This window comes from Cibotium barometz, chromosome 66 (assembly GCF_041138505.1).
Source record: "Cibotium barometz isolate CiBa-2024 chromosome 66, ASM4113850v1, whole genome shotgun sequence".
NCBI lineage: Eukaryota > Viridiplantae > Streptophyta > Polypodiopsida > Cyatheales > Cibotiaceae > Cibotium > Cibotium barometz.
In genome coordinates this window covers 6,620,862-6,765,040 of record NC_141111.1, presented here as the reverse complement: position 1 = coordinate 6,765,040, position 144,179 = coordinate 6,620,862, and the positions used below count along the sequence as shown (strand labels likewise).

General features: G+C 44.9%; 3 protein-coding genes across 5 annotated transcripts; 1 reads left to right on the top strand and 2 right to left on the bottom strand.

Moving 5' to 3' along the window:
* Positions 1 to 25,797: 25,797 nt before the first annotated feature.
* LOC147602701 (uncharacterized) lies at positions 25,798 to 28,326 on the bottom strand. 3 transcript variants are annotated; one of them, XM_086797660.1, is made up of 3 exons: positions 28,140 to 28,326; positions 27,904 to 28,015; positions 25,798 to 27,732 (listed from the first exon to the last, which is right to left on the bottom strand). In XM_086797660.1, exon 3 carries the CDS (start codon positions 27,612 to 27,614, stop codon positions 25,965 to 25,967), a length of 1,650 nt encoding a protein of 549 aa, XP_086653786.1. In that variant the 5' UTR covers positions 27,615 to 27,732; positions 27,904 to 28,015; positions 28,140 to 28,326; the 3' UTR covers positions 25,798 to 25,964. The 3 variants fall into 3 exon arrangements, with proteins under 3 accessions (XP_086653786.1, XP_086653787.1, XP_086653788.1); XM_086797661.1 differs by having other exon boundaries at positions 27,904 to 27,988; positions 28,140 to 28,286; XM_086797662.1 differs by lacking the exon at positions 28,140 to 28,326 and having other exon boundaries at positions 27,904 to 28,042.
* A 23,846-nt stretch (positions 28,327 to 52,172) lies between these two features.
* Positions 52,173 to 129,842, top strand: LOC147602699 (chromo domain-containing protein LHP1-like). Its single transcript, XM_086797580.1, has 6 exons — positions 52,173 to 52,740; positions 52,929 to 52,954; positions 53,049 to 53,135; positions 53,229 to 54,335; positions 128,981 to 129,041; positions 129,211 to 129,842. The coding sequence occupies exons 1-6, from the start codon at positions 52,321 to 52,323 to the stop codon at positions 129,262 to 129,264; spliced, it is 1,755 nt and encodes a 584-aa protein (XP_086653706.1). The 5' UTR covers positions 52,173 to 52,320; the 3' UTR covers positions 129,265 to 129,842.
* On the bottom strand, positions 102,167 to 103,252 carry LOC147602700 (uncharacterized). The gene is made up of 2 exons (XM_086797587.1): positions 103,209 to 103,252; positions 102,167 to 103,137 (listed from the first exon to the last, which is right to left on the bottom strand). Exons 1-2 carry the CDS (start codon positions 103,250 to 103,252, stop codon positions 102,777 to 102,779), a joined length of 405 nt encoding a protein of 134 aa, XP_086653713.1. The 3' UTR covers positions 102,167 to 102,776.
* Positions 129,843 to 144,179: the final 14,337 nt, after the last annotated feature.

Genomic DNA, 144,179 nt, shown 5'->3' with positions numbered 1-144,179 from the left:
ACTTCCACTACTCATCCATCTAAACTTCCCTAACTTCTTTAACAAAATTCAATCATCTGATTAATGTAGCTCAACGCTTCATTAATGTTGGTTAATCCTAGTGTGGACTCAGTCTCTAGTTAGGCATAAAGAGGTCTCATTAGGCTAGCATAGTTTCTAATAAAGCACTTGTAATAGGCTAGCATAGTTTCTAATAAAGCACTTGTAATAGGCTAATCTCCCTAAATTCCTCTTAATTCTATCTCACAAATTGGTCTATCCACACCCTCTCTCTTAATTATGATAATTTAGTATTCAATAATGATCAAAATGTTTAGACCTTTTGTTCCATAAAGTTTCTAAGTCTTTTAATTATTGTTTAGCATCATCTAGGCAAAATTATGCTTTCATACCACTACACAAAGGAAAATATTTCCTGAAATACTCTAAGTGTACGTAGTGTGGAATTTCTGTCAAGGGCCTAGGTCCTCTCCAGTATCTTGAATAGCCAGAGAATTTAATGGTCTTGAATTCAAGTTTATCTATGAGTTCCCAATACGTGGCTAGTTGAATTGCTAGTTGAATAGCCAGAGAATTTAATGGTCTTGAATTCAAGTTTATCTATGAGTTCCCAATACGTGGCTAGTTGAATTGCTAGATAGCTAGGTTCAAAGTAATCTACATATTCTAGATTATAAATGTTTATGCACAAAGTCCACTCTGGTTTGTTGCCGTTCTTTCCTTTGCTAGTTTCTTCCCCGCTATTGTTTCTAGGCTAGTGTCTAACACTTTCTTTGCTTTATTCTTAAAATAAATAGTATAAGTTTCATTAATGAGTTTGTCTATGATTAATTTCTTAATTTCCTTTGGAAAGTCATCCACCCATTGGAGGTCAGAGGCTTATTTAGACTACCCTTTTAATAGCGTTGCTAGGGCTCCCGACAAATGCACCAAAAATGAAATGCCCTATTTGTAGTCTAGATTTGTGGGTAAAAAGCCAGTAAAGTATATGCTGAAAGCTTAGCTTTAAGCTTCAAGAAGGATTAAGAAAGTGATTAGCACAAGGAAATGCCCAAAATTCACACACATAAACTAAGCTATAGTGTTTTCTTAATCTTGTTCTCTCTCTCCAATACTAAAAGGAGACATGTTTGCACAAGATAGAGAAGGAATGCAAGAAGCAACAAAGTGGAAGAAAGAAGAAGACACAACCCTTTTGATGATTCTTGCACTTCTCCAACCACCCAAACCCAATAAAGTCCCCCTCATCCAAGTGGTCGGAGAAGGTAAGGACTCGACATCAAGATTGGAGGTTTAGGTAAAGGACATAATGAGGGAATCGAAAGATGGTGGAGGTCTTGGTGAAGGAGATGATGTTTTGGAAGAAGAGCATGGTGAGGGCACTTTCAAAGGCATAAGAGACTTTGGAGAGATGGTGGAGAAAGTGGAGGTGGGAATCTTGTCATTGAGAAAGATGTGTTGGAGGAGGTTCAGTTGAAGGGTCCTCTATTGCAACTCGAGGTACAACTCAAGGAGGCTAGAGGATGGTTGGGGAGGGATGGCAAGGTTTGTGAGGTCGACAGAGTGGCATCCATAAGGTTGTCGACCTTCCTTTTTGTTTCTGCGAGGTGACCTATGTGGGTTGGGGGTTAGCTTTAATCTATGTAATGGTTTGTTCAAGCACTCTAGCTGCCCAGGCTCCCTCTAGTTCCTTGTGTAGGACCTCCAGATCTCTTTGCAGATAATGGATTCGAGAGTCGGCCTCAATGGCCTGGACCTACAGCTTATCGTTAAGGGTGATGTGGTGGCATTCTTCTAAGTCTCCAGCTGGGTGATGTTCGCATGCACCAATAGGCTGCATCCATCACTCCTTTTGGTGCACCATAAATTTGGTCATGTGCTCTCGGCAAGGGTAGGGATCATAGAGGAGAAGGCGATGGGAAAGTCGAGGAGGTGGCCTTGAGAGTTGAAGATGGCCTGCGAGAAGCGTTCAGAGTCGAGGCAAGATACCCTTCTTGTATCCACCTATGGTTCTCTGTAACATTCTACACCTCTTGAGAACTTGAGAATCTACTTCCCTCAAAATGGATTGCATACTTGGAACTTCCATGAACTACCTCAGCCCTAGATGATGATCAATGGTGGGGGGTAGCACCAGACTATGCTTGCTCTTCTGGGTCTTGGCTACCACCACTAGCTTCGTTTCCAAAAATTCGGCAAAGGCCTCCGTGGTGGCAGTGGTCTCTTAATTAGCCTTTACTACTTAGGATTAGGAGAGTTGAGCAGGCAAGGGAGGTTGCTACTAGGGTTTGGTGTTGAGAAGGCCTGCTTGGGGTGGCTGCACTTTGGTAGCTATAGGAGTTTGGGAGCTCTTCCCATCCTTCAGCGTAGTAGAGAACCCATCCTTTACTACTTAGGGTTAGGAGAGTTGAGCAGGCAAGGGAGGTTGCTACTAGGGTTTGGTGTTGAGAAGGCCTGCTTGGGGTGGCTTCACTTTGGTAGCTATAGGAGTTTGGGAGCTCTTCCCATCCTTCAGCGTAGTAGAGAACCCCCTTGTGAGGATCATGGCTACTCTAAAGTTCATGATGGAAATGGCTGGCCCAGTTCATTGGTAGACCTTGCTTGAGGCGGACGAGGAGGGAGAGGTTACGTCCATCAGAGATTGGTTAGCATGGTGAGGACTCGGGCTAGGATATATAGGTCAAGTCGAGTAATGTCCTCCCATTTGACTCCACCTTTGTTGACTGGTCCCTTGATGATGTCTTTAACCATTCCTTGTGATCCGCTTAGCTTTTGGTAAGGCTATATAGCTTGAGGCCAAGGCTTCATGGACCACATTAGCCAAGGTCAAGTTAACACTGTATAATGGAATGTGCTTATGCTGAGGTGGGTGTCGTAAGAGGAGATAAATCTAAAGCAAGTCCTTAGGTTTGGGGACCTAAGCCTGAAGAGTTACCAACCCACCAAGCTCGAGCCTATGCTAAGGGCAGGCCAACCCTAACTAGCACCTAAGCAAGACACCCACATCTATTCCCACGAAGAGATATGATTTAGTATGCAATTTTTCATCAAAATCATACAAGTACAGAGTGTCCAATGTTAAGGCCTATATAGAAATAATTTTATACTCACATTGCTAGCACCACAGTGTTAACCACTTTGGTTAACATTACCTTTTATGTGGCTACACTCTTTGTAATCTATCTTTTGTAACCGCGCAATGCGCTTATTGTATAAGAGACATGGGATGATTGAGCTTACGGCTTATGTAATGTCGGTCATTGAGGAATAGTTGTACATAGAGCTAGAGAGACTAGGAAGACTAGTTTTGGGTCCCCAATTGTAAATGGGCAACCGGCCATTGTAACTATGAGCTCTTGTATATAAGTCATTTCATGGAATATGAAAAGGGACAATCCCACTTGTCTCATTTGAGCTCGCCTCTTCTCTCTCATTTGAGCTCTTGTATATAAGTCATTTCATGGAATATGAAAAGGGACAATCCTATTTGTCTCATTTGAGCTTGCCTCTTCTCTCTCTCTCTCTCTCTCTCTCATTTGAGCTTGTGGATGCATGTTAGCTTGTGTTCTTGCTTGCTTGCATGTTTGATTGTCGGTGTATATAAGTAGGGATGGTAATGTTCTCATTTCTCTTCTTCTCTACCCTCTCTTTGCTATCTACTAAGTCCCTTTTGTATGCTAGTTGCATGAGGTGAAGGTTGAGCTCTCCATAGCTCCCTCCTTCTTGCTCTCTACCTAGCCATTGGATCTCTCCTTGGGTGACACAAGAAGAGATGTCAAAGGCCAAACCGTGCGCACCTTCATGGTAGTGGTCCCAATCTGGAAAGGACTCCAGTAACGTGATGATCAAATGGAAGAAGCAGATCATTGCGAGATCACGGGGTCTGGGACTTGGTCGTATGAATTCGTTGAAGCACCGGATCATGGTGTCTTCCGTGCAGGGCTGCTGCACCATCGGAGGAGCAAACCAAGGAGAGTTGAATTTTAGCTTAGGGTTCTGCTTCTACTCCTCGTGGGGTGGAAAACATTCCATGCCCATCGTCATCATATAGGGAGGTAGTCCGGGCTAATGCGAAGTGCGCGAGGCATGTTGCATAAGTCAGATGAAAGGTTTGAAGAGGAAAGGGTGCCTCCAGAGGCCGGCTACTTGCCCATGAGTTTGAATGTGATAGGGCGAGTAGTGGGCGAGCCTGTGGTATCCTCCACGCGCCCTTGGGGGGTGTTCTCGCCATCACTAGTGATGCTTGGCTTCAAGGTAAGGACACAGGACATGGATGTCCATGTGGTTTGTGATGCGGGTGATGGGATCTACCTGGAGTTGTTGACCGACCAGGATGGAAATAGCCTACTCGAACTCTGTACAGTCAAGGGCATCCCACCAATTAAGAGGGTTGACCTCCTCACGCTTCAGTGATGGTGGGTGGCGAGCGACGAAATCTCTCCTTCTTAGAGGTTTTGTGGGAAGGGTCGACCTCCTCACGCTTCAGTGATGGTGGGCGGCGAGCGACGAAATCTCTCCTTCTTAGAGGTTTTGTGGGAAGAGCATTGGCACGGAGGGAAAGGTATGTGTTGTTCACCACGTGCCAGCCGATATCCTGTAGATAATGTAGAGCCCCTATAGAAATCTGGGAGGGATAAGGATATGGGCAGAGACCGTTCAAAATTGAGAGATATATAAGCTCTATTTATTTATTTTTTTGGAAAAACGATCCTTCTATTAGTTAATGAGAAAACGCCATAAGGCTACAAAGCTCACCTCACAAGGAGGGATAAAAAAACACACAGTGAACACTTGAGCTCCACCCCCGTGGTGGCTGGCTGCTCTCTATGGGGGGCTACCTAGTAGTACGTGTGGGAGGTGAGAAGAGCCAAACTGGAGGCCTATAGTGCCAAGTGACATCCTCGCCCCTCGCGAGATGAGGAAAGGGCCAGGTTGCCAAGTGCGGAGGAAAGCCTTGCGGCGACCTCTCATGCAATCCGAGTCGCCCTGAAGTTTCCCAGTGTCCTCTCAAGGTGTGAATGATGTCCACCTAGAGGGCCTGTATGACCTCCGCCGGTGGAGTCGCCTGGCGGTCAATGGCCTCCCTGCATCGGGCTCTCCATATGTGCCAAGCCGTCATGCTGCTGATCATCTCCCATCTGTGCCCGTTCCCCTCCTTGGGAGACTGCCGAAGAGAAGTCTGGCGTCGGAACCACCGCCATCGCCCTGTCAGAGACCTGGATGGTCGCATTGCTAGGGACGTCCTCATATCCAAGGGCCGGGCCGCTGTCCGTGGCCCAAGCCACCGCACCCCACGTCACCATCATCTCACCTGGCGAGCCTGCAAAAACCATCCTGAGAGCGCGCTGCCAGACCTGTTGTGCCTGTGGGCAATCCCATAAGCAATGCCGCTGCGACTCCTGTGCATGGCCGCACCGAGGGCAGGACGCTGGGTGTCTGCCAAAAGCTAGCCAGGCCCCCACAGCCAGTCCTCTATGCGCTGTAAGCCAGAGAAAAAGCGTCACCTTTCGGGGCCGGAAGCTGGCCCAAAGGCACTGCCAGAAGTCCCTAAGAAAGGCAGGGGAGAGCCCCTGTCGCCGCCAATGCTCGGCCGCCGCCGGGGTGCCCGCTATCCTGTGCCTCTGAATCCGCTGCCCCAGCCTCGCTGTGTACTGGAAAAAAGGGGATGCCTGGGCTAGTAGGGGCCGAGTAGGGATCTCGCCAAAACCACTCACCTGGATCCCACTGAAGGCGAATAAGAGGCCTACTATCCCAAGCCCATAATCTCCAAGAACAGTCCTCCCCTATCGAGGCCGGTGAGGGGTCTACATGCCACTGTCTCTGATGAAAGCCGACCACCCGCACCCTCTGAAAAATACAACCCTGGAGCTCATCCAAATCTAGTCGTGTCCTCTGAAGCTGGCCACCCTCTCCCACCTCGAAAGTGAGTGGGGCGACTCTCTTTGCTGTGCCGCAGACCGCTAGAAGGATCTCATGCCGAGTAAAGACGCCCATCCACTGTGGAGGTGGAGGGTCCTGTACTGGGGTCCGCCACTCCCGGGGGATGGCCGCCTCAATGTCCTGTCTCATCAACTCTCTGCCCCTCATCCCGCTGAGTCTCCTCTCCTGAGCCTCTAGAGGCAGCTGCTGAAAACATATCCAGTCGTCTAGGGACTGGGCTGGGCCAGAGCTCAACGGGCCCCACGACACGTGAGACCGCGATCCAACCATATGACCACTGGGAAGTCGGATCAAGGGGTTCCAAATCAATGGCTGCCTCAGGCGCTCCTCATCGGTGCCCGGGGGAGTCTGGAAGAGTGACGGCCTCAGATCCGCCCAGGCCCTCAGAAGGCTAGCTGCAAAACGCTCCTCGAAGCCAAGGCCCACTCCTCTGGATCGCTGCTCTGTAAAGATCCACTTGATGCTGGGGGTCCAGGGGCCGCTAAGAGAAGGAGTGCGGCTGAGAATCCTGGAAACAAGAAACTCCTTCCACGGCTCAGCGCCTAGTAGGAGGCCACGAACCACCAACTTGCCAAGCAAAGCTCGGCTTTGGCAAATAGGATCAACAATGCCCAGGCCCCACCTCTCTCCCTCGGCCTCGGCGACTGAGTGATCACAGCCCATGCCACCTTGGCCCTGGCGGGCCGCCCGTCGCTCGCCACCGGACCAAAGAAAGTTCCTGATGAGCCTCTGCACCTGGCCAATGCACGTCCGAGAGAAGGCCCAGCAAGAAGTGATGTACCACATGGTAGCAAGCAGAACCTGGTTGGCCACAACCACTCGGCCAGCCCCAGAGATAAACGAGCAGTACTCCAATACAGAAGCTTCTTCTGAATGCTCAGAAGAAGGGGGGCTATCTGCTGCTCCGGAGATATGTCAATGCCCACATAGCATCCCAAATAGCGCACTGTAGTGCCGAGGGGCAGCCACTGAAAACCATCAACTGGCCTCCAAGTCGGGGGGGGGCATAGAACTGACCCACAACCCACACGACTTGTGCCAGTTGATCAAAGCGCCCGAAGCTCTGCAAAACCTGTCCATGGCTGAGGCGAAGCGCGGCGGAGGTTCTCCTCTCCTCCTTGAAGATAGACAGCAGTGTCATCCGCAAACTCCGAGTCTAGGAGCTCCTCCGAGGTGCGGATGGGGAGCTGGAGGCCCCACAAACCTGTATCCTGTGCCGTCAAAAAAGTGCTCATGGCCTCCGCCACAAAAAGAAAAAGAAAGGGCGCCAAGGGGCACCCCTACGCACCGAGCGCGAGAGCTGGAACCTCTCTCAGCACACGCCCTGTATCAGCACCTGACTATGAGCCGTGTGTAGAGTGCAGAGACCCCACGGATCCACTGAGGGGGGAAGCCCATCCTCTCCATAGTGCCTTCCAAGAAGGCCCAGTCCACCCGATCATGTGCCTTCTCGAAGTCGAGAAGGAGCACTGCCAGATCCTCCTGCCGAAATCTAGCCAAAGCCATAGCCTCCCAGAAAGAGAAGATGTTATCCAGGATGCTCCTATCCTGGATGAAGCCTGTCTGCATGGAGTGGATGATGTCCGGAAGGTGAGGCTGAAGCCGCCTGCTGATCGCCTTAGCTAGGACCTTGTAGGCCGTGCCTAGCAAGGTGATCGGTCTCCACTGTCTAATCTCCAGTCTGTCTCCTCCCTCTTTGGGGATCAAGTGAATCAACCCCTCTGCCATGCTATCCGGCATGTCTCCCGACTCCATAATCTCCTGGAATGCCAATCTGAAACCCCTGTGTAAGAGACCCCAGTACCTCTGGAAGAAAGCCACTGAGAGACCGTCCTCTCCTGGGCATTTGCCCCGAGGAAGTGCCTGAAGAGCCTCCTCCAGTTCCGTATCCGAGAAGGGGGAGAGAAGGGAGTGCTGCAAATGGGCCGGCACAACCGGTCTCGTGGAGCTCCAGACTGCCTCCCGAGCCTCTCTCACCCTGTCATCTGCTGGCTCAGCAGAGAGCAGATCCCTGTAAAAATCTGTGGCTATCGCCCGAACCCTGGGGGGATCCACCACAACCTGGCCATCAGCCTACCGAAGACGCCTGAGACCCTCTCGTCTGAAGCGAGGCCCTGTCGCCTCAAAGAAATCTCGAGTCACTCTGTCTCCAGCCTGTCCAAAAAGAAGCCCGAGCATGGAATCGGAACTCCACTCTCCTCTCCTCGATGGATCTGATCTCTGTGCGAGCTGACTCCATCTGCTCTGAGATCCAAGGGCTCATAGGATCCCTCTCCTGGAGTCTCTGAAGGGACGCTAGACTCCTCCGCAGGTTCCTCTCTTGCTCTCTGAAGGCCTCCAGACGGCCCAGGGCAGCCTGTCTGAGCATCCTACTGATCTCCTGCAAGCCCCTGGCAAGATCGCTAGCTGCCGATCCTCTCCTGAACTACAGCTCCTGCCAGACCTACTCAACTCTGGTCGCAATCTCGGGCTCCTCTATGAGACAATCTGGAATCCGGACGCTCTGGCCTCGCTCTCCTCTCATAGGGTCCTCGATCTGGAGAAGCACTGGAAAGTGGTCTGAAAACGAGAAGCCTACAAGTATGCCCACAGTGCCACCTCTATCACAAGCCCACTCATCAATGTAAAACCTGTCGATGCGGGAAAGGTTAACTCCTATGGCCTGTCTATCCGAGCGCGAGAAAGATAAACTCCCCTGCAACCTGCCAAACTCCGAGAGAGTCCACGGATCCTGGCCTCTCACCTGCAGCACTAGTTCCTCCCAGGCAGCGAGCTCCAGCCCATGAATGGTCTCCTGGCTGCCCCCCATCCTGTCCTCTGCATCCTCCAGCATGTTGCAATCCCCCCCTAGGCACCAATGGTCTGCCATGGGGAGGGACTGCCTAATGGTGCTCCAGAACTCGGCTCTCCCGGTCGCCCCATTAGGGGTGTAGAAGTTAAGGAAGCCAATGCGGTCTTCCCCAACCCGAAGGATGATCCACTGCGCTCGACCCTGGACCAAAGTGCCAGAATCCACAACCTTGGATAGAAGCTGCTCGCTGACTGAGATGCATACTCCACCCTGGTTCCCCTGGGAGCCATATGCTGGTGACCAAAAAGTGTGACTCCTGCCTAGCAAGATCTTCCCGCAGGTGCGGGTACGCCCGACAGAAAGGTGGTGTTCCTGGATGAAAAGGATATCTATGGGTCCTCCAACGAGAGCCCTCTGGATCTCCTGGCGAAGTCTGCCCCAACCAATGTAGCAGCGATGTCCACCGAGACCCTGGATGTTCCATGAGAGGATCCTCATGGATGAGCTATGGCAAGTGAAGCAGCCGCCACTGGCTCACCCCTCTCAGCCGGCCCGGATGATTTGCCCTCCACTCTGTGAGTCTTGGGCGCCGGCTTGGAGGGAGAATAGTCACTGTCTGTCCGGGTGCGGAGTCTCTCCAAAAAAAGGGTGACCTGTCTCTGTGTCCAGCCCCACTCCGCCTTTGCCCTGTCCAGGGCATAGGCGTGAGACCAATCCTCTGCATATATGTATCTAAAGGTAGGCTGCACCCTCGGGGCGGCATGGAGGAGAATCAGTAGCACCGCCTCAACTGAGGTGTGGACCGGATCCGCCCGCCAATCTCCTATACCAAACAAGCTCATGCGGGCTGAGTGTAATTGGGTCTGCAATAGGTCCGTGAGCCCCAAGTCACTGAAGTGGTGAGAAAACTCTAGTATCTGATCACGCAAAACTTCCTCTACAGAGTTGCAATCCCATGCTGTGTCTGGGGCAACACTGAGAGGAAAGGAGAAGGCCACCATGCTGCTCACCACTGAAGGAGAACGAGAGGGATGGCACACCACGCAAACTCGCAAGGGTGCGACTAGTGTCTCAAACGGGCCAGCATCCAGCTGGAGGCACCTAAAAAAACTGTAATCCACTGGGAGCCCCATCACTCGCGGGGGCCCCCCAGGGGAGGCTGGAGAGAACTCTGTGGCGGGCGAAGCTAGGATCGCCATCTCCACCGGCCCGGAGTGGCAGTGGAACAGCCGGCCGCTGGTGGACTGAACTCTGGCCTACCCAGCTGCGCTGCCCGGGGGCAGTGGGTGGTCTGGCGAAGTATCCTGGAGAGGTCGAGGGAGGGATGGGGGCTCGCGGAGAGGAGGGGGGAGAAGCGAGGAGAGGATGGAGAGGCATCTGCCAGAGGATAGGTGTCAGGGGGGGCCACCGGGGGGGAGGCGGGAGGGGGGGGCTGGGGGGGGAGGGGGGGTGGAAGGAGTGCTCTCCGGGTGAGGGGAAGAGGAGCCGGCGGGGGGTCGCAGAGTGCGGCCCGGGATCCTCAGGAATCTGCTCCATGGAGGGGGCGGGCCCCCCCGCGGGGGGAGGCGGGAGCGGGGTCTCCACGTGGGGGGCTCCACCGGTAGCCTCAACGGGCACTGAGTCTGAATCCTCGTCCATCGGGGTGGGACCTGCTGGCCGCCTATCCCTGACTGGAGCATAAGTGCGGGTAGGTGCCTGTCCGCCAGCCTGTGCTGCCTGCTGGCGTCTGCGACAGTCCCTGCGGGCCGAGCGTTTTTGCCGGTGAACCTCCTGCCATCCGCCAGCCTCCTGGGCCTGCAAGGCCTCCTCCGTCGGGGCCTGCTCGTCAGATGATGGCGCCTGCTGAGACGAGCCAGGGATGTCCGGTCTCTGAGGTGGATGGCCACCCCTCGGGTCTCCTGCTGGGGGTCCAGAGGCGGCAGAGCGTGAAGGATGAACCCCCTTGCGGGGACAGGCACGTGCGAGATGGCCCATCTCCCGACAGGTGTAGCACTGGCCGGGGAGGCCCGAATACTCCACGCGCTATATCAGATGTCCTCCAGACAGACAAGGGAGGAGGATCGTCTTCGGGAGGGACTCCGGTGAACGGAACCACAACACGAATGGCCGGGAGTCCTGCTGCCCGAGCTATCACTGAAGCCGCTGTCTGAGGCGTCTCCACCACCTGCCCGAACGCCTTGCCAATGGATGACAAGAGGGGCAAGTACTCCCTACGGAGTCCAGGAAAGCAGATAGTGATGGGAAAACCTGTCGCGCCTGCTAGCGGGTCAGAAGCGGGGTCGAAACCGTGAGTCCATCGCGCCAGGAACGCCCGGGATGAGCGGAGGGCAATGGGGCTCCGAGCCAGCACCATCTGAGCTGCCTGGGGGGACTCGAAATCCACCTGATAGTAGCCACATCCCAAAAAATCTATGCTGACGATCTTGGCAGGCACGCCAACGAGGCTGCCTTGTAGAAGGTCGCAAAGCTCTCTCCGCATCGGGACGGCTACCCACTATCTTGCAGACCAAGGAGGAGGCCTCAAGAGCGGATATTGTGGAAACAAACAGCTGATGATCTACAGCTGTGAACTCCAGACGGAGACCGGAATCGGCAGGGGTAGTCGGAGCGGCTTCCATGGAGTCCTCCAGAGGGAAAAGGCCAGAAACCGGGGTCACCAACAGGAGGGACACAGCCCTACGAGGAAACGGAGAGGCGGAAGGTTAGAGGATAGCGGGGGGGCGGGGCAGGGGGGGAGGGGGAGGGGGGAGCTGAGGCGGGGGATAGCGGTGGGGGGAGGGGCGAGACGGAAGGGGAGGAGAGGGAGAAGGCGGGGGGGAAGAGGCGCGCAGCGGAGGAGAAGGCGGGGGGGAAGAGATGGCGGGGGAGAGAAGCGAGGCGGAGGAGAAGGCGTGGGGGGTAGAGAAGGCGGGGGAAGGAAGAGAAGGCGTGGGGGGAAGAGATGGCGGGGGAAGGAAGCAAGGAAGGAGGCGGGGGGGAGAAATGGCGGGGGAGGAAACGAGGAAGGAGGCAGAGGAGGAGAAGGCGGGGGGGAGAGAAGGCGGGGGAGGATGCGAGGAAGGAGGCGGGGGAGCGAAGGCGGGGGAGGATTCGAGGCAGAAGGCGGGGGAGAGATGACGAGGAAGGGTGCGAGGAAGGAGGCGGGGGAGAGGACAGAGGAGAAGGCGGGGGACAGGCGGGGGGGAGAGGAGGGCGCGACGGCGAGAAGCAGCGGGAGGGGGAGAGGCGGAGCTCGCAGGAGCAGATCATGGTTTCTGTGCTTGATTTATCTATGCAATATGAGACCAGATATTCAATCGATATATAAGCTCTATTGGGTCGGAGGGGAAGCCAAATTTGAGTAGTTGGCACCAACTGGTCAAAATGTCTTGGAGAGGGTGTTGAGGGCATTTGTAGAAGTCGTGGGGGTGGTGGAAAGAGAGAAGGCCTTGAAAAAAGAAGCAGGGGGGATGAGGGTGATACTAGAGATGGGGAGCTTGGTGTGAGGAGGTACGTGTAATTGTTTCAAGAGAGGAGCTCGTCCAAGTAGAGGCTGTGCTGGAGGAGGTTCAGCTAGACACTCCAGAAATGGAGGTCAATGAGTTGGTATGGGCTTTGTGGACGTAGTGCTAGGATAGGGAGCTCCGTTTGCTGTGTCCATCAAAACATCCACCTTGCGATCCATAGTGCTGGAGGATGGATCAAAGGGGGTGGAAGGGGGTTGTGCTGCTCGGGCTTCTGCCTCGCCGAGGTGCTCTTCCATATGATGGATGGTATCTTCAAAAATCTCCCTATATCTCTGAAAATCACTCTGTGTCCATTCAAGGTCCTCCTCTGCACCCTTCGGACCATCTGGGGCTTCATGTGCAAGGTTCTCCCATGACAGATAGCTCATGGTGTGCCCGTTGAGTAGCTTCATGGGCCTGTGTGAGTTGTTGCTGGAGGTCGGTGATTTTGGTGAGGGCATGTCCAAGCTGCTATGTCTGTTCGTTAAACTTTCCCTAGAGCTGCATGTTAAGCAAGTTGGCTTGATAAAGGTCTTCAGACACGTGGTGCTCCTGTGCTTTAGCTAGTAGCATCTCCCATTGTGAAACTTCTGCCACTTCTTATTGATGGTAGATGCAATCCATCATCTGCATGATCAACTCTCTGGCCATGTGTGAAAATCCCAAGGTAAAGTTTGGCACGTCGCCAAGGGCTGCATGAACACTTTCAGCATAAGCCTAGCTGGAGCGAAAACTGCTTGATCGCACCAACGGAGGGTATTAACTGTATTTTGCTATGCTGCATGGGGGGAAGAGGGTCCAGACTCTGTGAACGATGGGATATCCGTGAAGCGGTCCAGAGGTGGTGTCTCATATAAATTTTGCTGAAAGAAATCTTGCTTTTGTTTTTCCTCCTCCTCCGGGGCCTTTTTCCTTACCTCTATAGTTGCTACCTCCTCCTGTGTAGGACCTGGACTGGGTAGGGAAGGTACCTGTTCTATGTCCGTTGGCTCTTGGTGTTGCCTCTTTGCTAGTGGGGAGGGGGCAAAGATGTGATGACAGCATTGGGGCCACTAAGTTGAATGGCGTGGGGCAACTCCTCCCACCTAGGTCGCATAATGGAGCACTCTTGTCAGTAGGGTGGCCGCTACCAGCTTCCCCTCTGGGTTGGAACACACTCCATGCATCTCCTTGAAAAGGTACTCAGCCCAATTTACCATTTGGCCTTGGTGCACACGGGCTAAAGTGGTCATGCTGAACCTATTTGTCCAATGAGTCGTCACTAAAAACTACAAAGCCCAAGTTGGCATGATCAGATCTTGTTGTGTGATGTTGGCCCACTCCACCCCATCTTTATTTGGGCTATCTCTGTATACTCCCCTGGTCAGCTTGGGGGCATTGGTGATCCTGACATAGGGCCGATCCATGTTGGGGAGCTGTGGGGGTGAATCTCTGATGAGCTCAATGCTGAGTTGGACCTTGTGTCGCTAGCCGTCATTGTCCAAAACTTTGCCTGTATGAATATTGACGGCAAAAGTCTTTGTGAAATATAAGATGTTTGTAAAGGTTTCACCCCCATGGCTCCAAAGTAGGCAATCATCCCAGGCTTAGCTGCTCGAGCTTTTGTACGATAGCAGGGTTGGGTGCTATTGTAACATGGTCCGGTAAAATATAAGAGCTTGTGCTCCACCTTGTGGTTATTCTTCATAAGGGAGTGCACTGTGTGGCCATTAACCTGCTTCATAAGGGCCTCCCCCAAATGAGATAGCTGTGTGGGGTGCCAGGCATACTCCTCAAATCTGCCCCCTACTGATCGCTTTCTCCTGATGGAGGTATGGTGGAGGACGTCCCTGGATGAGTCTGAAGTGTCAGACATGGTGTAGTGCAGGTTTGAGGGTGTGAAAGCTCACGAGAAAAAAGTGCAAGATTTTGGCTACTAAGAAGGCTGAAAGTGAGGAAAAGAGGGGGTGGGGCGCCCATATTTATAGGTTTTGCAGAAGGGTACGACCGTGGCATCTGCAGAGCGAACGGTCGTGGCATTTGGATACCAAGAGCGAACGGGCATAGGAACTCAAGCGAACGATCGTGGCATTTTGTTTTGGTTTTGGTACGAGCGTGGGCTTTTGAAATGGAGAAGGGAATGGGCATTTGCTTCCAAAATCTGGAAGGAATAGACGTTTGCATCAGTTGGAACGGGCATGGCAAATTCCGAACGCCCATTGTAGATGGTTGAGGATGGAATAGCCGAGGCATTGCACTACGTGGGTTGGAACGACCGTGGCATTTCAGAATTTGTGAAGAGTACGACCGTGGCGAATTCCGAACGCCCGTGGCTTTTTCTTCTCTTCTTCTTCTTCTTCTTCTTCTTCTTCTTCTTCTTCTCTTCTTCTTCTTTTGTGTTATAGTGTCACTATGTGAAGCTTTTGCTTCCCTTTTTCCTGGGTAGTCTTTATGCCAGAGGTCCCCCTTGGTTTCCATTGAAAGGTAGGGGACTGCTAAGAGCAACACGGGGTGGAAGTTGAGGTTGGGGAGATTTGGGGATCCAAATATGATGATTGCCCTTATAGAAGTGTTGGGCTCGTAGGAGAGGTTTGGGGATGCATCAAGGGGGTTGGTTTTGGGTACAGTTGAGGGTTTGATTAAGGATTGGAGTTCCATGAGAGCGTTTAGGCCTGTGTTTGTCTTGTACCCTATAGGCTTGTGGTTGGTGAATTTGTTTGCTGATGTGGGGGACGAGGAGCTTTCGGTGCCCGTGGACAAGGGGGAGGGTTGGATCGTCGAGAGATTCACAGTGTAGATTCGCCATCATAATAGCCTTTGTGTTGCGAGTAGCTTCTTAGGTACCCAATGGGGAGATGGCATACCTAGTGGAGTGTTTTTAGTTTTGTTAGAAATGTTAGTTGGGTTAGCATGGGTTGGTGGTTCAGCAGCTGGTGAAACGGTGATATGAGAGTGGGTTGTTGCCGAGCGTGGTTGTAGGGAGGGTGTGAGAGGCATTGATAAGGTTGGAATGATGAGTGGCCTCTTTTTTAGGAGGATGGATTTGTAGGAGTGTGGTGATGGAATGATGGTGCATGTGGTGAAGGAAGTTCTTCGCATAGGGGAGTGGCGAGTACTGGCTCTTCATCTGTCACCAAAGACGGTAACTTGGCCGGATGCCAGCTGCGAGGTCGCGTCCGTGCGTCCATGTTTGATGTTGCACCTAGTATGTCCCATCCAACCTCTTCCAAGGAGTATTTCTCCACGCATGGTTCCTGCAGGCACATCACACAGAACTTCCCTTCCAAGGGATAATTTTCAATGTGGAATAAAAGCGTGATTGTATCTAAACAATGAACATGATATGATGTTACAGTGGTAACGATGATAGGGGTTTCTTTTAGCGAGGGTCCCCTAAGGGAATGCCATGTTTCATGGGACATCAAGTTGTAACTAGCCTCGGTATCAACAAGAGCTAATTTTTGGACAAAGCTCGTCGGGGTGGTCATTCCCACGAGTTGGATTCACCTCCCATTCTTCTTCTTTAAGGTCGACCACTTGGGCCATACACTGACCATGATGTGTCTCTGCCAAAGCTTAGCTTGCCTTGCTTTGGCCTCTTGTTGTGCAGCTTTTTTCATATCCTCATGGTCTTTCTTGCGCTATTTTTTATTGTGGATGGCTCTTAAGGTAGCCTCCGTGAGAGGGCCATAGTAGCGTTTGTTACCATTGAAATAACTTTCCATTCTAAACCATCAAGCGTTTCAATGCGCACTGTACCTTGTGGCGTTATCTCAGTGACTAGGAAACATCCTAAGCCTCTAAGATTAAGCTTCTTTTGATGTGTCTTGGTATTGAATAAGAGGACCATATCGCCCTCTTTCATTTGTTTGTCCTTAAGCTGGTTGTCGAACCATTGTTTGTGCCTTAGCTTCTCAACAATAATATTGTATACTGCTAAAAGGTGTGTTTCATCGAGCTTTTCAAGTCAAATAGGTGACATCCTAAGACATTTCCAGTGAGCTTTTCTTGTACTGCGACACGCAAACTAGGAACTAAGAATTCCATGGGCATGAGAGCTTCAATACCATAGGTTAAACTGAAAGGGGTGGCATTGGTTGCTGTCTTATAGGAAGTTCGATAAGCCCAAGGTGCAGTCGGCAATTTTGCTCCCTTTTTCTCACCACTGTACACCTTTGGTGCAAACGATGGAGTAATTGCTTTCGTAGGAGCAGGAGCGCCGCGCCAAAAGAGTTTTTTTTGCAAAGTCAAAATCTACACATTCAGTGACTCCATATCGTCATGGCATTTGGTAATAGTTACTTCCAAACACTTTGTCACTTCCATAAGTTCACTCTTTCTAACAGCCTCCTCTTCTTCAACTTGGAATTTAAGATCTTCCCTTCCTGAGTCGTCGGGATGATCACACATTTCATTGCGACAATATCATTGATCGAGAAATCAATGTGAGCCATGGTAATAAAGTTTTTCAAAAATCATGATTCACTCAAACCAACTTCACTTAACCACCCTTGACCAAAATGATCTAGCAAATTAATTCACTAGAACTAACTACCCATAAGAAAGAATGCTTTAATTAGCATTTTGGTGTCTAAAAAACGGTAAAAATTAATGAAAACACCATCTAGAATTAATCCAAATAGAAATAACTACTAATACAAGGCACACTCGCATTATTTATATGCGAATAACCTGCACCAATCTACTCGATCGTAGGTGCATGGAATTATGGAATTGCTATGCAGAAATCCTCTATGAAAAGACTTTTTTTTTTTTAATGGTACGATCGCATGCTTCGGAGTGGAATGGGACGTGCACTTCTAAAATGAGAAGGGAACATGTGCATGCTTCTCAGGGAAGGATGGCACGGACATTCAGTTTCAGAAGGGGAAAGAAATGGGCGTGTGCTTTTGAATGAAGGAAGGAATGGGCGTTCCAAGTTGGGTCAAGAATGGAACGGGCATGGCCAAGATGCCATAGACATTCGCTTTTAAAGGCTGAATGGAACAGACATTCACTCTCAGAGAAGGAGAAAGGAATGGGCGTTCGCTCCCTAAAACTAGATGACAGAGAGAATGGCACGAGCGTGACACATTCGGAATAGCCATGGCACTTTGGAACGGCCGTGGCACTGTAAGATTTATGAATTTTTAAGATTTGTCTAGGGATTTTTGAGAATTCAGACAGTCCCCCTAGTATATTCACTACTAACAATTCAGTTACACCCACTTAATTGAATGCACTTTATGCTCAATTTAATGCAAATATTCTAATTTTAATGCAACTGCCACATTGAGGTAGAAAATCTTACTAGATTTGGTCAGCTGAGGAAGGGGACAATAGATGTGCCACGGCCGTGGCTTGTAAAGTGAACGGTCGTTCGCTTCTCAGAGTAACCAACAGAGTGCAGTTTCGGTTGGTTTTTTCCTTAAATTCTTGCTGATTGTTTTCCCATTGTTTTTTGTGTTTTTGATTCAATAAAAAGCTAGAGCTAGTCTCTTACTATCTATTGGTGCCTACAATGCATAATTCAGACTAACAAATTGAGTTAATTTGTTGATTAAACTAAGATGCAAGCTTAAAAGAAGAAAGAATAGAAAATCAAAGTTTTGCATGAATGTTAAGGGCAATGTGATAGCACTTACTTGCTTCTCCCATGCTCGGTGAATATTTCAACACTCCAATGCTCGATTAACCTTCAATGCTCCGAGTAATCAGCATCAAAAACAAAACAAACACAAAATCAGACAACCAATTGGTGGATTTACACTCCAACTGGGTTAATCAAAGAACACTAGCAAATGAATAGAGTGGAGGACCCTAAGAGAAATGCATTCCACACACGGCACCGGCACCAAAGATGTTAAGGATAACATGCTACCTTGCACACAAGAGGGAAAGAGAAGAGAGATACATGCAAGGGTCGAGTCTAGAGAGTTGCACTACAATCCTTTGAAAACATGATGGTGACGACCTTCTGGATCAACTACAAGGTCTTCCATCGAGCCCCCCCTACTCCAACCTCGTGCCCCGCGACTTCATCCGAACCTATTCGATCTACTACCGATAGATCTGGCCACCAGCTCCAAGGACAGACCTGCATTAGGGATAGGGGTATGTTAACCACTCTGGTTAACATTACCTTTTACGTGGCTACACTCTTTGTAATCTATCTTTTGTAACGGCACAATATGCTTATTGTATAAGAGACATGGGATGACCGAGCTTACGGCTTAATGCTGGTCATGAGGAATAGTTATACATAAAGCTAGAGAGACTAGGAAGACTAGTTGTGGACCCCAATTGTAAATGGGCGGCCAGCCATTGTAACTATGAGCTCTTGTATATAATTTTTTATGGAATATGAAAAGGGACAATCCCATTTGTCTCATTTGAGTTTGAATCTCTCTCTCTCTCTCTCTCTCTCTCTCTCTCTCTCTCTCTCTCTCTCTCTCTCATTTGAGCTTGTGGATGCATGTTAGCTTGTGTTCTTGCTTACTTGCATGTTTGATTGTCGGTGTATGTAAGTAGGGATGGTAATGTTCTCATTTCTCTTCCTCTCTACTCTCTCTTTGCTATCTACCAAGTCCCTTTTGCATGCTAGTTGCATGAGGTGACGGTTGAGCTCTCCATAGCTCCCTCCTTCTCTCTTTGCTATCTACCAAGTCCCTTTTGCATGCTAGTTGCATGAGGTGACGGTTGAGCTCTCCATAGCTCCCTCCTTCTTGCTCTCTACCTAGCCATTGGATCTCTTCTTGGGTGACACAAGAAGAGGTTGAGTGAGCAACGGCGGCTTCACATCAACAAGGAGTTAACCCTCTTAGGGTTGGCTAAGTGCAACTCTCCGGACTCGACCCTTGCATGTATCTCTCTTCTCTTTCCCTCTTGTGTGCAAGCTCTTGTGTGCAAGGTAGCATGTTATCCTTAACACACAAAAACCATGACAGCTCATTGTTGGCACTAGGGAAACCTAGCACCTCAACCTATGCTCCCAGTGCCAAATCAACCACTAGCCCTATTGCTCATACCAAATGCTTCTCAACCCAGCACATAATCGAGTGCCCATTTATTAAACCCTAAACTGAGAGGTATGTATAGACCACCACTAATTCCATACCCACTAGCCCTATTGCTCATAGCAAATGCTTCTCAACCATATCTAGTGCCCATTTATTAAACCCTAAACTGAGAGGTATGTATAGACCACCACTAATTCCATACCCACTAGCCCTATTGCTCATAGCAAATGCTTCTCAACCAGCACATATCTAGTGCCCATTTATTAGAACCCTAAACTGAGAGGTATGTATAGACCACCACTAATGCCATACCCTGGCATTGCCAGAGTGGACTCTGAGAGTCCTAGAACAAGAGAGTTGTGCATTATATGAGCAAAACATGATTCATAAAATATCCAACGCAACCTTAGACATAGACTACCTCTTTGTTCGAGGCCATGGTGTAATAATGAGTGAAAAACCTCAATAATATGGCACGTATACCACAATGCTTCCATTATAAGGGCTCGTACCATTTTATTGAGTGTCCTTATAGAGGCAACATCACACCAAGTACCCAACTCCATCCCCAAATCTAGGCCAAGTCCCAATGTCATTCCATATAGAGGCATATGTTACAAGTGTGGATTCAGATATGCCTTTAAGGATTGTCCCAATAGAATGACATTCACCCTAGTGGGAGGAGCATTCACCACTTTAATAAGCCTTAATTTGTTAAGAGTACAAGGCTAACTTACTCATATAGTCCTCCTTCATGCAATCACAAGGCTCCAAAGCAAGTCAAGAAATTATCCAAGGCAACAAAGAAGCAAAAAGCTCACGCTTCAACCTTAAAGCTAACAGCCTAAGAGCATGTGACACAAGCCCAAATAAATGGCTATAGTAGCCCGTGCTCAAAAAGGCTAATAAACTAGAACAACCAGTGGTCCAAAAGAAGAAGACCTTGAATAACACATAAAAATGCAACCTACCATCACTTGTCAATGGCAATGACGTCGTTGACCATTGAAAGTGGTTTGGATGATAGCTTCGAAAGTTACCTCTTTCACAGAGATAACGAGTGATATCTTGTTCAAACCAACTCTTCCCAAACAAAGAGAAGAAACCCATTGACTACGAAAATATTTTGAAGAAACTCAAGGAGTACCCCAAACTCGTGCTAGAGAAAGAGAGATTGAAACAAGCCTAACAGCTTACAGAAGGTGTAGACTAAACTAGAGCGAAGTGCTTGCCAAAGGCCTTGACCAAAACTATAACCATTCTTAAGAGTTATAGAGCCTATATCTCTCGAACTAATCTGAATAAGTTCTAAATCCCTACATACAATGAAGGAGGACTTAGTGGGAGGCAAAAGTTGGCCTTCCATGACTCGTTCATAGTCACCACAATATTTTCTCTGATTGATAGGCGACAACTTCATTTTGAGCCCATGAAAGACATTACCTCTCATAGGGAAGGATTAGTACACATCCGCTACACATTGGCAGGTCTAAGTCCATCTCCGAGTGAATACGAGCTAAGCGAGCAAGTATCACACGAGGGACATATATTAGACATCACAACCTTCTTATCCTTGGAGGTCCGAGTCCCGATAAGTTCTCTTTCACAAGGAAGTTCTCAACTTTTGAGAGACTTATTTGACTTGATGAATGGGAATTAAGAGCACACACACTCTAAAGAGGAGGAGAATAAGTCGTGCCATAGTAAGCACTCTCCTTCCACACCCAAGAAAAAGATAAAAAGATAGCAAAAGTTCCCATGAACAAGCTAAACACTATTTCAAAAGTGATGAAATGAATGCCATGTAATGACGGTCTCCACAATCTTGTATGGTGGTGTTGGTGTCAACATAATCACTATGGATTCTTGGGAGACTTGGGGAAGCCCACTTGCGAGACTTGGGGAAGCTCGCCACCACTTGTAGGCACAAGCGTAGTGGTCAAGCTTGTCACAATGGTGACACAACTAAACCTCGTGGCATCCTTTAGGATACAAAAATTAAGACCTTGATCTAAGCTTCCACCACACATTCGTGGTGATGGATTTTTAGAGAAGAGGGTTGTACACCATGATCCTCGAAAGGCCTTAGATGGGAGATGCAAGGCTGGTTCACGATTTAAAAACCTTTCATATTTATATCTACAAGGGTACTAGTCCTTGAAAATAATTTTGAAAGCATGGAAGACTCATCCCATAAGTCGAGGCATTCTTGCCAATCAGTCAAACATTACTGCTGAGACTGCTTCCGTTGAGCATGTAACACAGAAGCTCATACCATGTTGATTATAATAAGATGTTAGAGGGTGAAGATAAGGACCACGAATATGAGCCTCTATTGAAGCCCTATCAACTTTGAGGATTGGATTCACGTTCTGGAAACATGGACACTCTTTTGCAGAAGCAAGATTTTCACAATTGGATAATGTTGAAATCACGTCCTTGTTCGTGCTCATTGCATTTGAAACAAAACCAACAATGGAATCAGCTTCGAGCTCCCCCAAAAATCCCAGTAGGTGGAACTAGCTTACCTTAAGCTTGAGTTCCCTAAGAAAAACCACCTAGTCATGTGGCCCACCTTGATTGACACTCAAGCTAGCCACAACATTTTTTCTTGGGAGATGTGGACCTCATTAGGCCACCAACCATTCACACTATCCATAACAACTATCTATAACAACCATTATTGCGGTAAAACAATTCCTAATCCCTGAGCGTCCAGTTGTTTTGAAGCTGAATTTTATATTAGAACTAAATTTGTCTTGCAAGTTTTATGTGACTGCCCCCGCAAGTATAATGAAAGAGAGCATCATCCTTGAAAAGGAATGAATCAACCACAAATTGTATCATCATCTAGCGAAGAAGGATCGTAATGCTTGAGATCCCCTTCGAAATGGTTACTCTATTCCTAGTGGATAAGGACCCCCCAAACCTATCAACGTCCCCAAGCCTCATCCTCCAATTACGAGCTACCATCTCAGGTAAACATCTAACATCACACAGCACTCCGACCTCAATGTGTCTGCTACCACCTCAAACTATTCTAGAGATCCTAAAAGTCGTCGGAAAGACAAAACCACCCCCAAACCTCAATCTTAGCAAACGTTTGGGGAGAGGTCCACAAAGAAAGAACGGATACCCAAGCCTTGGACCCCCAGAAACGTACCCATCCTAGATAGTTCAGATTTTTTATGAGCCACCAAGGGTGCCAAGTGTTCCATTGTGCCCCACAGTTGCACCCCAGTCCCGAAGAGATCACCACGACCTGCGGGTGCCACGCCACAACACCAACTCACAATCTAGAACTAGAAAGACATAACTCAATCAAGTGCACCAGCAAAGCCATCTGAGGAGCATCCAACCTTTCATGGATGGTCAAACAATTCTCTACCCTTGCCCACCCCAGTGAGCACGTGCACAATGAGCCGCGAACCCTAAGACCATGTGTACATATGTAATGAAGCCCCCCTGCTCAAGTGTATAGTTACTACCTTCACCGGGAAGGATAAAAAACACAAAAACCCAAAAACATAATAAGAAACATAAAAAACATGCACAATTGCACCCCACACATACACACATAAATTCGCACGTGCACCCCCCCATTCATAAATACGCATTCACCCACCTTCACGTATGTGCACACATTTATAGCCACATGCGCACACATGGACACCTTGCATATGCACTCACCATTCAAAGGCATGTGCGCACGCACACATTCATGCACTTACACTCATGCACGTGCACTACACTTTCATTTTTGCACACGCACGTGCACACACTCTTACACAATCACTCATTCATGTTCCTTCACAAGCGCACATATGTGCACACATACCTTTTACTTGTACATGCATCCACTGTCACACACACCACACTTTTGCCCATGCGTGCACCCACATTTACACTTTCACATGCACCACAAGAACGATCTCCAAGGATTATGCTATTCATGGATTCTAGATATACACCATTCAATTTCATCATTTCTAGTGCCTTTTTTAATTTTGTATTTTATTTTACCTTTTTCATCATGTCATGTGGATAGCTCGAGGGAGAGAGCTTACAATTTAAAAAAGCATTGATCAAATACCAACATGACCCAAAACATGAGACTAGCCCATTGAAAAAACAAGTAGGTGACCCGCACGTTACTTTTAGCATGTTGCTACTACAGCATGAATTTTTTGCTAGTTTGTGTATGTGCATACATATGTATATCTGTATGCAAGTGTGTGATTGGATGCATGTGTGTATGTATGTATGTATGTATCTATACATGTGCATGTGCATGTGCGTGTAAGCATGTGTGAGTGAGTGTTTGTTTGTATACGCATGTGTATTTTGTGTGCACGTGTGTGTGTGCATGTATGCGTATGTGCACATGTGTCTGTGTACATCTTTTACTTATTGACTTGTGTTTTATGTAGGTGACACAATATACCTTCCTATATATGACATCGACTCATCTTCAACAACAACATCTTCCAATGACAGAATTTGTATTATTTATTTAAATTTTCTTCTCAAAGCAAACGCCTACACCTCTCTCTCTCTCTCTCTCTCTCTCTCTCCCCTTCCCCAATATGTGGCCTCTACTTTCCTCTCTCTCTCTCTCTCTCTCTCTCTCTCTCTCTCCCCCCCCCTTCCCCAATATGTGGCCTCTCCCTCTCTCTCTCTCTCTCTCTCTCAGAGAGAGAAAAAGAGAGACACCTACACCTTGATATTTTCATTACGAAGCTCACCTTTTAAGAGGGAGGCCCCTATTTTTCTGTAAAGGAAATCATTAGGTAAGAAGGGATACCTTTCCTTTCAAAATTCGAGGCCCTCTCCCTTCTCTCTTTTGGCCACGCGGAAGGGGGAATAGTTTGTGTTTAATAAGAGTATAGATTGTTACAAGATAATTCGTACAATGATGAAACATGAGACTTGCCCAATGAAAAAATTATTACAAGATATTAAGAGATTAATTCGTACAATGATGTATTTCAACATTAAGAATTTTCGAGTCAACAAATCAATTAAGCAAAGGAGTAAGCCATGAGAGAGGAATTCAAGTCTAAAATTTTGTTTTTTGCTACAAGGACATGAAATTAAACTAAGCAATCCTTGTAATAGGTACACTTCTTATATCTATTTTATTTGTTGTCATTTAAATAACATCCACTTTAAATAAGTCAGTCTATGTTATGTATGATGATGCATTTGATTGTTTGTTGATCATATCATAACAATACTTCCACAAATCACGATCGTGTGTCCTCGTCATGCACTTACATGCACATCTTTACCATGCCCGTTCAACCCTCTCTCTCTCTCATATACACACACGTACAAATATGTCTGTGCGTGCATATGCATGCGTGCGCATGGCCCATGTGTGTAAGAGCCCGTGCGGCGTGTTTTGTAACACAGTAGTGATTGAGTTAGTGCACATTGATAAGATTACATATAAGTTTCATGGCCCGCTTGTAACGAAGTCGTAATTGACATTAAGAACATCATTTGTGGGTCTCATTGGAAAAGAACGAAGACTTGCAGAATAAAATTAATCTTTTGTACGATGAATTACAAATTGGTGGGCTTTGAAATACCATAAAACCCACAGGATCCAACACTTCCAACTCCCAATTTAGGTGCTATCTGTAACGAGAAGTTTTAAGGTGAACTACAAATTGGTGGGTTTTAAGATACCATAAAAGTTTCAAATTAAATCCTCACCATCCAACTTGTGTATCTCCAATTTAGAGCTGTTTTTGTTGGTAGCCTGTATCACGAATGCATAGAAAACATCGGGGCCTACAAGTCCTGGCAGAAAAGCAAGGCACCACTTATGGCTCATTGTCATGATTAGTAATGGGCAGGAAGCACAATTTGATAGCCAAAAGGGCTAGAAGCTGACAAGAAAGATCAAAGGACCAAATCTTGATTGAAAAAAAGGCCCCAAGTATATTTATGTTGCAGGCCTAGCTGGGGTAGGAAGCTTGCTAGCAGTAAACAGCTGTTCTGAAAGGATAGTCACAGAGGCATGTTCTGTCTGTCTGTAGTCCAACACCTTGCATCAATCTAAGTACTAATCAAGCATCATGGCAGATTGAGAAGGATTTTCCATGAGCATGCACACACGCATGCTGTTTCTTTCAATCAACTCCTGACCCTCTCTAAACTCACTTGATGCCATTCCCAGCCATTTAAAAAAAGTGTAATGATAAGTAAAAAAGCAAAAATTTAGGAAAGCGTTTGCATATTAAATAGCATCCTGAGACTGGTTACACATATGCATGCCCAACCCACAGAGCTCATCTCAGTTGTTACCCCTGCCCCTTGGATGGGCTGGCACATACAGGTAACCAATCTGAGAGAGAGAGAAAGTCTAGCTAGAATAAAAGTGTTTAGAATATAACTTAGTGATGAAGAAGAGATTGCTAGGTGCATGGTTGTTAACATCTAAGCATCAAAGAATAAAACTTGGACCTCACATTAGAAGACTTCAACAGTTGAGTTAATTGTGAAGAAAACCAGCCAATTTCAGTGATGTAGATTAAGCAATAGAAAAGATTGCAATCATAAAGCACATCTCTGACAGGTCTTCTTATATAAAGAAAAGGTAAAAAGGACAATGATTATTGCGCACACCAATGAAAAAACCTATACTTGATAGATACGAATACAGCACTATGTCTAACTTAAGCACCAGTTCAAAAGGCACATCCACTCAGCTTTTCCCTGCACGACTCAACCCACCTACTTTCAAGCTGCAGCTTCCACTCTTTTGGCAGGTCTCTCTATAGGTCCTGCTGGAGATGGGCCCCTAAAACCATTCGTGATTCTGTCATGCACACACAGGTGGAAAGGAGTGGGATTTATCTTCCTTTCTCGAAACCTGTAGCAATGTTGACAAACACCCAATGGTTTGTGGTTCCTATTCTCATATGCTGCTAGGCCCCGCACAACCCCCCTCATCTTCGAGAGAGCCTGCGGATTCAGGTACATTTGATCGGACTGCTGAGCCTGCAGATTGAGATAACGAGCCTGTGCTTGTTGTAGATTCAGTGCTGCACTGGGCCCTGATGCGAACCCAGAGATGCCACTCGCGACTCTGGGAAGGAGCATGCTAGTTGTTGGTGAGTACATGAGCGGTTTGGTAGCTGGTAACAGTGACGGAGAACCTAATGTTCCTGTCAGGTTCAAAATCCCATTTCTCTGGAGTAAAATAGGAGACCTTGTCAAGACTGCATCATTATATCTTTCCTGAACACCTTCTGTACTCTGAGATGCCATGGCATGCTGGTGAAAAGGCTGCCCTGATGCCCACATATGATCATTTCTGAGTAACATCGGCTTCCCATCAAGTAGTTCATTTTTATCCCTATTTTGCATGTCTATCTGATGTGGAGCTGAGCCGCGTGTCAAGATACTTTCCATAGGGGGAGACGTAGAGACCGAACCTACCTGCTTGTCCATGTGACTACCATTTTGCCAGCCAGGAATCGGACTAACATGATTTGCTTGGTCTCTTCTTAACAGAATTTTTTCACTGCTGCACTTCACATCAGGAGATGCACAATTGCTAAGCCTTTGGTGTATAGACTGTAGGCTGCTTTCAAGCAAAGGCCGTGATTCTCGAATCACAGACTGCGCACTTCTCTCCGGTGATGGTTGAGATCGTGGAATCACAGACTGTAGGCTCCATTCCCGTGAAGGTTGTGATTCCTGTGGACTGCCTTCAGGCAATGGCCGAATTACAGGATTGGGACTGCCTTCAGGCAATGGCTGAATCACAGGCTGGGAGCTCCCTTTGTGCAATGGCTGAATCGCCGGATGGGAACTGTCTTCAGGCAAAGGTTGCAAATCCTGATTTACCAGAACCACAGACTGTGGAGTGCTTTCGCACGATGGCTGAGATCCATGGGTAATCATCACTGATGCTTCCTGTAATAACCCAACTTCTGCAGAGCCACCATCATTTGCAGAAACACCCTCCTTGGATTCTTGACCCCGAGGGAATATGTCCCCCCTGGGAGAAACAGAACCGTCCTCCTCTCCGTTTTCTGCCTCTGCAATACGCCTCCTGAATCCCTTCCTCTCTTTCTTGGACTTCTTCATGGAGACCAGAAAATGGCAGTCTTTTTCCCACTTTGGATTGTGCTGGTTCAGGATGATGTTGAAATTGGTGTTCTCGTTGATAGGTAGCTTCTGGCGTTTGTTGTCAGTATCCTTTGCGGTGCGTCTGCACACAAACACAGCAGACAACTGGCCTGCCGGAAACCCCACCTTTTGACTCAGGAGGGCTTGAAACCTCTTGAATGTGAGGACGGAATGCACGCCAATGTGTCCCTTGTCATGCTCACGCTCGCCATCGTGGAAAAGTACTGGATATGGGGTAGCAAAGCTCTCCATTGCATGTGTGTATATACGTATGTAAAGTATGACCTTGCAAAACCCTTATGTCTACTGAATTACCGAAACCAAGCGGCTCTGATCATCGGATCCCTTTGATCTCGGCACAATATATACGCTGAAATAAATAGAAACAAGAGACGCTCCCATCAGATCGCTCGAAGATCTAGTAAAACTTGAGGTTAAACTGAAACGGTTACGATAAATCTATCAGTTTCCGGCCGTTTTGTGTAACGATTGTGGGAGGAAATCTGATCGAGTGGCTTCTTACGTTGACGGGAAACCTTACCTACGTAACGGAAAATTCACAGTAAAATAAACGGAAATGTGATGAAGAATGACGATCCCCGCGCTAACGCCACGGATCGTGTATCCTGCGCAACGCAGATCGACGGAAAATACTGATACATGCCAATGCGCGTTACATCAAATGGTGGCGGCAATTTAAACGAATCGCTGGCATCGATTTCGCAGTGCAAAAAACAGGCGGACAAACAACCAACGATTTGATCGGCAGAGAAATACCTGGCGACAAAAAGAGCAGGTCCACTGTGAGATCGGGATGACCACGGCGGGCTTGCAGCGATGGCGATGGCGATGGCGATCTAGAGAGAATCGAAGACGACGAGAATGGATCCCGCGCCCTCTGTACCTGCCCCCTCTTTTTATACCTCACGTGATCAGAGACACATCTTTTTATACGCATTCACATGATCCATAGTCCTACCTAGACGGTTTATATGAAAGTTTGATGACATTGATGGGTGTTTACACCACACTCTAAGTCCCGAGTGCATAAACATCAACCTTCAATCTTGAGTTGGGTGTTTCCCCAGTGCCCACCCATCATGCTCATCAAAGCCCATTCACATGAAACTCGCTGTTTTGTGATAGCCATGAGACAACACTCTCAAGAGCTCTCCCCATATCAAATGGTGGGCCTAGATGACCATACCTAGACGGTTTATGAAAGTTTGATGACATATCAACCTTCAATCTTGAGAGGTGTTCGATGACATATCAACCTTCAATCTTGAGATTGATTTATGAAAGTTTGATGGCATATCAACCTTCAATCTTGAGATGAATGTTTACACACTCGGGACTTGGTGTTTACACACTAAGTCACGAGTGCCCACCCCTCATGCATCATCAAACATCACTAGCCACATGCCATGGTGTCCCACCCCTCATGCTCATCAAAGCCCCTTCACATCACTACTAGTCCCCTTGATGTCCCACCTCTCACACTCATCAAAGACCATTCAATGAAGGTGTTGCGTAACTTGCATGTCATGGTGTTTTGTGACAACCATGAGACGACACTGTTAAGAGCTCTCACTAGATCAAATTGGTGGACCTAGATGGCTCTCTTCGACCCTAAGGTGCATCCCCAACACACACACACGCGCGCGCGCGCGCGCGCGCGCGCGCGCGCGTAACTTGCATGTCATGGTGTTTTGTGACAACCATGAGACGACACTGTTAAGAGCTCTCACTAGATCAAATTGGTGGACCTAGATGGCTCTCTTCGACCCTAAGGTGCATCCAACACACACACACACACACACTGTTAAGAGCTCTCACTAGATCAAATTGGTGGACCTAGATGGCTCTCTTCGACCCTAAGGTGCATCCAACACACACACACACACACACACACGTGTGTGTGTGTGTGTGTGTGTGTGTGTGTGTGTGTGTGTGTGTGTGTGAGAGAGAGAGAGAGAGAGAGAGAGAGAAGTTCATCGAGGTTGAGGTAGTACATCGAGGTAAGGTCTCTTCTTATCAAAACAAGTCCTAGTTCTAGGCTCTCTTCACACTACAAAACATCTCTAGGTGGAAATTACGATGACTAAAGAGGTAGAATGTAGTTTTATCACATCGAATAGGAAGTAGCAGAGCTTAGTATGCATGCGATACTATTAAAAAGGGCATTGTGACGGTTATCAAAGTGAATAAGCTCAGTGATAGTGAATAAGCTCATTGGTAGGCATAGTTAGAAGTGTAAGAAAATACAACTTGTGCATTCGCACAAATTGAAGAATCTTCTACAACACAATGAACTAAATGCAAAGAATTGAACTTAATGTTCACAAACCAAATTACAAATTGATGTGGCATCTACCCAATTGCCGTTATGCACTTTGGCAAGGATTTTTTATGGCGATCTAGGTAGACTCTGAGATTGAAGATGCCCAGTGAAGAACACAGTAGTGGAGATAAACAATCTCAATAAACAAAGGAGGCTACCGAACTCATCTATAGTACCCAAGGTTGGTCGGATTGTAGGTCGATCCATGTCAGTCACCTCTACAACTAGTTCACATGGACCAAACCGACCACATCACCTGACTGGGACTATTTGAAACCAAACAACTGATCATAGGTCTTGGTGGAGCTTCTAGGCCCATCCAAGTTCATGTGGGCGCTTGTTTGGGCCCCACACCCTTGAGGGCAAGGTAACTAGGAAAATCCCCTTCTACCCTAGAGTGTGGTCATATCAACCCACACTTATGCATCCTACTTAGTATAAAGCCCAGTCTATATAAATAGCCCCACAACCATCCAACCAGCCTATGTAATGTTTAGGCATTGTCGCGCGCTCAAGCGTGCTCAGCACTCAACACACAACGATTACTTCTCATAAAGGAGGCCTTAAAAAATAGACACAATGGCTACTTCTCATAAAGGGGGCCTTGCACATTCAGCCAACATGCCCCCCCAATGTCCACCCATAGGTGAACTACCTCTCGGCCCAATACCAAGTCTATGCAGATGCCACTCTCTAGTCGATCTCTCCTAACGTCCTTTGTGAAGATCTCGTGAAGATATTCACACAATTCTCTCTCGGGCAGTAGACTAGATCAACCTCTCCATCCATGATTAGCCCACGCATAAAGTGATATTGTATCTCAATATGCTTTGATTATTGCTCCTTTGTAACTCTTCTCCTTTGCAGCTCTCGGCCCAATACCAAGTCTATGCAGATGCCACTCTCTAGTCGATCTCTCCTAACATCCTTTGTTAAGATCTCGTGAAGATATTCACACAATTCTCTCTCGGGCAGTAGACTAGATCAACCTCTCCATCCATGATTAGCCCACGCATAAAGTGATATTGTATCTCAATATGCTTTGATTATTGCTCCTTTGTAACTCTTCTCCTTTGCAGCTCCCATGTCCTCTAAAATTCTCCTCAACCAGACAGCTTCACATGAAGCAAAACAAGCTGCCTTCTAGAAGAAAGGGCCCATAAAGGTTATAGTGGTAAACTAATCCACAAGAGGTAAATCTAGACCCAGTGAAAACAAAAATCAAAAATTAATTTTCTACTATCACAGTATCATCTCCAATCAAATTCACAAAGTCAAGCCAAGGTCCTACTCGAGGTATAAGTCATGTCGTACTCTTGAGTGTAACTCCAACGTGTACCTCTATCTTCAACACCCGCATCCCTGCCACCATCAATGGCTCTCTTGAGGTTGATTTGAGACCCTACTCAATACACCAACTCCAAATTTAATGTATAACCGTGTTTGCATACAAAAATTAAACTCCCCACTAACTTCCTTTACTCCTTCACATCCTAGTAAGGTGAAGTGTCTTCCTCCAACCAACTTCGCATTCAACCTCCATAGGGGTCCCAAACTGACCTACACTTGGCTATACCAAATGCGTATTCCTCCTACATGGTTTTGTTGAGAAATGAAGATGCAATCTGCCTTAAACTATACCTCAATCTCCAAACAAAAATGCATAGGGCTAGGCCAAGGTCTATCATTTCAATCTTTGAACCAACATCTCCTTTGTCTCCTAGATCTTCTCCACATGGTTCCCAATCAAAATAAAGGTCCTCCACATAAAGGACTATGGTCATGTATGTACATGCCCTTCTCAGAGAAAGTGTATAAATTTGCATATGATAGGCTTTCATAAAGAGGAGAATTAACACACTCTGAGAGTGACCAAAACCGAGCAGGAAGCATCTCTAAGGGAGTGAAAAAAAATCTAGCGAACAAATTTGCCAATGATGATATCAAAACATATATTTTTCGTGCTAGCTCTATAACTATTTTCCATCCTAGTAGCTACTTCTACATGAATATAAGAAGCCAACGGAGGTCAGCTTTCCCATCAAGCAAGCATCCAAAAATATCTTTTCTTTGGCTTCATTGTCACCCTTGACCTATATCTCAATCGCATGTCGAAAATGGAACACTACACCATCAAACAAACAAACATACATACAAAACTACAAAAGAACTCTCACTTGCCTTCATATTCATCCCATAAGAAATTATTTACAACTCCATATTAGCAAGAGATTCATTGGAAAAAATAAAATTCACTACTATGGAACACCTCAAAAAAAAGGTATATTCAACGTCAAAACACTCTTCGTATAAATAGTCTATGAGGATTTCAAAGGACCAAATCACATAAAAACATCCAAAACTCGAAAAACACTTGGAGTAACACTGGCCACTTATGTCGCACACTACATTGTTCCCTATGAACACGCTGCATCTCAGGAGAGTTAATGCCCACCTCTTCCATTGTTGAATTAGCCAAATCAGCAAGCTTTTTAGTGGAGGATGCAGCAACCTCCCCATTGCACAACTTGTCTCATATGCCCTCCAGTTGTGGACCAGTTCCCAAGTGCTTTCCTGTAAGAAATTCATGGTAGTTTGAGCTTTGCAAAATTGCGAAGGACAAGTCTGCACACCAGCAACTTCATACAAGGAAATGTGATTTTTGAATCCGTCCTTTGCAAAATTGCCAAGGATAAGTCTGCACCAGCAACTTCATACAAGGAAATGTGATTTTTGAATCAACAAGCTTTTTACTAGAGGATGCAACTTTTTACTGCAAAACTTGTCTCATATTCCCTCCAGCTATGGACTAGTTCCCAAGTTCTTTCCTGTAAGAAATGCATGGTAGTTCGAGCTTCGCAAAACTGCCAAGGACAAGTCTACACTAGTAGCTTCATACAAGGAAATGTGATTTTTGAATCCCACACTTGCTCTCATGCTAGAGTTCTTTGACTCGGCCAAATTTGTTGTTGGCACAAACAAGCCATAATCATTTTGCATAAGAAACCATGACTCTAATTGAAGGCCCTAACATCCCACCATGCTATCCAAGTTTCCAAGCAAGGAATGTCTCCCTCTAGGGCATGATTATTTCGCCAAAACTTTTGCAATTCTCGCTTGCATTGTTCACGGATGGTGGCAACCTCTATGGGGCTTCTTTCCATTTTCTACACAAAATCTTGTGGTCCTCCTAAGAGTATGCACATATACATTTCTTTGTATGATTGAGCATGCTCTACTCCTAGTGGAAAACACAAGATCTCTCCTTGCCATGCATGATCTTTTTAGCACCACCATTATACACACACCACACAGCTAACCAATTAGTACTAGCCTCGTCGGCCATGAACCCTCAAAAATTTGGAGTTCCAAAGTGTGTCTTAACCATAGCATTTAGCATTTTCCAAAACTCAATCTGGGCATTTATATCCTCCACCTTGAACTCACATGTGGTTATTGTTAATAACTCACATGTGGTTATTGTTAATAACTCACAGATGAAAGGGTCATACACATGGGCACCCCTTGAAGATAGCCCAAGACACACGGTCAAAGTGAATCCACATCTGAGACAAGCACCGTGAATCTTTCCCAAAGACTAATTCTCAAATGCATAAGCTAATCTGATTAAGCAACACGTAACCCATAAAAGATAATTAATTAAACATATATTAAGTAAAGTGCCTTGATGAATTTCACATGGAGAGAGAAATATTTTGACGGCAATAACACAAGCCGTGCATGCAAGATTAAGAGAGATTAAAATTAAGGATGAACACAATCAATGGATTAAATCTCCCCCCCACACATATGCCCAATATGCATGAGTATTTGGAATCTTTATTAATATGAGTCCCATAGTTCTTGGGCATGGCATGTACATTTACATGAGGAAAGTGTATCATACATGAGACATCTCATTACATGCTAAATGGGTAGGTACACTCGTATCTCATGCTTACACTTTCCAAGTTTAAAATGCACGACTCACTACAACTACTACAGTGTATCAACTAATACAAAGACCTTAGGTTTAAATATTTACATCATTTACAAAGCTTTCACAATATCAATCCTAAGAGGTGTTTTCCATGCTAGCTTTCCCCAAGCTATCTGCCACATCCATTCCTTTAATCCGAGTCCTCTTCACCTATATTAAATCATGTTAGCACTTACATAACATCATGTAGCATCCCATACACCACATCCTCGTGTTGTGACACACACTACACCAAGAAATGGCCCCAAGCTCACATCATTTAACAAGGATCAACCTTTAACACATAAATGGCAGCCACAATTGTCCAAATCATGTTATGATGTGCAGTGACGATAGGAAAACCAATAATGAAGTCCATAGAGATTTGCTCCCATGGTTCATTTGGAATGGGTAAAGGCACAAGCAATCCAAAAGACTTATTTTTAGAACTCTTCACTCTTTGACAAGTAGCACATTCATTCAAAAATTTAACCACATCTTTCTTTATGTGAGGCCAGAAAAATTTCCTTGAAAGCAAATCTATTATAGCAATTTGACCTTGATGTCCCATAAAAGGTGGTTGGAGTGATTCTTCCAAAGCTAGATGTCTAAAAGGAGTTGTGGCATAAAGCCACTTTTGGAAGTACAAATAACCATCTTTTATGGAAAATTGGACCATAGGAGTAAAATTGTTATTACAAATTTTAGTCTATTGTTTAAAAAAATCATTATCACTTTCATAGGAATTTTTCATATCTTTGAATGAATTAATTTCAAAAGCAGAAATGTTATCAATCATGGGTTTTCGACTTAAAGCATTTGCTACTTTGTTTTCTTTCTTTGGTTGAAATCTTTGGATAAATGAGGCCCACTTTATGTGATTTTGACAAATTAATGGGGGTTGAGTGAGAAGATGTTTAATGCTTTGTTGATCAATTTTTATTAAAATGTCAAAGCCCATAAGATAATGTTTCCATATTTTCAAAGCATGCACCACAATAATCAATTCCTTATCATAAGTATTATAGTTCAATTTATTGGGTTTAAGCTTACGACTTTCAAAAGCTATGGGATGATCATCTTGCATTAATACAGCACCACACCCTTTTCCACTAGCATTAGTCACAACAATAAAGAATGGCCTTGAAAAGCCATGAAGTTTCAACACATGTGCATTAGCGAGTGCTTCTTTCAAAGATTGAAAAGATTTTTCTTCGTTTGGCCCCAATGAAAAAATTTAGCCTTCTTTAAGAGTTTAGTAAGAGGATTTGATTTATAGGCAAAAAATTTTACAAACTTTCTATAGAAACTACACAAACCAAGGAAGGACCTTACCTCGTGTATGTCTCTAGGCTTTGACCAATTGACAATACACTCAATCTTTTTGGGATCAACCCTGATACCCTCAGCAAACACAATATGCCCCAAATATTCAAATTTTTCTTGAAAGAAAGTGCTCTTCTCAGGATTTGCATACAATTCATTTTCCTTCAAAAGTTGAAACACTTGTTCTAGATGTGATTCATGTTCCTTACACGTGTTTTGCTAAAGACCAAGATATCATCAAAAAACACAACCACAAAACTTTGATACTTTAAAAACATCATGTTCATCAATATGACTAAAAGTGGCCGGTGCATTAGTTAGACCAAATAGAATGACAAGAAATATGAAAAGTAGTTTTGAAAACATCCCCCTCACACATTCTTACTTGATGATAGCCAGATTTTAAATCAATTTTGCTGAAAATTTGAGCACCCTTAAGCATTTCCGAAAGATTATCAACTCGTGGTATTGGGTATTGATTTTTAATCATGATTTTATTTAAATTACAATAATCAATACACATCCTATAAGTGTCATTTTTCTTTTTGACAAGCAATATAGGAGCCCCAAATAGTGAGCTACTTGGCCTAATCAATCCCTTATTAAGTAACTCCTCAATTTGTTTTTATAATTCCTTTTGTTCTAATGGGTTCATTCTATAAGGTGCTTTACAAGGAGGTGACTTTCTAGGAATAAGGTCTATGTGGTGATCCTCAGCCCTAGATTGAGGCAAAGTTGGGGGTAGTTGTGTGTGGTCTCTAGTTAATTAGTTAACCATATCAAATTGACATCTTAATCAGGCCAAAACAATAATGAGACTGGAGGCATGCAATTTATTTTTTAAAATAATATCATATTGACATTGAAATATAAAATATAATAGCCAATGATTTCTAAGATCTTGGTCATCATCTTCCACTATAATATGTTTAATACAATAATAACAGTGCTACCATTTTATTATAATGTAGCCCCTTGCCCCATTAATTAATAGAATTTTTAAAATAATAAGTCAAATAATATTAGCTCTAAATTATTATAAGGCAAATTAGCAACCCTAACTTATTATTGGAAATTGTTTTGTTGGAAAATTGGACTAACTTATTACAAGGAAAATTAGCAACCCTAACTTATTATTGGAAACTTTTTGGAGAATTGTTGCAAGGAGGTCGATTGCTTGCAACAAGGAGGTTGCCATTGCCATCAAGCTCGCAAGGTCCAACAGGTATGCCATGCTTTCCTTTGTTTTATTTTTTAGGACTCCAGGTTTTGTATCGTCACCATGCCTTCCCTCCCTGGTTTTGAATTTTCATCAATTGGATTTGTGACCATGGCCATTGCTAAGTAGAGCATCCCCATTGGAACCAACTGATTTTAGTGTAATGAGATTATTATTCCATTGCAAGTATAGGTGGACTTCCATTGTATTTTTAAGATCACCAAAAATGTTTGGCCATTGGGCATGACCATTGCTAATTAGAGTGGCCATTGGCCATGGCAATTGTTAAAACCCTAAGATCTCTCTAGATAATTGTTATACATAAACATGCATAAATCAGGCATAAACTCATCCACCCGAGCCCATGGGATGCACATATGAAATGTAATGAAATACATCATACCTTTACCTTGATGTCCCATACCATCAAGAGGTCTGACTCCAATCCAATAGCATGTAGCTATAGTGTGAAATGGTAGGTGAGTAGTTATGATCCTCTACACAAGAGAGCATAACATAACCTAGCCTCAAGCTAACATAAAGAGACTATAGCCTAAGCCTCAAGATAACATAGCCTTGGCCTTCAAGCCCCCAAGCCCCCCTTGAGTGTGCCCCATGCCTCTATTATATAGGAGAGCCCTCAAGTGACTCTTGACTCTCCATTTCCCATATGTGACCCTTGGATGCCTCCCCTACCCTTAACCCTTAAGGTTAGTCCTAACCCATGCTCCACTAGAGCTTGTTCCCATGCTCCCATGCTCATAAGCCTAATGTGGGTTAGCCTCCTAGTGTATGCACACATAATGTGCATATAACATACTTTCCCTCTCTCAAAACATTGCACTCTTGCAATGAAAAGAAGGAGAACTACACTGAACAATATCAACCGACTCCCAAGTCTAATCCTCTATTTTCCTATCTTTCCACCTAATTTTAACCTCAGGGATTAGTCAACTACAAAGTTTCCTTTCCCTGAATTCAAGTACCTTATCAGGTTCATGTGGAACATAGGATAATTCTTCGACTTTAACGAGTTCTTGAGGAGTAACTGGGTTATCCTCACCCCCCAGTTTCCCTTTCAATCTATTGATATAAAAGACTGGATGAACTCTAACATGTGGAGGTAGTTTAAGTTCATACGCAACCGTGCCAATCCGATATATAAATCGAAATGGACCAAATTATCTAAGAGATATATTTGAGCATTTTCCTATTGTTGACAAAGTCTAAGAATCTTTAGGAACATTAAAATAAACCAACGCTCCTGGTTCAAAAGACCAAATTGAGCGTCCTCTATCAGCATAGAACCGTGCCCTATCCTAAGCACTCGTGATAGAATCCCAAGCTTCAGTCAGCATTTCCTGCATATCACGCAAGAAATCCCTCGATGCATCAAGCTCGACTCTCTAGATAATTGTTATGCATAAACATGCAAAAATTAGGCATAAACTCATCCACCCGACCACCCTCGAGCCCAAGGGATGCACACATGAAATGTAATGAAATACATCATACCTTTACCTTGATGCCCCATACCATCATGGTAGGTGAGTAGTTATGATCCTCTACACAAGAGAGCATAACATAACCTAGCCTCAAGCTAACATAAAGAGACCATAGCCTAAGTCTTAAGATAACATAGCCTTGGCCTCCAAGCCTCCAAGCCCCCCTTGAGTGTGCCCCATGCCCCTTGAGTGTGCCCCATGCCCCTATTATATAGGAGGGCCCTCAAGTGACTCTTGACTCTCCATTTCCCATGTGTGACCCTTGGATGCCTCACCCTAACCTTAACCCTTAAGGTTAGTCCTAACCCATGCTCCACTAGAGCTTGGTCCCATGCTCCCATGCTCACAAGCCTAATGTGGGTTAGTCTCCTAGTATATGCACACATAATGTGCATATAATATACTTCCCCTCTCTCAAAACACTGCACTCTTGCACAATGAAAAGAAGGAGAACTGCACTGTATCAATAGATTCCCAAGTCGAATCCTCTATTTCCCTATCTTTCCACCTAAATTTAACCTCAGGGATTAGTCAACTACAAAGTTTCCTTTCCTTAAATTCAAGTACATTATTATGTTCATGTGTGGAACATAGGATAATTCTTCGACTTTAACGAGTTCTTGAGGAGTAACTATGTTATCCTCACCTCCTAGTTTCCCTTTCAATCTATTGATATGAACGACTGGATAAACTCTAACATGTGGACGTAGTTTAAGTTCATATGCAACCGTGCATCAATCCGATGTATAAATCAAAATGGACGACAATATCTAGGAGATAAATTCGAGCATTTTCCTATTGACAAAGTCTGAAAATCTTTAGGAACTTTTAAATAAACCAACGCTCCTGGTTCAAAAGACCAACGTCCTCTATCAACATAGAATCGTGCCCTATCCTAAGCACTCCTGATAGAATCCCGAGCTTCGGTCAGCATTTCTTACATATCACGTAAGAAATCCCTCGATGCATCAAGCTCGATGTCCTTAAGAGCGACATTAATAGGTGCCCTGGGTTGATACCCATTCATAAGCATAAATGGACTAAAACCAATAGCCGTATGTTTAAAACTATTATAGGCAAATTCCATCATTGGAAGATATTTTTCCTAATTTGATGCTTTTCCAGAGACATATGCACGAAGCATATCCTCTACAATCTGATTCATATGCTCTGTTTGCCCATCAGACTACGGATGATCAGAGGAATTCATACTTAGTTTCCTCGTTGTAAACCATTCGGAATAATGTAGGAAAACATGGCATTATAACAGTAGAAACCAGGTATCCATTGGCGGGCCGATGTACCTACATCTGCTCATGGAATTATGTGTGTCCCGAGTTACCCATATCAACATAGCGAATCAACGTCGTCTCGATGAGTCACATATGTCCATCCATAAACCATCAGGTTGACTGTATACATTACCTAAAGTACGAAACTGATGCCAAAAAAGGAAGAATCTAAATTTCCTTAATCCGAACACAACAAGATAAACTCGTTGAACTCTAAAGAAAGAGATTTCAACAAGTGAAAATGCCGATGAGATTACACTCATCAATACATGCACGCTATAGATAAAAGAAGTTTATCTAGAGAATGCCTACACAATAACTTTAAATGAATTTAGAAATGAGATTGTCTTTGAATGTTGAGGTCAACATACTAAGTGATGTAAGCAAAGCAACAATCTTGAGCCCAAATTATCCCATAAGATAATATATGTGAGGGATCACTAGCGTTCCATACCACCATGATACCACCCATAAGATAATATATGTGAGGGATCACTAGCGTTCCATACCATCATGATACCACCCATACATACCTTATTAATTTGAAACTCCCTAGTATGCTGTCTAGGAAATATGAATAAAATCCTGTATAAAAGGAATAAAATGGTCTTATCGCACACTTTCACATACTAAAACCTATCTCTATATACCTGAGACTACATCAAGGAATAACTTTTTCCGAGTACATCATTAGAAAAGAATTTTGAATTATTGGCGCCTTTCTAATGATAACTACCTAAAACACAATAAAGTTAGGGTAGAAAAATAACTCACCAAGATACATAAGCAACTAGGTATCTAAGTTGGAATATGTACAAGAGTACAAGCAATATACTCCAAAATTACGTGCAAAAAATGAAGGCAAATGCTACCTTCAAAGCACATGATATTATCCAAAAGATCAAAAGATTCTTATAAAACCATGGATAAAAGCATAGAAGCTTCTCGAATCCATGAAAACCATAGTTGATCATAACAATCAATGCATGCCATCTAATGGTCATTAATCATGCCAAAAGAAGCATTAAAATTGGTGGTGGCCAACTCATCAATCTGGAGTATATGAACGTGGTGTCGTTCAAGCAAAACTCCAAAGTAAGCAAGTGAAACACGTGTGTATCACTCATTTAAAAACCACAAGCCACAAGTGATCTAGGCAGAACCTGATGAGTCCATATAAAACTTGGAAAACATCTAATAAAATCTACCAAAACAAACCGATTAACTAACCCATGATAGAATTTGTCTTAGGCTTAAGAAATTAAGCACAAACTACACTTAAACAAGTGCAAAATAAATTATCATGGAAAAGTGTCAAAGGTGAAACACACTTTGAACGCAGATTATAGCCATCAAAAGAAATTAAGGAACATGTCCAAAAGAATGGCTAAACAATGGTAAAAAATCATGAAAACATCGTTTAGAATTAATCCAAATAGAAAAACTACTAATACGAGGTGCAATCGTATTAATAATATGCGAATAACCCACATCTGTCTAATGTCAACACGTGAACACGTACTTCAACACTAAATAATCCTCAAAAATATTAAATTCTCGAGAAAAAGATTTATCGTGATTTTTTCCTAATTTTTCTTAATTTTATAGGGCCTCAAAATACGATAATTTTGAATTCCACCAAACCTATCTTATGGCATTCCAAACCTATATTTTCCCAAAAAAAATTAGTAATTAAATTTACCAAAATACCATTGATATTTTAAAAAATATCAATTTTTAGGATTTCTAAAAATAATTTCTAGAAAATTCCTATTTTTTCATGAGAATCCCATCGTTCATGAAATTTCCAATTCCGCCCGACAATTCTCAAATCCAATGAAAATTTATAATTTTTAAAGGAATTTGAATGGTCACGAGCGCCCGAATTGACACACCACATGCCAAACACCAACCCCACATTTTCTCAAAGAACAACACAATCCATACACCAGCTATCCAACATGCACATGGAAACTTCCATTATACACAAGCTTTCCAAGGTATCCCCAGGTCAAGGGGAACCATGGTTCTAGTCCCTTGGTGTTTCTTTGGGCGGATGGCATGTATTGTCTTTACGTCCAAATCCAGAAGCTCTCTCAAATAATGCTGAGAGTTACTTGAGCAAATATTTGCAATGTTGATGATCTCGTCTCAAAGGGCATGCATCGAGAGACTACACAGTAAAAACAAAATGAGAAGGTAAACTTTTGACAAGCATCCTGAAAATAGGCCACACTCAAAAAATATTACAAAAGACAAAACACTTATATATTCATTCTTTGAAGTCTCATTCCTCAATAATGTAATCTCACTAACCTTCCTAGGATCAATGATTGTGCAAAACACTCTCAGATACCGACTCTTTGTGTTAAAGAACTTCTCTGTTATGATTGATGACCATGCCACTGTCCTATGATTTTCTTCCCAGACATAAAACATGTGTCCTGGATAAGATTTTCAGCTTGTTGCTATGCACGATGTCACTTTCAAACTCTGTATTGACAGCCCTCTAGTGCTCATCCTAACTCTCCTCAATGTCATCAGAAACCATGCTCTCCTCCCCATGTGATGTACACAAGGACACTATAAAAACCCCCTTCTCCTCCATGTAACCCTCATGTTGAAATGCTGCCTTAAGATAAAAAAACATCTCGTACTCCACAGACTTTGGCATGTGGAATCAAGTCACATAATGGGATAGGTGGGAAACATTAGAGCTCATAATCTTTGTCCTCCTTATGATGTTCTCACCATGAATCATGGTGATGTCCCCTTCCCCATTGGCACATGGCTCATTCTTAGAGGTGGATACATAAGGCATAATTTGTAGGGAAGCCTCCAAACTGATGAATCCGACCTACTGATTCCGAACTAATGAATCCAACCTACTGATTCCAAACAGTCCAGCTGATTCTGACTTATGATGCTGATTTCGATATGGCCTCACTTGCTTCAACATTTGAATCCATGGTTCTTCCTCCTTGTGGGAAGCCTGCAACCCTACCATGGGCAAGGCCATGCCAAGTGGCCATGGCAATGGCCAAAATGTATGAGAAGCAACCTGCGTCGACGCGGGCTTCTTCCCATACATTTTGGCCACCATTGCTAAAGTAGCTTGCGTCGACGCCTAATGGAGGAGTTAGAGGAGTCAAAGGAGAACATAGAGGAGGCGTAGTGACACTCCAATGATAGCTATATTCTCAAGGGCATTAGATCCAAGGACTTGTCTAATGTGCTATACAAAGCCCATTATAGAACATTCATTGCATGTTGCCAAGATGCAATTGACTATAATGATGACAACCTAGAGGGCATTGGTAAGAGCACCTCTCCTGACCTCTCTTTGACCTTGCTGAATCTTCAACTGACTCCTCCCTCACTCAAATGATCCCACTCTAACTCAGTTGACTCCTCTAGATGTCAGCGTGATGAATCCAAACATCAGCAGCTTGATCCTTACGATTTCTACACCCTCTGTAATGCCTAATCTATCATTTGTTGACACTATCAGACTTTTAGCTGAACCAGTCAGCTGAACCAGTCATCATATCTCAGCTGACTCTGATTTCACCACTCCAAAATCCTCTGGAGCTTCCAAAGCTTCAAACACTTCAGATCCCACAATAACAAAACCCTATTGATCTTTTTATGATACCTATTGATTGTTTGCTGACACTTGTTGTTGCTGATGTCCTCCACATGTTAGAGTTCATCTAGTCTTTTATATCAATAGATTGAAAGGGAAACTGGGGGGTGAGGATAACACAATTACTCCTCAAGAACTCGTTAAAGTCGAAGAATTATCCTATGTTCCACATGAACCTGATAAGGTACTTGAATTCAGGGAAAGGAAACTTTGTAGTTGACTAATCCCTGAGGTTAAAATTACGTGGAAAGATAGAGAAATAGAGGATTCTACTTGGGAGTCTGTTGATATTGTTCAGTGCAGTTCTTCTTTTCATTGCAAGAGTGCAATGTTTTGAGAGAGGGGAAGTATGTTATATGCACATTATGTGTGCATATACTAGGAGGCTAACCCACATTAGGCTTATGAGCATGGGAGCATGGGAACAAGCTCTAGTGGAGCATGGGTTAGGACTAACCTTAAGGGTTAAGGTTAGGGTGAGGCATCCAAGGGTCACACATGGGAAATGGAGAGTCAAGAGTCACTTGAGGGCTCTCCTATATAATAGGGACATGGAGCACACTCAAGGGGGGCTTGGAGGCTTGGAGGCCAAGACTATGTTATCTTGAGGCTTAGGCTATGGTCTCTTGATGTTAGCTTGAGGCTAAGTTATGTTATGCTCTCTTGTGTAGAGGATTATAACTACTCACCTACCATTTCACACTATAGCCACATGCTATTGGATTGGAGTTATACCTCTTTATGGTATGGGACATCAAGGTAAAGGTATGATGTATTTCATTACATTTCATGTGTGCATCCCTTGGGCTCGGGGGGTTCGGATGGATGAGTTTATGCCTGATTTATACATGTCTATTATGCATAACAATTATGTAGAGATATCTTAGGGTTTTAATAGTGGTATTAGAGCAATCTCTAGTTAATTGTTGTTATTTTTTCTTTTTATTGTAATTTTTATTTTTTTAAAGTAAATTTTAATATTTACCAATAATAATGTTATTTTATTGATTTGTGTTGATGATTTGCACTTGGATCATCGATATGGCAATTGGAACGCGTGTTACTACTATTCAATGGATGAATCGACGTTGTGGGGAAATTCGATGAGTTTAATGCTTTTTTTTTATTTTTTATGGTTTAAAATAAGCATTAATGGAAATTTTTACAAAAATACCACATATTTTATTGTGGAAATTTTTGATTTCTAGAATTTTTAAGAAATTTTTCTTGATTTTTTAGAAATTTTTTGAGCATTTTTATGGTTAAAAATGTATTTTTATACATTTTTGCGGGTTTTTCCGCGGGTATGCGATCAAATTTCTGCCGATTTTCTGCTGAAATTCAAGCAGCATGTTGATGCATGGAATGCTCTCCCGTGTGCATGGGATCCTCTTTGTCTCTCAATTCTGAATTTTCCTCTCGCGTGTATAAACACCTCTTAGAAAAACATATTTTTAATTAATATCATAATTATGATTTAATCATGATTAAAAAGGTTAATTAAATGAAATGTTAAGCTTTCTGTTAATACAGAGAGAAGGAGGGGGAATTGAGTGGAGAAGATGGAGAGGAGAGAAGGAGTGGAGATGGAGAGGAGAGATTTCCCTCTCCTTCATCTTTTCTACTCACAGGCGAGGGCTGCACAGCGAAAAAAAACGCCCCCCCTTAAAAATTTACATAAGCTTTTAATTAAGCTTATTAATATTGGTTTTTTTTTTCAAAATGAGTTTTTTATTACAAAAAGAAAAGCTTTTGAAATTGTTTCAAAAAAAGCTTGGAAAAAGCCTAAAAATTAGAGAAAATTTGAAATCTGAGAAAAACAAAATCTCTGAAAATTTTTGGAAATTTTGTCTTCATGCCTTTTGGCATTTCATCTTCCGGGAAACCTTTTGGCTTTTCGCTTTCCCTAAACGTTTTGGCTTTCCGAATTCCAGGAAATCTTTAAACCTTCTGTATTCCGGAAACTTTTGACCTTTCACATTCTGATTTTTTTTGTCTTTTTATTTTCTCGAAACTTTTGGCTTTCCATATTATGGGAAAACCGTTGGGATTCTGAAATTTTTTGACCGTTCGTATTCTAAATGCGTTCGGGGTAAATTATTTTTTTAAAAAAATTCTTAAAAATTAGTGAAATTTTAGACAAAGGATATTTTGCATGTGTGGTCTTTGTAGGTGCAATATCAAAATGCATTAGAGAAAGGTCAAGTTTCCAATGAGGAGTTTGCTAAGTTGGAGAAGAAAGAAAGTGTAACATATAAGAGTTTGAGGTTGTCACTGATGCTAGTGGCCTTGCACTTGGTGGTGTCTTAATTCAAGAAGGAAGGCCTGTGGCTTACACTTCTCGTAAGCTTAAATCCTATGAAGTCAATTATGCCACCCATGATTTGGAACTCCTTGCAGTTGTTCATTGTTTCAAGTTATGGAGACACTATCTCCTAGGCCGTAAGTTTCTGCCTGTAAAACTGACCACCAGAGTTTAAAGTGGATCTTCACCCAGCCCAATCTCAACATGAGGCAAAGGAGGTGGATTGAGATTCTGCAAGAGTTTGATTTTGATATCAAATTTCGTCCTGGAAAGGATAATGTTGTAGCAGATGCCCTCAGTCGCAAATCCTTCCTAAGTGCAATCTCCATGCCAAATAACCCCATCCTAGAGAAGGTCAAGCAGGTTTCACCTCATGACCCTGATTACCAAAAGCTAGTAAGCCTAGTTCACAAGGAGGCACCCACAGAAAAGGAAAATGTATTGATCAAGGGATACACCCTCGATGATGAATGCCTCTACTTCATGCATAGGTTATGTATTCCCAAAGATCTTACACTGAAGGAGATGATCTTGTATGAAGCTCATGATAGCCCCATAGCAGGACACCCAGGTTATGCAAAAACCTTGAATGCCTTAAGGAGAAGTTACTTTTGGCCTGGAATGAAGAGAGATATCCTTCAATACATCAGACAATGCCTTTCATGTCAAAGGATTAAAGCTGAAAGAATCAAAATGCCCGGGAAACTCCAACCTCTGGACATTCCTCAGATGAAGTGGGAATGTATCAGTATGGATTTTGTCACAAGTCTTCCCACAACACAGGGAGGATATGATTCTATTTTAGTAGTTGTGGATATGCTTACCAAAGTGACCCATATTATCCCAGTAAAGAAGACATTTAAATCTTCTGATATTGCCCGCCTTTTCATCAAGGAAATCTTTAGGCTTCATGGATTGCCAAAAAGAATAGTCAGTGACCGGGACTCTGACTTCACTTCAAAGTTCTGGACATCATTATTCCAGGCTATTGGAACACAACTTTGTTTCAGTACAGCTTACCACCCAGAAACAGATGGTCAAACTGAGAGAGTTAATCAGGTTATAGAAGACATCCTGAGAGCCTATTGTGGGCGTGAACCAAAGAAGTGGATTCAGTATCTCCCTCTAGTGGAATTCTCTTACAATATATCCTATCACCAAAGCATAGGGATGTCACCATTCAAAGCTCTTTATGGTCAGGAATGTTTGTCTCCCTTAAATTTCTCTGACCCCACACTAAAGGTTGAAGCCTCTAGGATGATGCTTGAAGAAATGGAAGAACAAACCAAAGCTATTCGTAAGGATATTAAAGCCGCCCAGGATCGACAGAAGCATTATGCTGATACCAAAAGATCTGAAAGAATTTTCCAGCAAGGAGACAAAGTTTTTCTTCGAGTGCAGCCAAAGAGAAGTTCTTTATCTCTTGGAAAATTTAGGAAGCTGAGTCCAAGGTATTGTGGGCCTTATGAAGTCATCAAATGTTTGGGAAAACATGCCTACAAACTTCGCCTCCCGACCCACCTCAAAATCCATGATGTATTCCATGTAAGCTTACTAAAGCCATATGTGCCTCATCCTGATCATGTTCTTGATGATGAACAAGTTGTAATGCCAACTCAGGGAGTCCTTGAAATGAGACCTAATAGAATCATCGACTCTAGAGAAAGAGTGCTTCGCAATAGAATCCTTAGGGAACATTTAGTGGAATGGAAAGATTACCCTGAGGAGGATGCCACTTGGGAGGAAGAGTCAACCCTCCAAAAGAATTACCCAGAGTTCGTGCCGAGATGAGGGAATGATGCCACTTGGGAGGAAGAGTCAACCCTCCAAAAGAATTACCCAGAGTTCGTGCCGAGATGCGGACATCTCGAGTTCTTTTAGTAGGGAAGGATGTAACATACCCATTGTAAATAACAATGTACTTGCTTCAGAGTTGAGAAATATAACTTAGTTTGTCATTTTTACGATAAAAAAACTTCTATTTTTGGAAAATGAGCCATTTTTGCTTAGAAATTTGTAATTTTGAATCCAAATTTGGAATCTACGCATAATTTTACGCTGAAAATAGTTTTTTCTGAACTAAAAACGAGTACCCGGAATGGGTTTAATTAAGCTTTTAAGCCTTTAATCTGCGAACTTCCGACCTAAAATAGTAACTATCCAGGCGTCTAATCAATGAACGGAACACGCCCCCATGGTCACGGGGCAAGGCCGGACATTTTCGTCAAAAAAAAAATTTTGACCCCTCGGGACGACGGCGGGCGGCCGGCGTGGGTCCCACCACCACAGGCGCCGCCCGTGAAACGACCGACAATCCACTCGGGACACCCAAGTGTGTACACGACCTAGACGCACCCTCCAGCACACCCCTACACGTACCCCCTCCTCCTCCCAGAACCCTCTATCCCCACAGGTGTCGCGCTCTCTCTCTCTTGGGGACACCTCCACCCCCATGTGTCACACTCTCTCTCTTCGAGACACCTCCACCCCCAGGTGTCTCGCGCCCACACTCTCTCCCGGACACCTACACCACCCAGGTGTCGCCTTCCCGCACCCGGACGTCCACCCTCCACCCAGCACCTATAAAAGGACCCTCCCAGCCCCCTTCTCCGAATAAGCCCCCAGCAAGGCCCTAGGCGCAAGCCCTCCCTCAAGCTCTAGGACATGTCCTACACTCTTCTCCCCCCCGTGTGAATAGACTTAAAGTGTGCCCCTTGCCTTACTCTCCCTAGGCCTCCCTAACCATGCACTCTTCCCTAGGCCTCCCTAGGTGTACACTCTTCTCAAGAGCTCTCCAAGTTAAGGACACCTCTCAATTCCCCCCCCCATATGCGGCGACTTAAACTTAGGCTAAGAGGTCTTTCCTACCCATAAGCCCAACAAGCTTTTCCTACCCCAAACGGACTCCGTTTTCGAATCCGTTTAAACCAGTAGAATTCTCTCTTTTCTCTCCAAGTTCCCAACCTCTTATATTCACCCCGTTCTCTCTCTATCCTCTTAAAACTCTAGTGCTCCTATGGCACCGAAACGCCGCCAAAATGAAGAACCACGCGCTGCCCAAGGAGGGAATGAAGCGAATCGCATCCCTGCAATTGACTTCGCCCCTCTTGAAACGAATAGGCACGAAAATGATAACCAGGTACAGCTTCTCCCCCCCTTAGCTAACTCTGTGCTTGCCTGTGTAGCCGGGCGGAGGATATAGCGAGGCCGGGAGTCGGCCCAAGGCAATCCCCTTCTATGCCACTGGGAATTGGATTTCACCACCAGGGTGGTGTATATATGCTGCCTAGTTCTGTGGGTCCAGGCTAGTGCGGTGACTTAACCCCCACCTCATTATGAGGAGACGTCCCCTCCGAAGGGCGAGAGGGTTTGGTACAAGTGGCAGTACCTGAGGGGGGTGACAGGACGGCTTAGCCCTCATCGGCGACAAGGGGAGACGGTCCGTGAGGTTTACCCAGCTGGTTGAGGCTGGAAGATCGAATTCTAGATCATCGGTGTGGTTATGGTTGTGGTTGTGGTTGTGATTGGATTGTGGTTATGGTTATGGTTATGGTTTGGACATGGAAGTTTGGATTGGAATATCGGCCCGGTTCCAGGGTCTTTGTAAATATTTTTCACTGTTTGTTGATTTCAATGTTGTGCTAAGGAAGATTTCTTTTAAGAAATCAAGTGTAATTAATTAACAAAAGAATTTACTTTTAAGTGTTTCACAGTGTGGTAGGACTTAATTAGAAAACAATTGAACGGGTGAGTGTGTGGAAAGTGGGAGAATGGATGCCCTGATGACGGTACCATTCTAAGGATGGGTGGACCCGATCAGTCGGGTAGCTTTCTACTAGTCGTAACTTACGATACTTAGGGAATAGTAGAGTCCCGAACAAGACTTGTTTTAGGGGACCGAGCCAGCGGCCGTGCCTCATGAAATACGGGGGGAAAAAGGCGTTGGCTTCCTTGAACCAAGTGTGGGTCTTGTTCCATCTCCACGCACATTCCGTGCTGGGGAATAGAATTTCCTTTAGGATGACTATGCTTCCCCTGCGAGATAGAGTTAGGTCCCTCCGTTTGCTTGTAACCTCGTATTTCAACGAGATCGAGGTGTCGTCAATCGAAAAATAACACGAGACTTAACCGCCTATCAAAAGGATTCCCCCGCCCTACGGGTAGGGGTCCTTACAGAAAGTGAAAACCTTACTCGAAAGTGCTCAAACGAAAATGCAGTTTCAGCCTTCTATGATATGTACCTTGTTTGCAGAAGAGGGTTGTTTGCACCCACTTTCACTCCTGCACAAGAAAACCATTGTTTGAGGTATTGTGAATGGGAGCCATGGACTCATGTGTTATGCATTACCTCCCGGTGAGTGAGCGCACTATCAGTAGTCCAGGATTATAGCTTTTGAGGTGGGCTAGAGATGAGCCATGCATTTCTGTCATGTTTCTTGGAGTTGCTATGTCGTCTCCACGGGTTAAGTTCTTGGAGTTGGGGTGTGGCATGACACCCGCTCTGAAGGCATGCCTTTGTTCAGGGAGATCATGTGTTTCATTGGATGTAGATGATGCCATCGTCTCAAGCTATGTAGATCCGTATTTGCATAGCTACACGAGTGCAGGCTCTTGAGTGGATGAGCACTTGGAGGATGAGATTGATCCTCATGCGAGGGTGAACCCCTATGACTAGTAAGCTTTGACAGTCCCTCTGCAATTTCTTTTGGGTGGTCCTTTTTTGCTAGATTTGAGGTGGAGCTATTCTACTACACTGACATTGTTCCTTTTGTATGTATTTATCTCTATCATATGGAGTGTTTCTTGTTCACTATATGTGACAATGGATGACTTATTTTATGCTATGTTGTTCTAGGTATTTGACTTGTCCTTGGCACTAGTAGTTTGGACATCGATACTTAATTTTATATCAAAATTAGTGATGTCCTTTTTTTCACTCTCTCTTTGATTGTTTGGTTCAAAATGGAATTAACAAATATACCCTTAACCCTTTGGGATTCAATGTAGGCTTTATATCGTTGGACACGTGTGCTTTTGTTGTCATTGTAGTGTATTGCCCTATTATGAGGAGGCCATAGCTCAAAGAATGGTTGCTAACAAGAATTATGAAAGGATGTCACGAGCACGTCATCAAGTATTGTGCTTTTATGTGGATTATGAGTGTGAGGAGGGATAGATAGTGTACTAACAGCCATCCTCTCGAATGAATACTTTTTTTGTTTTTGTTTTTCGAGTCGGGGTCAGAAACGGACAACTCGTTGAATGAATACTCTTGCCCTCTTTGATGTCATGACATTTACACTTTGAATTCCATTTGGTTTTTATTTGGTTCATGGCTCTCGCATGTATTCATAGATTGTCAATATGAATCAATGCTTGAAAATCACATGGCTGTAGGGTGAGGAAGCATTGGTTGTTTCGTCTATTTTTGTAATCATTTAAGTGATTCATGATTCGCCTTTTATGACTGCGTGTTGATTTGAGAAGTCTTAAATGACAATACATGTTAATATATTCAAAAGCTATTACAAGACCTAGTGGTTTGGATGTGTGGATGGATCCATCACCAAGAGCACTATGGGTTTTTTTAGTCGCTTGAGTTTGGGGCTTGCTTCGTTATGTTCGCTCGGTGTCTTGTAACACTCCATAAAGACCAATACTCATAAAATATGCATCAATTTTTTCGTACTAAGCTCGAGGGGTACGTGTACATTGTCTTGAAATGTGTGTAATGCCTTGCATCCTAGACTTGGCATCACAAAACCAGAATTTGTTTATGTACACCAACTCCCTGAGAAAGGGGACTTCATATCCATCTACTCACTAGCCATTCATGAGCAACCATAGGTCCTACTCAACAACATTTGACAAGAATCCTACCACACAAAGGGACTTCATTTCTTCAAAATGATGAATGTCACTTCAATAAATCAAATGAGGAATTGAGAATCACCATCTAGTTCTAATGATTATGTTTACGTCTGCACTTGGGTGTTGACACACTGGCCATCATGAAGTGCTCCTGTTGTACTTGTAGTAGATCCCAGTTAGGATGTTTTGTGGTATGCCATGGCCCCTTTGTGTGCCCCAGCCCGAGGCACGAGCTACCTAGGTCAAACTCCCATCCATAGAACAATTGATCAAAGTCAGTCCCTTGTACCCACAAGAGAACTTGGACACTGCTAGTAGAGGTTAGGTCAGCTTAGGATAGATTGTTGGCAGAAAGTCAGAAGAAGAGCAACCTGGACAGGGTCAAAATGGAAGCCAGATGGAGCGGGAACAAAAGGGCAACACCAACCAAGCAAGGGGCCAGGAAGGAGCAAGTCGGCCACTAGCTGGGCCGACCAACTAGTCGGCCCAACTAGCAACTGGTAGGCCGACCAGCTGGCCGACTAGGAGGGGTCGACCCCTTATAGTTAGTTGCCTCCTCTGGCCGCTGCCTACCCTGCAACCTATAAAGTCTGCCCCCCCCTCACTCTTTCTGGCATCTTCTGTCTTCAGCTCCAGCCTCCAGCCCTGCTCTCACAGCCTCCTCTCGCAGCCTCCAGCAGTTCCATTGCAGCCTGCAGTCACCCAGTTTAGCAGCTCCACTTTAGATCTCGCTTCCCCGGAAGGCAGATCTCAGTTTCCAGCCATCTCTCGTAGCAGGGCAGCGTCCAGACGGAGTGCCAACGGAGTCCTATTGCTGGAATTACAGGACAGCAGCAGAGTAGGCTGGTTGCTTCCAAGACAGATCTACAGCAGTCTCTCTTCTCTTTTATCTTCTCGTATACTTACTCACACCTCAGCACGGACGTGGACAGCAATGGGGCTTCAGTTTCAGCCTTGCATAGTTTCCTACTACATGATAACCTACTGTGTTAGTGCAATGGTCTTGTGCACTGTATTTTAATTAACTTACCTTCAAATTTTGTCTTACAAAAAGCCACTACTTGAGCATGTTAGTTATGAAAGAGTTTGCCATTCGTGTAAACCTTTGTAAGACAGCAAGGTAAGCCATATGCGACCCATTCCACTTTGGTGCATAACCAAGAGAGTATGGGTCCCACTTTGATTTTTAGAGGCGTGTTGCCACCGATGGATAATCCACCCTCCCACCAACACAAAAGTTAAGAGGCCCTTAAAAGTTAAGAGGCACGTTTGTCCCATGGATAATCCACCTTCCCACCAACACAAAAGTTAAGAGGTCTGTTAAGTTGGCTTTTACAATGCGTGGGGCTCGAGGGTTGGATGTTAATTTGGCTTTTACAATGCGTGGGAGCATTTCCTCGAGCCCCCGGCCTCCAGCCGTAGCCATCACTCTTTTACCCCATTTCTGAAGCTTTTGAAGCAGCACACAGTCATGGTTTGCCGAGCCGAGATGCCCAATTCGCGGGACGTTTCGAAGCTTGAGCCTTCCCGAAACCGACCTCGCCGTTCGGCTGCCTCTTCCTCTACGCCTACTATCGCTAAACAATCAGAGGCTCGCGCCAGCAAAAGCTCTTCTCGGAAGAAGGAGAAACCTGTCGAAGAAGAGGCGGAGGGAGAGCTTGCAAGAAAGCACGGGAGTTCCATGCTCAAACCTTCCATGAAGCAGGATACTGAGCCTGATGAGGGCCTCGCCGATGCAGAACCGCAGGTGGACGATGATGGTGAAGAAGCCGCGAGTGGAAATGGTGGCGAAGAGGACGATGATCAGAGTGACGATGATGACAGAGGCGTGGAAACGTTGGGAGAAGGCTTCTACGAGGTGGAAGCTGTGAGAAAGAAACGACTTCGCAAGGTCAGTTTTACCCTATCTCTCTACTGCAGGGAACCATTCATTATCTAGTTGTGTGTGTGTGAACCGGCAGACGCTAAAGCAGGCACCTACTCTATGGCTGTCATAGCACTAAGAGGGGCCCTATTAAGCGTGGGAATCAACCAAGTACGTCAGCATAACGTTCCCTTGCATGTGTTTCATGTTTGCAGGGCCAGGTGCAGTACTTCATAAAATGGTAAGGTTTGATGCTCAACATCTTGGCGTCTATTTTTTGTTTTATCTAAACGATTGCTTTTAGGCGTGAATGGAGATATGCTATGCATTCACAGGCGAGGGTGGCCAGAGTCTGCAAATACCTGGGAACCATTCGACAATGTAAAGGCTTGTGCAGACATAATAGAGGATTTTGAGAAAAGGTAGGCACCGGGAAGTCTTCTTTTTTCCAGTGATATTTCAGCCTGCAAGGGAGCCCTGGTTTTGTTCTCTTATTTTGGAGTCTTTTTTCGTAGCTACTCTGGAAAACAAGGCAGGAGAGGACGAGGAAAAAGAAAGTCTGGGACAATCATATCACCACAAAAGAAAAGGCAGGGTCCTCTGGGGGTTACCGAGGATGGTACTGCTGTAAAGATAGGAGAGAGCACCATGGAAATTGAAGAGGGTGGTAAAAAACAAGAGCCAGAACCATTAGATATTGTCAAAGAGAGTCTTAAAAGTCCAGAGAAGCAACGCTTTCTTGCAGGTAGAGCCGCTGATACTGGAAAGAAGACCAGTCAAGACAAATTAGGTAGTGATGGGGCCATGTTAGGCTGCAAATCAGAGAGTAATGATGATGGGCTGCATAGAATTGTGACAGTATCAGAAGTACAGCAGGATGCAGTTATGGTTGATGTCAATGTCAATCAGAAAGGATCATTTCAATCTTCTGCTGTGCCGAATGTAGATGCCTTGCCTATCAAGAATCTGCAAGAAGAACCCACACTCGTCACGGTAACAGCCCCTTTCCTACAGTCATTTGGTGGAGAAACGAGTGGGTTTGGCATCGAGGTACAAAAGAGAATGTCAAATGGTCATGCCAAAGCCACTGATGAATTGATGCAAATTGAAACCGACTCTTCTGAAAAAAAGCTCGTCTCGACATCAGAAGGTGTTATGCAGGAGGAAAAAAGATCCAACAAGGAAGAGGATGCTCATGCTTGTAGCAGCAATCCAAATGGGGAGCTTGGCAAGACAATTGGTTTTGACAAGTGCACTGGGGCCAAAAAGAGGAAACAGGGGTTTGTAAGGCGTGTGCGACAGAGTCTGGATTCTAAGGAACAGGATATGAATGCAGTGGCTCAAGAAGAAAGTCCGGGAAGAGTTTCAAATCAGGGAGATAATCCCAAGGGACATGAGCAAAGCATGCCAGAGGGTAGAAAGAATGAGCCGCGTGCACAGCTCTCTCAACTTCCAATTTATCAGCCTAAAGTACCCACATTAACTTCTTCAACATCTCCACAGGATCTGCAGCCTAATATGCAAACCGTTTCTCCTCTTACAAAGATCATCAAGGCAGTCAACTACAGCGAGTCATATGTGGATGGAAAGAAGGACGTAACTGTTCTTTTCAAAGCATCAAGGTTTGTGTTTCTTTGGCATATATTTCTTTTGAGGTTACATGTGCAGTTTTAAATGTGGGTATTGGAATATGGAGATGTTAAAGGATACTTGGAATGCTATTTGCTTTGTTGCAATTTTAGGCAACCGTGTGGCATGGAATATTCAGTTATTTTCTGCATGATTTGTCTATGTATTAAAAATTACACTCTTCACTCAAGGATTTGGGCAGGGGAGGTTATGAATGGGAAGAAAATTTCCCTGAAGTTGGAACCACATGTTTTGGTTGCTGTAACCAGTTTTCGTGTAAGTTTTGTGACAATTTTGATGCTGTGTACTTTGCCATCATACAAAATCATTTTGGTTCTCGATAGAAGATTGAAAGGACAAAAGCATGGAGTGGATGATCCTGGTGGAGTTGGAGTGAAGGTGAATTGTTTTCGCTACTACTCCAAGTCTAGCAGGAGGGAATGTCACGAGCACACCATAATTGGGTGCCATGTGGGCATGCTAATCACCTTTGGGCAAGTTTTGGGGCTGCTAACAAACCCACACAGGCACCCAAAAGTGTCCAGGCCAAGCGCCCAAAGGTTGGACACCTTTTTAGCCTAATATGAACATGTTTAATAAATTTTTGGGCTTGGAAAGGCTTGCTGATTGGAGCAGTTATGAGCTTGTAAATAGCAAGATGTAGCTATAATTTTGCTTTGATTATCACGCCTCAATCTTGAATCAGTAGTTGGTAGTCTTGGGAACCGGAACAACAGTCTGGAGCTATGCAGCAGCCAATTTAGTCAACAGCATGCAGTAGAAGCTGACACACATTCTTCGAGAGTCTAGATCAAGCTCCGATTCAAACAATCGTGGTAAATATTCATGATTATTTATTTGGTTGATGCACATATAGTAGATTAGTTTGCAACGCAAGTTTCATCTTTTCTCTTGTGAGTTTTCAGCTTGTGCATCTTATTATCAATAATTGCAAAAATCAAGCACGCTTCCACTTAGTATGCAACATGCTCTAGTGGGGATGTTGTAGTATCCAATCCATACTATACATGATGGAGTCGATGGTTTATTGTCTTGTGGATGACTACCATGAGGTTATAAATTGCACATTCTTGTAAGGTGAATTTGGGCATGTTCCTGGATTCATCTAGGTATATAAAGCTCTAGGCCCCTCCTTTCCCCTCCAAGCCAGTAGCATTTCGGCACAACCTTAAGGATGCTATGCAGCTATTCCTTACCCATGCCACCATTGTCTTGCTTTACCTTAGCATTTCACAACTCCTAATCAGCCTCCTCATTAGGACTACTCAACCCTAGGTTTAGCTCTGTCACGTGCATCCCGCACTTGGATGCTACATGGACATATCTATACAGCAGGTGCAGGATTTGGTCACACACGGGCACGTGTATACGGAACCAATTCACTACCAAAACAGCATACATACATCAACCATTCCTGGCATATACATGATTACCATCATTGTGAAACATTACATGAGCATATACATCCTGCAAACATAAACCAACTTGCACATGACACAGCACTAGGGGCTAAAGTTGGGCCAGCCCCCCCCCCCCCCCCCAACCTCCGCCCGAGGTATCTTTATTACCAACAGAAGTATTAATATGTACAAGATGCGGGTGCCCGGAGAGTACACACTCATCCAGCCGACACCAGATTTATCCAACTGTGGAAACATAGGTAAACACATTACCTGCAACTCCTCAATCACCAACCAAGGTCGAGCACCACTCTTGTTGCAACACCCTCGGTCACCAACCAAGGTTGAGCGATCACCAACCGCTTCTGTAGAACACCCTCGGTCACCAACCAGGTTAGAGTGATCACCAACCACTCTTGTACTTTGATAGAGCGGTCACCAACCTTCTAACAAAGTGCTGTCCCAAACCTGCAAAACAGTAACCAGCCATGGTTTTGGCTCACTGCCACCCACAGGTTCCACCAGATCACATCCCTAGGCCTGGTACTTGTCTAGGGACATGTTTGCTCAAGTTTCGTCGCGAGAAACCTCTTGCAAACTTGTAAAAACAGCCAATAATGGCCCTTATAATAGTCGGCCAGCTCCTGTAGAGGCTCTGCTCACTCCGTCCAGCCCTATTCTCAGCAGAGAAGCCCAAAAACAGTCCCAACAGCCATGCACAAGCTCATGGAGCCAAATCGATCAGTCTGCAGCCCCTGTAGATGAAGTCGACGTTCCCTGTAGAGAGAGAAATAGCAGCCAGCCAGCCAGCCCTGGGACCCTTGTACTTTGCATGTATTCCACCTTTAGCTCATGCATATGAGTAAACTTGCTGTTTTTCCTGTCCACACAGCTCCTAACAGCCCACGATTTCCAGTTGAGTGCTCTACAAGTGAGGGCTTGCCCAAATAGTCCACCCTGATGTGAACTCACTTATAAAATTATAAGTGTGTCCGCCCACACTTTAAGTGAATGTGAACCTTGCACCCAGTAAACCTTAGTAACATGAAATAATGAATAAATTGGGTTAAGTGTGCACACTTACCATCTGCAAAACACATACGGAAACCATATGAGTCCCAAATAGGTGTGCACACGCGTATCCACGGGTTGTCCAGGCGTCCCCGGTGCCCTTGGACATTCACAGGCAAAATACCAAGCAATGTCCAGGCATCAAAAACAAGTCATCCATGCATGTGCAACTCACATACATATGCTGGTGCACAAACATAGTGGATGAAATCTCCCAACTTACATCTTGTATATCCAACTAGCTCGTTCACAGGCGTCGTCCACATAGGACCAAAAAGTACTCACCAGGGTAACCACCCTTCCATGAGTCCAGAGTCACTCACCAGGGTTACCACCCTTCCATGAGTTCTTAAATCATGCCAGGAACTCACATTAGGATACCAATCCTTCCATGGAGCCCTTCCACATGTATTCAATCATGACATCATTTCAAACGTCTGCTAGAGAAGTGGTGACATTTGGAGTGGTAAGTGGCTCCTTATGAGCCCTAGTCCGGGACGAGCCAGCAAGGGTTCCACTTTAAGCGTCTAGGGTCAGGTGTACAAGTAGTGTACATGGTCTTGGTTAGGTGGGCAAGTCCCACACATGGAACATTGTCAGTCCGTACTGTGATTAACCGTTTGGAATGATGTAGAGGTGTATCGGGTTCTGCTTGGGACACTAGTCATATGATTAAAGGTCTTGTAGCATGCTTATTGTGGGTGTTTGTGTGGTAGGCAAAGGGGCAGCCCTGTGGGCCACCCCAAAAAGGTTCAAGGTCCTTGCGTACATGAAGGGTAGCCTTGTGGGCCACCCTACTTGGGATTCATAGTGTCAAAGGATGGGATTTATCCCGACCCCGCAAAGATCCAAGTAGTAAGTTGAATGGCCAAAACCCAAGTCAGTAAAGGAAGTTAGAGGATTCCTAGGGTTAACCGGATGTATAGGATCTTTATACCTAGGTATGCTTAGATAGCATCCCCTTTAACTAACCTTCTCAAGAAAAGTACACTTTTTCAGTGGACTGCAATGTGTCAGAGTGCCTTCGACAAGCTGAAGACAGCCTTAGTAACCAACCCTGTCCTTAAATTGCCAGATTTTACCAAACCCTTTGAGGTAGTTACTGATGCCAGTGGATTTGCCTTAGGTGGTGCTCTAATGGAGGAAGGTCATGCAGTGTCTATGAATCCAGAAAACTTAGAACTCTCATGAGAGAAATTATAGCTGTCCATGACTTGGAGTTACTCTCAGTAGTGTATGCTCTGAAGATGTGGAGAGGAGGCCAGCAACTGGAAACATTTCCCACACACATAGTGGATGGTTTTATTGCAGTCACTGAAAAACTTTAACACTTCTACTATGGCAAATTGAGACAATGAGAGAGAACACTAGACCCTTGTAGAAACTGCTTCTTCGAGAGTAACTTTTTTGAGAAGCCATGTCATGAGTGGTGATCCAAACGCCATTTTTAGGAATTTATGCGCATCATAGCGCAACAAGGGGAACAGATGCGGGCGTGCATGGCTTCTATACAGGCCTTGGAGAAAGAGATACCTTGACACCCATTCCCCTCTCCCCTCTCTTGCTAGATCCCTTCCCATTCCCCTTCCTAGATACTTGCTTTGGCTATCTTCCTTATAGAGTTAACACAACAGTCTTGTGCGTTACATGATTTATAGGTACGAAAGGTAAGAGCTTCGAACACAAGCGGTAGCTTGAGCTGCGGCACAGGAGGAACAACGATGACATGTGGAGCACGAGCGATATCTTGCAGCTCTCGACGCACGATGAGGTTGGTAGTTCTTCCTCCACTCTTGCAAATGACGATGCTCCGATTGCCTTGTCACAGGAGCTTAGAGAGCCCGAGTTTGATAACGAGGGCAACATCCTTAGCAAGGGTGGCTGCTGCAAGTGCTCCGATAGGCACTCTTTTGATGGAGATGATCCTAGTGAGAGCTGTGATTTTGATAGTGATCACTTCTCCATCTAGATTCTAGTCCCAACCCTCTAGCCTCCCTTTTTTGTGCACCACTTTTTGTACTTACTACTACGGCTACATGCGCCTAGAGCGCCTCACATTGTATGACGTAGGCTTTAGCCTAACATCTATGTATGTTTTCAACTTGGTTTTAATGGAATTTTGGTTTGAGTCATGTGACAACTTGTCTACTCTTTGAAATTGAAAATACTAAAGTTTGTAAGTATTTTTTTAAAAGACCGTATGATAAGAATTATTTTTATATCATAATGTATTTTTAAAAGACTGTACGATAAGAATTATTTTTTTAAAAGACCGTACGATAAGAATTATTTTTATATCATAATGTATTTTCCTGTACGGTATCGTATCGTGCGAACCGTACGGTATCGTACCTGACAACTATGGCCTCGATAGTTCTTCTGTGGTGGGCTAGTCTCCCACATTGACTCTCCAGGTCGTCGCTAGTTTCCGAGCTTCCACTCCTACAGTTGGTGCCATTGTTAGTCAGGAGCTCGGAGATGAGCAGCAGGACAACCATGACCAGGAGTATGAGCGAAATGAGTTGCACAAGATATTTGGCTATTTAGGTGGCTAGAGAGTTGTCCTATTTGATAGCGGCAATATAGAGGGCGTGTCATGTAATATGCCACTCGGCGAGCCCGTTCTCGTTGACCTTGATAGATAAGAAAGTGGAGAGATTTAGCACATGCATGACAACAAGCATCAAGTTTGAAGCTTGTCGTGCTAAATTAGTCATCCAGGGCATACAATTTGTGCACGATTTCATGGTTGCTCCTCTTGGAGGGGCAAACATCATCATAGGGATCCAGTGGTTTCAAAAGTTTATCCCATACATTGACTGGGAGCAACACATGTTCCGGATTACTCGAAATGTGTCAAAGGCTCTCGTGATCATTAAATGTGAGCTAGGGATACCTAACTTTCCGGTCATAAGCCATATAGCGACTCGAAGACAAGTTCGGGGGGCACGTCAAAACGCACAACGAGTTTGTCATGTGCATGAATATGCCATGGACATTCTCAAAAATTATCCAGAAGAGGCAGCCAGAAAAAGACAGTTAGAACCAGAATTTAGGAGCATTAGGTGCAGAAGAGGCAAGTTTGGACTTGGAGGAGGACCAGGGTGCTGTCGGCTGGGACAAACAACTGTTGGTTGCACCAGAAGACTGGGCGACTGCATGTGCTGAATTTTATGAATAAAATAAGCAGGTCAGTTGGCTGACCAGCAGTCGGCCAGCTCTCCTTGTGTCCAAAGGGCCTATAAAAGGGCACATGAGCTCATTGTGTTAGTCATTCATTCCTTTATGGGGATGGGTCCTTAGGGTCCAAGTAGGGACCAGATTTTGGTGATGTTCACCTTTTTTGTGAAGGCAGCAAAGGGCTGTAGATTAGGAGTACCTTTTTGTACTATATGAATATATTGAATTTCCAGCCTCTCTCTCTCTCTCTCTCTCTCTCTCTCTACTCTCTCTTCATGTCTACGTTTTGCATCAGATTGTTTCTAGTGGTGTTTAGGGCTGAAAGAAGACCCCCAGAGCTTCCGCGTGCTACATTGGTATCAGAGCATCAGGGTCAGCAAAGCTAAACACTGATTCAGTCCCATATGATGGTGTACAGCTCCAAGGTACAGGAAAGTACACAATGCGAAGCCCAAGGCAAGGAACACAGAGTCGGGAAGAGCTCCCAGGAGGTTTGTTGGTGGTGTTCCACAAAGCCAGAGGGGATGGCAGTCCTGTGAGCCAGATAGGTTCTTGGGCAATGGTCCCAAGGGAGGATTATCCTCCAAGGGGTGATGTGAGTGCCAGACTCATTTCTCAGGAATGAAGACCAAGATAGTGTTCAGAGTCAGGGCAAGAATGGATTGGGGACTAGATGGAACAGATGCATAGATCTTATTCAGAGAGAGTGGTTTTGGAGACCGGGCCGGGTTTTTGGTGAAAAGGGTTGCCAGAATTGGATGGTTGAGAGAGGGACTTCGGGAATAGAGTGGGGTGATGACAGTCATTCAAGGACAGGTTGGAATCTCATCATCAAGTTTAGCAGAGGGGGATGCGATGTGCATGAATATGCCATGGACATTCTCGGAAATTATCCAGAAGAGGCAGCCAGAAAAAGATAGTTAGAACCAAAATTTAGGAGCATCAGGTGCAGAAGAGGCAAGTTTGGACTTGGAGGAGGACCAAGGTGCTGTCGGCTAGGACAACAACTGTCGGCTGCACCAGAAGACAGAAGACTGGGCGACTGCATGCGCTGAATTTTATGAATAAAATAAGCAGGTCAGCTGACTGACCAGCAGTCGGCCAGCTCTCCTTGTGTCCAAAGGGCCTATAAAAGGGCACATGAGCTCATTGTGTTAGTCATTCATTCCGGTGGTAAGCTATGTCTAGAAAAAAACAACTTAGTACAAGGAGGAGGGTAGGTGTCTCTTTTGTCTTACGAAAGGACACACTTCTAAGGATTGTCCAAAGAAGACTACCACTCAGACTACCACCCTAGCCTACGGGATTTGAAAGTGGTAGCACGGAAGATGAGGTCACAGAATAGGCCGGTTCTTGATGACTTCGGTAGACCAGAAGGTAGAGGGATTTTGCACAGGCATAACGACGAGCATCAGCTTTGAAGCTCAAGGTGCTAAACTAGTGATTCAAGGCATCGAATGTGTGCGAGATTTTATGGTTTCCCCTCTTGTAGGAGCAGACTTTGTTTTGGGAATTCAATGGGTTCACAAGTTCCAGTAGGACATTGATTGGGATAGGCACACTTTCTGGATTACTTGAAATGTGTCCAAAGCTTGAGTAATCATTAAGTGTGAGGCAAGGACCCCGAAGTTTCGTCTCATAAGCCACATGTAGGCTCAACGAAAAATACAAAAAGGCGCACAATGTGTAGTGATTTATATCCAGACTACTCATGATTTTGGCACACAATTGGGTGTGGCAACCTTGTTAACCATAAAATGGGTTAACAATCATACAAGGAGTCACCTAGGGAGGTCCACATCGAGTCATACAGCAGCTGCACTTGTCCTCACGTGTAACTCGAGTGGTGGTTTTCTCTCCCACAGATATGGCCGTGCAACTGTAAGCTGTCCTCTGGCTTATCTCACACAGAATAGGAAAGTTTTTGGGACTGAATTGGGACTTCTGTCTTTGGCTCTGGAAAGAGATCTGGGCATGAGCCTTGTTGATGCTGTGTGGAAAATCCAGTGTTAAATGCACCCTCACCTTGAGCTCTGGTAAAAGCTTCTACTGAATAAAGTTGTTCTTACGGGGGGCTGACCATTCTGGCTCAGTGCACTGTCTTTACATTTTTGTGGCTTCTTGCTGTGTTCATACATTGTTTGGTATTTGAAGTGTCTTTTCTATTGTTCTGGGTCCATGATCGGTTACACCAAGTCCTGCACCCGTTGTACAGATATGTCCACGTGGCATATCCAAGTGCAGGATGCACGTGATCGAGGCGGCAAATGGCGACACAGTAGTGCGTATGAAGCCAACCTGCAACAGCTCTTGGAGTTCGCAGTCCAAATCTACTTCCATTGCCTTGGATAGGTGGTATGGAAACTTGCTCAAGGGATCCGAGCTTGGGAGGAGGTCTATCTTGTAGTCCTCCGGTCTAGACCGGGGGAGCTGGGGAAGGAGATTGTCCCGAAGGAAAATCTTATGGAACTGAGCCTGGTACTTCTCAGAAGGGCCACGTCTAGACGGACCTCTTCCATCTGCAAGAACTTGCACCATGACCACCTCGTTTTGATAGGCATTAACATGGGCTGCAGTACGGATAGCAGGCGGTCAGATTTGGAACAGGAGAAGAGAGATACACCAGGCTGTCACACGTGTGGGTTTGGCTGTTGTAGGGCCAGTACCTTTGCTGCAGACAGCAAAGCAAGATAGAGAGAGTGAGATTGCTGCCGGCCTGTGCGCACGAGAGAGAGAGAGAGAGAGAGAGAGAGAGAGAGAGTGTTATCTGCTGCAGTCAGCCCGTCTGTGCTCTTATGCGTCTCCAATCGGCAGCTGCTGTACTATGCGCAGCCAGCGGAGAGAGAAGCAATAGCACTCTGTACGGCCAGTACTGAAGAGAGCAAACTACTGCAGTTGACTAGCTCACAAACTTCTGTACCGCCTGAAGATGCGTGCACATATCTGTTCAAAACAGTCCCCTGCCTACATTTAATGGAGTAGACCAGCTTCTTTTAGCTTGAGCTTTTCCTTTGTGCCGAAACAGGCCTGGCTACCAAAAAAATCCGCTTGAGCTTTTTCCCGCTTTGTTGCCCAAGCTGTAGCTAGGCGCCTCCTTGTGTCCATTTGTACATGCCCCAAAATAGATTATGTCCAGCCCAACTTTAATGTTGTGTGAACATACTGACTTATAAACCTTATAAGTCACTTGAATGATTGAATTCCCATGGTGCTTATGCGGTGTAGCAATCTTTCAGGCCAATCCTTGTCGGTGAATTTTTCAGCTTCCTTATGTGGAGAATCCCCGTTCTCATCTTGGTTTTGTTCTGTGTGTGGGCTTGCTCCAAAAATAATGATCAAGAATGGTGAAGGGACCAAATTTGGACATCCCCTCCCTCTTATAGACAGTTATCCACAATTGTTTATAAGACGGACAAAATGGTGACATCCCCTCTTTCTTATAAACAGTTGTCCGCAACTATATAAGCATGATACCACTAGAATACTCTTTAAGTGTAGTAGATCCACTGCCAATTTGTAGTATTTTATAATTTGGCCATTTAAAGCCATATATCCAGATTCATAATCCCAAGCCAGATAATACGGGCACAAGAGCCAACCATATCGAGAAACAAATTTTAGCCATATCTCGAGTCAACAACTCTGATAATAACCAGACACAGGCACAAGAGGCAACTTTGTCCCAAATATTCATAAATCCATAAGTAGCTTTGAGTACCCGCAAAAAGAAAATAAGTAGAATACATAGCCACAAAAGATCTTGCCATTCCATTGGACTCCATAAGGGCACCACCCCCTATGATCCATACGCGTGCCGAAGGTTAACATGCTTCACATGTCCATCTCTTCGCAGATACGTGCGCTTTGCAGTGTGCCTTGTACAAGAGTAAAAGTGCTTCACTAGGACAACTCTTCCATGAGTTCAGATACTCACTCACCAACTCTTCCACGAGTGAGGTATAACATAGGATAAGAATGAATCACAGGCATAGAGATCCTGGTTCTCCATAAGTATGTCTGCAATTGATAGTTTTATAGGCGTTTTGGGCTGATGATAGAAATCCATAGAAAAATCCTCGATCCATGAGATATCCATGAATTCCATAAATCCAATGCATCCCAGATAAGGGGAACGAAAAATTTGATTCAAGAACTGATGCTAATATAATTGTCATGTGTATGCAAAGTCATAATGACAAAAGCGTCATAGAAATCCATTAAATCTTGATTGCAGATACATAGATCCCGAATTTTAATGACTCCGTATCGCATAGAATACCAAAATCATGAATAAGTTTGGTGGCTGAATTGCTCAAAGTATCTTTCTTGCAACAAAGACCACCAACCAGAGGATTCTCCTTGCACGTAGATGCAAGAGTAAAAACATATATTCAACCGACATTTCTTTCAAAAGAATTGCATATACATAAGCCAAAATACTTAGCTGGTCAAAGGATATTGATAATACTACACAACCGAGGTGCATGCAAACTAGCATCCTCTTTGCACAAAAACATATGCCTTCATGAGGCTGAAATCCATCGTCAAAGAATCTATATCTCAAGCAAAGTCTCCTTATCATCATGATGTGTAATCTTCAGAAGATTGTCATATTGTTAGTTGTCATCTCCTGTTTGTACAATGAGGGCCTTTGTTGTGGGTGTGCCCGCCCAAGAGCTCTTCTCATTTTTTCCCATGTTTTCTCTATTTTCTGGTCGTGGGACAGTTTTGTGTTGGCCGACTGGTGTTTGTGTCTTGGCCGACGTGATGTCCTCTGTTGGCCGATTGTACCTTTGCTGGCTGTCTGCTTGTCCTCAGTCATGGTCATCATTGGCACCCTGTTGGCTGTTTTGACTTGGCTGACCAGCATTGGAGGGTGGTATAAATACCACCTTGCCCCCACACCTTTTTTTGTATCGTTTCTTGTGTATATAGCAGATTTTATAGAGCTTCTCTCTCTTTACACTTCTGCGTTTTGTTTTCAATAGCACTTGTCTCCGACATGGTATCAGAGCCCTAGGTGGCTTGAAGCTTGGAGACAGTGGGAGCTTGAGGGTTTGTTGATTTTTGGTGCTAATTGGAGATTTCTTGGGTTGTTCGGGACTTGGAGATCAGGTAGAAGGCGGCCATCACCGTTGGACAACCACCTTGCATATTATTTGCAGCCTCTTCTTGATTTTTTTTCCCACCCACCCTCCCTTCACAAGACCTTGTGAACCCTTGAGATGATAGATTTGCTTGAGATGGCTGAGAAACACGTCAAGATCCCTACTCTCCCCACATTCCCGGTGGATTGATAGTTGGACAGGACCAACTACGGCATTTGGAAGGTAATGATGGAGTCTGCCTTGGAATCTTATGACTTGGCTGATTTCATTGAGGTTGGTGTTCCATGGGCGGAGTTGGAGGATGGGGAGCTTTTACCCTCTACTCGGAAAGAACGGGAGGCTCAGGCACAGTTGTGGGATCGTGTCAATGCCCGTGTGCGTTCTTTCATCTTCCTTAATTGCACACCACAGGTGATTAATCATATCAAACATATGACACTGGCCAGAGGGATTTGGCAGCATTTGGCTTCTTTGTATAACAAGGTATCACCCATGAAGCGGATTTCCTTGGAAGTGCAGAGATATGGGTGATGAATCCTGTAAAGTCCTTGACAATGCAGGAGGACATCAACAAGTTGCAGGCTCTTCAGCAGGAGGTTCTTCAGGCTGGGAAGGAGATATCGTCAGAGGACATGGCCATCACTTTGCTGTCTCATTTGACCTCTCAGTATGGCCAGCGATTGAAAGGTCGTAACAACAACAACAATAAGGGCAAAGGGAAGTCTTCATTGGAGAAGTCTTCTGAGAAGAAGCCCGATTCAGAGCGTGATGCTTTGAAGGCCGAGCGGACCTATAACAATTGTGGCGAGAAGGGCCACTATTGGAGGAAATGTCCTAAGCGGAGTACCGAGAAGAGTGTTGATTCTTCAGCTGGAGCTGCCAAGACTCCAGCTTTTGTGCACTTGGAGATTATGGACACGGATGCTTCATCTTCTTCGAGCAGGGAGGCAGTTGGTCTCACCGATAGGGAGTGGATTCTCAATAGTGGTGCTTCCAGGAACATGACTCCTTCCCGAGAGTTATGACAAGATCTTCGACGACAGCTAGGTCTCATCTTCATTGGTGACAAATCCACTATATCCCAATTCACAATGAGGGCAAGTTGGAGATTATTCCCGATGGCAAGGGGGGGAAACATTCCTCCCAAGTTTCTTATGTCCCAGCTCTTGGTTTTCATCATTTGTTAGTGCATGAGGTTTGCAAGGCTGGCATACGGGTGGAGTTTGATGAGCATTTTGTTGCTCTCCGGGACAAAGCAACATGCCAGGTTGTATGGGAAGGCGGAGAATGGGATCTACAAACTCACAGCACTCTCTTCTCTGACAGGCACTCAAATTGGTGACTTGTGGCATTTCCGTGTTGGCCACTTGAATGTGGATGCATTGCGGCGGGCTTTCCGGGACAAGATGAAGGATGGCTTGCTAGATGTTGGCAGTAAGCAGCACAAGGAATCTTTTCCGAAGCAGGCTACTAGGCGGGCTTCGAAACCTTTGGAGTTGGTACACACTGACTTGTGTGTACCTATGGAGACCCCATCCTTGGGAGGTTCTTTGTACTTTATGCCGCTTGTTGATATTGTAGTAGATTTTCATGGGTTTATTTTCTTTCCCAGAAGGACCAAGCCTTTGCTCGGTTCAAGGAGTGGCATGTTATGGTGGAGGAGTCTGGATTGCAGGTGAAGACTCTTCGGGCTGACAAAGGAGGAGAATTCTTTTCTAATGCTTTTGTGTGGTTTTGTGCGGAACATGGCATTGAGTGGGAGCTGGCCAATGGAGTTGTTGAGCGAAAGAACCGGATTGTGGTGGAGATGGCGAGGATGATGCTAAAGCATCGTGATCTTCCTCGCCCACTTTGGGGAGAGGCTGTGGCTACGGCTGGCCATATCCTCAACCGATCTCCGACGACTTCAGTACCAAAGATGACTCTATTTGAGGCTTATTTTGGAAGGAAACCAGATGTCTCCCATTTCCTTGTGTTTGGGAGTGATGCCTATGTTCACATTCCAAAGAAGCAGAGGGGGAAGCTTGACTCGAAGTCCCAGAAGCTTGTATTTGTGGGATATAACTTTCTTTCCAAAGGCTATAAGTTATATGACCCAAAGCGGAACGAGGTGGTTGTCAGCAGAGATGTTGTCTTTGATCAGTATGTTCCAGCTTCCACTGTTGATGAGCCGTTACTTCTTGGAGAACCAGATGAGTATGAGGATGATTCCTAGTCTATTGTTCCAGCTAGACAGCCTCAGTTAGTTGTAGAGTTTGAGCCTGAGGCTGGAGATGAGCCCCAGCAGTAGTAGGAGGCTCCGCGTTCTATTCGAGTACCAAAGTGGTTGTTAGACACCATTTGGGAGTCCGATGTTATGGAGCTTCCCTCCGAGTGGACCATAGAGGATGGACCTCGAAGATTGAGAGAGTTCGTGACAAAAGTCATTCAGAGGAGCTGTTATAGGTGAACTTTGCTTTGATGTCTCGTATCATTCGGGACAAAGAGCCCACTTCCGTTAAGGAAGCTCTTTCTCAAGAGACTTGGAGGAAAGCCATGCAAGTGGAACTGGATGCCATAGAGAAGAATAAAACTTGGGAGTTGGTTTCGAGGCTGTCAAAACGGTCAGTCACAGTGGTGTCAAGTGGGCAACACATCTGATGGATCAGTGGACAAGCACAAAGCTAGACTTGTGGCTAAGGGCTATGCTCAGCGGCCTGGCATCAACTATGAGGATACCTTTGCACCGACAGCAAGGATGACCACGATTCGGACAGTTCTTGCCCTTGCCTCTTCTCAGTGGTAGTTGGTATATCAGATGGATGTAAAATTTGTGTTCCTTAATTGTGACTTGCAGGAGGAGGTGTATGTTGAGCAGCCTCCAGGCTTTGAGGTTCTGGGATCAAAGGGGATGGTTTACAGGTTGCGGAAGGCCTTGTATGGTCTTAAGGAGGCTCCCAGGACTTGGAATTAGAAGATTGATTCCTTCTTTCTACTGACAGGTTTTCAGAGATCAATTACAGATCCTAACTTGTATCTCTTTCGGGGAACGTGGTTTGGTCACGTTGATTATCCTTTATGTGGATGATCTCATTCTCACTGGTGGTCATGTGGAGCACATAGCAGTGACAAAGGCTGCCTTGTCAAAGGCGTTTGAGATGACCAACTTAGGCTTACTTCATTTTTTCTTGGGATTTATTACTTGGGATTTGCAAAGGATGCAACAACCCAGCCTGTCTAAAGCGTTCAGCTTTATTTGCCTGACAAATTTGACACTTGAGAACATAATCTTCTACATACCCTTTCATCTTTGGCCAATAAAAAGTGTCTCTCTCTCTCTCTCTCTCTCTCCTCTAGCTTTCTCTCTCTCTCAAGACTCTCTCTCTCTCTCTCTCTCTCTCTCTCTCTCACACACACACACACACACACACACACACACACATCTCAAATTTCAATTTTCAGCTTCATTTATGATTTATGGTCATGACTCATGTCTCATGTTGACATTAGACATTGTTGACAGTTGTAGCTATTATCTTTTATGTCGGTTTTTTTATGTACCACATGTGTCACATGTGCCAGACTCTCAGCTGCTTTGGCCATGGCCCATGGCTCATGTGACATGTCACATTTATGATTTTATGGATTGCCACTCTTTGGTCTTTACTATTTAGACAATCTTATTGTCATTTGGTTACTTGTAAGTTGTTAAATTCGGTATCCAGGGGCCAAGGTTGGCATGTCATGAATCATGATGTCAAATATTGATATGATATCGTGATTCGTAAATCAAATTTCAAATTGCAATGTCTTGCTTTTATTTACACATTTTTAAGTCTATAAGATCAAGGTGACATGTTGTTTGCAGTCTTATAAACTGATATGAAACTTGTTGAGGGTCCCTATTGTTGGGTCCCCCCCCCCCCCCCCCCAGGTACCCCTCCCGTTTCATACTTTTGGGTCGGGCAATGAAACGTTTCGAAACGCGTTTCAAAAACCTTTTTTATGAAACTCCTGGCTACTATGGCTCCTGCTAACCGGTCAATCAGGTCATTTGATCTAGGGAGAGGATAACGGTTCTTGATGGTCAGCTTGTTCAATCTCTTGTAATCTATACACATTCTCCAGGTATTGTCCTTCTTCCTCCTAAGCAACACAGGTGCACCCCAAGGTGATTTACTGGGACGGATTTGGCCCATCCTTAAATAATCTTCGAGTTGTTTAGCCAACTCATCTTCCTCAGCTTGGCTCATCCTGTAAGGTGGAATACTGACAGGATGAGCACGAGAGATCAAGTCAATACGATGATCTACTGCCCGTTCAGGTGGTAAACCCGATGGCAGTTCCTTAGGAAATACGTCTTGAAACGAATCAAGTATCTTCTGTAATTCTTTGCTTTCAAAAACACTTAATTCATTTACATCCAAAGAAGGGATGAGAAAGGAAGAAAGTGGAATCAATACACAATGGAAAGTGGTATACAAAGAAGAATCCATTATATTTCCAAAATCAATTGTATTTACAAGAGGTCCCTGAGAGGGATGAATACAATCACCTAAAATACTATACTGGGTGTCCTTATGCTGAAAAGAAAAAATATAACTAGACCTATCTATCTGGACTTGAAGAGTCTTAAACCACTCAATCCCTAATAACAAGTCTACATTTTCTAGATGCATTACATAGCATTCCAGAGTATCTTTGTAGTCCTGAATCTGGATTGGAAGCATCTCCACCTTTCGATCCCAAACTTGCCTCCCCGCAAGTAGGCGTACCTCATAGGTATGATCGCTGGGTGTCGTATCAAGACTCCATTTCTGCACAAGTTTGTAGTTAACAAAGTTGGGTGAGCTGCCAGGGTCAAGAAGAATGTGAATCTTATGGCCATTCACTTCTCCATAAACTCGAAGAAGATCATGCAAGCCAAATACTTTAGAATTGAATAGACAATCAGAACAAGTACTAGGGCGAGAAAGTACATTAATTGACGTACCTATCAAAGACAACTGGTTAGTTGCCTTTGGCTTGGGTCCTGCGTTTGTCTTGGTACCCTTTTGCTTTGGGCACTCGTTACGCATGTGTCCTTTTTCTTCGCAAATAAAACAACGTCCTTTCTTCTTGAGCTTTAAAGCCCTGAGGAGTCGTTTCTTCTTCGCTGGTGTCGAACTTGAATTCTTCGAAGGTTGGTCCGAAGACTTTCCTTCAGTTGTGTTAGCCATAGGTGTGGAGAACTTTCTTTTATGCTTGTTCCCCTGCTCGGTAACGGGTTTCGACTTGGAAGAGACCTTTGTATCATCATAGATACGAGCTGAATGAATGGCCTCGTCCAATGTTTTACATTTGTTATTTTTTACCTGTAAACGGTATGAGTCTGGTAAACCAGCTACGAAGAACCCCAAAAGAGTAGTGGGATCCATCTTTGAAGCTTTCATCTGCAAGTCTCTAAACTTCTGGAGGTACACCTCATAAGTGAGGTGCTGCGAGGTCATGGTTAAAGCTGAAAACCGGGCAACAACATCATAATCATCCTCTTTCTTGAAGATATCTTCGAATTGTGCCCAAGTCGTTGGCTTAGGGTTGAGTTCCTTCCACTAAAGCAAAGCTTTGCCGGACAGGAAACCTGCTGCTAACTGGATCTTCTTTCCATCATCATATGGATGAAACTGAAAGTGAACTTGCCACTTATGTAGCCACGTGTCCACGATCTCCTTGGTGCGTTGCTTTTGCTCGTCCCCGAACGGTTCCGGAGTAATGTTGGGGCCTAAAGCAGATGCAGAGGCCAAGGTATCTATACCCGATAAAGTAGAGAGGGTAGTGGTCAATAGAGCGATGGAGTTCTGCAAAGCTTGCATCTGGGTTGCGATTTGTGCCTGATGTTCCGTCGAAGAAGCTTCGAGAGCTACTTTGAACTCTTGGAAATCAGATTTTGACACAAAATCGTCAAAAAGATCGGCATCGGTACCTTCCGTAGCCGGCAAGCCTTCGCGTTCCACAAGGGGCTCCAACTCCGATTCTTGGGTCGACAACGTGAAGAGGGTACGTGGAGAGAAAATTCGATCTTTGCACAATGAAAGTGCAAGAGAACTTGAGAGCTTGAGAGCTTGAAAACTTGAGAGATATGTGGCAAGAAGCCCACTTAAGGGGGTTTATAAAGGTAGCCCCAAAAGCTTCTTGAGCTTTTGCTTTTGTGTTATATATATATATATATATATATATATATATATATATATATATATATATATATATATATATATATGCTATTTTCTTTAAAAAAATAAAACACCTTGACACCTTGGAGGAGGGGGTTTTTAAACTTTTTTTAAAAAAATTTAAACTCAAAAAAAAAAAAAAAACGAAAGCACGCCCAATTGGCGAGTGCTTTCCGTGTTTTTTTTCCCCTCATGTATTAACCTGCCGGCGTGCTGCTGCCGTCACCTGCTTTTGCGCCAACCTGCGCCTGCGCCAGCCTCGCGTTGGCTTGGCCACTAGGCTGCGTGGGCCTGGGCGCCTGCCTTGCCTGGCCTGAGCGCCGGCCTGGCATGGCCTGGGCACCTGCCCGCCTGGCCGAGGCGCCTGTGTAGGCCTGGCTGCCTGGCTACGTAGGCCTAGGCGCCTGCCAGCCTACTGGCCCTGGCCGCCTATTCACTTCCGCCTTCAACCACCCGTAGCATCAACTTGCACTCGGCCAACCGCACGTGACCAACAGCACCTGGCTAGGATGCCCACTCGCAAGCGTGTCCACATTCTCACACGCGTGCTCTCTCTCTCACTCGTTCACGTTCACCCAAAAGCAACGTGCTTTTCGCTTCCGTTTCCTCTCTACGTTCATGCGGCTGCACAAACGAATCTTTCCTCTTCTTTGCAAAGCAAACAACCCTACCATCTACCTTCCCCATCAACATGGGTTTCTTTGATGAAAAAAAAAACACATACTGAATCTAAAAACAGCAGTATGCACAGAAAAAACAGCAAGCTTTTTAACACATACCTTTCTTCGACCTCATCTTCTCTACCTACCAACTTGCTCGTTCACGAGGTATGCTCTGATACCACTGTCAAATCCCCATAGATCTCCTCGTGGAACGCTCCTGGTACGAGACTCGAAACCTGCAAACAAACAAACAACAAGGGGTGCAGGCCTGACTCACCTCCCAACCATGACAGCCGTGGGCAAGCCCACAGTCTTGGCTGTCCCCACCGAGCCACGAGCTGAGCTAACTAGGTTGACGTACTGACCAGTCTCCTCCTCGCGACGTCCCATACCACCATGAAGCTACCCTCACGGGCCTTGAGATTGCTGCCGGCCTCGGCTGCGTAAAGCAGGTGCACGTCTGCACTAAATCCAGGCTCCAAGACCATAGAGCTCTCACAAACTCGCGAGACTCTCTATACCCCAATAACTAACCTTGGCCACCCTTCTATAGGCTCTTGGCCGGTCATCGGGAGTCCACACTTGGGCGCCCGCCCGTCCTTACTTGGGTGCCCGCCCGTTAGTTTATCCCTAACTCAGCTCGTCAATCAGCCTGCCTAGCTCCAAGCTTCCCCAAGCCTCGAAACTAGTCTTGCGTGCGTGTAGCACATGGTAGATACACACTGTGCACATGACAGGTGGCCAGACTATAGGCAATGCACAGAGATGAACAGGCTTTCTTCTCTCTCTCTTGTTTGGAAGAGGTTGGAAGGCGCAACATTCTTTAGTTGGATTGACTTGAAGAGAGACTATCATCAGATTCGGATCTAGCTACAGGATATTCACAAGACTACCTTCTATACCACTTTTGGACTTTTGGTAATGCCTTTTGGACTCACAAATGCTCCGGCTACCTTCAACCGCATGATGGATCGGATCTTTGGACTGCATGTATTCATACAAGGATTGGAGTGTTTATCTGGATGCCCACGCTCGTTACAGAAAAGCTTACTACTGGACCGGTAATAGTCATTCCAGACCTAGTGAAACCTTTTGTGGTGGAATGTGATGCAAGTGGGGATTGTATCGGTGTAGTTTTGAAACAAGAAGCACATGTAACCGCCTTGAGAGCTGAAGGTTGCAACATGCCAAGAAACACTTGCAAGTTTATGAGAAAGAACTTCTAGCTATGATTCATGGTCTTACCTCATGGAAGCATTATTTGCTTGGGACTGATTTCATGGTGAAGACGGACCATCAAAGTTTGAGATATTTTCTGACCCAAACTAAGCTTTCCGAGAAGCATATGAGGTGGGCAAACTTTTTGACCGTGTTTCATTTCAAAATTCCATATTATCCAGATTCCATACACCTAGAAAGAAGAATGTGGTTGCAAATGCTCTATCTAGGAGACCACACGTACGTATAGTGACCACTACCTATCATAGAGAGTTGGACTCCATGAGACATCACTATGTTTAAGCCAGAGGGGCGTGCCATGACAGATTCAACCACGTGTTCAAGAGATAATGATAGAGAAAGGGGAATAGGGATCTTGCACAGTACACCACACTGAGCGGGGAACAGGCCTTGCCCCCTTTCAAGAATTTATTCAGGAATAATCCACGAGCACGCTGTACTACACTCCGCAGCCGCGAGGAGTTTCCCATACCATATACAGACAGGACAGCCACCTACATCTGGGAGCATGCCTCAGAACCGATGGTATGATGATGAGTGCAGAAACCTTTACCGCAGTCTCCGAGTGCAGAGGGCTCGCAGGGAGATCACCCAGAGGCAGGCAGGTAGGAGGATGCATACTCTCACCCGCCATAAGCGGCGAGCTTATGAGGAGGCTCAGTACTGGGACACATCACATGCTCATGAGCAGAGATGCTGCTGCTGCTTGGAGGAGACTTAGAGAGCCCCGTCCTCCCACACCTATTGCCGATCCTCAGACCTGGCAGACATATTTAGAGAGACTTTATGATGTGCTTGCACAGCCCCCTATACCACAGCCCACAGTGTCACGTGCACACCATTCAGGTGTACAGTGACATGGCATCATTTTAGCATCATAGACATCATCAGGCATTTTATGGTCATGGTATGAGTTGGATTCAGCACATTAGCCATATAGACCAGCATTTAGGGCATTTATGAGGCAGCCGACTAGCATTATTGGTATTTTATGGGAGATATGAGCCTTATAGTACTGGCCGACTGCAGCCAAGCTGGCCGACCAGCCCCCTCACCCATATATATATAGGCGCCTCTCCATTCAGCCATTCAAGCACATCCTCATCTGGATGATCATGCGTTTTTCAGCCTATCATCTCAGCATGCAGTAACGAGTCCATCATAGCAGCATTCAGCAGGGTGTTCTCCAACGCATCTCCTCCAGGAAGCTTTGGGAGCAGCATATCCAGCCAACGCATCATCATCAGCATCATCTTCAGCAAACGCATCAGTCATTCAGTTCAGTCCAGCCATCAGATCTGCAAACGCATGGAGCATCCACCTTCCCGTGTTGGAGAGCATCTGCGTTTCATCATCAGGTCAGCATAGCATCTGTTCCAAAGCATCCCTTCAGCGTTTCCTTCCCAGGAGACAAGGGAAAGATAGTGGACAGCAGTTCATATAGCCTATCAGCATATTCAGCTACGGGGCAGTTTTGGAGGTAGAGCTGAGCACTCATGCAGAGGTTGGGGGATTGAGAGCAGCTTTCGTCGAGCCTTCTCGACCATCGACCACATTTTTACATTGAGGTGCCTGATTGATCAGGCCAAGGCACGGAGGCAACGGCTCTATTGTTGCTTTGTGGATTTCCACAAGGCATTTGATACTGTGCCCAGAGAGCGCCTCTTTCGGCGACTACAGACACTAGGCATACCTTCAGACATGATGTGGGGCATATACAGGCTATATGAGCAGGTCTTTGGGAGAGTCCGATGCCCAGGAGGCTTGTCAGACACAGTTGCTAGCACCATTGGTGTGAAGCAGGGGTGCCCGCTCTCCCCCACGCTCTTTGGGCTCTATATTGATGAGGTGGTCGATTACATCACACGGGGAGGAGGCTCTGGGGTTGAGCTATCAGGTATTACTGTCCATGTTATGCTTTATGCTGACGACATCGTCTTGGTATCCGACACGCAGGTTGGGCTTCAAAGACACCTTGTGGCTCTTGATGACTTCTGCGCACAGCAGGGGCTCACAGTGAACCTTGGGAAAACCAAGGTTATGATCTTCCACACCTCACCCGCAGTCAGGAGCCACACTACTCTCACATTAGCAGGAGGGCGGGTCGAGGTGGTGAGCTCTTATGTTTACCTTGGCATCACATTTACTAGCTCAGCTGGACGCTTCTCCATGGCTCAGGCAGTCCGAGACAGAGTGACCCGGGGGTATGCAGCTCTTGCTGGCCTTGAGCGTCAGTGTCATCAGGCACATTTTCAGGAACCCCGCACGAAGGGGTGGCTCTTTGGTACATTAGTGACACCAGCCTTGATGTATGCAGCAGCGGTTTGGGCACCAGGGCTTGCAGCCTCCACATGGGTACAGCTGGAGAGACCACAGATCTTGATGCTCTCGAGGATGATACGCAGCAAACCATCCGTCCCGCACGACATTGTTCGAGCTGAGTTTGCTGCACCACCTATGGCAGTGGAGGCATTGTTCCAGACGATCTCCTTTATATACAGGATGAGGGAGATGCCCACAGAGAGATTATCCCGCTGAGCTTTTGAGGCATCCAGACAGCTGGCCAAGGCTGGACACACTGGATCTTGGTATGCACAGATGCTACAGTGGGATAGACATTGAGCGGTTGCCACCTTTTCAGTATGATCAGTCTGCTCCATGGGGTTACCTCTCTCTCAATGAGAGGAACAGAGTGATGAGACAGGACATATGGCAGCACTACATACAGGAGACATGGACAGCACCAGAGAGCCACTACCACCGAAGATGCTGTATTACAGAGACCACTTTATGAGTATCTCAGGGGATGGGTTTATACATCGACCGCGGTACATGGATGTATACATGCCACACAGCTCTCGCGTTGCTATTGGACAGCTACGAGTCTCATCACATCAGCTAGAGATAGAGGCTGGGAGAGCGGCACGGGTTCCCAGAGCTGAGTGGATATGCAAATTGTGCCGCGAGGAGGTGGAGACTGAGGATCACTTTGTATGTAGATGTAGAGCCCACCAGGGGGTCAGAGATAGATATGCAGGATTGTTTGAGGAGCACTCTTCACTACATCAGTTGATGGAGGCCTCGGACCAGCGACAGCTTGGTAGACTACTACTAAAGCTTCATAGTTCTCGAGAGAGACTCCTCCAGACACCCGCTCCCACTAGGGGTGGGAGACAGTCCCAGCTCACAGATTTCTTCCAGAGAGCTATGCCAGTGCCAGCTGATGTACCACGTGGGGTGACCGCACAGAGAGCAGAGGAATTGAGAGCCAGGAGGAGACCTAGACAGACTAGACATAGAGCACCCCGACTCCGTCACCGAGAGATAGCAGCTATCCGAATGAGACACCAGATGGAGACACATGAGAGGCTAGCTCGCTTTCATTCAGACTCAGGGTACATGTTCACGCCATTCACAGCCTCAGCATCGGCGATGTATGATATCTTATATCCCTCTTATGGCACTGGATGGAGTTAGCCATAGATCTGCATAGCATGCTTGTACTACCCCTTCAGCATATAGAGATGCATCTTGCCTTAGCACTCCATCCACATCCCCACCCCCCCTTATATTGTTTGTATATGGGCTCCACCGATCCATGATGATTCACAGTTGTATCTAGACACATGCACACTTTTTCTTTTCTTTCTTTTCTTCCGATGACCGGAAGAACACAGTTGTATTATTTTTTGTCTCATAGGCCGACTTTGGCCTCTCGTAGACGTTAATATATCTTTCTTTCTTTCTCTCTGCCGACAGTCCGGCTGCAAGGAAAGTGGGCTAGATTGGTCATGGGCTGGACAGAGGGGCAAGGGCGGCAGCATGTTGGCGGACAGTTAGCAAGTGGCGTATAAGGGTTGAACAACATGGTTGGCGGGCTGTTTACAGGCAGTGCACAGGAGTTGAATAGCAGGCCTGTGGCGGGCTGTTTGTAGGCGGCGCACAGAACCTGAACCGCCTTCTGTCTCTGTCTCCCTCTCTTGCTTGGAAAGTTGGATGCATACGGGCAGACTGTAGGCAACAAAGTCCACAGATTATCTCTCTCTTCCTCTCTCTGGAGGAAGGTGGCACAAGGATTGCGGGTTTCTTTCTCTCTCTTTGCGAGCAAGTGGGACTGCAGGAAGTGCATAATCGAGTCTCTCTTTTCACTGGCTCGTGACTGTTCCGGAATCGTTTCTCTGGCCCTTTGTGAGAGGAAGGGTTTGACAATTCAGAGGGTGAAAACAGGGCAAGATTGTGGACTGATTTGGAAGAGTTTGTGGACTGATTTGGAAGAGTTTGTGGACTGTTTTCATGGCTGAGTTTGTGGCTATGTGCATGGTTCAGTCAGATGCATATTCAAGGCCTCGTGGATGCACTAACTTAGCAGATTAGAGGATATAACAGTGTGGTGTTCTTAGGACAAAGAGCGGTGTGTAACCTCTATGCTAAGAGGTCCAAAGGATTGGCAGATTGGACTTGCAGACATAAAAGCCATGAATGGCCATGTTGTAATCATTTAAACTTTTCCATTGAAATTGAATAAAGAAATACCGAAAGGGGCGCCAAGCTTTGGGGCCACCAAGTGTCGTTCTCTTTCATGTGTTGGAGCACTCTAGCTCCTATTTATTTGTTTTATTGGTAGGACTACAATTGGATTAGGTGATTGCTAGTCTACCGCACTTTGGTTTCTTCCAGAGGCCGGTTTCAAGGTTCCGTTGCTGCGACCATCATCAACTTTCTTAAGGGGGGATGAGCTCGTGGTTGTCTTGAGGAAAGCCATTGCTAAAAATTTCAGCAAGATGTGAGACTCTGAAGATGATTATGATTATGATGATGAGGAAGAGCAGGAGACCACTCCTGAGAGGACTGAATCTGAGGATGTACTTGCAGGAGAACAGGCTGCAGAAGATGCACGATATGAGGATGTAACACAGCTAGAAGACATGCCAAGTAAAGAGGAAGATGATGCCCAGTTTAAAGCTCGTTTGGCAGGGGTAGTGGATGTGCTTATGCACCTCACGCACAGTGAGAACTTTGCTGAATTTATGAGGGCCCCTTCTGAGCCTAAGAAGAAGAAGAAGAAGGTGCATTCTAGGAACCCACCTCAGGGCAATATTGGTGCCTTCCCACAGGATCCTGCTTTTGGACAGTTTTCTAACATGCTGAACACTTATGGTGCAAACCCACAGAGTTCCTTTTTCGGACAGCCACCTATTCCACAACAATATATGCATCCGGGCTATTTTGGCGGTGGTTTTGTATTCCAATCTATGACTGGGGGTTACCCTCAGGGAGACATGGGAATGCAAGGGAATTTTGGAGCTAATTTTCAACCTGGTATGCAAGGCAATATGTATGGTGGTATGCAGTCCAGAATGCAAGGGAATATGTATGGGGGCATATAGCCCGAAATGCAAGGAAACATGTATGGGGGCATGCAGCCCGGTATGCATAGTGGTATGTTTGGAAACATGGGAGGATTAGCAAGATTGCATGGTATGCAAGGTGTGGGAACTGGCAATGTTGACCCTATGATGGGCATGAATGAAAGGGGTAGCAATCTTGTGAGGCCACCTCCTTACGATAATCTAAAGCCTATGGGTAAGGCGAAGGATTATAAGGAAGGGGGAGCTGCAGTGAAATTTGGCACATTCAGTGGGAGCTCAAGGCTCTTACCTTTTTACAGCAGTTTGATGCTTCTTTTTCTGGTGGAAATTACACGGAATCCTCGAAAGTGAGAAAAGCTGCGACTTTTCTCAAGGGCAATGCATTGCAGTGGTGGTCCACTCTTCTTTTCCAGGGCATAGCACCATCTACTTGGGTACAGTTTAAACAGGTGTTCTCTTCCGTGTGGCTCACATCTATATTTGAGGTGGATGTAATGACAGCATAGCATAAGTTGGATGCATCGAAATGTGAGAATCTTGAGGATTACAACAAGAAGTTTTGGGAAGCTTTACTCCCAGTTACTTCTTATCATGCAATGCCATTGTCAGAGCAGGTTGAGAAGTATTATTGTGGGTTGCCCAAGGAAGTGCGTGACTATCGCATAAAGACTCCACTAACAGATGATAGAGAATATCATGACGGCTAATGCGTTACTCACTGGAGTTTCAACTGGATTTAAGGGCAGCAAAAGCACAAGTAAGAAAACTGAAAAGTCAAGGCATGCTTCGCGTGATGCAACAGTGCCTATAGAGAAGCGGCATAAGAAGTTACCAATGCCCAAGAGAACTCCAGAGGAGAGACAGGCTTTGATGGATGCTAAGAAATGCTTTTTCTATACCGAAGAGAGACATGTCTTTTAATTGTCCCAAGCGTCAGTCCCAAAAGGACTCTTAACACTAAAGAGGAGCCCAAGTCTAAGAAAGCAAAGCCTTCTACAGGGTTAGTTTCTAATCTTGTTGGGGAACAGCCAAGTGGTGAGGAGACTGAGTTGTGCAGGGCATGGGGCAAAGTTAGAGATCAGAGTGCTTCGATTTTCTTTGACATAGGTGCTAGAGCCAACTTTATCTCACCAGATTTGGCTGGCAGATTGGGGACCCATGTAGAGGAGATGGGGCCTTTGTATGAGGCTAATATGGCTTGTCCTGGGTATGCAGAACCCGTTACCCCAATTATTGGGAAGTTGAGGCTTCATGTGCAGGGTTATGTGGACAGTGAGGAGTTCTATATCATGCCACTTGATGGGTGTGATGTTTTGTTGGGTATGCCATGGTGTCATAGAGTACAACAGGAAGATTACTTTGACTCATAGAGAGAAAGAGCATATTTTGGATGTAAAGCTTAAAGGGGAATCTGTTCCTATTGTATTAGCTTCGGCCATTTCATCAGTTATGAAAAAGCATCGTTCCGCGTACTTGGTTTTTGTAAAGGATGCAAAAGATGATAAGTCTAAATCTAATTTGCCTATGTTAGATAAAGACAGGACTGATTTCCTACGTGAGTACCAGGATTGCTTTTCCGAGTCATTGCCAAGAGAACTTCCTCTCCAGAAAGGCCAGAAGATCATGCTATTGATCTTATTTCGGAGAGTACCCCACCAAATAGACCGCCGTACTGTGTTAGTGTAGCCCAACAAGAGGAAATTATGAGCCAGGTACAGGAGTTGTTGAAAAAGGGGTTGATTCAGCCTAGCTCGTCACCCTTTTGCTCACCTATGCTCTTAGTGCAAAAGCAAGATGGTTCTTGTCGCATGTGTATAGATTACAGGGCGCTAAACAAGAACACCATCAAGAATCGATTTCCTATTCCAAGGATGGATGACATATTGGACCGCTTACAGGGCTCCACAGTCTTTAGTCAGATAGACTTGAAAAGCGGGTATCATCAGACACACATTAGACCCGAGGATGTGCATAAGACAGCATTTTGGACCACCTTTGGGCTATATGAGTTCTTGGTCATGCCCTTTGGCTTGACAAATTCTCCAGCCACCTTTAACAGGATGATGGATAGGATTTTCCGGCCTCATAGAGCGTTTGTGGGCACATTCTTTGATGACATGATTGTGCATTCACGCTCAGAGGAGGAGCATAGGAAGCATTTCGCCACTATGTTTGAAGAACTCCGGAAGCATAGGTTGGTCATAAATGGCAAGAAGAGAGAGTTCTTCTTGGAAGAGATACACTTCTTGGGACATATCATGTCTAAAGATGGAGTCCTTATGGATCCTTCAAAAGTGGAAGCAATTCTCAATCGGCTAGATTTGAGGACCATGCATGATGCATGTAGCTTTTTGGGATTGTGTTTCTATTTCAGGCGGTACATACGTTATTTTGTTGAGATTGCTTCACCCCTTCATCCTTTAACAAAGAAGGGAACTCCGTTTCGATGGGCTGATCGGGAAATTGCAGTCTTTAAAAAGCTTAAAGAAAAGCTTACTTTGGGTCCCGTATTGGTATTACCCAATCTCCGAAAAGCTTTTGTTGTCCAGTGTGATGCATGTGGGAACAACATTGGAGCAGTTCTCATGCAGGAAGAACATGTGATAGCCTATGAGAGTTGTATATTACAGAATGCCGAGAAGCATTTACAGGTTTATGAGAAAGAGGTGTTGGCTGTAATTCATGCTCTTTCTACATGGAAACACTATTTGCTTGGGGTTGATTTCACTGTGCAGACAGATCATCAGACCTTGCGTTATTTCCTTACGCAAACTAAACTTTCTAAGAAGCATATGAGATGGGCTAACTTTTTGTCTATGTTCCACTTTCAGATTGTACATGTGGAAGGCAAAAAGAATGTTGTGGCAGATGCTTTGTCATGCAAGCCGCCACAGGTCTCAGTAGTTTCACTTGCTTATCATCATAGTAGTTTCACTTGCTTATCATCATAAGCTTGATGAGATGAAAGAGCAGTATGCCGAGGATGAGGATTTTGGCAGGGTCTATGATCAGATGTCTGAGGGTCAACAGCATGATCATTATACTCTCAGGGATGGCTTTTTGTTGATGCATGGTAGACTGTGTGTTACCAGGCAGTTACGACTCAAGGTTATGATTGAAAGTCATGCTCCACCGTATGCAGGTCATAGAGGTATTGATGCCATAGTAAAGGCAGTTGAGGCTTTCTTTTATTGGCCGACCTTGAGAAGAGATGTTGATGCTTTTGTTAGGCAATGCATCGTATGTCAGAAGGTGAAGTATGACCGTCAAAAGACACCAAGGTTACTTCAGTCTTTACCTATTCCAGATAGACCACGGGAGAGCATTGCCATGGATTTTATATTTGATCTTCCGAGGACACAAACGGGAAATGATGGCATTTGGACTATCATATGCAGGTTCAGTAAGCAAGCTCATTTCATTCCCGTGCGTAAGAAGATCAAAGTTGATCACATGGTGAAGTTGTTTATGGCGAACATCTTCAAGTATCATGGCATGCCTTCGTCTATCATTAGTGACCGTGATCCACGGATGCGAGTTTATTTTGGAGAGGGTTGTTTGACAACATAGGTACAACTCTCAAGTTTTCATCATTGTTTCATCCACAGATAGATGGGCAGTCCGAAGAGGCTCATTCCACAGTGTTAGATCTTCTCAAGTGTTATGTGTCAGAGCACAAGCAACAATGGGAAAAGTATCTTCCTTTGGTGGAGTTCGCTTATAACAACACCATCCATACCTCGACGGGCAAGGCACCTTTTGAGATTGTGGAAGGAGGGAAGAAGGTACCAACCATTTTGCACACAAAAGATAAGATCTTTCAGGCTGACCAGTATGTGGAGAACATGGATGACGCTTATAGGAGAGTTAAGTTGGCACTCCAAAAAACTCAACAAAAGCAAAAGAAGGCAGCAGACCATCACAGACGTGCATTAGAGTTTGCATTGGGTGACTGGGTTCTTTTGCGATTTGAGAAAGCTAGGCTCAAAAAGATAAAGGGTAAAGAGCGCTTATTCCCTAAGTTGAGCATGCGCTATTATGGACCTTTTCAGGTATTGGAAAAGATTGGTGAGGTAGCCTATCCTTTGAGGCTAGCAGATCACTGGAGGATTCACAATGCATTTCATGTGAGTCTACTTAGATCTTTCCGCGGGATGTGCCTAAGGATGTATCAGATGAGGCTCAGTTGGAAGTGGAGGAACTTGATGAGCTTCTTATTCCCGAGCAAATATCGGCACATAAGGAAAGAAAGGTACGAGGTAAAGTTTCCCGTCGCTATCTTGTGAAGTTCAAGAACTATTCACCGATGGATGCGAAGTGGATGGAGGAGGGTGACTTAGCAGATTCACCTCAGGTATTGCAGTTATCTCGATGCCTTTGAGTTGGAGCCGACTCTTGCTACGGTTCAGAGCATAGGTCTGGAGCATTGCATGCTCAAGAGGGGGGTAGCACCTTAGCTCCCTTGATTCAAACAGGCTCGCATGTCATCTAGAGATCGCTTGGTGTAGCTTTTGTCTCACCCGAAGGTACTGACAGCTGAAAGCACATCTCCTTATGGGACTTCTATGATATATGTGTACTAGTCACATTAGATGTTCTGGTTGTGTATGGTTCACAGTGGTATACAACCTGGACTGTTACTACACCATTGGTTTGCAGTGAATGTTGTTACATACGCATGGCTTAGAGAGATTGGGACGCTGATCTTGCCATATTGTACTTTTCACTTTTAGTTGGATCACATGGCTGATATCTTACTATATTGGGCAGCCTTCGTTATCAGTGTGGTTCCACTTTGGATGTCTTGCTGTATCACCAGAATGCAATCAAGGACGCTTGCCATTTTTCAAGAGGGGGGTATGTCATGACCCTGTGTCTTGCTGTATCACCATAATGCAATCGAGAAGGTGCCATTTTTCAAGAGGGGGGTATGTCATGACCCTGTGAAATTGGTGCAGCATAAGGGTGAGCATGGTGGTCGGTGAGCAAGTTATATATTTGAAGGTTCATACTTGGGGCAAAGGTTTTATTTTTTAACAACCCCATGTGTGGAGGGGACAAGGGGACAAAGGTTAAAACCTTTAAAATTGAGAGAACCCTTTTTAAAGTGAATCGTGGCTTCCTTTTTTTTAAAAAAGAGCCCACGCTATTCTAGGGGGGGCCGGCTGATGCTTCACGTGCAGGTGCTTTTTACTCTCTCTGGCAACACTCCGGCTGCTGCAAGGAAAGTGGGTTAGATTGCTCAGGGGCTGGACAGAGGGGCAGGAACCACAGCATGCTGGCGGGCAGTTAGCAAGTGGCGCATAAGGGTTGAGCGGCACGGTTGGCGGGCTGTTTACAAGCAGCGCACAGGAGTTGAATAGCAGGCCTGTGGCGGGCTATTTGTAGGCGGTGCACAGAAGCTGAACCGCCTTCTCTCTCTATCTCCCTCTCTTGCCCGCCTTCTCTCTCTGTCTCCCTCTCTTGCTTGGAAAGTTGGATGCATACGGGCAGACTATAGGCAACACAGTCGACGGATTATCTCTCTTCCTCTCTCTGGAGGAAGGTGGCACAAGGATTGTGGGTTTCTTTCTCTCTCTCTCTCTCTCTCTCTTTGCAAGCAGGTGGGACTGTAGGAAGTGCATAATCGAGTCTCTCTTTTCACTGGCTCGTGACTGTTTTGGAGTCGTTTCTCTGGCCCTTTGTGAGAGGAATGGTTTGACAGTTTAGAAGGTGGAAACATGGCAAGATTGTGGACTGATTTGGAAGAGTTTGTGGACTGTTTTCATGGCTGAGTTTGTGGCTATGTGCATGGTTCAGTCAGATGCATATTCAAGGCCTCGTGGATGCACTAACTTAGCAGATTAGAGGATATAACAGTGTGGTGTTCTTTGGACACAAAGTTGTGTGTAACCTCTATGCTAAGAGGTCCAAAGGATTGGCAGATTGGACTTGCAGACATAAAAGCCATGAATGGCCATGTTGTAATCATTTAAACTTTTCCATTGAAATTGAATAAAGAAATACCGAAAGGGGCGCCAAGCTTTGGAGCCAACAGGTGTCGTTCTCTTTCATGTGTTGGAGCACTCTAGCTCCTATTTATTTGTTTTATTGGCTGGACTACAGTTGGATTGGGTGACTGCTAGTCTACCGCACTTTGGTTTCCACCAGAGGCCCGTTTCACCCTCCCCCAACCCCATCCTCACAGGTTCTCATTGCTCAACCCTTCCCTCACAAGTGCTCAAGTCTTTCCTCTCCCTTGAGTTCCCTCTAGGCTCTCTCCCTCTTCCTCAAGGGCCAAGGCTCAAGCCTCCCCCTCAACCCCTCTTCCTCAACTTTCAAGCCTCCAGGCTCTCCCTCTTGAGTCTTGAGTCTTCTTCAAGCCTCCCCCTCTTCCTCAAGCCTCTCCCTCTCTCTCCCTCTCTCTCCCTCTTCCTCAAGCTTCTCCCTACCTCTCCCTTTCCTTCTCCCGGGACCCTTCTCTCCTCTTTCACCATGAGAGAAAAGCATGAAGCATTTACTTTGCATGCCATTACCCATGAGAAGAACGAGGAGAAGTCGGAGGCATGGAAGTGGACTTGCAAGTATTGTGGCAAGGCCTACACTAGTAGTGCCACTAGATTTCTTGCACATCTTTCCAAGATGGGGGGGGGAATTGCACCTTGCAAGATGATCCCTCAAGACATTTCCAATGGCATCGTGAAGAAGTACTCCTTGCTTGGCAAACCAAGTGAGAGTGGAAGAGTCCCCCCCTCGTCGTTGCTGCCGCTCAAGACGAAGTCATCCCGCCGGCAAGGGATACTCCCTCTTCATCATTCTCCGCATCCTTCTCCCCCTTCACCAACTCCAACCCCTCATCGAAGAGACCAAGTGAGTTTGAGATTCCACACAAGAGGCAAGCTCCGATGGATGGACCGATAGAAAGAGGAGGGGCATCCTCAACATTCTAGTATCTTGCCCTCTTGGCACATACTTCTTGCGGGCCGTGGATGCCGGAAAGGTAGGGAAGAAAACCTTGGGCGAGGTCATCTATCACCACATTCGACGAGCCATAATCGAGGTGAGATACAATTTTAATTTTTGAGTTTGAAGCTTGAAAGTTTAGCCTTTGCCTTTTACTCAACTTGCAAGTCTTATTTATTTTCCTTTTTCATGCATCCATCATCCTTGTAGGTTGGCCCCGAAAATGTGGTTCAAGTAGTTACGGACAATGCGTCCAATTGCCGCAAGATGGACAGCTTGCTTGAGAAGGAGTTTAAGTCCATAGTATGGACTCCTTGTGCCTCTCACTACCTTGGACACAAGCCACTCAAATTGTCACTTTTTTCAGTCAAAAAGTAAAGGCCCTTGCTATCTTCCACTATCACAGCGACTTGGAGATGAAGAAGCCATCCTCGACGCGCTTTGCCTACATGTGGCTTCTTCTAGAGCGCCTTTATGATGTCATGCCTAAGCTCCAAGTAACAATGGTTTCACCAGAGTGGCAGGAATGGATACAAGGTGAGATACCTTTGCGTGTCGATGAGGCAAGAGCCATTCAACAACTATGCTTGAGAGAGGAGTTCTGGCGCCAGGCCCGCGCCGTAGTCATTGCGGTTACTCCCTTGTATAGGGTTTTACACATGACAGACATGGAGGGGGCTACTATGGGGCTCCTCACTCACTTTATGAGAGAGGCCATTGCTGAGATTGCCCGCACGACAGTCCTCGATGAGCTTGATCCAGAGTATATGCTAACAAGGTAAATAAGATTCAGGAATAAGTAATAAACTAAAATAGAATGTTGAATCTAAATACTTGTTCTTTCGTATTTTTCGTATAAGATATTCTTCCCTTTATTTTAAAATTCATAGTGATCCCCTTGAGGCTATTGATCTTCTTGGCAACCTGAAAGATTCCTATACCATCATTTCCTGACTTTGGCAATCCAAAGATAAAATCCATAACAATATTCTCTCATAGAACATTCAATGGGTGCAATAATATGCTAGCTTTTGTCAGTCAGACGTGACCTTCAAACATTCTTGACCTTAATGTTCTTTCTGCTAGGCCATTGCAGTAGCTTCTCCCAAGCTTGTGTTGTAGACACTTTTGGTCTTCAACTTTTTTGTTACAACTTACACATAAACGGGTTTACTTGTCATGTTCACTCTGGTATCTGCACTGTAGTGCATGGTGACAAGATGGCTCATCATGAATGCAACATTGTCCAGCACATATCATTTAGTATGTTATACTACTTATTTGGCATTTTTCCCATATTTTTTCAGCATTTTTACCGTTATTATTCTATTTATTCAGTTGTGTAGCTTTAGGGAACCAGTCGGCCAGCTTTACAGCCAACCAACCAGCCCATAGACAAAATATAAATAGCATTGTTTCCATCATTCATATCATATCATACTCAACCTTCAAGGGTTTTAGTCTTCAGCCACGTGGAGCTTCATTGCTTGTGCACATAGAGCATATTTCAGAAAACACATCAGCCCATATTCTGCCAAGGAAGGAAGCGCTACAGAACCTCTGTTTTCAGCCTTCATGAAGAATTCATCATCCATACATATCATCGTTTTGCTGCAGCCCTCTTGGTGAAGGTAAAACGCATTCATACATTCATTTTCAGCATACATTCACAGCCTAGAACAGTCCCAATCAGCCCCTTCTCTCAGCCTCAGATTTGCAGCCTTCCTACATTCCATTAGAAGAGTCCATAGGCTTGAGATTGGTCATCATTGGTGCTTCTACAGCCATGTAGAGTTCAGCCCAACTCCTGGTCTTTCAAAGGTCTTGCGTTTGGGTTATCTACAGTCCAAAGTCAGTCCCTCAATCATTCTCTTCAAAGATAATAAAGCAAATACTCCTAGCAATAGGAGGAGGCCCTTCAGTGGTTGGGTAATTTGGGACCCAATAAGGTGTTCAGATCTATCTCTCTCTCTCTCATCTCTTAAAGTTTGAAGTGATAAAAGTGGATTGCTAAAGACTCGCAAAACTCTGGATAAAGAAGGCGGTGTGAGACTTGTGTGACAGGATCCCTCACTACGCATAATTCTGTTGCATGTTACATTAAATCTTTCTCGATGACAAGAAAAGTCACAAAATTTCCATTCTAAAACCTGTTCCAATACAATCCTAGAAATCCTCATCTAAGACTGTCATAGGCCACAACATGGCCCTCATGGTACAAGACTGCTCCAATGCAATCTCCTCTTGACAAACTTCCTGGCAGAATGTCAATCTGATGATCTTTCGATCTGTCTGGCTTCTTGCTTTAGCTTGCCAGCACATATGTCCCTTGTTTCCACATTGGAAACACTTCCCTTCGTTGACGTATTCCTCACATAGCTTGAGGGACAATCTTCGAGAGAGAGAGAGTGGAGGTTTGTCATCACTCCGCTCCTCCTCTTGAGACTCGGCTCTTGATGGGGATCGGTCTTTAAACTTCTTCCTTTGAGGTGGATCCCAGTTGTCGTTCTTTGTCTTGCCGTCCCTCCAAGGCATGATCAAGGCCTCGGCTTACGTTTTCAGTCCAGCCGTATAAACTGCTTGCATAAGCTTAGGTTGCAATCCATTCACAAACTTAAGCATATCCATTAGTGGTGGAATGGAGGTATATAAAGTAAACTTTAAAGAAACTCCTGAAAATTTGCTAAGGTAAGATGCCACATTCTCACCAACTTTTTGCTTTACCTCATCCCATTCCTTCTCCACATCCGCTTCAAAGTTTGCGGGTAAGAACTTCTTGTTGAACATAGTCTTGAAGTCGGTCCACAAATTTGGCTCGGTCCCTTCTTGTACTACTTTTAGCCACCAATTCAAGGCGGCATCTTTCAAGTGCATGCAAACCATACGAAGTTTTGACTTTTTGGAGTCATCTCCTCCAAAAGCGGCATCAAACTGCTTAACAAAAGATAATGCTTTTTGTGTATCCCGCTTTCCATGAAAAGCATCAAAGTTGACGCTCTCCTCTCTCGATTTGACGTCCATCTTGCGAGTTAATGAAGGCTCCTTTGCCTTCCTTTCCTTTACCTGTCCCGAAGAAGCTGCATCCAAGAGAGCGGACCTAGGGATAGCCTCCATGTTTCCTCCACGAGAAATAGACCGAGTAGCTCTACATCCTTTTGCAGTGGTGACTCCTTTGGCCCGAAGATAGGCTTTAGGAACTTCAACTCCTTCGTCTTCGATGGCTCAATCCTTGATGAAATCTTCAAATATTTGAGCCCTTCTTTGGTCTTGCTCCTTCTTGACTCTCCAAGCAAGAAATTCTTCGTCTTGGAGAAATTGTCTGAACTGTTGAAAATCTCGGTACTCTGCCATTGTCATGGCCGCGGTCTCATGAGAAATAGATTGACAACATTGGTTCCCATCTAGAAGTTCTATATCTGCCTCATAGTTGTTCCCTTCATGAGGCCTTTGGTCTCCCTCTCCTCTAGACGAGGCTCTGTTACCCCAAGAAAGTTTCTTCAAGAGAAATCCTACTCTGATACCACTGTAAGCCTAAGCGGGGCGTGCCATGATAGATTCAACCACAAGTCCAAGAGATAATGAGAGAGAGAGAGAGAGAGAGAGAGAGAGAGAGAGAGAGGAGAATAAAAATCTTGTACAGTACACCACACTGAGCAGGGAATAGGCCTCGCTCCCTTTCAAAAATTTATTCAGGAATAATCCACGGGCATACTAGCCAGGATCAATACAATACAGTCAATGAATACAAAACAAATAGATATGCCGATGTAGGATATCCAAGTTGATGTCGATGTCGAGGCACAAGATCTGTGATGCCGAGCACACCACGTGGATGACCCACAAGCATAGCAGCAAAGAAACTCATTTCTTTCGAAAAGAAACGTACAAAAGAAACGTACGAGACGTTTCTTACAATAAGAAACATTTCTTTTATAAAAAAACGTGAGGTAAGGGTTTTTTTTAAATTGACTTTAACGTTTTGAATCCTCTACTCGCGCTCTCTCTCTCTGTGCGACGTTCTCTGAGTCCTCTCTCTCTCTCTCTCTCTCTCTCTCTCTCTCTCTCTCTCGCACGCACGCACTTCTTCCTCTTCTTCTTCCTTCTTCTTCTTCTTCTTCTTCTTCTTCTTCTTCTTCTTCTTCTTCTTCTTCCTCTTCTTCTTCTTCTTCTTCTTCTTCTTCTTCTTCTTCTCCTTTCTTTCTTCATCTTCTTCTCCTCCTCTTCTATTCTTCCTCTTCATCCCCATATCATCCTCAGCTGAAAATTGAAATCTCCCATTTCTCTCAATTTGCAAACCCTAATTTCCTCCAATTATGGAATTAGTCCCAATTTTTAGCCGTTTCTCAAATTGCCCCAATTTTGAGCAACTCCATCTGCTAAGTGACAATGACAAGTTTTAGCGTCTTACTACTTTAGAGTTGCCATAATGTTTAGGTCTAAAGCTAAAATTCTATATGAAAATATTAAAAACCTTTTTAAAAAACAGTGTTTCTTATTTTGGCTCGAATTTTAGAAACGTTTCTTATGTGTTTCATACATTTCCGTTTCATACGTTTCTTGTTGCTATGCCCACAAGTATCTCTCACCGAGCTAATACCAAATCCAAAATCCAAATCCCAGTCCAAAATCCGTATCCAAGTCCAACTCCAAATCCAAGTCCAAGTCCAAGTCCAAGTCCAAGTCCAAGTCCAAGTCTAAGCCAAATCCAAGTCCAAATCCAAACCCAAGTCCAAATCCAAGATCTCAAAGATGTCCAATGGAGCTCGATACCCAAGGTGTAGAAAAAAATTGTTAAGGAGTTTTTTGAAAAAGCAAACGCCCAAGTGGCAGATATGAGCGGACAGCATTGCACAGGTGGCAGTGGGTGGCTCTGCACAAGCAACGACGACACCGCACAAGGGTGGCAGCGACGGCGCTGTACAAGCGGCGGGCGATGGCAAAGATACGTAGAGGCAGCGGTAGCGGCGGCGGCGGCCGGCTCTGGGGAGCGGCCGGCGACTGAGCTGTGGGGAGGAGGCCGCCTGAGCTGGAAAGCGGAGGTGGCCAACGGAGCTAGGCGGCATAGAGTAAAACAAGGTTGTGCACAGCCGCCGCTGGCTCTGGAGGTGTAATCCAACAGCGTCAGTGTGAATGGGAGAGATTAGAATTAGGGTTAGGTTAGAGTATTCATGTGGGAGACGTACACAGAGAAGCAAGGGAGAGAGAGAGAGAGAGTTGTGGGGATAAGTCAACTCATGATGATGAGTGTGTGACTCCCCTATCACACATGTATATTGCACTAGTACACATAGTGCACTTAGTACATTAAAAGTACTAAGTGTACTATGTACTATAACTTATGGGCTTGTACACACTATAAGGGTGGGCATAGTGCCTTTACCCCAACAACCTCCCACTTAAAGGCAAAGTGCCCTTAAGTAAAGGAAAAGAAAAAATCAGCATGTACATGATAATATACAAGGCCATATCAAGGCTGAAACTGGCCTCATCCAATGCCCATCAAGTGTCTGCAATGAGCAAACCGCTCCGGAGGCAAACTTTTTGTCAACAGATCAGCCGGGTTGTCATCCGTATGAATCTTAACAAGCTGAATTTGCTTGTTCTCTATCACCTCTCTGATGAAGTGATACTTCACATCCACATGCTTCGTCTTTGCATGAAAGACAGGGTTCTTTGCCAACTGGATGGCACTCTGACTGTCACAATGCAACAATGGAATATCCCTTGTATAACCCAAATCAACCACTAACCGAGATAGCCATAATGCCTCCTTGCAAGCCTCTGTGGCTGCAATATACTCGGCCTCTGTAGTAGATAAGGCTGTGCACTTCTGCATCCTGGATATCCATGACACAGCACCTCCTGTGAATGTAAACACATAACCGGTAGTAGACTTCCGGTTATCTGGATGACCGGCATAATCCGAATCCGTGTAACCATGCACTAATGCATCCTGTTTGCCAAAGCAAATGCACATATCCTGTGTGCCCTTCAGGTATCTCATGACACCTTTCACTGCTTCCCAATGCTTCTTGCCAGGTTTGGCCATGTATCTAGAAACCACTCCCACTGCAAATGCAATGTCCGGCCTAGTCGCAACCATGGCATACATGAGACTGCCACAAGCTGAAGCATACGGAATCTTGGCCATATCAGCCCTGTCTCTATCTGACTGTGGGCTGTCCATAGCACTGAGTTTCACATATGGAGTCAAAGGAGTACTAGTCTTCTTCCCCCCGTCCATATTGAACCTCTGCAAGACTTTGCCAATGTATTCCTTCTGAGACAAATACAACACATGCTGATTTCTGTCCCGAAGTATCCACATACCCAAAATGTGATTTGCATCACCCAAATCCCTCATATCAAAGGTTTGATGCAGCCTCTGCTTCAAGGCATCCATCTCCTTACGAGATTTCCCGGCAATCAACATATCATCAACATACAAGATGAGGATCAATAGACTGCCATCCAAAGCTTTCTTGGTGTATAAGCAGTGATCTATGTCACTTCTCCTGAATTTCTGGGATTTCATGAGTGTATCAAATTTATGATACCATTCCCTTGGTGCCTGTTTGAGCCCATAAAGACTCTTTTTCAGCTTGCATACAAGCTTCTCCTTTCCACTCACTGCATAACCCTCTGGCTGTTGCATATATATCTCCTCATGGAGATCACCGTGAAGAAAAGCAGTCTTCACATCCATCTGAATCAAGTCCAGATCATCATGTGCAACCAAAGCTAACACAGCTCTAAGTGTAGTCATTTTGACCACTGGAGAGAAGATCTCATCAAAGTCCACACCATATTCCTGCTTGAAGCCCTTAGCCACTAACCTGGCTTTGTATCTTGGCTTTGCATCAGGTGCAACTTTGAGCCTGTAAACCCACTTGCATGGCAAAACCTTCTTGCCTGCAGGCAAATGCACCAACTTCCATGTTCCATTTTTATGCAGAGAATCCATCTCTGACTTCATGGCACGCTCCCAAAGAGCCTTGTCTGCCCTCTGTAAAGCCTCCTTATAACATGAGGGCTCCCCACAGTCAGTGAGCATCAAGTAGTCAACCCCTAGAACAAACCTGTCAGGGGCTCTGGAGGGTCTAGTGGACCTCCGTACCCAATGACCATCATTTGCAGGTTGCTGTCCAGCCTGCATATCACCCATTGGTGGCTCTTGTTCCATGCCATAAGGCTGAAAAATCATGCCCGGTATCTCCTCTAACTGTGGTATATCCATAGGGATATCTTTTGCCATCTCTGGCTGTCCATTTGGACCATTTTCAGCACCATTTAAGGGCTGGTTTTCCTGCTGTAATGGCTGATTTACAGCCCTTGGTTGTTGTCCATGATGTCCATCATCTTCAAAGATGACTCTGCCAGGCTCCTGTTGCCTTGCAGGCTCCTTATACATGCATGTTTCATAAAAAATGACATCGTTGCTGCGTATAATCTTTCTATTCACGGGATCCCAAAGTCTATACCCCATTTCACCTCTGTCACCATATCCTAGGAATATGTATTTGTGAGACTTAGGATCAAGTTTGGTGCGCATTTCCCTGCGTATGTGCACGTACGCAACACAACCAAACACTCTCAAGTGCTTGTATGATGGAGGCTTCCCTGTCCATACTTCCTCTGGCACTTTCCCACCAAGCCTCGTATTAGGTGACCTGTTTATAAGATGAACGGCTGTCATAACAGCTTCAGCCCAAAAACCATGAGGTAATGCAGCATGTGACAACATAGAACGGACCTTCTCCTGAATGGTCCTGTTCATCCTCTCTGCTGTCCCGTTTTGTGGAGGATCATAAGGAGTAGAGAGCTCCCTCTTGATGCCTTTAGCATCACAAAAGTCGTGAAACTGTTTGGACATATACTCTCCACCATTGTTGGAACGCAAAGCCTTCAGTGTTTTGCCAGTTTGATTCTCAACATGAGCAACAAACTTCTGAAACACTGCGAATGTATCACTCTTCAAACGAAGAGGATAAACCCACACCTTGCGTGTGGCATCATCAATAAAAGACACAAAATATTTTGCCCCTCCCAAGGAAAGCTGAGGCATCTCACATACATCTGTATGCACAAGCTCTAACTGAGCATCTTTGTGTCCAAGAGCTTTCTTGTGGGGGCACTGGAGTTGCCTGCCATATATACAATGCTCACAAAACTGAAAACTTGAAAACTTTAGAGAAGGCAAGTAATCCAAACGAGACAATTGCTCCATTCCTTTGACACTCATGTGTCCCAACCGGCTATGCCACAGAGATTTCCGGCAGCTTGGTTGCATTTACATTAGCATGGTGACAAACACCTGCATGCATGAAGTAAAGAGTGTCCACCTTAGAGCCTTTGGCAACAACCAGTGAGCCCTTACTAATCTTCCACTTTCCACGACCAAATGTGGTAACATAATCAGCATCATCAAGCTGTCCAGATTGCATTCAATCCATGATCATCTATGCACACGCACATATATCCATCTTTTCTCTTCACCAGTAATATTAGTGAAGCCCATGGAGACTTACTTGGTCTAATAAAGCCTTGTCTAAATATTCGGCCAATTGTTTTTCAACTTCTTGTCTTTCAGTCAAACTTACTCTATAAGGTGGCTTACTAGTAGAAAGCAGGTTCTTCTTGATCTCAGGCACATGCATGACATCATGGAGCATAAGCTGTGAGCCATCTGAAAACACAAGCCTCACATCACCTCTGCCAAGAATCTTGCATGCATGGTTATCACCCAAATAAACTACTCCTTCATTGCCAATCTGCATATGACAGCATAGCATGCGAATTGCTAGTGGCTGTCCTGAATGTGTCCCAACTCTCTGGCAAAGTGCATAACAGAAAAGTGGCTTTGAACTCATCGTCCATTGCCAATTTTTGATTTATAACTTGGCTGACTGTACCATTAAACTCATTTAGATGGGCTGTCATAGACGCCCCTTCCTTCATCTGAAGACCTATGAGTTTCTTCAACCAATACACTTTGCTTGAGGCACTTTGCTGGGCATACAAGTCCTGCAATCTCTGCCACATTCCCCAAGCTGTCTTCTCTTCACGAATGCTGAAAAGCAAAGAGTCTGACACAGATAACATGATAGTAGATCTTGCCAGCTCATCCATATCTTCCCACTCTTCAGCAGTAAGAGAAGCGGGCATCACACCCCTTTCTTTGATAGGCTTGTGCTGCTTCTTCTGGAGCAACACATTATAGCACTGGGTTTGCCAAATATCATAGTTATGTGAGCCTTCAAGCTTCTTGATGTGAAGCAATGAAGAGCTCTCACCTGTGGTTGCCATAGCAATATGCAACCTGTCAATGCCTGACTCCCTGCAAAATGTGCAAACACTGCACCAAAAGCACACAAAGTGCTCACAGTTGTTCTCCCAAGCTTTATCTCCCACTGCGGAAGCACAAATGCAACTCTACTCCCACTTTATGTGATGAAATCAGCAAAATCTGGTTGCTGCAGATTTAGGACAGCACCTTAAATGTGCTCTGTTGCCCTTCCAAAGTACTGTACAGCAGTACTAAGTGCTCACCTGCGATGTACCAAACCTGTACCGACAAGTACAGCAGCTGAAATTGAACCTTCTCCTCACTCAAATCAGTGTACAGCCATGCCAAAACTTGCACAAAGCTGTGCCAAATCTGTACCAGCAGGTACAGTAGCAATAAATGCTCTCCTGGCTGTCCAAATGAGTGAAAATCAGACACTGCATACAACAGTCCCGAACAGAAATTGGGCAAAAGCCCCTTGACTGCAAGCTGATTTCTGAGGATTCAAGGCATAAATGTCTTGCCTGCTGCTTTGCCAAGCTTAACAAGCATAAAATCTTGAAAAGCCCCTTGATTTGAGATCAATTTCTGATCATACATGGTACATTGACGCACATGAAGGCATCGAGAGTCTTCGCGATGCTTCCCCCTGACCACATATACATCCAGTACATGAAAGCCCCTTGATTTACAGGCACATTGAGTGCTTGTCGGGCATCAACACGTTGCCCAAAGCATCAACTGCGAGTGCTTGCATGCAAATCAACCAAATTGGCACAAAAGTCCCTTGATTTGCACTGCAATTTGCTGCAATTTTGCCGGAATGTGCGATTTCTCACATCATACAGCATGTATGAGTGCTTAATTGCACAATTACATCAAAAGCCCCAAATTTCGACATCCAATTTTCTGCAAATTGATCCTGATTGTGACTAATGTCACCCAATTTAACCAATTTTGCTCAAAAAATTGAGCAATTCGGCACCTGTATCTGCTCAATTGATGATTGTACCTGCTCAATTGCAAATCCCAAAAAAAAATTGAAGCAAGATACCTTGTAATTTTTTGATTTTTTTTGGAGACTTGCGGGATGCTGTTGCAGGAGAGGGGGGAAATTGCAGATGCTGTTGCAGGAGAGGGGGGAAATTCTAATGCTGGTGCTGTGTCGGATGCTGCTGCTGACTGTACGGAGCTTCTGGGAGCTGCTGCCGGGTGCTGTGCTGAAGCTGATGTTGCTGAATGGCTGCGTGCTGGTTCGTGTGCTGCTGTGAAGTGCGCCTGGCTGCTGCGAGTGGTTGCTGCTGCTGCTGTAGGCGCCTGGCTGCTCAGCGCTGACACGTAGTCGACCAACGCCACCAGTTGTTCGCCTGTTGTATTGATGCCTAGCGCAGGTAGCCAGCCGACTTCGCCTGAATGCGCTGGCCTCCTTCAGTGGCTAATGCTCGCCAGCCGATTAGCGACCAAACGCCTTGGCTTACGTGTCCGCCTGGCTCGCCTTCGCGCTACCAGCCATCCTATGCTGTCGACTGAGGTGCGCCTTCACGATTACACGCCTGCGTAGCCTTCGCTTCACACACCTTGGCCTTTCCAGAGTATACACAGACGAAAGGGAGTCTTGGGCTTTCTTTGCTCGATCAAACAGAGAGGACGGGCCTGCTCTTGCTTCTGCGCTTATCCTCCTCCTCGCCGGATATCTCAGCTTCCAGGCTTTTAAGAAAAGGATCCAACTCCTACATAGCGTTTCTGCTCAAAACAGTTCTGTCAATGCACTCTCAAATTAGAGGAATTTTGAAACCCTAAAACACAGCCTGCTCTGATACCAGTTTTTTTTTCCGAGAAAAGATCCTTTCATTAGTTATATAAAAACGCCCGTAGGGCTACAAAAGATCTCTCCTGCTCCTAAGAGAGACAGAGCAGCGAATACAGCATGGCAGCCCGGGAGACTCTCCCTAGGTGCTACAAAATACAAGCATCAGTACAAAGAACTGAGCGGCTAAATCATACAATAGGGGGGGGGGAAGAGCCAAACAGGTGGCCTGTAGTGCCAACGGGGGGATCCCGTGTGTAAGGTGTAGAAAGGGCCACAGCGCCAGGTGGTGTGAAAGGCCTGGCGCCGTAAGATCGCCTCATCCGAGTCTCCCCGGATGCGGTCGTACTGTCCTCGCAGGGTGTGGATCAACTCCTGCCAAATCCCCCGTACAGTCTCTGCTGGTGGCTCCAATCTCCCCTCAAAGGCCGTATAGCACCGGGCCCTCCAGGTGAACCAGATGGTGAGGCTGCTGAGGAGCTCCCATCGTAAATCCCTCTCCTGTGTCCAGCTGGCGGACGAGAAATCCGGTGCCGGAACCAGGCGAGGCTGGCCCCTAATAAATCTGATGGCTGATGGGAGAAGGAACAGAATTAGGGTTTAGAGTTCATTCATGGGAGACATACACAGAGAAGCAAGGGAGAGAGAGAGAGAGAGAGAGAGAGTTGTGGGGATAAGTCAACTCATGAGAAGCATGAGTGTGTGACTCCCCTATCACACATGTATATTGCACTAGTACACATAGTGCACTTAGTACATTAAAAGTACTAAGTGTACTATGTACTATAACTTATGGGCTTGTACACACTATAAGGGTGGGCATAACGCCTTTACCCCAACAACCTCCCACTTAAAGGCAAAGTGCCCTTAAGTAAAGGAAAAGAAAAAATCAGCATGTACATGATAATATACAAGGCCATATCAAGGCTGAAACTGGCCTCATCCAATGCCCATCAAGTGTCTGCAATGAGCAAACCGCTCCGGAGGCAAACTCTTCGTCAACAGATCAGCCGGGTTGTCATCCGTATGAATCTTAACAAGCTGAATTTGCTTGTTCTCTATCACCTCTCTGATGAAGTGATACTTCACATCCACATGCTTCGTCTTTGCATGAAAAACAGGGTTCTTTGCCAACTGAATGGCACTCTGACTGTCACAATGCAACAATGGAATATCCCCTGTATAGCCCAAATCAACCACTAACGGAGATAGCCATAATGCCTCCTTGCAAGCCTCTGTGGCTGCAATATACTCGGCCTCTGTAGTAGATAAGGCAGTGCACTTCTGCATCCTGGATATCCATGACACAGCACCTCCTGTGAATGTAAACACATAACCGGTAGTAGACTTCCGGTTATCTGGATGACCGGCATAATCCGAATCCGTGTAACCATGCACTAATGCATCCTGTTTGCCAAAGCAAATGCACAAATCCTGTGTGCCCTTCAGGTATCTCATGACACCTTTCACTGCTTCCCAATGCTTCTTGCCAGGGTTGGCCATGTATCTAGAAACCACTCCCACTGCAAATGCAATGTCTGGCCTAGTAGCAACCATGGCATACATGAGACTGCCACAAGCTGAAGCATACGGAATCTTGGCCATATCAGCCCTGTCTCTATCTGACTGTGGGCTGTCCATAGCACTGAGTTTCACATATGGAGGCAAAGGAGTACTAGCTTTCTTCCCCCCGTCCATATTGAACCTCTGCAAGACTTTGCCAATGTATTCCTTCTGAGACAAATACAACACATGCTGATTTCTGTCCCGAAGTATCCGCATATCCAAGATGTGATTAGCATCACCCAAATCCTTCATATCAAAGGTTTGATGCAGCCTCTGCTTCAAAGCATCCATCTCTTTACGAGATTTCCCGGCAATCAACATATCATCAACATACAAAATGAGAATCAATAGACTGCCATCCAAAGCTTTCTTGGTGTACAAGCAGTGATCTATGTCACTTCTCCTGAATTTCTGAGATTTCATGAATGTATCAAATTTATGATACCATTCTCTTGGTGCCTGTTTGAGCCCATAAAGACTCTTTTTCAGCTTGCATACAAGCTTCTCCTTCCCACTTACTGCATAACCCTCTGGCTGCTGCATATATATCTCCTCATGGAGATCACCGTGAAGAAAAGTAGTCTTCACATCCATCTGAATCAAGTCCAGATCATCATGCGCAACCAAAGCCAACACAGCTCTAAGTGTGGTCATTTTGACCACTGGAGAGAAGATCTCATCAAAGTCCACACCATATTCTTGCTTGAAGCCCTTAGCCACTAACCTGGCTTTGTATCTTGGCTTTGCATCTGGTGCAACTTTGAGCCTGTATACCCACTTGCATGGCAAAACCTTCTTGCCTGCAGGCAAGTGCACCAACTTCCATGTTTCATTTTTATGCAGAGAATCCATCTCTGACTTCATGGCACGCTCCCATAGAGCTTTGTCTGCCCTCTGTAAAGCCTCTTTATAACATGAGGGCTCCCCACAGTCAGTAAGCATCAAGTAGTCAACCCCTGGAACAAACCTGTCAGGGGCTCTGGAGGGTCTAGTGGACCTCCGTACCCAATGACCATCATTTGCAGGTTGCTGTCCAGCCTGCATATCACCCATTGGTGGCTCCTGTTCCATGCCATAAGGCTGAAATATCATGCCCGGTATCTCCTCCAACTGTGGTATATCCATAGGGATATCTTCTGCCATATCTGGCTGTCCATTTGGACCATTTTCAGCACCATTTAAGGGCTGGTTTTCCTGCTGTAATGGCTGATTTACAGCCCTTTGTTGTTGTCCATGATGTCCATCATCATCAAAGATGACTCTGCCAGGCTCCTGTTGCCTTGCAGGCTCCTTATACATGCATGTTTCATCAAAAATGACATCATTGCTGCGTATGATCTTTCTATTCATGGGATCCCAAAGTCTATACCCCATTTCACCTCTGTCACCATATCCTAGGAATATGCATTTATGAGACTTAGGATCAAGTTTGGTGCGCATTTCCCTGCGTATGTGCACGTACGCAACGCAACCAAACACTCTCAAGTGCTTGTATGACGGAGGCTTCCCTGTCCATACTTCTTCTGGCACTTTCCCACCAAGCCTCGTGTTAGGTGACCTGTTTATAAGGTGAACGGCTGTCATAACAGCTTCAGCCCAAAAACCATGAGGTAATGCAGCATGTGACAACGTAGAACGGACCTTCTCCTGAATGGTCCTGTTCATCCTCTCTGCTGTCCCGTTTTGTGGAGGATCATAAGGAGTAGAGAGCTCCCTCTTGATGCCTTTAGCATCACAAAAGTCGTGAAACTGTTTGGACATATACTCTCCACCATTGTTGGAACGCAAAGCCTTCAGTTTTTTGCCAGTTTGATTCTCAACAAGAGCAACAAACTTCTGAAACACTGAGAATGTATCACTCTTCAAACGAAGAGGATAAACCCACACCTTGCGTGTGGCATCATCTATAAAAGACACAAAGTATTTTGCCCCTCCCAAAGAAAGCTGAGGCATCTCACATACATCTGTATGCACAAGCTCTAACTGAGCATCTTTGTGTCCAAGAGCTTTCTTGTGGGGGCACTGGAGTTGCCTGCCATATATACAATGCTCACAAAACTGAAAACTTGAAAACTTTAGAGAAGGCAAGTAACCCAAACGAGACAATTGCTCCATTCCTTTGACACTCATGTGTCCCAACCGGCTATGCCACAGAGATTTCCGGCAGCTTGGTTGCATTTACATTAGCATGGTGACAAACACCTGCATGCATGAAGTAAAGAGTGTCCACCTTAGAGCCTCTGGCAACAACCAGTGAGCCCTTACTAATCTTCCACTTTCCACTACCAAATGTGGTAACAAAATCAGCATCATCAAGCTGTCCAGTAGAAAGCAGGTTCTTCTTGATCTCAGGCACATGCCTGACATCATGGAGCATAAGCTGTGAGCCATCTGAAAATACAAGCCTTACATCACCTCTGCCAAGAATCTTGCATGCATGGTTATCACCCAAATAAACCACTCCTTCATTGCCAGCAGTATACCTGACAAACAAGTCTCTGCAACCTGTGACATGAAAGGAGGCACCTGAATCAATGATCCATGAGTGCATACCATGACCACCTGTAAGAAGTGAATGGGCATTAAGTGAAGACGTAAAGAGGACCTCATCCTCACTGCCACCTGCATGTGACACATTGATTTCTTCAATCTTGACTCCACTTTTGCCCTTTGGCTTTACATCTTTGGCTTCGTCTTTCTCTTTGTCTTTGCCTTTTCCCTTTTCTTTTTGATCATTTTTCCATTTGTAGCATTGCTTTTTGATGTGTCCCTTCTTGCCACAATAATGGCATTTCAAATCCTTTTTGGAGCGAGACTTGCTCCTTCCCCTTTCTTGGCTTTTCCCCCTTTGCTGGGATCTCCCACGTGCATTCATTGCATTGGACTTGCCAACAGAGTTGTTTTTCCTGTTCATCTCTTCTTGAAGAAGAGCACCCTCAACATCTGCATATGACAGCATAGCATTCGAATTGCTAGTGGCTGTCCTGAATGTGTCCCAACTCTCTGGCAAAGTGCATAACAGAAAAGTGGCTTTGAACTCATCGTCCATTGCCAACTTTTGATTGATAACCTGGCTGACAATACCATTAAACTCATTTAGATGGGCTGTCATAGAAGCCCCTTCCTTCATCTGAAGGCCTATGAGTTTCTTCAACCAATACACTTTGCTTGAGGCACTTTGTTGGGCATACAAGTCCTGCAATCTCTGCCACATTCCCCAAGCTGTCTTCTCTTCACGAATGCTGAAAAGTAATGAGTTTGACACAGACAACATGATAGTAGATCTTGCCAGCTCATCCATATCTTCCCACTCTTCAGCTGTAAGAGAAGCGGGCATCACACCCCTTTCTTTGATAGGCTTGTGCTGCTTTTTCTGGAGCAACACATTGTAGCACTGGGTTTGCCAAATATCATAGTTATGCGAGCCTTCAAGCTTCTTGATGTGAAGCAATGAAGAGTTCTCACCTGTGGTTGCCATAGCAAAATGCAACCTGTCAATGCCCGACTCCCTGCAAATGTGCAAACACTGCACCCAAGATGTGCAAACACTGCACCCAAAGCACACAAAGTGCTCACAAATGTTCTCCCAAGCTTTATCTCCCACTGCGGAAGCAAGAATGCAACTTTTCTCCCACTTTTTTGTGATGAAAACACCAAAATCTGGTTGCTGCAGATTTTGGACAGCACCTTAAATGTGCTCTTTTGCCTCTCCAAAGTACTGTACAGCAGTACCAAGTGCTCACCAATGATGTACCAAACCTGTATCGGCAAATTCAGCAGCTGAATTTGAACCTTTTGATCACTCAAAATAGTGTACAGCCATGCCAAAACATGCACAAAGATGTGCCAAATCTGTACCAGCAGGTACAGTAGCAATAAATGCTCTCCTGGCTGTCCAAATGAGTGAAAATCAGATTTTTACAGTCACGAACACTGCATAAAACAGTCCCGAATAGAAATTGGGCAAAAGCCCCTTGACTGCAAGCTGATTTCTGAGGATTCAAGGCATAAATGTCTTGCCTGCTGCTTTGTCAAGCTCAACAAGCATACAAACTTGAAAAGCCCCTTGATTTGAGATCAATTTCTGATCATGCATGGTACATTGACGCACATGAAGGCATCCAGAGTGTTCACGATGCTTCCCCTTGGCCACATATACATCCAATACATGAAAGCCCCTTGATTTACAGGCACATTGAGTGCTTGTAAGGCATCAACACATTATCCACAGCATCAAATGCGATCGCCTGCATGCAAATCAACCAAATCGGCACAAAAGCCCCTTGATTTGCACTGCAATTTGCTGCAATTTTGCCCAAATGTGCGATTTTTCACATCATACAGCATGTATGAGTGCTTAATTGCACAATTACATCAAAAGCCCCAAATTTCGACATCCAATTTCTTCCAAATTGATCCTGATTTGACCAATTTCCTGCAAATTTATCCTGATTGTGACCAATGTCACCCGATTTTGCCAATTTTGCTCAAAAATTGAGCAATTGGGCACCTGTACCTGCTCAATTGATTACTGTACTTGCTCAATTGCAAATCCCAAAAAAAAATTGAAGCAGAATACCTTGAAATTTTCTGATTTACTCTGATTTGCAGGAAAGGAGGGCGTCGATTTTGCTGTTGATGCTGATGCTGATGCTGATGCTGATGCTGATGCTGATGCTGATGCTGATGCTGATGCTGATGCTGATGCTGATGCTGATGCTGATGCTGATGCTGCTGCTGCTGCAGCTGTCGATGCCTAAGACTTCCTTGTTGCCAGTGGCCATGAAGACTTTTAGGACAGAATCGGTCAGCTTCCCAGAAGCTAAAGTTTTCTGGAAGAGGTCGGCTACAATGGCGTCTGGGATGGAGTTGAGGTTGGTGATGTGGTGCACGTTGCAGACAGCTGCGTTGATGGCAAGGTTGAGCAGAGAAGGCGGATTGGGTCGCTTCTGGCCTCTTCACCGAGTAGCAGCGCTACATAAGACCAGGCGCCTACACTTGCAGTCGACGAGTCGGGTGGCGCCTACACTTGCAGTCGACGAGTCGGGTGGCTGTCCGCCTGGGTTCGCATTCTACGCCAGTTGGCCAGCTCACGCTTCGCCTATCGCTTCTACTCCAGTTGGCCAGGCGTCTAGCGTGCAACACGCAGCCAGACAGCACACGCCTACAGCACACGCTTCACGCTGCCTTCGCCTAGCTTCGCCTAGTTATGTTGACGCCCAGCCTACGGCTGCTGCCTTCGCTCGCTATGCTGATGACGCTTCTCACCAGCGATGGCACTCCCTCTAGCGCCAAGCTTGGCCAGATCTTGTGACTGTTGGGCAGCCCACGTTGGTTGGCTGGGCAGAGAAAGGCGACTAAAAAAAAAGAAGAAGGCAACCCTCAGATCAGAATTCAGCACGACCAGTACGACTGCTCCAGGGCTCTGATACCAGTTGATGGGAGAAGGAACAGAATTAGGGTTTAGAGTTCATTCATGGGAGACATACACAGAGAAGCAAGGGAGAGAGAGAGAGAGAGAGAGAGAGTTGTGGGGATAAGTCAACTCATGAGAAGCATGAGTGTGTGACTCCCCTATCACACATGTATATTGCACTAGTACACATAGTGCACTTAGTACATTAAAAGTACTAAGTGTACTATGTACTATAACTTATGGGCTTGTACACACTATAAGGGTGGGCATAACGCCTTTACCCCAACAATGGCCTGACTGCCCTGCTCCATCTCATAGCCCATAGCAGGCCCTGACGAAGTCGACCAAGCAGCGGCACCCCATGTAAACATACCCTCTGGAGAGAGGGGGGCCAGAATACGCAGCATCCGCAGCCAAATCTGCTATGCCTGAGGGCAATCCCAAAGGCAATGTCTCTGTGTCTCCATAGGGTGGCCGCATCGGACGCAGGCTGCCGGAAGACCGCTGTAAACAAGCCAAATGCCAACTGCTGAGCCCCTGTGGGCGACCAGCCACTGAAAAGTCGAGATCCTGCGGGCCTGTCGACTAGCCCAGAGCCGAGCCCAGAAATCCTCCAGGAACTCCTGTGAGAGTCCCTGTAGTCGCCAATGCCCCGCTGCCGCTGGAGAAACCGTCCTCCTCACCGTCAAAATATGCCGCCCTAGCCGAACAGTATACTGGAAAAAGGTGATCTCTGTGGCCTCAAGGGATGCATAAGGATCATGCCACTCGTACTCCCCGGGGTCCCACTGTAGCCGGGCCAAGGGCGCGCTGCATATGCCCATATGTGCCAATCCGGGAGCACATCAGCAGGGTCAGGGTCAATATGCCACTTCCGAGAAGCGGCGGCCACTACCCGAATCCTCTGAGAGGTGCACTCTGCAACCAAAGGCGACTCCACCTCCACTCTCTGGAGTCTGCCCTCATCCTGAATCTCATAGTAGAGGCATCTGCCATCCTCAGTGCAAGCTCTGACAGCAATCAGGATCTCCAACTGTGTAAAGGCTCCCATCCACCGTGGGGCCACTGACTCGAGAGGCGTGAACCACTCCTCTGTGAGTGCCTCCTGAATATCATCCCTCATAATCAACCCCCCTCTGAAGTGACTCAGCCTCTCCACCTGGATCTCCTCTGGTAGACTGCAGAAAACTTGCCAGTCTCCAAAACTACGAGCTGGGCCTGCCGCTAAAGGTCCCCAGGCTAGACGAGGCCGAGAACCCAGCATATGACCCTGCTCCGTGCGAACCGCTGGGCTCCAGATGAGCGGCTGTCTGGCCCGCTCCTCAACACAAGAAGGAGGTCGCTGAGAGAGCCCCGGTCTCAGCAGCTCCCAAGCTCTCAGGATACTCAAAGCAAATTTGTCCTCCCATCCTCTACTGAGGCCTGTCCTCCTCATCTCTATGAAGATCCAGCGAATCTCTGGTGCCCAAGTGCCCCCTGCTGGGGGCGCCCGAGCCTGCAGCCACTGCAAGAGGAGCTCTTTCCAAGGCTCAGCGCCTGGAAGCAACCCCCGAACAATAAGCTTCCCCAATAAGGCTCTACTCTGATCGACTGGATCTATAATGCCCAAACCGCCCTGAGCCAGCGGAAGTGTAATAACTGCCCACGCAACCTTTGCCCGAGCTGGCTGACCGTCCCGCCCAGACTACAGAAAGTTCCTGATCAGCCTCTGTACCTGGCTGATGCAAGAGCTCGAGAAAATCCAGCAAGACGTAATGTACCACATGGTCGCTAACAGCACCTGATTTGCCACCACCACCCTCCCAGCCAAGGATAGTCGAGCTGTACTCCAATACAATAGCTTCTTCCGAATGCTCAGAAGAAGCGGGGCAATCTGCTGCTCAGGTGACAAATCTAGGCCAATCTGGCATCCCAAATACCGCACTGCTGTGCCTTGAGGAATCCATCTAAAACCGGGGTCCGGGCTCCATGCCGGAGTGGGAGCACTACTGATCCAAAAGGCCACTGTCTTGCGCCAATTGATCAATGCTCCCGAAGCTGCACTAAAAACCTGGAGCGACTGCTCAGCTCGAATAAGATTGGCCTCATGGCCATGCAAAAATAAGCCCGTGTCGTCTGCAAACTCAGCATCAAGCAGGTCCTCCCCCTGGACTGGGAGCTACAGTCCTCTCAAACCAACCTCTTTTGCCGTCAAATACATACTCATAGCCTCCGCAAAGAAGAGAAAAAGGAAAGGGGCGAGAGGACACCCCTGACGGACTGATCTGGTCAGCTCAAAACTCGACCCCCGTCCTCCTGCAATCAGCACCTGGCTGCGAGCTGTGGAATACAGAGCTGCCACCCCTCTGATCCATCCTGGCTCAAAGCCCAGGCGAAGCATAGTGCCCTCTAAGAAACCCCAATCAACTCTATCGTATGCCTTCTCAAAATCGAGAAGCATCACGACCAAGTCCTCGCCAAGAAATCTAGCTCGGGCCGTCGCCTCCCAGAAAGTAAAGATGTTGTCAAGGATACTGCGCTCCTTGACAAATCCTGTCTGAGTAGCATGAATCAACTCCCCCAGGAAGGGCTGGATCCTCAAACTCAAGGCCTTTGCTAAGACCTTGTAGACAGTATTGAGGATCGTAATAGGCCTCCAATGCCGAATATCATCTGATACTCCCTCCCCCTTGGGGATAAGATAGATCAAGCCCTCTGAAAAGCTCTGCGGCATCACCCCAGTGTCCAAAACATGCTGAAAGCCCCTGCGGAGGCCTGGCCCCAAAAGGTCCCAATAGCGCATAAAAAAGGCCGGCGTCAGTCCGTCCTCCCCTGGGCAACTATGTCGCGGCAGGACCCTCAAGGCCTTGGGCAACTATGTCGCGGCAGGACCCTCAAGGCCTCGGCAAGCTCAATCTCTGACAAAGGCGCACCTAGAACTGTACGCATATGGTCTGTGACCCTCCTCTGCACATGGGCCCACACAGTCTGTCTGCAAACATCTCGATCCTCAGTGGCTGGCTCCGCTGAAAGCAGGTCACTATAAAATGCAGTGGCAATGGCTCTGATCTCCCCGAGCTCAGTAGCTACCGATCCATCCGGTCTACCAAGCTGGCGGACTCCTGCTCGCGCATGACGGGGTCCAGTGATCTCAAAAAACTCTCCAGTCACTCTATCACCAAGCTGGGTCCACTGAGAGGCCTGACGACGATAGTAAAACTCATGTCTCTGCTCCTCTACCTCTCTAACCTCCTGGCATGCCTGGCTCAGCTGGGACGCCACCCACTCACATGCAGGCTGCTGCTCCTGAAGGTGCTGTAGCGAAGCAAGGCTGTGTCTCAGCCGTTGCTCCCGCTCGCGAATCTCTCCCAGTCGTGTCAAAGCTGCAGCGTGCAGAAAAGAGCTAAGATCAATGAGTCCCTGGGCACACTGGCCCGCTGCATCCTGGTCAGAGCACCGACTATCATGCCAAATCCTCTCAATGTCCTCAGCGAGACTGGGATCTGTAAGTACCCTCTCTGGGATCCTCAACTGCAAGCTGGGCTCCCGTGTCCCCTCCTCCAATGTCAATATAACTGGCGCATGATATGAAAATGAGGTGCCAGCGAGAATGCCGACGGAGCCCCCTCGCTCCCCTAACCAGTCGCCCACATAAAAGCGATCAATCCGTGATAGATTAGTCCCTCCCTGCCGGCGATCCGACCGAGAGAAACTAAGACTGTCCTGAGACCGGGAGAAAGCCCCATGCTGCCATGCATCGGTGATCCTCAGTGACATGCAAAACCGGTCCCAAGCTGCAAGCTCCGTGCCGTGCACTGTAACATGACTGCCTCCCACCTTATCTGCCGGGTCCTCAAGCATGTTGAAGTCTCCCCCAACACACCAATGTGCGGCCTCTGGCAATGCATCTGTAACCTGAGTCCAGAACTCTGCTCTGGCACTAGCATGATTGGGCGCATAGATGTTGAGCACACCCAATAGCTCATCATGCATCCTCAGAATGACATACTGTGCTCTACCAGGCACAATGATCCCTCGATCCACAATGGCCTGCCGCCATACATCTGCAATGACCATGCATACTCCTCCCTGTCCACCCAAAGGACCAAACCCTGCAGACCAAAAAGTGTCCCATCTACCAGGCATCACCGAACCATATCTCCGGATCCTGCTCTCACCCAAGTGGTGCTCCTGCATCATCAAAATATCAATGCTGCCACCAACCAGGCATCTCTGAAGCTCCTGCCTCAAGCAACCACGATAGCGTATAAAGTGTGCTCCGCCAAGGCCCTGTACATTCCATGAGATGATCCTCATGGATGCCCTGCTGAGGTGGGATGCTGTCTCAGCCGTACGGCGGGCCTTCGCAAGCGGCTTGGATGGAGAGTAGTCCCCATCCGAACGGCTGCGAATCTGCCCACCCGGTGTACTGCAAGAATCCCGGATCAGGCGCCAGTGGCTGTGGCCCATGGCGACTGCCTCCCGCTCTGACAGAGCAACCTCGTGTATACACACACATCCAGGGTCGCGTGCTAAGTCTGCCACTATGCGCACGACCAAATGCCGAATCCCTGAGGTATCCACACTCCCGGGATCCAAGAAAAAATGAGCCAACTCCCAAAGTCGGCCTATCACATCTGTCACCTCCAGATCGCTTATGTGATGAGAAAACTCAACTGCCTGAGTCTTCAAAGTGCTGAGAGCGAGCTCTAGAGTCCACTCCCGGTCGCAAGGGCCACATAGAGGGAACGAGAAGGCCACTGCTGAGTCTAGTGCCCAAAAAGCCGTGTGAAGGTATAATCAAAAGCCTCCGAGCGCTGTCTAATGCCAAGGCGACTCAGCCGACTGCGGATAGATGAAATCCGTGAAGCCCTAATCGGCATAGGTCTCCTCTGTGATGCTCGAGCGAGGTCAGTGCTCAGCGCTCTCCGGACTGCAGGTGAGCGCCAGGGAACTGCCAGGGCCTCCCGGGAAGGTGAGGCGGGCGGAGGGGGAGGAGGGGGGGCAAGGGAGGTGGAGAGGGAGCCGTTGCCGAAACCGGAGCGGAGACGGGAGGAGGCGATGGTGGAAGCGAGGCGGTGGGAGGGGACGGGGGTGGGGGGGGTGAAGGTGGGGGTGCTGGCATCTCCTGGTCCTCAGACGTCGCTGCGGGGGTCTCCTCCTGGAGGGGAGAAAAGCTGTTCCTCACGGGGACCCAGTGAGGCTGAGACTGTGGCAGCTGCTGCAGCGGTCTCTGGGCGTTCTGCTGTGGCTGTCTCCCTCGGCGGCGCCCCTGTCCAGGCTGCCACTCCGAGGTCTCTGTGGCCTGAGCAGGTGTCCCGGAGGCAGCCTGCCGAGCCGAATCTGTGGGCGGGCCATCAGTAGCCTGCTGCTGTGGTGAGGGTCGGGGTCTCCTGCGAGGACAGGCCCTGGCCAGATGACCGACCTGCCTGCAAATGAAGCACTGGTTCGGGAGCCCCGAGAACTCCACTCTCTGATCTATCCACCCCCCCCCCCCCCCCTATCCTAGGTAGCTGAATGACCTTAGGAAGGGAGGAGATGTCAGACACCAACACTCTGACCGAAGGTAGCCCAGCTGCTCTGGCCACCACTGAAGCTGCTGAGGGGCCCGTCTCTAGTACCGAGCCCACCAATGCTCCGAGCCTGGAGAGGAGCGGAAGATACTCCCGGCGGAGACCAGGAAAACAAACTGTAACATGGAAGAGGCGCTCTCCCTGCTCCGCCGCTGCTGGGTCAAATCCATGCTGCCAAGGTCTGAAGAAAGCCCGAGCACCCCTGATGTCAAGGGGACTCATGGCAAGGACCCTGGCAACGCTCTGGGCGGCCTCGAACTCGATCTGATAATGTCCCCGGCCCAGGAGCTGTACATCCAGGATCTTGCCCACATCTGCAAGAAGGCGGGCCTGAAGAAGATCCCTGATCTCCCCTCTGCTGGGGCGAGTGCCGACTATACGGCAGATGGTGGAATGAGCCTGGCGGCGTTCCACCTCTGCGGTGAGGCTCGCTTCCTCTTCCGGCGAAAGAGAAAGCCTGATGGGGGTGACCTCAGGGGCGGGCGAGGGGGCTGCGGATGAGCCCCTCTGAGGCGGGGCGGGAGGAGCCTCGATCAGAGTCTGAAGCTGCGGCGAAGGCGGGATCCTGTTGGAACCGAGCTGCACACAGAGAGGCGGGGTACGGAGCGAAAAAGGAAAACAAAACCCCAAGGGGAGGCGGAAGCAAGAAAAAGGAAGGAGGGGGGGGGGTGGGAGAAGGCGAAGGAGAAAAAAAGAAAGAAAACCCAAAAAAGGGGGAAGGCGGGGGTTGCGCGCAAGAGGATGGGAGGAAGCGAGCTGGCGGGGGGGGGGATGAGGCGCTGCTGAGGGGAGGGCGAAGACAAGGGGGGAGGCGCGAGCAGAGCAAGGCGGCAGCAAGCGGAACAAAAAAGGGGGGGGGGACGCAGCAGCGGAAGCAGGCCGGGGGGAGGGGCTAAAAGGACAGGCGGCGGGCAATGTAGGGAAGGCGGAGGGGGGAAGGAGCGAGGGGAAGACGGGGGGGCGAGCAGGCAGGGGGGGGCGACAGGCGCAGTGCAGTATCGCGAGCAGGGAGAGGGGAGGCGGGAGCTTCAGCGAGCGTTTTTTTCCGAATGCTCTGATACCAGTTGAATGGGAGAGATTAGAATTACGGTTAGGTTAGAGTATTCATGTGGGAGACATACACAGAGAAGCAAGGGAGAGAGAGAGAGAGAGAGAGTTGTGGGGATAAGTCAACTCATGATGATGAGTGTGTGACTCCCCTATCACACATGTATATTGCACTAGTACACATAGTGCACTTAGTACATTAAAAGTACTAAGTGTACTATGTACTATAACTTATGGGCTTGTACACACTATAAGGGTGGGCATAGTGCCTTTACCCCAACACAATGATGATGGTGTTGATGATGATGAAGACAATCTTCTCACACACTTTCACAATCTTGCTCACGAAGATGGCGATATTTAGCTCCAACTCTCAACGATGAAGAGAAGCAAGTGGTTCGAACCTTTTTATACCTTGGGGAAGCCTCGCTTTTTGCTAAAAAGCTTGTCTTTGCTTTTGCTCTTCCCTTTTTGCCTTTGATTTTGCTTTTTTTAAATACTTTTATTAATAGAATATTAGTCAAGTTTTAATAAAGTTCTTGTGCTTTGCTTTTCTAGCTTTAAGGCCTTGCTATTTGAGAAAGCGCCTTTTAGCTTTTTGCTCCAGCTCAGTGTCCTCTTTCCAATGGTGCCCTTGGCTCATGGTCAATCCAATTTGACTTTTTTTGCTTTCTCTTGCTTTTTGACTAAGACTAGTGCTTTTTCCTGAGCCAAATTCATGATTCTTGTTCCCATGCTTTCATCAACTTGTCCATGTGTCCGGCCATGAGTTCCATTATAAGAAAAAGAGCTAGGAGGGCCAAATAGTTACACTATGTACATGATGAGGACTTTGGTGGAATTATGCGGAAGCTAGAGGATGGTTAGACAGTTAATCACTTTGCCTTGAAGAGGGATATTTGATATATATATACCTAGATGAATCCAAGAACATGTCCAAATTCACCTTTTAGGAACGTGCATGTTATATACTCATGGTAGTCAACCCACAAGACTATATTCAACTCCATTATGCATAGTATGGACTAGATACTACGACATCCCCACTAACGTCATCAATGCCCAATAGTGGGTGTAGAACTCTGTATCAAGATATGCTGTCACACACGCACCGCTAAAGATAGAAAGAATTAGCATAATATCAACTGCCCACAACTTGGACGAAAACTTCACAATGTGAAATCTACATGTCCGCTAATACAGCTGAATTATATACCTAGATGAATCCAGGGATATTTGATGATGGATACATGATTATGCGTAACCAAGGATTTGAGGCAACAGTACTTCTATTAGCCTAGCATGAGAAAGGATATAGACAAGTATGTATCCGAGTGCTTGACTTGTCAAAAGGTCAAGTATAATCGTCAAACAACTCCACAACTGTTTATGCCTCTACCCGTGTCCCAGAGGCCATGGGAAAGTATACTGATGGACTTCATTTTTGACTTGCCAAAGTCAAAGTTTGGGAATGATGGTATTTGGAACATTGTGGACAGGTTCAATGAGCAAGCTTATGTCATTCTAGTAAGAAAGACTATCAAGGCAGACCACACGGCAAGGATTTTCCTGGCAAAGGTGTTAAAACATCACGGAATGCCTAAGACTATCATTGGTGATCGAGATCCTAGGACCACCAGTTCTTTTTGGAGGGCATTGTTTGATAATATGGGCACGAAATTGGATTTTTCTTCCTCGTATCATGCACAAACGGATGGCCAGATTGAGGTAGCAAATTCAGCCATATTGGATTTGTTAAAGTGCTATGTCGCAAAAAAGAAAACAGAGTGGGAGAAGTATCTTCTACTAGCAGAGTTTGCCTACAACATTACAGTGCATAGTTCCATGTTCGAGGTTGTTTAAGGCAAAGTTGTACTACCACCACTTCTAAGGACTAAGGATGAGATCTTTGCAGCTGCTGATGAGTATGTCGAAGATCTGGATACAGCTTTTGCACAGGTGCGGACGGCCATAGAGAGGTCAAGGCCTAAGCAGAAAAAGGTTGTGGATAAACATAGAATGGTGTTAAGTACAAGGAAGGCGATTAGGTATTGTCGAAGTTTGAGAAAGCAAGAGTTCAAAAGAAGAAGGGCAAAGAGAAGGTTTATTCTAACCTGTCCAACAAGCAAGGTGGAAAGGTACGGTACGATAAAACACGCATTCAAGTACCGGTTGAGATTTTGAGGTACGTTAAATACGTAAGGTCCGTAAAAACATTTAAAAAAAATATACTATATAGTGTACATATGTATACAGAAAAATGAATGAAAAAACAATTCATTTGTGAACATTCAACAACAACACAAATTACAATTACCAAAATGAGAGCTCCATAAGTCAACATGTTTCCTTCGCTATCATTCTCTCAGCTCTAGCTCTACAATGGCGGTGACTGCAGCGGCTAGCACCACATCATCATCATCTCTCGCTACAATGTCTGAATCAATGAGAGGAATGGCTATGTTCACACTTTGCATAAGTCGACTAAAATTGGCGACGATTACCGGGCAGTGGGCTAGGGTTTTTTTTGCCCAAAATGTTTTTAAAAACTGCCACATACTTGTCAATGTGGTGATAGCTCAAGTGGTGAAAGTGTTTGCCTAGGACCAAGAGGTCTTGGGTTCAAAACCCCCCTTGGTGCTTCCTCGCGTCATCGTTTTTCGATAAATAAGCGGCTACAAGCGAGCGCCTACAAGGGAGCGGTGAAAAAATCGGTAACTATGGGAGGATCTTGGACCAAAGGTCAGTTACGTACGTTCTGATGCAACCTTGCCAACAGGTACCATGGACCTTTTCAAATATTGGAAAAGATCAATGATGTGGCTTTCAGACTAGCATTACTTGATCATTGGAGGATTCACAATGCTTTTCATCTAAGCCTCTTAAGAGCTTATAAGGATCCCGAACCTTTAGAACTAGCGAACAAGGATCCACCGAAAGTTGAAGAGCTAGAGGAAATTCTTCAACCATAGCAAATTTTCTTTCATAAGGAAAGAAGGGAATAACATGGCAAGGTTACTAGAAAGTACCTTGTCAAGTTCAAGAATTATTCAGCTATGGATGCCAAGTGGGTGGATGAGAACTTCTTTGCAGAGTATCCACAAGTTTTACACACATATCAAGAAGCTTTTCAGTTGAGGACAACTCATCAAAAGCCAAGAGGATATCACTGGCCTTTGTATTTTGACATCCAAGGAACCAGAAACAAAGGAGAATGCTCAAGGTTTATATTCCACTACAAGGAATTGAGATTTCTAGAACTCAAGGGTTGGTGTTCAAGTTGTATCCGAAAGCAACAACTATGAGATTAAACAACACAATCTTTTGTATAAGAGTCATGGGACTAGCCATCTCATGGAGGCATTGTTTATTAGTGAAGGAAATCAGAACTAAGTACATTGAATATTGTTAGTCTACCATAGTCAGACACACTGACATGGGTAGTTGGACTCCTGTAGGAACTAGTGTAAAAACCAAGAAATTGGTGTCAAAAGTTAAAACCAAGGAATTGTTTGTGCATTCATTTGTTTATTTGATTTATGCTTGTGAGCATATTCGTGTATGTGTGCCAAGGATTGGAGATACCCAGTTAAACCCAAGGACGAGCATGTATGCACGTGTTTGTGTCTTCTAACATATAACGGGTGTGTGTTGATTTTAACAGGAAGAGAATCATGCTAGGAAACTCCTGCCTCAAGATGACTCTAGAGGTGCAAGGGGTGGAAGTATTTACCAGAGGCGTCAAACCCAAGGTCATTTTATGTGAAAGGTGAAAAACTTGAGGGCAAGATGCTCCCCAAAGCCAAGCACAGAGAAGAGGAGAACATTCCGCACAAAGAACTATGTCTAAAAAGCGAGAGAGAGAGAGAGAGAGAGAGAGAGAGAGAGAGAGAGAGAGAGAGAGAGAGAGAGAGAGAAGCCCACAGCAAGAAAAAAAGCACAGAAAAGCAAGACCTAACGGTTGAGGACAACTGTTTAATTGGTTAAAACTTGGAGAGATATCACCAAAGTATCAATATACAAGTTGCTGATATGCACAAAAAAAAACACACAACGCGCAACGCTCAAAAAAAGAAGCTTTTGAAAAAAAGTGACATGGCACTGATGATGTGGCCATGGTCGATGGCAGCACAAGGTCACCTTACAGTCTTGGAACGATGCGACTAGCTTTTGGAAAGCAAAGGATTAGAAGCCTTTTAAATACTAATAAGAGAAGAGCTTTTATTATTAAAAAGATGCTTTTTGCACTATAAGTGAGTTTTGTAGCGCTTTTCTCAAGTGCTTTTGGGCAACAACTATAAATCAAGCTATTATCTCATTGTTGAGACAGTAAAAAGACAAGAGAGCTCACTAGCTCTAAGAACTTGCACTCAAGACTCCTTCAGGGAGTTTTATCAAATATAACTCAAAAAGAAGAGGGGAGGGGGAGGGGAGGGGGTTAGCCCAAGGCTATTGTGAAATTTTTGTTTTCTTGAAGATGATTCCTCTACCACAGCCCTTAAGAAGGCCTGTTTCACATAAACCTATTCCTACTCTCAAATACAAGATCGCTCTACCAAATACTCTCTCCTATCAAGAAATATTCACAAAATGCTATTATCATCTTTTTTCCTGGTGGTAAAATGCCCTCTGCCTACAATGTTGCTCAATGGATTCAATCATTGCTTGGTGGTTGTTATGTGGAAGGTGTATACTAAGCTGCTCCAGGATTTTATGAGGTGCTACTCACTAAAATGCAGTACAAAGAGCAAATGCTTGAAAAATCACCATTATTCTTTGGTACTCAGATGGTGCATGTACTCCCTTGGTCACCACAAAGGATAATCAGATCTTGATAAGGCATTATTGTCCTCTTTGGGTGGAAGTGGTGAATTTCCATGACTATATGTGTGCTGATTTGCTAGGAATTGCAACCACCTTGGGTAAGGTTATATGCCCTTCCATACTTACTGGTAGTCACTGTCCGTTCTGTGTACTATGGGATACTGAGAAGCCAACCCCCCTATCCATTGCTATTGAGGTTGATGATGTTAAAATGGGTGAGATATATTTTGAATTGAAATGGGGAGTCTTTGTAGGTGCATGTTTCAATTGCCATAAATTTGGGCATCATGTATCAAAATACCCAAGTGTTCTCCATAGGCCGCCTGTAACTGCGGTTCCTCCTCTGAGAACAGCTCAACCATCAGTACGACTGCCTCAAGCTTGAGGCCTTATGATGACTTCTCTTCCAACCCATTTGGATGAAAGAAAACAAAATGTTGTGTCTGACGCGTTGCAACAAAATGTCATGCCGACAGGAACAGTTAAAGCAAAAGAGGCAAAAAAAAAAGATTAGAATGAATGTCAATTTTATGGATGATGACACTGGATATGAGCTGTCTCATGCCACACAGAATTCAAAATCTACGATGCATGAGACTGAAATGCAAATTTGATTTGCTATAAATAAATTTGCATGTTTCATATGTATATACTCTTAAAATGTCTTCAATACAGTGTGCAAGACATGTGCGACATAAATCAATGGAGGCTTTTTTGGAGTTATGTTTATAAAATGCAGCCGCATATTATATGTTTGCAAGAGCATAATCAACACTTTTTTGCTGGTAGGCAAGGTTACTTTGCTGGTTATCATATTTCCTATGATAGAGATAGTCAGCACTCTTACGACAGCCATGCTTATCAACCATGAGCATCATCCTCAAAGTGTTTACAATGATCCCCAAGACCGATGGGTGGTAATTCAATGTATGATTCATGGAGAAATTTATGAATTTGCCAATGTGTAAGCCTCATAGAATTCAGCGCAAAGGGCAAAAATGTGGAATTCATTTCAGAGATATCCCTGGTGCTCTAATGCATGTATATGTGGTGATTTTAATAACTCACCAGCATATGATGACAATACTTCACATCGCTCTTATATGATGCCATCTGAAAAGCAGATATGGGACCAAACACTTATGCATTTACATGCATGTGAGTAAATGCATGTGTTCTTTGGACAAATTATGATGCATGATAAGGGCTATACCTTCCATCACAATGCTTTTATTGATTATTGGGCACATGTAGATCGCTGGTATCTTTTGAATGTAGCGCAATATGATATATTAACTTGTATAATGCGGTTGGATCTCTCACTACAGCTTTCAAATCATGCACCACTCTGGTTGGCATTGTATTTCGGAATGAACACATGTGATTATTTTTTGAGAGATCCGAGATTATTGATTGTCAACAATAGCTCTCTCATGCACAGATCGTTTGTAGAAATGGTGAGAGATGCTTTGCGTCCACTTTCTATGCAAATGCATGAGGACTTGGATGTGGCCTGGCATAGCTTTGTAATCAAAATGCAAGCTATTATACACGATTATGGCAGAAGCTATTTGCAAGAAGAAAGACAAAGAGTGTCCATTGCTAAACACCTTATTCAACAATATATAGAAATCAGCCAACATAGAACTTTGAATGCCCAGGAGTAGGATACTTTGTGGAATGTGCTGCAAACCTTGAAAATCAATTACCAAAGAGCTCGACAAAAACCATTGCTTGATAAAGGTTTCTTTTCAAAAGCTTTCTTCAAAGGATTACATGCCTCTCGTCAAAGGCAACCCATAGTGTGTGTAAAGCAACGCAATGGTGAATGGACCACAAACAAGCTGCAACTTGAGGAGGTATGTTTACAGCATTTTGCTGACATGTTTGCGCCTCCTCCTGTTGCTACTACACAAGCTTGTGCAGCTTGTTGAATTTTGTTGGGCACTGTGATAAGTATAATGACGCATCAAGAGGCTGACTACTTTGAAACACCATTCACTGAAGATGAGCTTGATGATGCACTCTGGGATCTTATGAAAGGCACTATCCTCTCCATGATAAATCATTGTTGGGACATAGGGATGTTGCCGTCTTCTTGGAAGCAAGGACTTGTCAAACTTGTGCCTAAAAAACGATTGTGTGAGAAATCATTTTTGATTGGCGCCCTATTACTTTAATAACTGTCATATACAAACTCATCACAAAAATGCTAGTCAATCAAGTTAAAGGCATATTATATAAAGGATTGCATCCTGCACAGTATGGTTTTGTCCCATGAAGGTATATAAATGACAACATTGTGCCAAATACATAAAACAGGATGTCATTATCCTGCAGGTGGAGATTGCTAAAGCCTTTGATATGGTACATTGGGACTACATAGCACTAGTGATGAGCACAAAATGGGTTTCAGACCAATATTATTTACTGGTTGTATGCTGAAGGATCGGCAAAATGCATATTGGGAGGAGATCTCTCTACTCCCTAGAAACTAGGGAAATCAGTACATCAGGGCTACCCACTTAGTTCATTGTTATATGCATTTGCTACCCATCCTATGATCTTATATATGGACAAGCTCGTTGCTGATGGTAATCTCCTTGGCCTAGCAATGTGAGGTGGCTCACAATTTCTCGCACAATCATATGCCAATTATTCCTTCTTTTTTCCTAAAAATAGCCCTGCTACTTATGGACGCGTTGTCTCTCTTTGGATTGGCTACAAGATTACATGTTAACTTTGTAAAATCCAAATTGCTTCCATTGAATGCATACTCTTGGCATGATATTGTGGCCACATCAAATCTTATCACAAGATCATATTATTAGACATTTGGGATATCCCACAGGTCGGTTGGTTTCTTTTAAGAATGCGACATGCTGGGTTTTACAAAAATTGAATCACAAATTGGATTGCTGGAAGCTTTTCACATGGTCTTTGCATGTTCGACTTCGGATTGTTCAATCCATTCTTATGGCCTATGTTCAATTCTACTTGCCTCTTTTAGTTTGGACCAAACAAGATATTGACAATTTCATGTCAAGATCTTTGGAATGCTTATAGAGAACCACAGCTCATAAAAGGTGCTCAAGCTATTGAAATATGAATCTTTTTGTATGCCTAAGATGCATGGTGGCTTGAATATTCTCAACTTACAGTTTCATGTCTTGGGTAAAAAAGCCACTATGATTGCTGATTTTCTTTAACGAAAACAGCCATGGACAATTATGCTAGCCACATGATGTGCAAATATGAGAACATTGGCATTTGGCAACTGGAAACCTACACACTAGGACATTGTTCTTGGACTTTTTAATGGTAAAATATAACATTTCATTTCATTTCCACCAAAGGTATTCGATATGTACAGGACGTTATAGATGCGAATGGACAGGTTCTTAACTTTCCTCAAGCAAATCGTCAATATGATTTGGGCATGCATCATAGACCAATATGACAAGAGATTATGCGGATAATGCAGTCTATACAACATGTTCACCCCTTTAATGCACAAAACAAGCTGATGGATTAGAAATTAGATAGACAAATGCCTGGTTATAAGCCTATTTCATTTGATCAATTTATTGCAGCTAGAGCATATAAGTTGATTATTCCTCCCCCATGGATTGCTGATCATACTACCAACTCTACCATTGTGTTCGTAGAAAACATACCTTAATAACATTTGGAAAAATAAGCTCCCTTTGAAACAGAGTCTTCTTATGGAGATGCCTGCTTGGGGTGCTTCTTTGTCAAGCTACTACTGGCTAAGAGACACATTGCCTCATCACACTGTTACAAGAAGCTATCATGCAAGAGAAATGGTGCCTGATTTGCCTTACCACTGTCCGTCTTCTCGTGTTCTTCTTAATAGGCTTTCAGGATATTTAAAGGCTTGTTTTTCCTCGGCATCATTTCTCCAAGCAATTCTAGCTTTTTGGTGGAAACCTCAATGGATTATCAACTACTCAAAGTTTCTTGTGTGTGCAAGAATTTATATTGGAGTTCTGTGAGACTCTCCCTGGCAGGTAGTGTGGTAGTGGCGAACCAGGTTCTTCTTGCGGAAGGCCCGCCAGGCCCTAAGGGAACAGGTCACTGGATGTATGCCACTGTTGGCAGTGTCTTTGGATGGTGCTGTGTATGGTTCTGTGTGGAAACATGACAAATGTTTCAAGGGAAAACATGCCTAAGGGTTTCATGTGGAAACAGGTTGTAGGTTTCTCGAGGAAACATGTGTTTTTGGTTTCTCCAGGAGATAGGTCACATGCAAGCAGTGGCATCATGGCATGTGCATGTTGCCCATGGACATATCCTGATGCTAGTCCAGAAGGGGCAGCCAGAAAAAGATGATAAGAACCAGGAGTTGGAGCATAAAGTGCAGATGTGGCAGTATGGGACTAGGAGAAGGACATGAAGAGGATGCTGTCGGCTGCATGAAGGGGTCTGTCGGCTGAACCAGAGGAGAGTCGGCTGTACCAGAGGAAGGTGGCTGCAAGCGCATCAGTACATGGGATTTATGACCAGTCGGCTGGCCGATTGCTGGCGCATCAGTACATGGGATTTATGACCAGTCGGCTGGCCAACCAACAGTCGGCCAGCACTCCAAGGGGTCCAAGGGCCTATAAAATGCACATGTGCTCATTGAGTTAGATCATTCACTCCACTAGGGAGTGGGTCCAACATTAGGATGATTTTGGGTGTATTCCACCTTTTATGAAAGGCAGCCTATGGCTGTAGATCTAGAGTACCTTTCTGTACCATATGAATATACTGAATTTCCAGCTCTCTCTCTCTCTCTCTCTCTCTCTCTCTCTCTCTCTCTCTCTCTCTCTCTCTCTCTCTCTCTTTTGTCTGCGTTTTTGCATCAGCATGTTCTAAGTGGTGTTTAGGGCTGAAAGAAGACCCCCAGAGCTTTAGCGTGTTACAAGCAGTGGGTACAAGAATGGACACATGTTTGGTACAGCCTTGTTGCTAATTGGACAAGGGTTCGGGAAATCCATGGCTGAGATGGATAGTACCCTTGGAAGGCAGAGAGGGATGGTACAGGTGTGTCGACTGTATGGTATGTTGTGTTGTGATGCGAGTTCTCTTTTGGGAAACAGTTTGGAGTCGTTGCTGTGATGTTGGAGCACTGGATGTGTTAGAGTGAGAGGCTATGGATGGTTGGGACTTGTTCGTGGATGCCGAGTGGACAAGAAGCCATGATGCAGGGTCTTTGTAGGATTCAGGAGTTCTATTGTGACTGTTGAGTTTCCAGCCTTATTGAGCACTCTAACTCCCCCTGTTTGTTTTCCTTTTCTAGCTCTTCAAAGGTGTTGAAGTGTTTTGTGTGTGAGTAATCAGTGTCCATGTACTGTTTGCAGGAGCACTCTAACTCCCCCTGTTTGTTTTCCTTTTCTAGGTCTTCAAAGGTGTTGAAGTGTTTTGTGTGTGTGTTTGTTTTTGCACCGCCCTTTGGTTTTGCTTGAAGGCTGAAGGTTGGTTTACAAGGTTTTGTTGCCAGGACATCGTCAACTTTCTCAAGGAGTCAAGTGCGTGGTTGCTGTGGCCGGGACTTTTGCCAACTTTCTCAAGGGAGCAAACTCGTTGTTGTCTCATGAGAGTCACATCAAAAGCTTCAACATGTGGAAAGTGAAAAAGAAGTGCAAGAGGCAATACAGGTCTGTGTGTCTTTGCCGGTATGAGGTGAAGAGAAAAAGTTGAAGATGAAGCTCAAGAGAAAAGACACCAAGGACAAGAAGTAGTTGGCCAGGAACAAGAAGCAGTTGAAGTGTTATGTCGCAAAACTTGGGTTGAAGGCTATGGCTTTCGACAATTTGTCACCGATGGTTCTTCACGGAGGCTTCATGGGTTCGGTGTAGGCATATGCTCACTTATGGTAGTGCTATGTGTGAACAGGGCTTAACCAAGGGCACTTTTTCCCATGTGGTTTTTCCCTTTGGACATCAAGTGTGAAAGGACATATATAATATTTTGTAGTTCTATATTATATGGATGTGGCACACATGCAAGGGTTGACTTGCATTTTGTGGATACCACACTTTTGGCTCTCTCTCTCTCTCTCTCTCTCTCTCATTTCTGTGTGTGAGCTTCTCTACCTTGCACCTAACCCTAATGTGCAGGTTTGTGTGTGTGAGTGTGTGAGTCCAACACCCAACATTTGGTATCAGAGCTGGGAGCTGGGAGCTGGCCTTGGAAAACTGCTGCTGGAAAAATTTCTGTGAAATTCCGTCCACAGGCTGCCAAATTCCGTCGCCTGCGTTTTTCCATCCGTCGGATTCCGTCGCCGCTGTGTTTCCGTCCGTCGGAGCTCAGCCGTCCAGCCGCCAGAGACGGGCGGCACTAGTGGGGAGCCCACCACCTCCGCCCAGCCTCCCAGGCGGCGCTTCCTCTGCAGTCGGCTCCGTCAGCGCTACAGCCGCCCCGTTCCGGCCGGTGCTACTCCAACGGACGCGGCGTCGTCCCGTTCCGTCGACGCCTGCAGACTAACCGTGCCCAGCACCCGTTCGGCCTCCGTCGAAGTCCTTGCTCCGTCCGTCTACGCAGTGTTCGCCGTATGCTCCATTGCTCGCCCGACGCTAGTCCAAGGCCACCGTCTATGCTCCGTCTCGACTGGCGTCCACTCCAGGCGCCCGCACTGGTCCCAGCCCGCCGGCACACCCTGCCCGACTCCTACGCGTCCGTCTGCTGTTCGCCGCCAGCGACCTCAACACCTGCCGCCAGCAACTCGTCGCCTCTCGCTCGCCCGTTACAGGCCATTCTCGCTAGCCCACGACTCCGCCTACCTCTTCGCTAGCGATTCCAGCGCTGGCCTCTCTCTTGTTCGACTCCAATGCCCAAAGCCCGCCTCTGCTGGTCCGCCACCGCCCAGAGCACACCTTCGCCAGCTGCCATGTGCATAGGTGAAGAATCACCTGCATCTCAGTGTGCTCTCCACCTGCATCGACTCCCTCCAACGCCTTCACCTGCAACGACTCCCTTCAACAAGGTCTCTTCCCGGCTGCCCAGGTACCTTTGTTTCAGCAAACAGAAAAATAAACATTTGGTTTGCAGGCAGATTTTGCCAGGAAGATTTGTAAGCTTGCAGGTGGTACAGGATTAAGGCAAATTTGGGGGTTTTTGAAATTGAGGTCAAAATCAGCAAATTGAACCTCTCTTATTTGCAGAAATTTGGGGCTTTTCTGAAAATTGGCCAATTAGATGCACATTGAAGCGATTGGAGTGCATAAAAATTGGGGATTTTCTGATTGGAGCATGTAATTGGGCATTACAGCTACGATTTGTCATGTATGTATACACATTGAGTGTAATTGGACAATTTGGTGCAAGTTTACACTTGCTTTGGTTTGCAGGCATACATTTGCACAGGACATTTGGTTGCCTGGCAGTGCACATTGGTGCTTGGTTTGCTTGCAGTTATACTTTGTTGACATGGCACAGAATGCTACAGATGTATTTGGTGTGCTCACCCAGGAGGACAAGCTGGATGGATCTAACTACTCCCTCTGGAGTTTTATGATCCGTAATTTGCTGGTAGCCAAAGGGCTTTGGGGCATCGTGTGTGGTGATGACACACGCCCACATACCATTCAGCCAGCCACGCCTCAAAGGGGAGGTGCTCAAAGAGCTCCTGATGCAGATCCTGCTCCCACACAAGAGCAGAAGAGATGGGACTCTAGAGATGCACAGGCCATGTCATTGATAGCCCTTTCAGTGAAAAGGACTATTATTCCGAACATTCGTTCGTGCAAGACATCGAAGCTTGCATGGGACACATTGGAAGCAATGTATCAGGTACGCAACGAGGCAAGAGTTGCCTACTTGAAGAGGCAATTGGATCTTCTTTCAATGGATGAGGGTGACTCTATGGCAGATCATCTCACCAAAGTGAAAGATTTGCAGGAACAATTGCTCAACATTGATGAGGTTATCCCAGACAGACAGATGGTCACCAACACTCTTCATTCTTTACCGCCTTCCTACTTGGGCTTTCACACCTCTCTCAATCTCTCGATGAGAGGAGGTGGTGATCCCGTTACTTTTGAAGAGCTCGTGGGTTTACTCTTGCAGGAAGAGCAAACAAGAGCAAACATATCGAGCAACCGTGGTGGAGAAAAGGCATTTACAGCCAAGGACAAGGGTAAAGCAAAGAGCTTTAAGCATGGGGGACAACAGTCTAGCAAGGCTGGTCATGGACAGCCCTCTTCTAGTGGTGAAAAGTCTGACAAAGGGGATGCAAACAAGCCCAAAAAGAAGGGCAAATGTCACTACTGCCATAAGCCTGGACACTACATCAGTGAATGTAGGAAGCGGATTGCAAAAGAGAAAAAGAAAGAAGCAGGCAATGCAGTAGCAGACTCTTCGGATGACAAAGCAAAGCAATCAGCTAATGTAATCCAGGAAGAGTACACTTTTTTGGTCACATGCACTAGTGACACACCAAGTGCTTCGGACACTGATATGTCTTGCATTGCATCTGACAGACAGAATGCATCATGGTATTTTGATAGTGGTGCTTCGAGCCACATCACTTCATGCAAAGATGTATTTCAGCACTTGGTTTATGCTTCAAATGGCCGCACTGTATCATGTGCAGATCATACCACATATCCAGTAAAGGGAATTGGTAATGTCATACTTATTGCAGCCAATGGTGCCAATATATGTATGAGAAATGTATTGTATGTTCCAGGAATAAAGAAAAATCTGCTCTCCGTCTCAGCCATAAACGACCAAGGTTTAAAGGTTGAATTTGAAGATGGGAAGTGTTTGGTAAAAGACCCATCAAAGGGTTATGAAATAGTCACTTCTGGAACACGATACAAAGGCTTGTATAAGCTGGACAGTTATGACAAGCGCACTTATGATGCAAATACAGTGGCTGCCCACACTCCTGCTATGCATGATGCAGAGCTATGGCATGCTCGTTTTGGGCATGTAAATTTTCAGAGTTTGATGCTTTTGCAGAAGCATCATATGGTTGATAATATGCCGCCTCTTGAGTCTCCGCCAAGACATGTATGTGAGGGGTGTATTTTGGGAAAGATGCATCGGAAACCATTCCCCAAAGATGGAGCTGTTAGAGCTGAAAGTAAATTACAGCTCATACATAGTGATGTATGTGGTCCAATGCGGACACCATCGATAGGGGGGCATCTTTACTTTGTCAGATTCATTGATGACTACTCCAGGTTTGCTTGGGCTTACCCTTTGAACGCGAAAGAAGATGTGTTTACATGCTTTCGACACTTTGTAGCAATGGCTGAAAATATGTGTGCATGTAAAGTCCAAACACTTCGCTCAGATAGAGGTGGAGAATACATGTCAAATGCATTCAAGGATTATATGCTTCAAAAGGGCATCAAACACCAATGTACTGTGCCTTATACACCGCAGCAGAATGGTGTAGTTGAGAAGAAAAATAGATCTCTCATGGAGATGGCAAGATGCATGGTGAAAGCACAAAAGTTGCCTCACAAATTTTGGATGGAAGCTACAATGTGTGCAACTCATGTGTTGAACAGGTGTCCAACAAAAGCTTTGAAAACCATAACACCATTTGAGGCTTGGTATAGCCGAAAGCCAACAGTGGATTATATGCGTACATTTGGGTGTTTGGCATATGCACATGTGCCAGAACAACTCCGAACAAAGCTTGATGACAAAGCAATTAAATGCATTTTTGTGGGCCACAGCAATGAAAGCAAAGGATACCGTTTTTATAATCCAACTACACGAAGGATTTTTGTAAGTAGAGATGTGGTATTTGCTGAAAATTCAGAACAGCCCATGGTCAGCTTATATAAAAGCAATGATACAGGCATACAGGACATGTTTGATGGACTTTTACCCATTGCAATTAGGGGGGATTCAGATCAGCCAGCCCCTACACAAGAAAATCCACATGTAGAACATGTGGAACAGCCAGCCATTCAGCCCCCTTCTATGGAAGAAGTGGAAGATCTTGTCAGGGAAGAGCAAACAGCCATAGACACAGCCAAGTCAGTGCCAAGATGGTTGCTGAAAACTTTGCAAGAAAGCAAACTTGCAGCTTCACTCACAGGTAGAACAAGGGCTAGTTCCAGCCATGCCTTGAATGTACATCGTGGGGAGTCTGCATTCGCAATGGGTGGTCTCTTTGATTCAGAAGAGCCTTCTTCTTATGAACAAGCACATGAGAATGAGCATTGGTTGCAAGCTATGCAAGCTGAAATTTCTTCTATCATGAAGAATAATACATGGGATCTTGTGGAATTGCCTAAAGGCAAGCATGTAATTGGCACAAAGTGGGTGTACAAAGTCAAAAGAAAGTCCGATGGTACTATTGACAGGTACAAAGCAAGACTTGTGGCTAAAGGCTACTCCCAGAAAAAGGGAATAGATTATGAAGAGACTTTTGCTCCTACTTCGAGAATGACCACAATAAGATCTGTGATTGCATTGGCTGCCCATAAAGGATGGAAAGTGCATCAATTGGATATCAAAACCCCATTCTTGAATGGGGATTTATAGGAGGAAGTATATGTAAATCAGCCCATTGGTTTTGTAGTTCCTGGTGAGGAACATAAAGTATGTAGGTTGCACAAAGCATTGTATGGGTTAAAGCAAGCTCCAAGAGCTTGGTATGATAAGATACATGCTCATCTAACCAGCCAAGGTTATGAGAATAGTCCAGCTGAAAGCACATTGTATGTGAAGAAAACCGATGCCGATATTCTCATAGTCATCTTGTATGTAGATGACATGCTCATTACAGGTACAAGCAAAGCACAAATTTCAGATTTCAAAGCTGATTTGAAATCTGAATTTGATATGTCAGATTTGGGGCCTTTACACTACTATCTCGGCATACAGTTTATGCATACAGATGATGGCATTGTTATGCAGCAAACTAAGTACATAAAAAGTTTGCTAAAAAGGTTTCACATGGATGAATGTAAGCCCATTTCTACTCCGGTAGAATCAGGTGTACGGCTTACTATGCATGATATTGGAGAGCCTTTTGAGGCCGGCCTTTATAGCCATACAGTGGGATGCCTCATTTACTTGTGTAACACGAGGCCAGACATATCTTTTGGGGTGTCTTTGTTGAGCAAATTCATGCACAGCCCAGGCACAAAGCATTGGCAAGCAGTCAAACGCATTTTTCGATATCTTAAGGGTACCCTGGATCTTGGTTTGTTCTATCCCGGGGGGGCAGCTTGCAGCTTTATGCATACAGTGATTCAGATTGGGCTGGTGATTATGATACCAGGCAATCCACCAGTGGGAATTGTTTTTTTCTTGGCAGCTCATGCATATCTTGGTTGAGTAAAAAGCAACCCACTGTTGCTACATCTACTTGTGAGGCTGAGTACAGGGCAGTCTTTACAGCTACAGTAGATTGTGTATGGTTGAGAAGACTATTGGCTGATCTTCGTGAGTGTCAGCAGACACCCACCACCATTCTCACTGATAGCCAGAGTGCTATGGCCGTGGCACGAAATCCAGTATTTCATGCACGTACCAAGCACATAGAGATTCATTATCACTATGTCAGAGAGAGGCTACATGCAGGGGAGATCAGTTTATCTTATTGCCCTACACAGGATAATGTTGCAGATCTATTCACAAAGGCTTTACCTCGAGAAAAGTTTGAAGCTTTCCGCAAAGCTTTGGGCTTACTCTCATACAGAGAGTGATCTGCTACCTTGTACAAGTTCACACTTCCACTACAGGGGGGATTTGTAGGCATATGCTCACTTATGGTAGTGCTATGTGTGAACAGGGCTTAACCAAGGGCACTTTTTTCCATGTGGTTTTGCCCTTTGGACATCAAGTGTGAAAGGACACATATAATATTTTGTAGTTCTATATTATATGGATGTGGCACACATGCAAGGGTTGACTTGCATTTTGTGGATACCACACTTTTGGCTCTCTCTCTCTCTCTCTCTCTCTCTCTCTCTCTCTCTCTCTCTCTCATTTCTGTGTGTGAGCTTCTCTACCTTGCACCTAACCCTAATGTGCAGGTTTGTGTGTGTGAGTGTGTGAGTCCAACACCCAACATTCGGAAGGCAGTTTCTTTCTATATTTTGTAGTGGTGGTCTACTATTTCGCTTTTTTTTTTCTTGCGCGATTTGTTGGCCGGCGCCCACGCTTTACGTGCTGCACGGCGCTTCGCTGTTGCTGCCCACCATTGAAGAGCATTACCCTTTAGGAAAGAAGCTGCCTTTCGTACCTTAGATGCCTCTGTGAAGTTACCACCAGAAAATGCCGCATCAAACTATTGAATGAAGGTGAGAGCCTTCAAACGATCCTTTGCTCCACTGAAAGTATCAAGCTTTACTGCAGCACCACCCTCTTTATAATCTTTTGGCTTCTCGCCCTGAACAAGATTATCACAGGGATGTGGTTTAAGAAAAGAATTGCCCACAACATTAGATCCCATGCCCATCATACCACCTCCCATACCAGGCATACCAAAAGCACTTCCCCCAACATCATAAGTTCCATACATACCTCTTGGCATACCTCCATGCATACCTCCATGCATACGTGGTTGCATACCATAGCTCCGAGTCATGCCCATGTTGGGTACACCCGTCATGGAATGAAAGACAGAGTCTCCGCCAAAGTAATCAAGATGAGAAGTATTAAAAGGGTTTCCATGGATAGATGGGGGAAAAGAAGAAGAAGAATCAGGGTATGGCCGAAAATTTGGGTGGATGGGAGCCGAATGTTGAGGCTTAGCTTTCTTCTCAGACCCTTGCTTCCGTAGTTTAGAATCAGCTTTGAAGTTTTGTGGAAAACGTGAGTCTTTCGCGAGTTCCATTAATTCCTCCATCAAGCTTTGCATCTTTGCTTCATGGGTGGCATCATCATCTTCAAGTTCTGTCATATCGGAAGGTATTTCTTGCTCACTTTCCTCGTCTTCATCGAAGTAGTAGTCGTCCTCTTCGGAAGATAAATCCTTCATCTTTGCACTATTTCCAGCCATAGAATTAAATGTGTCGACCACAGGCTCGCCCCTTGAAAAAGTTGACGATGAATCTCGGCAATGGAACCTTGAAACCGGCGTTTAGCAACTTGACGGGCGGTGAACACACTTAATCACACTTTAATCATTGACAGAACTTAGAAGAGACAATGGACGGCAAAGCAATCTTGTAAGTGAAGGCCGGTATGGGCTTGTCCCAGATCGTATGGCTCTGCCGAAAGTCTTCATGAAGCACATCGTAGACATACTGTGCATCAGGGCGGACATGAGGTGCAAGATTTTCACTGGCAGCATCCATAGCTGCAGGGTTGTCGCTGGGAGCAGCAATGTGTCTGCGTTTCGGTTCCTCACAAGGGTCACGTCGAGCATACACTTTGTCTGCAGCAGCACCACTCGAAGAAGGCGCGCGCGCGCGCGCGCACACACACAGAGGCACAGGCCCAGCCGGAAGAAAAGAGGCGAAACGATGGACAGAAGGCACAGAAATGAGCTACGCAGTCTCTGGATATCACAGCAGCAATCTTACAACACACACACACACACACACACAGGTGTGTGTGCGCGTGGTCGCGCACAGCTGCAGCTGCACTTAAAACTAACGCAGGTGGCTCGATGGCTGCACAGAGGGCGAACACAGGTCGCAGGTCACTCTTCAACACGCGCACGCACATACACACACACACATTTATATATATATGGATGTTTGTATGTAAGTATCTGTTATTCAAAAAAAGGAGCTACAGATACTCATAGAGATGCATTATGTTATAGGCAAAGATGGCAAGGGGCAGTTGTATATTCAACATTTGGTTAGCTTAAACAGTGGATGTGCTTGGGAGGCAATGTCCAAGTTAGCTTGTGGTGCATTGTGGAATCGGTATGCAGGATAGGAAGCACTGCTTGTGTTTTTTTTAGTCGTTTTCATTCTTATTGAATGACTTGTCTCTCTTCTGGTCATCTCTTTGGGATTTTGGGCAGGGCTGATGGGTGTGAGATACTGGTGGATAACAAGTACATGCGAGCGAACTACCCAGTATTGGTGAGTAGCCTTCAGCATGATTGGTGTTGAAAAGTCTGGTCTTGTAGAATTTGTCTGGTTGGTCTGTGTCTGAATGTCTTGTGCAACTAAAAATATGTCACTATTTGAACCATATGCTATATTATTCCTTAGCAATATGGTATACATCACCTTTTTGCTATGGCTACAGCTCATAGAGTTCTATGAAAAGCATTTGCGGTACAGTTTGCCAACAACAGCCTAAAATAGACTTCCGATATGGCGGCAAAAGTCGATCGGATCATCTCTGGCAGTGACCTTTGTCATCCGCCTGCTTGTCTCTACTATCAAGAGCTACCTGGTTAAAGAAGGTTGGAGATGTGGATGAGGGACCCCCAAGTTTTGGAGGGGAGGCTTCTATTGTAATTTAGTCTAACAAACCTTCTACTTTGGTTAGGTTAACCAGCTATATTTTTGAACCAGGTGTGTTACTTTGGTGTTCTACTGTCAGTGTATGTACACATTTCACTGATAGATACCACAGATACTTGGAAGCCACAAGATGAAACATGGGGTCATAAGACAGCTAGAAGCACCTTTTCTATTGAAAGCCTCTCATACGGGAAGTCACCACATGCCTTGACAGGTAGGAAAAGATGAGTTGGTTATCTTTGTTTCAAGTTACCCTTGTGAATGGTGACAAAACAAGCCGTTAATATAACTGAAGAAGTGTATAGACACCTTCAATTGGGTGCGTGTGTTTATGTGGGCACTGTACTACTCTTGTTAATGTGTATTGAATTGCTAGATTGGTTTCTGTGCAATTAGCAGGATTTTGTGTCATTGATTGAATGCCTTTCACAAGTCAATGCTCAAGGTCTTCTGAAGTGCAAATAAAGTTGCTCTTTTAAAACAAGGTTTCTCTCTCACACTTGATTTTGGTCCGTCTTTTGTCCATTATTTTATGCATAAAGGTGGCTTTGACTGATGTTAGAGGTGTCTAGGACCATGTATGCATGACTGGCAGGTCTTCATTTGAAGGGGTATCAGGGCAAGAGTTGTGTGGTTGAAGTCATGCTTATGGTTAGAGATCATAATTGGTGCTGAGAACATGTGACGCTAGAGTAGTGAAAACCTTAATGCTAGAGCTACAGGAGAGTAGTGAAAACTTGAATGCTAGAGCTACAGGAGAGTAGTGAAAACTTGAAGAGGTCAAGATTCTAAAAACTTAAAGAGTTTTTAGAACCACATTTGAAGCAGCATGATGGTAGATATGCTTGTCTTTGTGATTTTCATGCATTGCTTTATGGGGTCTTGGAGGTCGGCCCTGATGTTAAGGACCATGTGATAGAGAAGCTGGCTGTTATTTATAAAGGTAAAAGTTACAAATTTGTCGGAGCCATTCCATTTGAAGAGGTGGATGAATTCCTGATAGCCTTCCAGCCCGAGCACAGAAGTCAGTAAAGTAACCATAGCAGCAGGCGTTACACTGAAGTATGCAATGGCAGAGACTATTCTTCATGCCCGACATGTGGGTAAAAGGGTTAATGTGTTCCCAATGAGAAGTTAAAGAGGTAATTTTATCTTTTGCTTAGCACTGCATAACATCTGTGAGTACCTTCAACTGTCTTTCTTGTATAAATTTTGATTTACTAGTGGAAATGTGTAATGTTGGCTAAGATGGAACATGTGTAATAACGGCTACGATGGTTTTTGTACATACATAGCCTAGGAAATAGCTTCACTAGCTTTTGGGGTCCTTGGACATTCCACGGGTAAATTTGAGGCCATGTATACGCAGAAATCACAGTTGTCTTATTGCTCACATTTTTTAGCTCTCTCTCTCTGTCTTTTTCTTGCAGTTAGCTTTTGCTCCTATCTCATGAGCACACATTGGTAGTGGAGTGGAGATAAGCTCTTCCATAGCTCTCTTCTCCATTGCTCCCAACCCACTCTTGCAATAATGCATCATTGCAGTGACACCAATGGTGATGCAAGTGAAGAACCCTAGCTTCACCACAAAAGGGGGTTAACACTTTGATGGCCAGAGGCTAGAGGCAAGTCTCATATATGGACCCTTGCATTCCTCCCTTCCTCCCATCATCATGCAAGGCTTTGAGTTGTTCCATTGGTGAACAACATCGTCAACAAACCAAGTCGAAGTAGGCACACATGCAACATGACCTTAAGGCGTGAGCAAGATCCATACAAATCTCTAGTTTGGAATTCCACGTGTATTTGTGTCCAAGCCAACACCACGTTATCAGTCAATAAATTACCACATTTTCTTGAAAACTCTAGGTGGGCATCCAAACGCATAGTTTGATACCTATAGAACTCTTGGCTTGGATAACATAGGCTTACAATGATATGCACCCCATAAATCAACCATAGGACATGTGATCATGTTTAAAAACTTTGTAATTCATGGGTGCGAGCATAGTATTATCTAAAATTGAATCAAAATATGTGGCCACATTTGTGGCATCCCAAGAATACATTCCGTACACAATTCATGCATGAGACCAATTTTTGCATAGAAGAACACACCATTCAAAAACGTTTAGAACATTTGAGGGGAAAAGCTCTCAACTAAAACTTTATGAATATCCAAGTACATAGATACAAAATACCACTCTCTAAGAGAACATACAAACATGAGAAATCAATTATAGGACTACTAAAATGTTGGTTAACATATTCACGAAGGTACTTTGATTATTAAAGTTGTACTCTCCCTTTATCTAAAGAAGACAAGAATAGGCTTTGATTTTTTGAGGGCCCATGACAAGAGCTAGGGATTATGGAAGTTTCAATCTCCCATTATCTAAAGAAGACGAGAATAGTTGACTTGCCATCAAACTAAAGGTGGTGTGAAAACAACTGAGGTTTAATGATATGTTAACCTATCACATAAGTAATAGTGTACGCGAATAGCATCAAACATTAAAAATAAAAATAAAAATCCCTAGGATCTACCATTATCAATTGAGGGCACTTCAGATAGAAGCACATGCAACCACTTTAATTAGAACTTTTGAATTCTCGCCATGAACTATTAAGATATAACCATACATCGTAGATATTAAATAAATAAATACAACATGCTGTTTTTGTTTATTTATATACAATTTTATGTCCACTAGCTTCAATGTAGTTGAGTGTCTTTGTACATTTACTATATCCTTTCTTTTTATCTCTTGTCAACCATACTCTACCACCGTGATCTCACCATTTTTAGCCAAACGTCTCAAGAAAGTCAAGATCAACCAACTTATCTTGGAATGTAAGCTCCAATAGGAGGCACAATGTGTCGTGTAAAAGCATGTTATAGTTTGAATGGTTTTGTGAGAGATTGCTTTGATTGGGTGCTTGCATTGTGGGATATGATTGGCAAGAAGTATCTAAAGGTAATGGAGTAGATGAGGGTATGATGTCTATAAAACCTTGTATATTTCAATGGATTAATTTGAGAAAATTTTGAGTCTTACCTTATGACTTGTGGTTAGGTTCCCTCATCTATCTACACCTTATCCTACATTTCTCTCCATCTCATAACCCTATTTGTCATCCAGTGTAGCATGTAGCCTAATCCAGGTCATTCTAGGCCACCATCGCATGTGAATACGAGGATACCAAGAGCTTTGGCTGCTTAACTATGACTACCTCTCATAATAAGGGCTACACAAACATGAGCTAACCAATGCACAATACAATATGAAGGTGGAGTATTGATATCAACACTCCGCTTCGGCCCGGTTGTGTTGAAGGGGCCACCTATAGTGGCTAGGCTGTACAATTAAGTTGCCCCTTGCACCCACCTTACGCCTCGACATCATCCATTCGAAAGCGTGCTCGCCAAACCACCCGAGGGGGAAAGCTGGCTTGCTTGCTTTTCCGCCCCCTCCCTCAAAGTACCCTCCTATAGAGCTAAGATTGGGGCTGCCTTTTTGTTCGAAAATGAAAGGCGGAACAAAAAAAGCAGTTTTCGAACCTTTTCAATCAAAAGAAACGGGGCAACCTGGACACAGGTTGACAAGGAGTGGCCTATGAGCAGGGGTGTTGCTCGCTATGAACTTGTTCGGTCTTCACTCGATGCATCCTTAAGGAATTGTTCTAGCTTACTAGGTGGTCACAATATGCCCTTGCTTACTATGAACTTGTTTGGTCTTCGCTGGCTACATTCTTACGGAGTTGTTTGAACTTACAGATTTGTTCAATTTTGGCGCAAGCTTCTTATTAGCATTTGAACTTTGCATATACTCATTAGCATGTTATGCCTGGATATGGTTTCGACCAAACAATGTAGCAGATGTCAAAAGCATCACAAATTCAAACAAATCACCTGAACTTGGGTACAATAATTATTCTCTGTGAAAATAGGGTCGTGGACTTACGACAGTTCTTCCCTTTTCCTGTTCGACTTTTGGGTGAGACTCTAGGACAGTTTTTGGCTGAAAAAGATTACTATCCTCCTTCGCTCCGGTCGTCAACCCGAATCTGGTGGGCACTTGGCTCACAAATATTGCCGGTTCACTATCCCATAATTCACTGTTTTTTTACATACTGATAAGAAGCAACTAATGACTCCATTCTTGGCATGTTGAAGACCAAACCACTTGCTTTCATTCATCGATTAGATGTAACCATCTACGTACCTTGACCTTAAGCATAGGAAATGTTGTTTCCCCTTGTGCCTGCAAGCATTCATACCAGGTAATTAGTACCATCAAGTTGATAAGTTCTACTGGGAGAAGGCGCAGGAAGTTGAGCAGGTGCTGGAGCTTGAGCCCCAGGGATAGGATTAAGGTTCGGATTAGCAACGGGAGCACTTATACAAGATGTCGAAGCCACATGTCCACTTCTCCTTTCTTGGGTGAATGGCAAGCTTGTTACACCACAATACTGGGTCTCGTTATCCCTCAGAATATATATGCAGGCAGTGTTCCTTCTTGCTGCATTTCCACCCACATGGCGGGCCTTTATTACTACTGGACGCAGAAACGTGATCAATTATACACCTTTATCTGATGAGAGATCTTAGCTGTTTACCTTGGTGATGATAGCTTGATGCATGCTGAAGGCTTTGGTGATATTCACATTTTCCTTGGTGATGGTCAAGCTACCCAGATCTCTCGTGTCTACTATGTTCCAGGTCTTACAAAAAACCTTCTCTTTGTTAGTGAACTAACTGCTCATGGTGGTTCTAGCATATAGTTTTACAATCAGCACCGCATCATTAAATCAAGCCTCGATAATGGAAAAATGATTCACATTAGGTGCCCACAACAGGGGCGTCTTTTATGTTTTAGGGCTTACCAGAGTTCCTGCTCAAGCCCTTTCTACAGTAGCTCCCACTAGTGATCACCTAGAGACTCTCAGGTGGTGTCCTCAAGGAGATGCAGCGCCATCATCCGTTACACTTTCTGTCTCTGAAGACTGCTACCCTTGATCATTTCAAGGTTTACAAGAACCTTGTGGAAAACCAGCTGGCCGCAAAAGATCAAAGTGCTCCGCACTGATAATCCAGGGGGTGAATACGTCTCATCACTCAGTTTTGCCAATCTGAAGGGATCTCTGACCAGTACACTGTTCCTTATACACCCCCAACAAAATGGGGTAGCGGAATGTAAGAATTGCACTCTGATGGATTCTTTAAGATCGATGCGTCAGATAACCCGCCTCCCTCATGCTTATTGGGAAGAAGATGTTGCCAGCTTATGCTACCTTCAGGCTGTTTACCACTACCTTCACCAACAAAACACCATATTCTTCCGAATCTCACCCATGTCAGGATTTTTGGGTCTCTTGCCTATTCATTATACCTTCAGAAAAGCGTGGCGAATTCACAAATCAGTTAGACATGTAATCCTATTTTTAACTGCTCATCAGCCTGCATTCCACTATTTGTCGTATACTTGTGCCCCTGACATCTCCAGAGAATGTGCGACCCTAAAGCTCTCAGGTTTTCTTTGTTATATGGTAAAAAAGGTGATGGTATGTACATGATCTAGGCCCTTGGTCTACCCGTAAGGGTGACCTCTTGCCCCTTCTACATGCTTCTACTGAATGTTACTTCTTGAATGATGTGGAATGATGAATAATGAGGAAAATGATGTCTTTGCTTATATATATATTGAAGGGAGCTGGTCGGCCATTTGCTGCTGCTGTCGGCATGCTGTTGGGCACAATATATTCATAAAATGCTCTTTAACATGCTGCACTTACTTCAATGTTTGCCCACATGTTGGCCTATACTTTGACGCGTGGCCACCTCCCTATGTGGGTTTTTACTGGTTGTCGACTACTATCTGATAGGTCACCAGAGACCTCCATGATGCTTATGATGATGATGATGATGATGATGATGATGATGATGATGCTAATGCTGTTGTTGCAATGATGATGATGATACTACTACTGATGTTGCTGACACTAATGATGATGATACTCTAAATGCTATCCTAATCAGGGATTATGCTGTTCATGTTGAAGATTAGCCATGGCACAGGCGTGCATGTGAGATCCCCTCCTTCTACTGAACTTGATGATAGGGTGGACACTCTGTCATTCTTCCTCCTTGGAGGACTATTGACTTCTAACTTTGACCTTCTACTTTAACTTTGACTCTGACTTCGACACTTTCTCTGAACACCTTCCACTTCTGATCTCCACTTCCAAGTCTTGTTGAAGAATTGAACATCTGTTGGCACGGGCATGCACGTGACATCCCCTCCTGCTAAACTTGATGATGGGGTGGACACTTTGTCATCCTTCCTGACTTCTGACTTTGACCTTCTACTTTAACTTCGACTGTGTGGGTTCATATGAGGATGGAGAAGGGAGATCTTGGGAGATTGCCAATAGAATAAGGGTGGATGTGCCAAGAGCTGGGGAGGTAGTTATAAGGAGGTAAAATAGGAAGAATAAAGAGAGAATAATACCTCACCACAACCTACACAGAATAAAGAGAGAACAGTACCTCACCACAACTTGCAGCACCATGAAATAAGCAATTTAGAACATTTATGTCAAACTTTAGGCAATCAGGGCAATCCCCATCAGGAGTGAGCTATGAACTATAGATAGATTTGGACAATTGTCCAAATATGTATATTGAATGGTTAACCAAATCTTGTGAGAAGAGAATTAGCTACTAATATGAGTGAGCTCTGAATTGTATATAGATTTCGACAATATCCAAATCTATACAGAATGGTTCTAATAAGAGAAGCATTATGCAAATCCCAAATAGGAGTGCCACTTGAAGAAAATATAGCTCCAAAGCTGCTGCTTGTGGAAATAAAATTTATACAAAAATTTGCTCAATGCTAGACTCACGTCGAAAAGGAATTCATCTATTGGAGATAAAAGGTAAAATATTATAATTTTAGAAAAATTTATGCACAAGAAACCAATGGGAAATGTGTATGTTTTGTAAGGTTCTAATGCTCAAAATAAAGGTTTTTTCTAATCAATCAAAATTTAATGATAATTCTTATAAGTAACCAATACTAAAAATAAAAAAAAGACCATGTTTATAATTAAAGCAATTTGATAACACATGGGGGAGGAAGCAAGCAAGCAATATCTCTACAAGGGTCTTGAGCTTTGCTTGAGGTTTCTGGAGCTTTTCTTGAGCAAGCAAGCAACATCTCTACAAGGGCCTTGAGATTGATTGAGCTTTTCTTAAGCAAGCAAGCAATATCTCTACAAGGGTCTTGAGCTTTGCTTGAGGTTTCTGGAGATTTTCTTGAGAGCAAGCAAGCAACATCTCTACAAGGGCCTTGAGATTGCTTGAGCTTTTCTTAAGCAAGCAAGTAATATCTCTACAAGGGTCTTGAGCGTTGCTTGAGCTTGGTTGAGATTTTATTGAGCAATCCCTCTATAAGGGTTTAGATCTTGAGATTTGATTAAGATTTGTTATGATTTTGTTTCTTGAAAAATAAAAGGAATGCTAAATTTTAACTTGGAATCTTGGACTTCAATAATGCAAAAAATCACCACTATTTTTCTTAAAAAAACACTGTTATATAGCTCGTCACTTGTGTATTATCTATCTTTTAAAGAGATATTCAACACATCGACGTGCATGTTTCATTAAACCAAATCATTATATTCAAACTACAAACTTTCAATAAATTGTGGAGTATCAAACCTTTGAAAACGTGCAAGAAAGAGGTAGAAGAGGTAGAGGAGAGAGAAAGGTTAACACTTAAGTGGAGTATCAAACCTTCGGTAAACGTGCAAGAAAGAGATAGAGGAGAGAGAAAGGTTGCACTCAAGTGGAGCACCGCACACACTCATAATGGAGAGTTCAGATGCACTCAAGGGAGTATCACTATAGCCAAGAGCGAGTGGAGTATCAAGCCTTTGGTAAAAACGTGCAAGAAAGAGGTAGAGGAAAGAGAAACCTTCAGTAAATTGTGGAGTATCAAACCTTTAGTAAAATGTGCAAGAAAGAGGTAGAGGAGAGAGAAAGGTTACCCTCAAGATGAGTACCACACACTCATAATGGAGAGTTCAGATGCACTCATGGGAGTACCGCCATAGCCAAGACCTTGGAACTCCAAAAAGGGTGGGTAGTTTGGTTATGTCAAAAAGGTCAAAAGGTTCAATAGCCCTAAAAAGAAGATATTAGGGACGTCTGAAAAATCCACATTCTTTGGGAATTCCAAATGGTTTTTCAATATAGGAACTATGCACTATACTCCAATAATCCAATGTAGGAAGTATGCCTTGAGTTTGTAACGTGAAAAACTACTTGGTTTTACGGGCATGAAAAGGACTTTACGACGTGAGAAACTTTGTAATCTTGAATTTTGTTTTAGAGGTTTATATTGATGCACACTAATATCCTTTGATGTTCAACGATAGTTTAGGTCCCAAATCTTTCCTTAATAATTTTTTGGGGATAAGTGGATAAGATTCTTTATATAAGGGCTTTTTATTTTTGGCATAGTAATCCCTATAATTACTACATGATTTCAGGTACTTTTTCATGGATGTGAAAAACTAGTTATCATAAAAAACTAGTAAATGATGATTCTAAGATTTGGACAAATAGATAATTGTTTTTCCTATCCACCATAATTTCTAGATTAAGTCTCCTAATCATGAATTATCTAGTTTTTCTTTCAAAGAGACTTAATCATCCTTTTTAATGATTTTAATGTTTTTTGTTGAAAAAGAGACACAAAAAGAAGAAAACTTGCACTGTCACAGTAGGGATCAAAACATGTGAAAGTATGCAAAAGTACTCATAAACCTTTCTTAAAAAACATAAAACATCCATTCTTTTCCTCTTTTCCCATTAAACACCCAACCTTATTCTCTTCTCAACCTACACAACACTACTAAAAAAATAATAGCTAAGGGAAAAGATGCTTGTATTAGGGAGGAGAGGAGGCTTTAAAAAGAGTTGAGGAAGCAAGACTGCCTCCTTGCTATAGTGAAACCAAGAAAATTATAACCCGTTCTCTGACTCTCGCCACATAACTCTCTCATATATAGACAAACAGTAACAAAGCAAGCAACAAGCATCGTGGGGAACCTCCCTTGTCTCTAAGATTAGGTCATGCAAAGTTATAGTTGCCAACTCCTCCCCTTCAAGCTCTCTCTTCCTTGATATCTCACCAAGGAACCTCCTTAAGGCACAGTCTATCACTATCTACTCTCTCTCACGGAAACACTAGATTGTAACATGTATTAAGAAGTATACTATCCTCTATTCTCAACTCTCTCTTTCTCACACACATAGACAAGAGCAAAGAGAAAGTAAGATTCTTAGAAAATTTGTTTAGCACAAAGGGGATTGTGTCCATTCATAATGAGATAATGCCTTACATAGAATTGGCCCTTATTCACACAAAAACTCCTAATTTAACTATATGAGCTTGGGTGTGGCTATCTTTCTCATAAAGGTTATAACTTTTATAATGCCTCTTAATGACACTTATTCCTCACTCTCATGTATGGTGAAGAGTAGAGATTATCTATTTAACCCAAAATGGGGTTGATACCTAGTGAGGAAGAATGAAGAAAAAAATGAGTTTTAATCGGATAAGTACTATATAAATGAGTTTCAAACTCCTTAAAATTTAATCGTCATATCCTAAGGTACTTAAAAATAATGTGATAGTTTGTATGGTACTAGATATATAGTGAGAATCAATCTTAGGGAGGAGATAAGAACTATTGTGGTGCTAGTTATGATGGGAAAAGCTCAAAAGGAGGAGGAGGTACAAGGAAGAAATGAGGAGGAAGTTATTAATTCTAGTGTAGTGTAGAACACGTAAGAGTTAAGTGAAAATATCTAAAGGTATGCTACATGAAGATTAAGTAGTTGAACAACATACTTTGCACACTTTGTGGTAATTGCAAAGAGTGAGGTGTGGTAAATTCTTAATGTTAGATATTCTTTACAATCATAATTTATAGTAATACATGATAAAAATGTGCTAACTTAGAGGAATATGGAGTAAACATGCGCTAATTATAATAATCTATTTATCTATTTGATGCATTTTTAAGTAGCCATTTTTAATCATTGTTATGAAAATGAACATTTGTATGAAAATGGCATTAGGCTTCTAATAGTATAGCATTATAACTATTCCATTAAATTGTTATTGATTGCATCCTTTCCATTAAACTGTTATTGATTGCATCCTTTCCATTAAACTGTTATTGATTGCATCCTTTCCAACATGGTAGCTTTTTTTTCTTTTGTTGAATTCTAATGAAAGGCTTTTAGTTCAAATGAGAGATTGTGTGTGTGTGTGTGTAGTTTATTGATGCCAAAATAGCTTGTTCCTTTTACATAATATAGCTCCTTCCATTATTTTCAAAAAATAATAAATATCAATCTTGCACTCCTAAAAGATACATGTCATTACAACTACGATAGTCTAGTAATAGAAAAGGAAGTTACGATGTAATAATAAACCTTGCACTCCTAAAAGACACTTGTCATTACCACTACGATAGAATAGTAATAGAGAAGGAATGCACATTTTAAAAAATAATAAAGGTCAACCTTGCACTCCTATAAAAGACACATGTCATTACCGCTACGATAGCCTAGTAATAGAGAAGGAAGGTATGATGTAAATATTGCTAATGGTTTAATATGTCAAAGTTATTAAATATGCTAGACAGAGTTCACTTGCAACACAATCCTTAGTAATAGAGAAGGAAGGTATGATGTTGTAGCATTATATGGTAGTGATGTGTGTGAACACACTTAGGACCGTCGGGGCACTTTTTCCCTCACTAGGAGGTTTTTTCCCCTGTGCATATGTACACCCTCTTATCTACTCATTTTGGGGTGTGTACTTATCTTTTGTATTTGGCACACATTTGTTCATTCTTATCTAGTGAGTTTGTGTGCTCTCAAGCTTCTATATCTTGTGTATGCATTGTTGCAACCGTAACCCTAATTCCAATAATTGGTATCAGAGCTAGCTTCCTTGACACTTGATCTAGTAGTCTGCCTCCCTCCTCACGACCTTGTTTTTCTGTCTCCGATTGAGATACTCTCTTAAGAGAAGAAGGTATATATTGTAGTGTGTTGTATATGAAGTATACTAATTTTTGAGGCTCACCAAGCCATTTGGGCGCGTTTTGGGCACTGCAAGGTTTCTGTAGACGTTCTGGAGAGGCATTATTTTGGATTGGTGTTCTGCGCTCGATTTTGGGTGTTTGGGCTGTGCAACGACAAAGATTTGGTGTGCAGCAGTATGTACAGTGTCTTCAACAATATCGACCATCATATTTTTGCCAGTAACACTCTATTCACTACTCTGTGTTATTTTTCATACACTTTGTAGGTGATTCAATCAGTTGGCAGCCATCCGAGGTTGCATTCAGTGAGTACTTGCAGTGTGTTGAAAGATTTTACATTTGGTAGACAATCATGGCTGGCAGTAGTGATGTATTCAACATGTTATCTATACTGAGGATAAACTTGACGGGACTAACTACCCATTGTGGTCCTATATGATGAGGCATGTACTGGTTGCTAAAGGTCTTTGGAATGTGGTCAGTGGTAGTGAAACTTATTCTGTTTCACAACTACCAGTGCAACCAAGTGCTGCAGGTACATCTGAAGTAGAATCTGATACAGATAATATTGCTCCTCCACATGTACCACTAGTACCTCCCACTGCTGCAGATGGGATGGAAGAGATACACATGCACATGCATTGCTTGCACTCTCTGTGAAGCAAAGCATTATTTCTCATATTTGGTCATGTAAGACTTCAAAATAGGCATGGGATGCACTTGATGCATTATACCAGGTGCACAATGAAGCACGTGTTGCATATCTGCGTAAACAGTTGGAGTCTGACAACATGAATGAGCGAGACTCAATGGACAGCTTCTTGATAAAGATCAAAGATTTTAAGGAGTAGCTCGCTAGTGTGGATGAGATATATCATGTTAGTACATTGGTGCCCACAGTTCTCAATGCATTGCCGGATTATTATTAGAGTTTTGCCTCTACCCTGAGACTCATGATGAAGGGAAATCCAAATGCCCTTACATTTGATGAGCTGGTTTCAGTACTCTTGTAAGAAGAGCAGTCTAGGTAAAACATATCTATTATGCGAGTTGGTGGCCAAGATTTTGTTGCTAGTCAAAAAGGCAAAGATAAAGCTTCTTTGCATGGTGGCTATAAGCCAAAATAAAAATCCTTAGGTAAGGATGCAGAGAAAGAAGGTGATAAGCCGAAAAAGAAGGAAAGTGTCACTATTGTGCAAGAAACCAGGACACTACATAAATGAGTGCAAGAAAAGGCTAGAGAAGGAGAAAAAGAAAGAATCGGGCATGGCTGTGGTGGCTGATGCATTTGAACTAACTGCAGAGAAGAAGGAATCTATAAGTTTTTCTCAAGATAATTGGGCATGGAATGTACATTGCAATTATGACCCTTCAGTTCATGATGTATGCATGTCAATGGGCAGAATCAGATGCTTGGTACTTTGACAGTGGTGCTAGTAAGCACATTACTTGACAAAAAAATTTGTTCTCATCTTTGGAATCTATCCTAGGTGCAAGAACCGTCACATGTGCAAATGGTTCCTCATATCCTATCAAAGGAGTTGGTAGAGTTGTTGCTCATCACTGCTGTAAATGGGGACGCATTTACTCTTTCTAAAGTTTTATATGTGCCCAGGTATTAAGAAGAACTTGTTGTCAGTTTCAGCCTTAGCCCTATCAGGCTTGATGGTGAAATTTGTGGATGACAGATGTACAGTTCAGGATAGAAATGATGGTTATTCTATCATTGCCTCAGGTAACTTGTTTCATGGCCTATACAAGATGGATGTATTTGAGAAGTTACAGAGCATGATGCTTGTTTAGTCTTTACGACTCGTGCTATGAGTGATGCAGAATTATGGCAAGTTTGTTATGCCATCAAAGGTATGATATGGTGTTTGAGTTGCCAACTCTTGAGACCCCTATTAGACATGTATGTGAGGGGGGTGTATTCTTAGTAAAATGCATCAAGCATCATTTCCAAAGGATGGATCTGTGAGAGCTATTAAGAAATTATAGCTTATACATAGTGATATATGTGGTCCTATGAGGACACCATCTATTGGGGGATATCTCTACTTCATCACTTTTATTGATGATTACTCTAGATATAGCTCGCTGTATCCATTAAAGCATAAGTCAGAGGTTTTTATGTGCTTTAGGCACTTTGTATCCATGGTTGAAAATGCATGTGAATGTAAAGTTGACACCCTTCATTCAGATCGAGAGGGGGAGTATATGTCCAAGGAATCTCATGCATATATGGTTGAAAAAGGCATAAGGCATCAATGCATAGTGCCATCATACACACCTCAAAAAAATGGTGTGGCTGAGATGAAGAACATGTCTCTCATGGAGATGGCACAATGTATGGTGAAAGCCCAAGACTTACCTCGTGGTTTTTGGTTAGAGGCAACTATGTGTTGAACAAATGCCCTACCAAGGCCTTGCAGTCTAAAACTCCTTATGAAGCTTGGCATGGCAGGAAGCCTTCTATGGCTCATTTGCGTGTTTTTGGCTGTCTTGCTTATGCTCTTGTGCTTGAGCAACAACTTAGTAAGCTTGATGATAAGGCAGTTAAATGCATATTTGTGGGATACAGTTCAGAAAAAAGCAAGGGATATAGACTCTACCATATGGCCTCAAAGCGAATTTTGGTAAGTAGAGATGTTTTTTTGTCGAAAACTCTGTTTAGCCCATGCTTTCATGCAAAAAATAGCAGAATGTATGCTCACAAGACATGTTTGATTCACTCCTACCTTTGTTTAATGGAGGGCAACCATATGTAGCGCAATTGAATGCTCAACCAAGTGCTGAAATTCAGCCTTTGTGCAGGTGCAAAATCAGCCTGCAAATCAGCCTTTTGATGAGGCAATTTTCAAGGATGTAGTGGATGAGGAGAGAGCAGCCATAGAAGAATCTAGGCGTATGCCAAAATGGCTTGTGTAGACATTCAGGGATAGCAAGCTGGCAGCTCCTTTACTAGTATAACTCGTGCAGGTTCTCATTCCGTTTTTCAGAAAGCAGGCGATTTCGAGCACTGCGGGTAAGTCATCGATTCTCTGCACAACTCTATTTTAAGAACTGCAGGAAGACAGATTGACTGTGCAGACACTGTGGGTGCTGCAAAGAGGTCTACAGTTGCCATTGGGTGTATGTATGTGCATTGAAGTCACTGGTTGTGACATTTGAGAGTACTGCAGTACCGCTGTGCAGAAAATACAGCATTTGTGCAGAAAAACCAGAGTGCAGGTTCTGGTAAAATTGTGTGTTTGGCAAGATGTCTAATGATGGCATAACACAGATTGTGGCTGAGAAGCTGGATAAGAATAACTTCCATGCTTGGAGGTTCAGGTTGACAAATTTCCTGATGGGAAAAGGTTATTGGGACTACATAGAAGGTGAGCATGAAGAGGCACCGGAGATACCGGATATAAATCTGACTGCTGCAGATGTGAAAGAGTTTAAAGACTGGAACCAAGGAGCCAGGAAGGTTATGTATTGGCTATCCATTAGTATACAGGACACCATGATTGGGCACATTCAGGATGCCAAGTCCCCCAAGGAGGCGTGGGACACCTTGGTAAAGCTTTATGAAACAAACACCAAGGCACGTAAGATACAGTTGAAGAATGA

What these genes read in the sequence shown, in the direction of transcription:
- LOC147602701 (XM_086797660.1), bottom strand. Translation starts at nt 27,614, where the DNA reads ATGGAGAGCTTTGCTACCCCATATCCAGTACTTTTCCACGATGGCGAG.
- LOC147602699 (XM_086797580.1), top strand. Translation starts at nt 52,321, where the DNA reads ATGGTTTGCCGAGCCGAGATGCCCAATTCGCGGGACGTTTCGAAGCTT. An exon ending in GTGCAGTACTTCATAAAATG is followed by an intron (nt 52,955 to 53,048) that starts GTAAGGTTTGAT and finishes ATGCATTCACAG; the next exon opens with GCGAGGGTGGCCAGAGTCTG. An exon ending in GTTCTTTTCAAAGCATCAAG is followed by an intron (nt 54,336 to 128,980) that starts GTTTGTGTTTCT and finishes GATTTTGGGCAG; the next exon opens with GGCTGATGGGTGTGAGATAC.
- LOC147602700 (XM_086797587.1), bottom strand. Translation starts at nt 103,252, where the DNA reads ATGCGAACCCAGGCGGACAGCCACCCGACTCGTCGACTGCAAGT. An exon ending in CCGACTCGTCGACTGCAAGT is followed by an intron (nt 103,138 to 103,208) that starts GTAGGCGCCACC and finishes TACTCGGTGAAG; the next exon opens with AGGCCAGAAGCGACCCAATC.